We start from the raw sequence: 144,179 nt of genomic DNA, 5'->3' as shown, positions 1-144,179 counted from the left end.
TATGATGTGTCTTGCGATATGTGGCTTTTGTTAAATTTAATGGGAGTTTCTCTGTGCTTCTAGGTATTGACACCTGTATCCTCCCCTAGACTAGCTAAGTTTCCAGCTATAATTTGCTTCCAGCTATAAGTGGCTCAGATAGGCCTTCTGACCTTTATCTCTCTTTTAATCTCTGGGACTCCTATGATACTCCATTATAATAAGCTACTGAGTTTCCTAAGTGAACTTTTGAGCCCCATTACCTTTGTTTCTCTCTTCTTTGCAGCTTCATTATTTTCCATAATTTTATCTTCTATACACTGATTCATTCTTCTGCTTTGTCCATCTAGGTCTGCATTTCACTTATAGCATTTTTAATTTTGGCCTGAGCAGATTTTAGTCCTTTTATCTGTGCAGTAAGTGATTCTCTAGTGTCTTCTATGTTTTTTTTTTTAACCCAAGCCCAGCTAGTACCATTACAATTGTTGTTTTAAATTCTAATTCAGACATCTTATTAATTAAATCTTTGGCTGTCATTTCTTCCTGCTCTTTGTCTTTCTTTTGGGTGAATTATTCTGTCTTGCCATTTTGGATGGAGAGAAAAAAAGCAGAATAAAATAAAAATTAAAAAATCAAAAAAATTTTAAGGTAAAATATAATGAAATACATGAAGGAAGCTAGATCCTAGGTGTGTTTTGGTCTTCTTGTTACAAGACGCTTGATAGAATAAAAGGTAGGAAGAAAGAAAAGGAAAAGAAAAAATTTTTGAAAAATGAATTGTTCTTTCTGTATCCAAGAAAAAAGAAAAAAAGAGAGAAAACCAAAAAAAAAAAAAACAAAAAGAAACAAAAATTTAAAAACCTAATGGATGCTGGATTCTGTTTCCCATAGAGCTGAAGCTTTGCAGCATTCTGTGATCAGTAGGCCTGTGCTGGTGTTCTAGGGGTTGGGGGAAAGGCCTGCCCCTGATTCTCAGGTGGAATTGCCCTAGTGGGGATGTGCCTGCAAGGTGCAGGGGGCGGAGCTCGGTGCACCTGCTCTGTTCTCCACTTGGTGGCAGTGTTTAGCTCACTGAGGTGGATCAGGCTGACGGGCACTAGAAGAGCATGGCCTTGCCCCATCCTCTCTGCTTAGGAGCAGGAAATGCAAGCTACCCTTCTTCAGTAAGCCTTCACAATGTGCAGACAATGACCCCTCCTCTTTCTATGACTTCTGTCAGATTCCTGCCTTCACCCTGTGTCTGAACTGTTTGCCTGCCAAATGGCACAGCTCTCCTGTTTTGTTTTGTTTAATCATTTAAATTCGGTTGGCCAACATAATTATTCCAGATGTAGAGCTCTGTAATTCATCAGTTGTGTATAACACCCAATGCTCAGCACATCACTTGCCCTTCTTAATGCCTATCACCTAGTTACTCCATCCCCCACCCCTCTCCCCTCCAGCGACCCTCAGTTTGTTTCCTTCAGTTAAGAGTCTCGTGGATTTATCTCAGGCACAGCTGTATTTGAAAACCCCACACTTCAGGTACCCCCACTGGTTGGACCGGCACTGATCCTCTGGGGAAGGGTCTCCCTGTGCAGTGACCAGTGCCAGCTTGTCTCTGAAGACAGTGGTGGGACTGTGCAACAGTTCTCGGTTTATGCTAAGTCACAACACACAGCCTGCACCGGGGATTGTTGCCTTCAGCTGGCATCTTTGTTCCTATACTGGTGAGCTGGGCAACTCGATGAGCCTACAGGATCCTTTGTCCATGGAGAGGCCATATTACCACTGGCATATGCACTCCAAGTGGGGAACCACTTCTTCCCTGTGGCTGTGGGGAACCTCAGAATGCCCAGTGCTGGGGCTCTGCCCTGGTCTTCCACTGGAGCATCACTCAATTCCCCAGGTGCAAACCTAGCAATGTCTCGGACTTCTGAAGCTTCAGACTCTGCACTCAGCTGTATATAGAAAACTGGTGGTATTGTAAACCTCACCCTTTTTTTTTTTTCAGTGATTTTTCTCTCTCTCCTTCTCTCTGGCTACTCCCTCCTCTGAGCAGCACCCATGATTCTTTTCTCCCAAGAATCAACTCTAGAGTTCTTACCTTCCACACATCATTTTTCTAGTTTGTAGACATGCAGCTATGTTCTCTAAGACTTCCAATCAATGTCTTGGGTGTTCAGAATGATTTGATAGTTAGCTAGCTGTGTTTGAGGGAGGAGGAAAGCTGAGGGTCACCCTACTACTCCACCATCTTATGTCTCTCCAAGTTTCATGACTTCTTTATATATTTTGTGTATTAACACTTGATCAGATATGTCAGGCAAATATCTTCTCCCATTCTGTAGTTTAGGTTTTTAAAAATATTTTAAATATTTATTTGTTTGAGAGAGAGAGTGCAAGAGAACAAGAGAGAGCACTGAGGGAGAAGGAGAAGTAGACTCCCTGCTGAGAAGAGAACCTGATGTGGGACTCAATCCCAGGACTCCAGGATCATGACCTGAGCCAAAGGCAGACACTTAACAACTGAGCCACCCAGGCACCCCTGTAGTGTTTTTTTGTTGTTGTTGTTTTAATCTTTTTTTTTTATAAATTTATTTTTTATTGGTGTTCAATTTGCCAACATATAGAATAACACCCAGTGCTCATCCCATCAAGTGCCCACCTCAGCGCCCGTCACTCAGTCACCCCCACCCCCTGCCCTCCTCCCCTTCCACTACCCCTAATTCGTTTCCCAGAGTTAGGACTCTTCATGTTCTGTCTCCCTTTCTGATATTTCCCACTCATTTTTTCTCCTTTCCCCTTTATTCCCTTTCATTATTTTTTATATTCCCCAAATGAATGAGACCATATAATGTTTGGTCCTACGATTGACTTATTTCACTCAGCATAATACCCTCCAGTTCCATCCATGCCAAAGCAAATGGTGGGTATTTGTCGTTTCTAATGGCTGAGGAATATTCCATTGTACACAGAGACCACATCTTCCTTATTCATTCATCTTTCGATGGACACCGAGGCTCCTTCCACAGTTTGGCTATTGCGGACATTGCTGCTAGAAACATCGGGGTGCAGGTGTCCCAGTGTTTCACTGCATCTGTATCTTTGGGGTAAATTCCCAGCAATGCAATTGCTGGGTCGTAGGGCAGATCTATTTTTAAGTCTTTGAGGAACCTCCACACAGTTTTCCAGAGTGGCTGCCCCAGTTCACATTCCCACCAACAGTGCAGGAGGGTCCCCCTTTCTCCACATCCTCTTCAACATTTGTTGTTTCCTGCCTTGTTAATTTTCCCCGTTCTTACTGGTGTGAGGTGGTATCTCATTGTGGTTTTGATTTGTATTTCCCTGATGGCAAGTGATGTGGAGCATTTCCTCATGTGCTTGTTTTTTAGTTTTGTTGATTGATTCCTACACTACACAGAAGGTTTTTATTTTGAATTAAATTCCAGCAGTTAATTTTTGCTTTTATTTCCCTTGCATCAGGAGACTTATCTATAAAGAAGTTGCTGTGGCCAAGGTCAAACAGGTTACTACCTGTGTTCTCCTCTAGGATTTTAATGGTTTCCTGTCTCAGATTTAGGTCTTTCATCCATTTTGTGTTTATTTTTGTGTATGGTATAAGTAAGTGGTCCAGTTTCATTCTTTTGCATATTTCTGCCCAGTTTTCCCAACACCATTTGTTGAAAAAACTGTCTTTTTCCCATTGGATATTCTTTCCTGCTTTGTGAAAGATTAATTGACCATTTAGTTGTACATTTGTTTGTGGGTTTTCTACTCTGTTCCACTGACTTATGTGTCCATTTTTGTGCCACAACCATTCTGTTTTGACCACTGTACTTTGTAATATGCCTTGAAGTCTGGAATTGTGATGCTTCCAGCTTTACTTTCTTTTCCAAGATTGTTTTAGCTATTGAGGCTCTTTTCTGGTTCCACACAAATTTTAGGATTGTTTATTCTAGCTCTGTGAAAAATGCTGGTGATATTTTGATAGGGATTGCCTTAAATGTGTCGATTGCTTTGGGTAGTGCAGGCATTTAAAAAATATCTGTTCTTCCTATCCCTAAGCATAGAATGTTTTTCCATTTGTTTGTGTCCTCTTCGGTTTCTTTCAACATTGCTTATAGTTTTCAGAGTACAGTTCTTTTAACTCTTTCATTAGGTTTCTTCTTAGATATCATATTGTATTTTTTTAGTGTAATTGTAAATGGGATTGAGTATTTAATTTCTCTTTTTGCTGCAACATTATTGGTGCATAGAAATGCACAGATTTCTCAATGTTAATTTTCTATCCTTTGATCTACTAAATTTGTTTATCAGTTCTAGTAATTTTCTGGTGGAGTCTTTTCAGTTTTCTATATATAGTATCATGACATCTGCAAATACTGAAAATTTGACATCTTCCTTGCTGGTTTGGATGTCTTTTATTTCTTTTTGTTGTCTGATTGCTCTGGTGAGGGCTTCTACTACTATGTTAATTAACAGTACTGAGAGTGGTGGACATCCTTGTCTTGTTCCTGACCATAGAGGAAAATCTTTCAGTTTTTCTTCATTGAGGATGATATTAGCTGTGGGTTTTTCTTTTTCTTTTCTTTTCTTTCCTTTTTTTTTTTTTATAGCTGTGGGTTTTTCATATATGGGTTTTATTGTTAGTTATGTTCCCTCAAAATCTACTTTGCTGTGGGTTTTTACCATGAATGGATGTACTTTGTTAACTGCTTTTTCTGCATCTATTGAAATGATCATATGGTTCTTTTTTTTTTTTTGGCAAATTTTTATTTAAATTTTAGTTAGTTAACATACAGTGCAGTATTGTTTCAGGAATAGAATTCATTGATTCATCACTTACATATAATAGTCTGTGCTCAACACAATAAGGACCCTCCTTATAACCCATCACCCATCCAGCCCATACCCTTTGTACCTTCCTCCATCAACCCTCAGTTTGTTCTCTATCTTTAGGAATCTCTTATAGTTTGTTTCCCTCTCTTTCTCTTTGTTTTTAAAGATTTATTTATTTATTTTAGAGAGAGAGGGCACAAGCAGCAGGGGTAGAGGGAGAGAGAGAATCTCAAGTAGACTCAGTACGAGGCTTGAGAGCAGGACCTGAGCTGAAACCAAGAGTTGGATGGTTAATTAACTATACCACCCAGGTGCTCCTCTCTCTCATTCTTTTTTCCCTCTTCCATATGTTCATCTGTATTATTTCTTAAATTCCACTAATGAGTGATGTTACATGGTATTTGTCTTTCTCTGACTGACTTATTTCACTTAGCATAATACACTGTAGCTCCATCCACATCACTGCAAATGGAAAGATATCATTCTTTTTGATGGCTGAGTAATACTCCACCGTGTATATATACAATATCTTCCTTATCCATACATTAATCAACGGACAATTGGACGATGGCTATTGTTGATAATACTACTATGAACATCAGGGTGAATGTACCACTTCAAATCTATATTTTTGTATCCTTTGGGTAAATATTTAGTAGTGCAATTGTTAGATCATAGGGTAGTTCTATATTTAACTTTTTGAGGAACTTTCATACTGTTCTCCAGAATGGCTGCTGCAGTTCCCTCTTATATGCATCCTCTCCAACATCTGTTGTTTCCTTAGCCATTTTGACTGGTGTGAGGTGATATCTCATCGTGATCCTATGGTTCTTATCCTTTCTTTTATTAATGTGGTGTGTCACATTGATTGATTTGTGAATATTGAACTACTGTTGTCCCTTCAGGAATAAATCCTCCTTGATTGTGGTGAATGATTTTTTAAATGTATTGTTGGATTTGGTTTGCTAGTATTTTATTGAAAATTTTTGCATCCACGTTCATCAGGGATATTGGCCTGTAGTTCTGGGGTTTTTTTGTGGAGTCTATCTGATTTTGGTATCAGGGTAATGCTGGCCTCATAGAATGAGTTTGGAAGTTTTTCTCCCTTTTTTTTCTTTCTTTTATTATTTTTTTTAATGTTTAAGAAGAATAGGTATTAACTCTTCTTAAATGTTTGGTAGACTTTGTGAAGAGATCTGGCCCTGGACTTTTGCTTTTGGGGAGATTTTTGAGTATTGATTTATTGATTACAGGTCTGTTCAAGTTTTCTATTTCTTCCTGTTTCAGTTTTGGTAGTTTATAGGTTTCTAGGAATTTATCCATTTCTTGGAGGTAATCTAGTTTGTTGCCATATAGTTTTTCATGATATTCTTATAATTGTTTTTATATCTGTGGTGTTTGTTTTCATTTCTCTCCTCTTAATTGTGATTTTATTTATTTGGGTCCTTTCTCTTTTCTGTAAGTCTGGCTAAAGGTTTATCAATTATTGATTTTGTTCAAAGAAGAAGTTCCTGGTTTCATTGATCTGTTCTATTATTTTTGTAGTTTCTATATCATTTATTTCTTCTCTTGTCTTTATTATTTCCTTCCTTTTCTTGGCATTAGGCTTTATTTGTTGTTCTTTCTCTAGTTTCTTTAGGTTCAAGATTAGGGTGTTTATTTGAGATTTTCTTGCTTCTTCAGTAGGACTGTGTTACTCTGAGGATTGCTTTTGCTGGATCCCAAAGGTATTGGACTCTTGTTTTCATGTTTATATGTTTCTGTGTATTGTTTATTCATTGTTTGATTTCCTGGTTGACTCAATTTAGTAACACGTTATTTAACCTCTGTGTATTTGTGATCTTTCCAAATTTTTCTTGTGGTTGACTTCTTGTTTCATAGTATTGTAGTAAGAACAGTGCCGCTGGTGTAGTGGTATCATGCAAGATTCCCATAGTATTGTAGTAAGAAAAGATGCATGGTATGATTCATTATTTCTGTATTTTTTGAGGCCTAATGTAACCTAGTATGGGATCTATTCTGAAAACTATCCCATGTAACCTTGAAAACAATATGTATTGTGCTCTTTTAGGATGGAATATTCTGAATATATCTGTCAAGTCCATCTGTTCCAGTGTGTCATTTAAAGCTATTGTTTCCTTGTTGGTCTTCTGTTTAGATGACCTGTCCACTGATATAAGTGAAGTGTTTAAGTCCACTACTATTATTGTATTATAATCAATTAATTAATATTTGTTATGTTGTTTATATATATACATTTATATATAGTTTATATTTTTTATTAAGTGTTTTATATGTTTTGTTGCTCCCACGTTGGGTGCATAAATATTTATAGTGGTTAGATTTCTTGTTGGATTGTCTCCTTTATTATCATATGGTATCATATCCTTCTTTGTCTCTTGTTAATCTTTGTTTTAAAGTCTAGTTTATCTGATATGAGTATTGCTACTCCAAGTTTCTTCTGACATCCATCTGTGTGATAAATATTTCTGCATCTCCCCAATTTCAATGTGCAGGTGTCTTCATATCTCAAATAAGTATCTTGTAGGTACTATAGAGTTGGATCTAGTTTGTTTTGTCCATTCTGACACCCTATGTATTTTGATTTGAGCATTTAGTCCATTTACATTCAAAGTAATTATTCATAAATATTTATTTAGTGCCATTTTATTACTCGTTTTGTCATTGTTTCTGGAGATTTCTCTGGTCCTTTCTTATCTTTGTTACTTTTGGTCTTTCCTTCCCACTCAAGGAGAGCCCTCTAATATTTATTTTTTTTAATTGAAGTTTGACTTGCCAACATATAGTATAACACCCAGTGCTTACCCTGTCAAGTGCCCCCCACAGTGCCTGTCACCCAGTCACCCCATCCCCCTGCCCACCTCCCCTTCTGCAACCCTTTGTTCATTTCCCAGAGTTAGAAGTCTCTCATGTTTTGTCACCCTCTCTAATTTTTCCCACTCATTTTCCCTCCTTTCCCCTATAATTCCTTTCACTGTTTCTTTATTCCCTGTATGAGTGAAACCATATAATGATTATCCTTCTCCAATTGACTTACTTCACTCAGCATAATACTCTCCAGTTCCATCCACATTGAAGCAAATGGTGAGTATTCATCCTTTCTAATATTTTTTGAAGGGCTGTCTAGTAATCATGAACTCCTTTAGTTTTTGTTCTGTGTCCTTCTCAGCCTATTGATAGTGATATTATTAGCTTGGAATGCCTGAGGCACTCACCTGGGCCCCCACTACTTATGGCAAGTCCCCACAGACATTTTCCCATCGATAGCCAATATTGTGGTTGGCATGGCCCTTGTGGCTCTTATTATTATTGGAAGATGTATCTCAGCAACAACTATCAAGGGACTTTGAAAAAAGAAATTTATTACTCAGAGATCTTGGAAGGTATATGGCATGCCCAAGAGCCATCAAGCAAGGTGTCAGATAGAGATTATAGACCTGGGTACTCTCCTTATTGAGATTGAGGGTAGGGTACCTAGCATTTCTTGGCTTTACTCTTTACTCATAAATTTAAAACAGAGCAGGAATTAGGGCATAAGAGGGGATAGCAGAGTTCCTTAAGTGGTTAATAATCTAGATTGCCCAGGACTTTCTAAAAAGGAAACTCAGATGGGACAGCCTGGTTCCTTTTCTTATCTAGTTGTTTTAGCAGTAGTTGTATCATATAGCTGGCAATATGTTTATTCAAAATAGATGTCTTGGAAATGTATGCCTCAGCAATCAAAAGCTGATTTTCAGGCATTTACACTACAAAAACCTTGTTGAATCTTCTTTCAGAATGTATCTAGAATATTACCATTTTTACCATCCCCACAGCCCTGATCCAAGCCTACGCCATTCCTCACCTGTAGAATCACAGTGGCCCTAACCAGTCTGGGTTCCCTGGAGGCTCCTCTAACTGAGTAGCCAGAGTAGCATGTCCTATCTCATCCCTCCCAGGTTCTGAATCCTCCATTACCTCACTCAGCACCAAAACCAAAGCCTGTATGACCAGACCTGGTCTTCTTCCTTGTGCTGCCTCCTTCCTTCCTCACCTCCTTGTTCTTCTCTTAGTTCTTCTAGATGTTCACCTAGTCACTCACCTCCCTGCTCACCACACTACAGCCCCAGATGGTTTTTTCACCCTCCTTGAGCACCAGCCTTAGCCTTCCACTCAAAGCCTTTGCACTGACTGTTCCTTCTTCCTGGATGTTCTCTCCCCACACGTCTGGGGGGTCTCTCTTTCCCTTTCCTCAGGCCCTTACCCCACCTCACTGAGGACTTACTGAAAGTCCCCCTGATCAATATCCTGACTCCCTCCCCCAACAGCTTTTGATATACCTGTCCCTATTTTTCTGACGTAACATGCCACACATCATAGTTGTTTAATTAATGTAAACTCTAACCAGAATGGAAGTTACAGAAAGGCAGGGAATTTTAATTTTGTTCACTACTCTAGCCCTAATACTTAGAACAGTGCCTGCCACATTCAACTGGAAAGTACAAGTTAGGTTGATGAATAAATGCACACAAAGATGGAGGGATGAATGGAAATAAAATTTGACTTAATTAGTGGTGACACCATAATGACCACAAGATGGAGACATTCTTTAATATAAATTCATCCCTACTTTTCCCTTCTGTTTGCTTCCCCATCCTGATAGTACTTCACTGCCTCTTTTACCTACACACTTGCCTGGGTTTCACTCTAGCTCTTCGTGTGTGTGTGTGTGTGTGTGTGTGTGTGTGTGTGTGTGTGTTCTCTTTTGGATTTTGTGTCACCTGTTGGTCACTTGTGTACTCCTCTGTCTACATAGGCTCTGTTTGCAGGATGGAAGAAACAGGTTAGAACTGAAACAGATACTTCATTTTTTTTGTTTAGCCTACGGAATTTTTAAAATTTCTGTAATAGATTTTTGTGTGTGTGTTTTAAATGGAAAAATAGCATGTTTGCATTTTGTATTCACGTATTATTTTTATGAAGCTAAATTGATTTGCTTTTGGCTTCTGTGCCCTGTATAAAGTGCTGAGGCAGTGGGTCTGAATGAAATAACAGTACAAATCCAAAGATGTGCTTTTTCTTTTGGACCAAACTAGTTCCTTCTCTTGTGGTTTCATCTTCAGAGGTGGCCAAGGCTGTCTTGGAGGAAAATGCTTCACTTCCCCACTCAGGTAGCACCTGGGGGGCTCAAGTCTCATTGGCTTTTCCTCCTTAACGCTGACTCAATGTCACATATGCAATGGGTCTGCTATCATTTGTGCAGAAACCTATTTGACATTTCCTTACCTGGGATGAAACCCTATAAATTATAACTCACTTCTTCTTCTTCCTCTTCCTCTTCCTCCTTCTTTTTTTGTAGTTTTCATTTCTATTTCAATTCCAGTTAGTTAATATACAGTGTAATACGTGTTTCAGGAGTAGAATTTAGTGGTTCATCACTTACACACAATACCCCATGCTCTTTTTTTTTTTTTTATGATAGTCTCACAGAGAGAGAGAGAGAGAGAGAGAGGCAGAGACACAGGCAGAGGGAGAAGCAGGCTCCATGCACCAGGAGCCCGACGTGGGATTCGATCCCGGGTCTCCAGGATCACGCCCTGGGCCAAAGGAAGGCGCCAAACTGCTGCGCCACCCAGGGATCCCCACCCCATGCTCTTAATAACAAGTGCCCCCTTTAATACCCATCACCCATTTAACTCATCCCCACCTACCCACCTCCTTCCAGCAACCCTCAGTTTGTTCTTTATAGTTAACATTCATTTTTATGGTTACCCTCTCTTTCCCCCCATGTTCATTTGTAGTCTTTCTTAAGTTCCACATATAAGTGAAATCATACTATTTGTCTTTATCTGACTGACTTATTTCACTTAGCATAATAGGTTCTAGCTCCACCCATGCTGCTGTAAATAGCAAGATTTCACTCTATTTGATAGCTGAGTAATATTTATATATATAATTATATATATAATATTATATAATATATATATATTGCTTCTTCTTTATCCATTTACCTGTCAATGAACATTAAGGCTCTTTCCATAGTTTGGCTATTGTGGATGTTGCTGCTATAAACATTAGGGTGCATGTATCCCTTTGAATCTGTATTTTGTACACTTTCAGTAAATACCTGCTAGTGTAACTAGTGGGTCATAGGGTAGTTCTATTTTTAACTTCTTGAGGAACCTTTATACTGTTTTACAGAGTGGCTGCACCAATTTGCATTCCCACCAACATTGTAAAAGGGTTTCCCTTTCCCCACATCTGTTGTTTCCTGTGTTGTTAATTTTAGCCATTCTGACATGTGAGGTACTATCTCATCATGGTTTTGATTTGTATTTCCCTGATGACGAGTGATGTTGAGGATCTTCTCATGTGTCTATTACTCATCTATATTTATTCTTTGGAAAAGTGTCTATCTGTGCCCTCTGCCCGTTTCTTAACTGGATTATTTATTTTTGGGGTGTTGAGTTTGATAAATCATTTGCAGATTTGATACGAACCCTTTGTCAGATATGTCATTTACAAACATCTTCTCCCATTCTATAGGGTGCCTTTTAGTTTTGTTGACTGTTTCCTTCACTGTGCAGACAGTTTTTATCCTGATGAAGTGTAAATTGTTCAGTTCTGATTTTGTTTCCCTTGCCTCCAGAGACCTGTCCACTAAGAAGTTGCTAAGGCCAAGGTCAATGAGTTTTCTGTCTGTGTTCTCCTCTAGGATTTTAATGGTTTCCTGTCTCACATTTATTTTTTTTATAAATTTATTTTTATTGGTGTTCAATTTGCCAGCATATAGAATAACACCCAGTGCTCATCCCGTCAAGTGCCCACCTCAGTGCCCGTCACCTGTCTCACATTTAGATCTTTCATCCATTTGAACTTATTTTTGTGTATGGTGTAAGAAAGTGGTTCAGTTCCATTCTTTTGCATGCAGCTGTCCAGTTCCCTCAACACCATTTGTTGAAGAGACCGTCTTTCTCCCATTGGATATTCTTTCCTGCTTTGTTGAAGATAAGTTGACTATCAAGTTGTGGGTCCATTTTGGAGTCTCTATTCTGGTCCACTGTCTGTTTTTGTGCCAGTACCATACTGTCTTGATGATTACAGCTTTGTAATACAGCTTGAATTCTGGAATCTCAATGCCTCTAGCTTTGCTTTTCTTTATCAAGATCATTTTGTCTATTCAGGGTCCTTTGTGGTTCCATAGGAATTTTAGGGTTATTTGTTCCAGCTCTGTGAAACGTGCTGGTGATATTTTGATAGGGATTGCACAAAATGTGTAGATTACTGTGGATAGCATAAACATTTTAACAATGTTTGTTTTTACAGTCCTTGAGCATGGAATGTTTTTCCATTTCTTTGTGTCCTCTTCAATTTCTTTCATAAGTGTTCTGTAGTTTTCAGAATACTGATAATCCCTAGGAATCTTATTGTTTTTGGTACAAATGTAAATAGGATTGCTTCTTTTATTTCTTTTTCTGCTACTTCATTATTGGTATACAGAAACAGTAACAGGTTTCTGTACATTGACTTTTATATCCTGCAACATTGCTGAATTGATATATTGATTTTAGCAATTTTTGGATAGAGTCTTTTGGGTTTTCTACATAAAGTATCGTGTCATCTGCAGATAGTGAAGGTTTGACTTACTCCTTGCTGATTTGCATGCCTTTTATTTCATTTTGTTGTCTGATTGCTTGGGGTTAGGACTTCCAGTACTGTGTTATATAACATTGGTGAGAGTGGTCATCTCTGTCTTACTCTTGACCATAGAGGAAAAGCTCTAAGTTTTCCCCATTGATGATATTAGCTTTGAGTCTTTCATATATGGCTTTTATGATGTTGAAGTATATTCCATCTATTCCTACTGTGTTGAGGGTTTTCTTTTTTTTTTTTATCAAGAATGGATGCTGGATTGTGTCAAATGTTTTCTCTGCATCTATTGAGAGAATCATATGGTTCTTACCCTTTCTTTAATTAATGTGGTGTATCATGCTGATTGATTTGAAGATATTGAACCACCCCTGCACCCAGGAATAAATCCCACTTAATCATGGTGAATAATTCTTTTAATGTACTCTTGGATTTGTTAGTTGTTATCTTGGTAAGAATTTGTGCATGCATATTCATCTGGGATATTTGCCTGTACTTCTTTTTAGAGGGGTCTTAGTCTAGTTTTGGAATTAAGGTAATGGTAGCCTCATAGAAGGAATTTGGAAGTTTTTCTTCTATTTCTATTTTTGGAACACTTTGAGAAGAATAGGTATTGACTATTCTTTACATGTTTGATAAAATTCCCCTAGGAAGCCATCAGCCCTGGACTTTTGTTCATTGGGAGATTTTTGATTATTGATTCAATTTCCTTGCTGGTTACGGGTCTGTTCAGATTTTCTATTTCTTCCTGTTTCAGTTTTGGTAGTTTATATTTGCAAGCAACTTATCCATCTTTCCCCAGGCTATCTGCCTTCCTTCTCCACAGGAGAACTGCAATCTCCCCAGGGCTCACCACCAGCCACACACAGACCTCTAAAACTCCAGTCTTTGAACCTCACAGGTTGTAAAACTCATGGAACTCAGCCCCTCTCATTTTCCCAATCAATGGTTTGGGGAAAGTGTTTTCCTTGTGTGATCCCAGAGCATTCCTTTCTCTTTCTCGAACCTCTCTCCATCACCAGGGCTCCCTCCTCTCTGCAGCACCTGATTCTCCGCCCCCCGCCCCAAATCACATCTCCACACCTCTTATCCTCCACAATGTGTCTTTTCTCTCCCTCTACTTGTGCAGTTTTTTCTATCAGTCCTCAGATTGATTTCTTGAGTGTTTAGAATTATTTAATATTTATCAAGCTGTGTTAAAGGGATGAGGGAAGCCTAGGGTCTATTTCCCCATCTTACCACCTGCTATTTCCCCATCTTACCACCCTCTCCCTATTTGATATCTTGAAGAAACGGACAAATGTGTTCTTTCAGAGGTCCCTGACCTCATGGAATCTCTCTCCTGAGATGCAGATGCTGCTCTCTAGCCCCATATTCTTACCCACAGAATACAGTGATCAATTGGCTGCCACACCCATGAATGACTGCAGTGCTCTCTTGGAGATATGACTGTTGACACCCACATTGCTTATTCCAGAAGAGAATGAAGTTCAGGGAAAGATTAGCAAGATGGGGAAATAATTAGTAGAAAAATGAAAGGAAAATTGGGGAAAAGAAATGGGAAGATAATGGGTATAGATGAGAAGGATGCAGAGAAGAAAAAGAATAATGGGTTATGCTTATTAAGTATACACTGTGTATTGACACTGCACCAACCACTTCCTACTGGAGCAATAGCTGAAAAGTTTTTCTAAATGCCTAAAGTCATTTACTCTATAACCCTTTGCTATGGGTTGAATTGTGTTCTGCCAAAATTAATATGTTGGAGTCCTAGTCTTCAATACCTCAGAATTTTACTGTATTTGGAGACATAGCCTTTTAGGATGAGGTCACTATAGTGGGCCCTAATCCAATCAGGCTGATATCCTTATAAGAGAAGATTGGGACACAGACACTGCCTTAGTCCATCTGAACTGTTACAACCAGATAACACACAACTGATGGCTTATAAACAACAGAAATTTATTTCTCACAGTTCTGGAGCCTGGAAGACCAGACCAAGGGACCAGCAGACTCAATGTCTGGTAAGGATTCTCTTCCAGGTTCATAGACAGCCATCTCATTGTGTCCTCACACAGTAGAAGGGGCAAGGGAGCTCTGTGGAGCCTCTTTTATAAGGGCACTAATGCTGTTCATGAGGGTGGCAGGCTTTGAAAGTCCCCACTATCCAATACCATTGCTTGGGAGTAGGGTGCACAAACATCCAATATATAGCAGACACATGTAGAGGAAGGATGATGTGAAGACACGGGGGAAATAGCCCAAGAGAGACCTCAGAAGACAACAGTGTTGATGGCACCTTGGTCTCAAACTTCCAGCTTCCAGAACTGAGAAAAGTAATTTTTTTATTGCTTAACCCACCTTGTTCATGTTGCTTTGTTGTGGTAGCCCCAAGCTAACTAATGTGTCCAGGACTTGGTTATTGGTTGAGAGGCAGGATGGCACAGAGAATAAAGTCCAAGATTGTAAATTGACCATTTGGGTTAGAGTCTCCATCCTGTTGCCACTTTTCCTCTGTAAAATGTATGTGGTGGTAACAGCAACACCAGCCCACTTGAGCTGATGTGACCTCCTTGGAGTTGAATCAGCACAGGATTTCCCATTATTACCCTAAGGGTTTCCTTATCAAAGGTCTCCTGTGTAGGCTCTATTTTGATTTACTGCCTTTCTGGGGACTTTGCTGTTTAACCATTTTTTAGCCTACCATTTCCCCAGTGGAAACTTCACTTTCATATACATTCCTTCCTCAAGCCTTGTCTCAGTTTACCGCCTTTGTGTACCAGCATTGACTCTACCTCCTTTTCCGTGCAGTTACATGCAATCCTTTCATCATTCTCTGTGGGTTAGCTCCTTATCCCTGAGGGAGGACCCTGTGTATTTTACAGTTTCCATCACTGTGCTGAGCACACAGTGAGAATGTGCATAAAATGAGTCCTGGACATATAAACTCTGCACACTGCCTCCTCAAAAGCCCAGGGAGGAGAAAATGGAGACATAGCCCCAAGGAGAAGGCCACAGTCTATGTAGATTTCAGGCTCAGATAAGCTTATAGAGTGTGAGGTCCCCAGCATGATACAGACAACAGATTGTTTCCCAGAAGGTCATAATTACGTGTGAGGTATTCTTTTCTTTTAAGCAACTTACTACACCCTGTAGGAAACTGAATTTGGAGAATCAAGAGATCCATCTGAGCAGGTATCAGGGTGTCTGTTGTGTTCAGCACCATGAGGACATCATAGTTTGGATCCTGTAAGGGTTATTCCTTGCCCCTCTGCTTCCTCATGGCATCACATGAAGAATGGCTGTGACTGCCCCTGACTTGTGGAGGACACAGCCTGAGATGCTATCTAATATTTCCTTACTTATTACTTGGGTTGAAGAAAGAATCCATTAGATGAATGAATAAGATTTTTTAAAAATATATTTTATTTATTTATTTATTCATGAGAGACACAGAAAGAGAGAGAGAGAGAGAGGCAGAGACAGGCAGAGGTAGAAGCAGGCTCCATGCAGGGATCCTGATGTAGGACTCAATCCCAGGATTCCAGGATCACTCCCTGTGCCAAACGCAGGTGCCAACCACTGAGCTACCCCAGGGACCCCTCCCCATAAGATTTTTTTTTCACCTGAGTTACTAACAAATGATTACAAACATACTTAAGGAAATATCAGCAATTTAATTATGCAATGTCTGGGGAATGTTGGGGAGGGGAGTCATCAGAGGACTCCAACATTTTAGGTTTGTAGGATTATGAGCTTGGAAGTGTGTAAACTTCAAAGCAAGGCTTTGAGCAAGAAGGGACCAGTCAAGATTGATGAGGTGATGAACATCAGTGGGGATCTCCATTGCTTTATTCTGTACAGTTGGTATGGATTTTTATGTTATTCAATATATTTATATTCCTCAAGTTGCAGTTTCAGTAGCACAACCCATGGCAAAAATCATAAATATAGGACTATCTGCCAAAAGAAAAATCCAAGAGTTAGTCTTCTCTCTTGTCTCCCCTCTTTACCCACATCCTATCCTATCCGCCTCCCTCGGGGAAGAAAAGGGTACACAAAATGCCCCAGAATTCCCCTCCGCCTTATGTGAAAGAAGCAAGAACCACAGCTCCATCTCTGTCCAGGGACCAAGACTTAGTTCCCTTTGGGTCCGACATCTCAGTTTAGGATGAATCCCAAAGGGCCCCTGCTGTGTCAGATGCATAGCTGAGACTGGAGTCAGTGCCTTCTGACTAGGGGAGAGATGGTTGGAAGAGAGGTAAAAGCCTGAGATCAGAACTCATGTATTCAGCTAAACAGCCCCTTGGTACCTGTTGTTTTCTATCTGAATAGCATGTGTGCATCTTCTTTTTTTTTTTTTTTTTAGATTTATTTATTTATTTATTCATGATAGTTACACAGAGAGAGACAGAGAGGCAGAGACCCAGGCAGAGGGAGAAGCAGGCTCCATGCACCGGGAGCCTGACGTGGGATTCGATCCCGGGTCTCCAGGATCGCACCCCGGGCCAAAGGCAGGCGCCAAACCGCTGCGCCACCCAGGGATCCCTGCATGTTTGCATTTTATTACAAGTCCATACTTTTCTCAGGAAAATGGCAAGTCCTTCTGCAGATTTCAGAATCATATCATGAAAAATAAAGTGCTGAATCATGGGATTTGGGTAATAGCAATAATGGTAGTGATGATAAAACCAGAACTGAGGTATCACCCTCTTTGTTGAAGAGGGTGATGGCCAATGACCCAAGTTCCCATTCAAGGAGATCATGATATGACATGTTCCCAAGTCTCAGAATCTGCTGTGGGAAGCAGTTATGTTCTCTTCATCTTCCCTCTCCTCTCCTCATCCTCTCCTCTCCTCCCTTCTCTCTTCTGATAGATGGCTCCCTCCAAACTTTGGAGAGTGAACTAGGACTTGGCTCTGTATCAGCCTCTGCTGTACATTGTAGTTAGTCTCTAGGATGGCCTTCAATCTCTTAGTATTCATGTCCTTGTATACTCTTCTCCCATGTTGTATCAGAGTTGATCTGTGCAACCAACAGGATACAACAGAAGTGAAGAAATGTCACTTCTGATATTTGATTACTTTGAAACTGTAGTATCTCCTTCCTCCCTCCCTCTTCTCCTCCTCTTCTTCCTCCGTCATCATTTGCCCTGAGAAATGCCAGTTAGTGCTCTTCCTCCCTCCCTCCATCTCTCTTATCTCTCTCTCTCTCTCTCTCTCTCTCTCTCTCTCTCATCACTTGCTGTGGGGGAATACATTATGAGGACATCCAGGCAGCCCACACAGAGACCCATGTAGAGAAGAACCAAGCCTGACAACTACATGGGTGATCTTGGAAGCAGGTCTTCCTGGTGACAGGCCCTGCTGACAGCTAGATTACAACTTCATGAGAAACTCAGCCAGTAGCACTTAGCTAAGCCACTCCCAGACTCCTGACCCTCAGATGCCATGAAATAATAAATGCTCATTGTTTTAAACTGCCAAGTTTTGGAGTAATGATTACACAGCAAAGATATCTAGCACAGATATATCTTTTGAGAAAATGAACACCAAGAATCCTGTGGAAATAGTTGTACCTATGCCAATAACTTCCACATGCTTTGTCTCTGTACCAGTGCAGGCAAGAAGAACTGGGTCGCAAGAAATGTCATACACATTGTAGCAGGCAGGACACTTAATGCCATTGGGTACTGAGGATTTCTGAGGCACTGAATGAAGAAAGAAAAATTTCATCTTAAAGAGTAAGCCATAAAAGGAGCTCAGAGCATTATTATCCCCCAACCAAGATCATGCTTATTCCATGATTCCTCCACCCCAAATCAAAATTATTTAAAACTAGGGTGGCATAGAGGGTGTGTGTGTGTGTGGAGGGGAGTAGGTATTAAGTGGAAAAATAGAGGATCTTATAGGAATTTGGTTTATTTGCTTCTTTCATGAATTGATCCTTTGCCCTGGCTGGAGAAAAATGCTTAGATGACAGAAGGTAACTTGTGGTCTTAAAAAATACTGGTAAGAAATTTTATCATTTCAAGTTTCGCATCTAAGTCTTTAATATATTTTTAGCTTATTTCTGTGGATGGCATAAAAAAGTGGTCTGGTTTCATTCTTTTGTATACATGTAGCTGCCCAGTTTTCCCAGCACATTTTTGGGAGAGACTGCCTCATCCCCATTGTATATTCTTCTCTCCTTTGCCATAGATAAATTGACCATACAAGCATGGGTTTATTTCTGCATTCTCTCTTCTGTTCCATTGATCTATGTGTCTATTTTTGTGGCAGTACCATACTGCTTTGATCACTACAGCTCTGTAGTGTATCTTGAAATCTGGTATTGTGATACTTTGAGCTTTATTCCCTCAGGATTGCTTTGGCTACTCAGTCTTTTGTGGTACAAATTTTAGTTTTATTTTCTCTAGTTCTGTGAAAAATATTGTTGTATTTTGATAGGAATTGCACATCTGTAGATTGCTTGGGTAGTATGGACATTTTAACAATATTCGTTCTTCCAGTCCATAACCAAACATTGGAAGTAATTTCCCATCATCTGTAGACACATTTTTCTTTATATATCTCCTTAAGCAAAGGAAATAAAACAAAAATAAACTACTGGGACTACACCAAAATAAAACGCTTTTGCATAGCAAAGAAAATCACCAACAAAATAAAAAGGCAACCTACTGAATGAAGAAAGATATTTGCAAATTATATATATATATCTTTTAAATATATAATTAAATATATAAATAATATATAATTTATAATATAAAAATAATAAAATATATAAATAATATAAATAATGAAAATTATATATAAATAATATTCTAAATGTATAAAGAGCTTATACAACTCAATATCAAAAAACCCCCACAAATAATCCAATTAAAAAATGGGCATGGGACCTGAATAGACATTTTTCCAAGAAAGATATACAGATGGCCAACAGACACATAAAAAAAGATGCTCTACATCACTGATCATCAGGAAAATGCAAGTTAAAACTATAATTAGATATCACTTTATGCCTGTCAGAATGGCTAAAATAAAAAACATAGGAAATAACAAGTATTTGTGAGGGTGCAGAGAAAAAGGAATCTTTGTGTACTGTTGGTAGGAATGCAATTTGGGTATAGCCACTGTGGAAAACAGTATGGAGGATCCTCAAAAAAATAAAGATGGAAAATTCCATGTGATTCCATAATTTCATTACTGGGGTATTTACCCAAAGAAAATGAAAAACACTAATTTGAAAAGATATATGCACCCCTATGTTTATTGTAGAATTATTTGCAATAGCTGATATATGAAAAAACAACCCGGGTGTCCATGGACTGAAGAATGGATAAAGAACACGTGATATGTATGTGTGTGTGTGTGAATAAATAAATTTTATTTATTCATTAGAGACACAGAGAAAGAGAGGCAGAAATATAAGCAGAGGGAGAAGCAGGCTCCCTGCAGGGAGCCCAGTGTGGGACTCAATCCTGGGACCCCAGGATCACAACCTGAGCCAAAGTCAGATGCTTAACCACTGAGCCACCCAGGCGTGTCTATACAAGAGGATATTACACAACCATAAAAAAGGATGAGATCTGGGGATCCCTGGGTGGCGCAGCGGTTTGGCGCCTGCTTTTGGCCCAGGGCGCGATCCTGGAGATCCGGGATCGAATCCCACGTCGGGCTCCCGGTGCATGGAGCCTGCTTCTCTCTCTGCCTGTGTCTCTGCCTCTCTCTCTCTCACTGTGTGCCTATCATAAATAAATAAAAAAATAAAAAAAAAAAGGATGAGATCTTTCCATTTCAAACAACATGGATGGATTTAGAGCATAAATGCTAAGTGAAATAAGTCAGTCAAGGAAAAATAAATATCTATCATATGATTTCACTCATATATAGAATTTAAAAAACAAAACAAATTAACAAACAAAGGTTTTTTAAAAAGGCAAACAAAAAACACTCTTAAATAGAATAAACTGATGGTTGCTAGCAGGTAGGTGGGTGGAGGATGTATTATATAGGTGAGAGATTAAGAGTACATTTATCTTGATGAGTCCTGAGCAATATATAGAATTGTTGAATCACTATATTGTACACCTGAAACTAATATAATACTGTATGTTAATTATACTTCAATAAAAAAATACTGTTAAGAGAGTGCAGAAATAAATAGGCAAGGACAAACAACTTTTCAACTGGAATGGAAAAGCAAACAATTTAAACCTACAAACTCATACTTAGTGTAAATCCTGAGGACCCATCCCAGCCGCCCAGCTGCCATTCAGTCTAAAAGAAGGGCTTGTGCCTATCCCTTCACAGGAAGGAAAGACAGTCAGTGAGTCAGTGAGCAAAATCAATAGGCAGCTCAGAAACAGAGAGACAGGTCGTAGGAAGGTACTTAGAAGACAGACATAAGACAATGGATTGGGATAAAGGATGGGAAGGGAGGGAGAGCAGAGATGTGTTGGCACTCACCTTGGAAGTCCCCTTGGCTACAGAGCTCCTCTTGGCAGCACTGGTAGTTGTACCTGAATGTTTGATTATCTCCTAGTGTTGCTGAGAAGGTCCTTGGGACACACTTGCTTGCTTGAAGAACAACCTTTCTCTCCAACATATTGTAAGAGCTTCCCTGTACAAAACCAAACCCCAGAAGGAATTTCTTCTTTGAACCAAAGAGAGAGCGATGTCCAAATGGGCTACCATTATTAAAGGATTCCGTGCTTCAAATCCTTTTGTCTTTAGTCTTTCCACTTCTTAAGGAGCCCTTCTGCGTTGGTCCATGGAATAAACCAGTGGAGGGATGGTTTGTTAACACTTGTTAGAATAGGAGTGTCATACTTCAATGAGGTTGATGCAGAACAAGGATTGTCCAGTCTTTTTCCCACTGTCTCCCACCCTGCCTCCTCCCGCCACCCCACACCCCCAGTCCTATCTGGGCTGAATTCAACATAAAAAAGTAGGGTAAAATAGAAGATGCACAGGAAAGTAAGGAACTCCATCTAGTCACTAAATACAGCAAACTCCTTCACTCTAAGCACCTTTTCTGTCTGTCCTGCATGATGAACAACCTGGGGAGAGGCCTGGCACATACTTGATGTCCTCAATTCTTGCTTATATATGAAGCAGCTTTGAGACGCTTCACAAGTCGTTTGCAGGTCAGCACTACATGCATTAAGAGAGCAGCTTGAACATTTATAACTCTCTAAAAAGGAAATAAAAAGTGTTTAAAAAATAATTCAGGAATGAAAACTGTCAAGAATCATAGTTGATACTTCCAATAGCCAAACATTCCTGAGAATCAAGACACCATGAAGCCCACTTTCTGTAGGGCTGAATGAGCCCACTTGGCCACATCAGGCCCCATTCAGTGTTCAGGCTCAGGCCTTTCAGCTGCCCACTGCCCAGGTGCTTGATCAGGGTCCCCAACCCTGCAGAGTTCAGTCCGGCTCCTGAAGCAGGACCTGGTCTCTCCCAAGTAGGCATTTCTGTTTTGTATTGTCCATTTTACTCTTCCAACCTGGGGGCAGGGGGAAAGAGGCCATTTGTCCAATCTACCCACAATGCTGGAAACCAAGGCAGTGAGAACACAGGTGGTAAGGAGACTCTTTAGGGCTGAAGATGGAGGCATGGTGGCCCTGAAGAAGGCTTAACTGAGAAGAGAAGGGTCGGAGCCATGGAGCCCAGGTATCTTGTCTAGCAACTCAACTCCTGGACAGGGTTCCCCATTAATTCATCCACTCATTCATTTGCCAAGGCATAATTTGGCAAACCCTAGTTTTATAACAGAAATGCCTCTTGTTAGGAATGCAAAGTTGAAAAAGATGCTATTACTGTCATTAAAGGGCCTGGGGAGAAGGTCCTTCACCCCAGGAAGAATTCACATAGAGGATTTCTTTTTCACACAGTTGTGGAAGGTGTTGTAGCTCCTTGCAAAGCTGAAACAGGATGATTTGGCCAAGATGCAGAAGTCACTGTTCTGGGGAATAGATAGCAGCTCTCTGTGTGCTAGAAAGTTCTGAGCCTGCCAATAGCCCTTTAATCAAGAACCCTGACATCTTGATTCCAAAGTCACCTTGTCATAAAGAGCCAGATTCATGACACATCGGTTCTCTAACAAAGTGATGGAGCCATGATTTGTTAGGAAGATCCTAGCATTCTTTCTAACCTCTAATCAACGTTCTCCTCAAAAAGCTCATTTGAATTTTGCCAATTTAGGAAGGAAATCCAACCTCCCTGCCCCACACCCCACCTATCTTAAAATTTATCCTTTCAGGAGCTGAGGAAAAGCCTGCAAGATCACTATTTAAAGACTAGGGAGTGGTTGGAGGTCACCCACTTTATCCTTCCTTTAAAAAAAAAAAAAAGATATATATTTTATGGAGTTCAATTGGCCAACATATAGTATAACACCCAGTGCTCATTCCGCCAAGTGCCACCCTCAGTGCCCGCCACCCAGTCACCCCATCCCCCTGCCCACCTCCCTTTCATTGGGAGGTTCCCTGGTTCATTTCCCAGAGTTAGGAGTCTCTCATGTTCTGTCTCCCTACTGATATTTCCCACTCAGTTCCCCTCCTTTCCTTTTAATCCCTTTCACTATTTCTTATATTCCTCATATGAGTGAAACCATATAATGTTTGTCCTTTTCTGACTGACTGACTTCACTCAGCATAATACCCTCCAGGTCCATTCACATTGAAGCAAATGGTGGGTATTCATCATCTCTAATGCTAACTAACATTCCATTCTATACATAGACCACATCTTCTTTATCCATTAATCTTTCAATGGACACCGAGGCTCCTTCCACAGTTTGGCTATTGTGGACATTGCTGCTAGAAACATCGGGGTGCAGCTGTCCCACCATTTCACTGCATCTGTATCTTTGGGGTAAATCCCCAGCAGTGCAATTGCTGGGTCGTAGGGCAGCTCTATTTTTAACTCTTTGAGGAACCTCCACACAGTTTTCCAGAGTGGCTGCACCAGTTCATGTTCCCACCAACAGTGCAAGAGGGTTCCCCTTTCTCCACATCCTCTCCAACATTTGTGGTTTCCCGCCTTGTTAATTTTCCCCATTCTCACTGGTGTGAAGAGGGATCTCATTGTGGTTATGATTTGTGTTTCCCTGATGGCCAGTGATGCAGAGCATTTTCTCATGTGCTTGTTGGCCATGTCTATGTCTTCCTCTGAAATTTCTGTTCATGTCTTTTGCCCATTTCAGGATTGGATTGTTTGTTTCTTTGCTGTTGAGTTTAATAAGTTCTTTATAGATCTTGGATTCTAGTCCTTTATCTGATAGGTCATTTGCAAGTATCTTCTCCCATTCTGTAGGTTGTCTTTTAGTTTTGTTGATTGTTTCCTTTGCTGTGCAGAAGCTTCTCATCTTGACTAAGTCCTAATAGTTCATTTTTGCTTTTGTTTACCTTTCTTTCATAGATGTAACTTGCAAGAAGTTGCTATGGCCAAGTTCAAAAAGGGTGTTTACTGTGATCTCCTCTAGGATTTTGATGGATTCTTGTCTCACATTTAGATCGTTCATCCATTTTGAGTTTATCTTGCTGTCTGGTGTAAAAGAATGGTCCAGTTTCATTCTTCTGCATGTGGATGTCCAATTTTCCCAGCACCATTTATTGAAGAGACTGTTCTTTTTCCAGTGGATACTCTTTTCTGCTTTATTGAATATTAGTCTACCATAGAGTTGAGAGTTCATTTCTGGATTCTCTATCCTATTCCATTGGCCTATGTGTCTGTTTTTGTGCCAGAACCACACTGTCTTGATGACCACAGCTTTGTAGTACAACCTGAAATCTGGCATTGTGATTCCCCCGGTGCTGGTTTTCTTTTTCAATATTCCCCTGGCTATTCAGGGTCTTTTCTGATTCCACACAAATCTTAAGATGATTTGTTCCAACTCTGAAGAAAGTCCATGGTATTTTGATAGGGATTGCATTAGACATGTAAAAGCCCTGGGTAGCATGGACATTTTCACAATAGTAATTCTTCCAATCCATGAGCATGGAATATTTTTCCATCTCTTTGTGTCTTCCTCAATTTCTTTCAGAAGTGTTCTATAGTTTTTAGGGTATAGATCCTTAACCTCTTTGGTGTATTCCTAGGTATCTCATGCTTTTGGGTGCAATTGTCACTGGGACTGACTCCTTAATTTCTCTTTCTTCAGTCTCATTGTTAGCATATAGAAATGTCGCTGATTTCTGGGCATTGATTTTGTATCCTGCCACACTGCCGAATTGCTATATGAGGTCTAGGAATCTTGGAGTGGAGTCTTTTGGGTTTTCTATGTACAGTATCATGTCATCTGTGAAGAGGGAAAGTTTGACTTCTTCTTTGCCAATTTGAATGCCTTTTATTTATTTTCGTTGCCTGATTGCTGAGGCAAGAACTTCTATGTTGAATAGCAGTGGTGAGAGTGTACGTCCCTGTCTTGTTCCTGATCTTAGGGGAAAGGCTCCCCATGTTCCCCATTGAGAATGATATTTGCTATGGGCTTTTAATACATGGCTTTGAAGAAGCTGAGGAATGTTCCCTCTACCCCTACACTCTGAAGAGTTTTGATCAGGAATGGATGCTGTATTTTGTCAAAATGCTTTCTCTGCATCTATTGAGAGGATCATATGGTTCTTGTTTTTTCTCTTGCTGATATGATCAATCACATTGATTGCTTTATGAGTGTTGAACCAGCCTTGCATCCTGGGGATAAATCCCACTTGGTCATGGTGAATAATCTTCTTAATGTACCGTTGGATCCTATTGGCTAGTATCTTGTTGAGAATTTTTCATCCATGTTCATCAGGGATATTGGTCTATAATTATCCTTTTTGGTAGGGTCTTTAGTTTTGCAATTAAGGTGATGCTGGTCTCGTAAAACGAGTTTGAAGTATTCCATCCCTTTCTATCTTTCAGAACAGCTTTAGTAGAATAGGTATTATTTGTTCTTTAAATGTTTGATAGAATTCCCCTGGGAAGCCATCTGGCCCTGGACTTTTGTGTCTTGGGGGGTCTTTGATGACTGCTTCAATTTCTTCCCTGGTTATTGGCCTGTTCAGGTTTTCTATTCCTTCCTGTTCCAGTTTTTGGTAGTTTGTGGTTTTCCAGAAATGCATTCATTTCTTCTAGATTGCCAAATTTATTGGCATATAGCTGCTCATAATGTTTAAAATTGTTTATATTTCTTTGGTATTGGTTGTGATCTCTCCTTTTTCATTAATGATTTTATGAATTTGAGTATTTCTTCTTTTTAATAAGGCTGGCTAATGGTTTATCTATCTAATTAGTTCTTTCAAAGAATCAACCCCTTTTTTTGTTGATCTGTTCTACAGTTCTTCTGGTCTCTATTTCATTGAGTTCTGCTTGAATCTTTATTAAGTCTCTTAATAAATCTACACCTCTGCTAGGTGTAGATTTTACTTTCTGTTCTTTCACCAGTTCCTTTAGGTGTGAGGTTGTCTTGTGTATTTGAGTTTTTTCCAGTTTTTTGAGGGATGCCTGTATTGCGATGTATTTCCCTCTTAGGACCATTTTTGCCGTATCCCAAAGATTTTGAGTGGTTGTATCTTCATTCTCATTAGTTTCCATGAATCTTCTTAATTCTTCTCTAATTCCTTGGTTGAACCTTTCATCTTTAAGCAGGATGCTCTTTAACCTCGATGTGTTTAAGTTTCTTCCAAATTTCTTCTTTTGATTGAGTTCTAGTTTCAAAGCATTATGGTCTGAAAATATGCAGGGGATAATCCCAATCCTTTGGTATCAGTTGAGGCCTGATTTGTGACCCAGTATGTGGTCTATTCTGGATAAAGTTCCATGTGCACTTGAGAAGAATGTGTATTCAATTGCCTTTGGATGTAAAGTTTTGTAAATATCTGTGAAATCCATCTCGTCCAGTGTATCATTTAAAGCTCTTGTTTCTTTGGAGATGTTGTGCTTAGAATATGTCATTTGCAGAAAGTGCTGTGTTAAAGTCTCCTACTATTAGTGTATTTTTATCTAAGTATGTCTTTGCTTTGGTTATTAATTGATTGATATACTTGACAGCTCCCACATTAGGGGCACAAATATTAATGATTTTTAGGTCTTTTTTTTTTTTTTTTTTTGATTTTTAGGTCTTGTTCAATAGACCTTTTAAGTATGATATACTGTCCTTCTTCATCTCTTATTACAGTCTTTGGGATAAACTTTTAATTTATCTGATATGAGGATTGCTACCCCAGTTTTCTTTTGAGGACCATTTGAATGGTAAATGGTTCTCCACCCTTTCATTTTCAGGCTGGAGGTGTCCTTAGGTCTAAAATGAGTCTCTTGTAGACACCAAATAGATGAATTTTATGAATTTGGGTATTGCTTTTTTATCCAGTCTGAAACCCTGCAACTTTTGATGGGGTCATTTAGCCCATTCACATTCAGAGTAACTATTGAAAGATATGGATTTAGTGTCATCATAATATCTATTCAGTCCCTGCTTTGTGGATTATTTCTTTGGGCTTCCTCTTTCTTTTACAGGGTGGCCTTTAATATTTCTTGCAGAGCTGGTTTGGTGGTCACATATTCTTTCAGTTTCTGCCTATCTTGGATGCTCTTTATCTCTCCTTCTATTCTGAATGAGAGCCTTGCTGGATAGAGTATTCTTGGCTGCATGTTCTTCTCATTTTGGACCCTGAATATATCTTGCCAGCCCTTTCTGGCCTGCTGAGTCTCTGTGGATAGATCTGCTGTATTTCTCTGGTATATATATATATATATATATCTGGTATTTCTCTCCATATAAGTTAGGGATCTCTTGTCTCTCACCGCTTTAAGGATTTTCTCTTTATCTTTGGAATTTGCAAGTTTCACTATTAAATGTTGAGGTGTTGAATGGTTTTTATTGATTTGGAGGAGGACCTCTCTATCTCCTGGATCTGAATGCTTATTTCCCTCCCCAAATTAGGGAAGTTCTCAGCTATGATTTGTTCACATATGCTTTCTGGCCCTCTGTCCCTTTCAGCGCTCTCTGGAACCCCAATTTTTAAAAATATTTTATGTATTTATTCAGGAGAGACACAGAGAGAGGCAGAGACACACGCAGAGGCAAGAGCAGGTTCCATGCAGGGAGCCCGATGCAGGACTTGATCCCGGGACTCTAAGATCATGCCCTGGGGCTGAAGGCAGGCACTAAACCACTAAACCACCCAGGGATCCCCTGGAACCCCAATTATACATAGATTTTTCCTTCTGAGGCTATCATTTATTTCCCTTAAACTTTCCTCATGGTCTTTTATTTGTTTTTCTTTTTCCTCAGCTTCCTTCCTTACCATCAACTGGTCTTTTTTGTCACTCACTCACTCTTTCTTCCACCTCATTAACCCTCATCATTAGGACCTCCAGTTTGGATTGCATCTCATTTAATTGATTTTTAATTTGGCCTGATTAGATCTAAATTCTGCAGTCATGAAGTCTCTTGAATCCTTTATGCATTTTTCCAGGGCCACGAGTAGCTTTATAATTGTGCTTTTGAATTGGCTTTCTGACATCGAATTGTAATCCAAATTCTGTAACTCTGTGGCAGACAGTACTGTTTCCGATTCTTTTGTGGTGAGTTTTTCCTTCTAGTCATTTTGATCAGTACAGAGTGGCTGTATGAGCAGGCTGCATCAAGAATATCAACCACAACCTATGTAAATTTCACCCTAGATGATTCTGACAGGTCAGAGACCAAAAATTGAAAACAAAGATCAGAACGAAATAAAAGATAAGGACCACTAAAGTGAAAAACAAAATTTAAAACAAAGTAGTAATAAATAAAAGGCCAAGAATCCCAAAGGAGAAGATAAAAGAAAAGAGAAAAAAGCAAAAGTAAAGAGGGGGGAAAAATGAAAAAAAGGTGAAGAAAAAAAAGAGGGGGGACTGGGAGATGGTGTTGGTGAGAAGTTGTAATGGAGGGAGAATGTAGTCTACCTGAGGCATCTTAGGGGGTGATCCTCTTGGCTCTGAGTGTATTTTTAGTTCTGTATGTTAGAAGACGCTCAGTCCCAAATTTATATAAACCAGAAACACTTGTAGAGGGTCCCAACATTGACCACCAAAACATAAACGAGATAAAAGAGGGGGACAGAATGGGAATGAAGAGAGAATATAATCTCACAGAATGAACCAGCACGGTATTCCACTTGGTTCTGGGTGCGTGCTGGTCATGTTTTATTTTTTTAATAATAAATTTATTTTTTATTGGTGTTCAATTTGCCAACATACAGAATAACACCCAGTGCTTATCCCGTCAAGTGCCCCCCTCAGTGCCCGTCACCCATTCATCCCTGTGCCCCATCCTCCTCCCCTTCCACCACCCCTAGTTCGTTTCCCAGAGTTAGGAGTCTTTATGTTCTGTCTCCCTTTATGATATTTCCTACCCATTTCTTCTCCCTTCGCTTCTATTCCCTTTCACTATTATTTATATTCCCCAAATGAATGAGAACATATAATGTTTGTCCTTCTCCAATTGACTCATTTCACTCAGCATAATACCCTCCAGCTCTATCCACGTTGAAGCAAATGGTGGGTATTTGTCGTTTCTAATGGCTGAGGAATATTCCATTGTATACGTAAACCACATCTTCTTTATCCATTCACCTTTCTATGGACACCGAGGCTCCTTCCACAGTTTGGCTATTGTGGATATTGCTGCTAGAAACATCGGGGTGCAGGTGTCCCGGCATTTCATTGCATCTGTATCTTTGGGGTAAATCCCCAACAGGGTCATGGTTTAGAAGGTATTTCCTTCCACCATTGTAGAATGAAACAAGGCAGAGAAAACAAAAAACACAAAACAAAAACTTATATCTTGTATATCTCCCAAAACTAAATTGAGTATGTTGAAGGGAATCCAGAAGTGGAAAGTATACCTAAGACATATAATAGTAGAAATATGAAAGTCAAAAAGGAAGAAACTTAAAAATGAAGAGGTGGTAAAATATTGTGGTTAAGGTGGCAAAAGAGAAAAAAAATGGAAATTTATAGTCTGATATAAAAACGACTTGTATGGAAAAAGGAAAAAAAAAGGAGGGGTACCCTCTGGTTCTATATACTGTAAATCCCTCGACTTCCCCTGGAGCTTTCCAGGGCTACTCGGTCCAGAACTTGCTCTTCCCCTGTCCTTCCAGCTGGTCTCTGGGGGAGGGGTTGCTGTGCTCTCAGGTGTGTGCACCTGGGGGAGCTGCCCTCCCCCCGTTGGGTGCTGGGCTCAATGGGAGTTGTTTATCCCGTGAGGCCCCTGTTCCCTGGTGGCACCCAGTCTCCCAGGCACAGGGTGACACCAGGAGGGACAACCACACTGGTGGCGGTCAGGTCCCCAGCCCTGAAGTCAGCTCCTGCAGTAACTACCACATCTCCTAGTCTACAGGGGCCTGGATGCTCCAGGGGCGGGGGGTGCTGACCTGCACAGCTCGGGGCCACCCGGTGGCAGGAGCGTCCTGGCTGTCCTGGGCCCTCCCACCTCGGCCTGTCCCCAGGGGGAGTGCAGGATCCTGGGCTGTATCCCCCGGCGCCCTGGGCTCCGGGGCCTGCGCGCTGGAATCACGCTCCCAGGGCCAAGGCTCCCAAAGGCAGCAGGGTGCAGCCCCCTCTGCCTGGAGCCCCCGCCTGACCCACAGCTTCTCCCGAGGCCCCGCCAGGTGGGCTCCAGCCCCTTTACCGATCTCGGCCCTCCATGCGTGGTGCACTCTCCCTTGGGTACCCCTCCTCTGTTAGTGACCCCGGGAGACTGGGGGCTCCACTGCCCCCCTTGCGATCCTGCCCCAGTTCCTTACTGAGCACCTTTCCGTCCTGGAAGAATCTGGTCCAGATTTTTTTAAAGTTCCTGCATCTCTGGGAAGGGGCTTTCCTGCTCCCTTAGCCTGGCTCCTCGGGGCCCCTCCCCCACTTGATTCTTTTTTTTTTTTTTCCACCCTCCTACCTTGTTAGAAGCAAAAACCCTTCTCTCTGTAGCATTCCAGCTGTTCTCTCTTTAAATCTCAGGTCGAATTTGAAGGTTTTCAGGATGGTTTGAAAGTTACCTAGGTAAGTTGGTGGGGACAGGTGAGGTGAGGACCCGACTCCTCCGGTGCTCTGACTCCCACCTTATCCTTTCTGAAAGCAGATTTTCAGGAAATGACAAAACCTAATTTCACACTCTGAATTCCAGGTCACCTTTTCCATAAGTAACCATGAGCTAACCCAGTATCAGAGACAGAAATATATATATATACTTAGGCATCACATATGATAACATATATATACACATATACATACGTATATATGTGTGTGTGTGTGTGTGTGTGTGTATATATATATATATATATATATATATATATATATACATACTCTAGATGATTCTGACAGGAAACTGTCAGAAACTTGTGCCCAGGTTCACACAGCACTCGCCCACAGAGCTGGGAAATGCAGAGCAGGAGATTATATATATATAATATATACATATATATTATATATATATAATCTGTCCATTGCTGTGAGTGAGGTGTTAAATCCCCTATATTATTGTTGATGTGTTTCTTTAATTTTGTTATTAATTCATTCAACATCTGCCAATCAATCAATGTGATACCTCACATTAATAAAGCACAGAACAGAAGATGGCAGAAGAAGAGGGGCCTCTCATTTCATTTGGTCTCTTGAAGTGAACTAGATATCTACCAAATTATTCTGAACACTTGTGAATTCAACCTGTGATCTAAGAAAAGAATTGCAGCAATTCTTCAAATAGAAAGTAAACCATTTTTTTGCAAGGTAGGAGGTGCAGGGGAGTGAATCTGAGGGCCTATATCAGAAAATAAGTCTAGGGTGGGAGGGAACCTCCTTAGCCAGCTACCAGGAAGTGATATAGCAGTGGAGTGCAAAATTGGAACTTTTAGAAGTCTGCTCTCATGAGGGATGTCCCTGCCTGAAAGGTGATCAAATGTGGAAGTGGTGGGGATCCTAGGTGGGACACTGTGATCTCAGGATCCCTGAGGTCACAGAAAGAACAGGGGGTACCTGAGTGTGGTTGAGTTCCCAAGCATTGGAATGGGGAAGCCGCTGCAATTAGTCAGCCCGGAGTGGCCTCTCAGCTAGGTGTTACATAAAATGTGAACCACAGCACCATCTGGGGACCACTCCCCAAGCAGAGGACCATTGAGCAGTATGGCAGAGGTGAAACCACCCTTCCTCCCCTGGGATGATTGATGCAGGTGGGTGCTGCAAGAGTCTGTGCAGTTTGGCACACCCAGAACTGACTGACTACATTACCCTGAGTGTGTACTGAAAAGTGGGGGCCAGAATCACTCAGCTCCAGGGCTGGAGATCGGGGCTCTACCATTTTAATTTTTTTCATCCTCTAAAGTGTAGAAAAAAGTCTTCAGGTAACAAAAGCCACATGGAGCAACTTGAAGCAGCTTACACTGAGCCAAGGGCCCCTGACAAGGGGCACAGCAACTCTGCAAAAAGGACAACTGAGAATCAGTGCAATAAGCTCCTCTCTCAGAAGACCAGCAGGAGGATCAGGCTAATACCAAGTTTACAGATCACACAGAACTGAAAAACTCTGCATTATGGGAAAATAATATATAGAATTTGAGGGGTTTTTTTCTCATGATTCTTTATTCTTTCAGTTGAAAATTTTCTGTTTTTTTATTTTTTCCTTTTATCAACTCTTGTCTTTTTAAGTCTTTATTAAATTTTCATTTTGACATTTACATTTTATAGATATATTCATTGTTGGCTTCTTTTCACTGAATTCAAATTTATTTTTGTATATATAAGTTTTTCATTCTTTTCAATCTGGGGATCTAGTGTCTGATAGATTACGTTCTTTCTTTCTCCCTTCTTCTTTTTCCTTTTTTTTTTTTTTTTTTTGGTTTCTGATCTCTTTGGATTTGTCTAGTGTATATTTCACTGGAGTCATAGTTGAAATTTTTAATTTATTTCTTTTGTTCATCTATTCTTCTCTGGACAAAATGACTAGAAGGAGATATTTACAACAAAAGAAAGAACCAAAAGTAATACTCTCTGACATAGATTTAATCGATATGGATATAAGTAAAATGTCAGACTTAGAATTTAGAATAACAATTGTAAATATACTAGCTGGGCTTAAAAATGCATAAAAAAACACTATAGAATCCCTTAGTGCAGAAATAAAAGACCTAAAATCTAATTAGGCTAAAATTAAAAATATTTTAACTGATATGCAGTCTAAAAAGGACATGCTAACAGCTAGAGTAAGAGGCAGAAGAGAGAGTCAGCAACAGACAAAATGATGGAAAGTAAGGAAGCTGAGGAAAAGAGATAAAAACAACTAATGGATCATGAGGGGAGGCTTTGAGAAAACATCAATGCCATAAAGCAAAACAATATTAGAACTATTGGATTCCAAGAGGAAGAAGAAAAAGAAAGGGGGACAGAAGGTATCCTGGAGCAAATCATAGTTGATAACATTGTTACAGTGGTAAAAGAAACAAACATCTAAGACCAGGAGGCACAGAGAACCCTACGAAAAATCAATAAAAGATAGAACATTGGGCAGCCTGCATGACTCAGTGGTTTAGCACTGCCTTCAGCCCAGGGTGTGATCCTGGAGACCAGAGATCGAGTCCCATGCTAGGTTCCCTGCATGGAGCCTGCTTCTCCCTCTGCCTGTGTCTCTGACTTACTCTCTCTCTCTCTCTCTCTCTATCTCTATCTCATGAATAAATAAATCTTAAAAAAAAAAGATAGAACAACACCCCAACATATAAAAGTAAAGCATGCATATCTAAGAGATAAAGAGAAAATCCTGAAAGCAGCTTGAGAGACAAGAGGTCCTTAACCTACAAGGGTAGAAACATTAGACGGGCAGAAGACCAAACCACTGACAAGGGGCACAGCAACTCTGTGCAAAATGGACAACTGAGAATCAGTGCAATAAGCTCCTCTCTCAGAATACCAGCAGGAGGATCAGGATCAGAGACCTGGCTGGCCAGAAAGGACTGGCATGATATATTCAGAGTATTAATGAGAAAAAAAATGGAATCAAGAATACTTTATCCAGCAAGCTGTCACTCAGAATGGAAGATGAAACTAAAAGCTTCCAGGAAAAACAGAAACTAAGAGAATTCATGATGACTAAACAAGCCCTGCAAGAAATCTTAAAGGGGATCCAAAAAGCAAAGAGAAAGCCCAAAAGTAACATAGACCACAAAGAAACAAAGACAATCTACAGAAACAAGGACTTTATAGGTAATACAATGGCACTAAGTGCATATCTTTCAATAGTTACTCTAAGTAACTATTATAAATGGGCTAAATGCTCCAATCAAAGCACACAGGGTATCAGATTGGATAAAAAAGCAAGACCCATCCATATGCTGTCTACAAAAGACTCATTCTAGACCCAAAGACACCTCCAGATTGAAAAGGGGGGATAGAGAACCATTTATAATGGCTAATGAACATCAAAAGACAGCTGAGGTAACAATCCTTATATCAGACAAATTAGATTTTAAAACAAAGACTGTAGTATGGGATGAAGGGGAACACTGTATAATACTTAAAGCATCTATCCAACAAGAAGATCTAACAATTGAAAATATTTTTGCTCCTAGCTTGGGAGCAAATAATGTAAACCAATTAATAATCAAAATAAAGAAACACACTGATAATAATACAAGAACGGTAAGGGACTTCAACACTCCACTCACAGCAATGGACAGATAATCTAAGCAGAAGAGCAAAAAGGAAACCAGGGTTTTTTTTTTTTTAATTTTATTTATTTATTTATTTATTTATGAAAGTCACACATAGAGAGAGAGGCAGAGACACAGGCAGAGGGAGAGGGAGAAGCAGGCTCCATGCACCGGGAGCCCGACGTGGGATTCGATCCCGGCTCTCCAGGATCGCGCCCTGGGCCAAAGGCAGGCGCCAAACCGCTGCGCCACCCAGGGATCCCGAAACCAGGGTTTTGAATGACACACTGAACCAGATGGACTTCATAGATGTATATAGATTATTCTGTTCTAATGCAACAGAATACACACTTCTCTTGAGTGCATATGGAACTTTCTACAGATTACATACATACTGGGCCACAAACCAAGTCTCAATTGGTACCAAAAGACAGGGATTATTCCCTGCATATTTTCAGACCACAATAATTTAAAATTTGAACTCAATCACAAGAAAGCAGTTGGAAGGAGCACAGATACTTGGAGGTTAAAGAATATCCTACTAAAAAATAAATGGGACAACCAGGAAATTAAAGAAGAATTTTTTAAAATTCATGGAAATGAAGATCAAGGTAAGATGGTGAAAGAGTAGGGGTCCTCAACTCATCTGATCCCACAAACTTACCTAGGTAACTTTCAAAACATCATGAACACCTACAGATTTGACCTGAGATATAAAGAGGTTAGCTGGAATGCTACAGAGAGAAAAGTTTTTTGCTTGTAACAAGGTGGGGCCTTGTTACAAAGATCTCATAGGATAAAGACCTCATACTGAGCCCAGCACCCAGGCAAAGACACATGAGAATCAGCACAGCAGACCTCTCTGCCAGAATAAATGCTGGAAGAACAAGGGAAAAGCAAGTTTACTGAAAAAGCAGCACTGGAGAGTTACAGGACTGAGGGAAAATAATATATAGAACTAAAGGGTTGTTTTTGTTTTTGTTTTTTGTTTTTGTTTTTGTTTTCATTACAACTCGTTTTTATATCAGGTAATAATTTCCAATATTTTTTCTCTTTTCCTGCCTTAACTACAATGTTTTAACAACTCTTTGTTTTTAAGCTTTTTCCTTTTTGACTTTCATATTTCTATAATTACATGTCTTAGATATATTTTTCACTTTTGTTTTTTTATTATTTTTTTATTGGAGTTCAATTTGCCAACATATAGCATAACACCTAGTGCTCATCCTGCCAAGTGCCCCCCTCAGTGCCAGTTATTTTTCACTTTTGGATTCCCTTCAATATATTCAATTTAATTTTGGTAGATACATGAAATATGGGTTTTTGCTTTTTTGTTTTTTTCTGAATCGTTTTGTTTTACAATGGTGGAAGTTAGTACCTTCTAACACATGGACAAAAATACACCCAGAACAAAGTGGAACACCATGTCGGTTCATTTTGTGAAACTATATATTCCCGTCCTTCCCATTCTGCCCCCTTCTTTTATCTTCTTTATGTTTGGGGGGTTATGTTGAGTCTTTATATAAGTTTTGCTGGTTTATATATAAATTTCGAATTGAGCATCTTCTAACATACAAAACAAAATACACAGGAACCAAGAGGATCACCCTCTAGGTCCCTTCAGAGACTATATTCTCTCTCCACCACCACTTCCTTACCACCACCAACACACTTTTTTTTTCCTTGTTTTTTATTTATTTTTTTTTTATTTTTACTATATTGTTTAAATTTTGATTTTCATTGTAGTGGTCCTTTTGTTTTATTTTGTTCTATTCTGCTTTTTCTTTTATTTTCTGGTCTCTGACCTTTTCAGAATCATCTAGGGTATATTTTACTTAAGTCATGGATGATATTTTTGACTCTTATCACTTATACAGCCACTGTGCACTGGACAAAATGACTAGAAGGGAAAATTCACCACAAAAGAAAGAACTGGAAACAAATAATCTCTGCCACAGAATTGCTGAATGTGGATTTAAATACCATGTCAAAAATTCAATTCAGAAGTACAATTATAAAGTTACTGGTGGCAATGGGAAAAGCATAAAGGACTCTAGAGACTCTCTTACTGCAGAAATGAGATCTAATCAGGCCAAAATGAAAAATACTTTAACTGAGATGCAGTCCAAATTGGATGCTCTGACTGCTAAGGTTAATGAGGTAGAAGAGAGACTGAGTGACAAAAGACAAGTTGTTGGAAAGGAAGGATACTGAGGAAAAAAGAGAAAAACAATTAAGAACCCATGAAGAAAGGCTTAAGGAAATAAATGATAGCTTGAGAGGAAAGAATATATGTCTAATTGGGATTCCAGAAGAGGCTGAGAGAGAGAGAGAGGACCACAAAGTGTATTTGCACAAATCATAGCTGAGAACTTCTCTAATCTGGGAAAGGAAACAGGCATTCAGATCCAGGAGATAGAGAGGTTCCCCCCACCCAAAAAATAAATAAAAACCATTCAACACCTCGACATTTAATAGTGAAACTTGCAAATTTTTTTTTTTAAGATTTTATTTATTTATTCATGATAGTCACAGAGAGAGAGAGAGGCAGAGACACAGGCAGAGGGAGAAGCAGGCTCCATGCACCGGGAGCCCGACGTGGGATTCGATCCTGGGTCTCCAGGATCGCGCCCTGGGCCAAAGGCAGGCGCCAAACCGCTGCGCCACCCAGGGATCCCAGAAACTTGCAAATTTTAAAAATAAACAATTCTTAAAGCAGCTCGAGATAAGAGATTCTTAACTTGTATGGGAAAAAATGTCAGATTAACAGCAGACCTCTCCACAGAATCAGGACAGAAAGGGCCGGCATGCTATATGAAGGGCACTAAATTAGAAAAACATGCAGCCAAGAATACTTTATCCAGCAAGGCTCTCAGTCAGAATAGGAGAGATAAAGAGCTTCCAAGATAGGCAGAAACTAAAAGAATGTGTGACAACCAAACCAGCTCTGCAAGAAATATTAAGGGGGACCGTGTAAAAGAAAGATGAAGCCCAAAGAATCAATCCACAAAAATAGGAACTGAATAGGTAATATATGACACTAAATTCATATCTTTCAATAGTTACTCTGAATGTGAACAGGCTAAATGATCACATCAAAAGATGCAGGGTATTGGACTGGATAAAAAAAGTAAGACCATCTATATGCAGTCTACAAGAGACTCATTTTAGACCTAAGGACACCTGAAGCCTGAAAATGAAGGTGTGGAGAACCTTTTACCATTCAAATGGTCTATCCAAGGGTCTATCCAACAAGAAGACCTAATAATTATGAATATTTATGCCTCTCAATGTGGGAGCAGCCAAATATATCAATCAATTAATAACTAAAGTAAAGACATACTTAGATAATACACTAATAGTAGACTTCACCACAGCACTCTCAGCAAAAGACAGACCTTCTAAGCAGAACATCAAGAAAGAAACAAGGACCTTGAATGATACACTGGACCAAATAGATTTCACAGATATATACAAAACATGCCATCATAATGCCACTGAATACACGTTCTTCTCAAGTGCACATAGAACTTTCTCCAGGATAGATCACATACTGGGTCACAAATACGGTATCAACTGATACCAAAAGACTGAGATTGTCCCTTGCATATTTTCAGACAACAATGCTTTGAAACTAGAACTCAATCACAAGAAGAAACTTGGAAGAAGCTCAAACACATGGAGGTTAAAGTGCATCCTGCTAAAAGATGAATGGGTCAACCAATAAATTAGAGAAGAATTTAAAAGATTCATGGAAATTAATGAAAATGAAAATACAACTGTTAAAAATCTTTGGGATATAGCAAAAGTGATCCTAAGAGGGAAATACATTGCAATACAATGTATTTCTCCTCAAAAATTGGAAAGAACTCAAATACACAAACTATCCTTGCACCTAAAGGAATTGAAGAAAGAATAGCAAATAAAGTCTAAACCAAGCAGGAGAAGAGAGATAATAAAAATCAGAATGGAACTCAATGAAATAGAGACCAGAAGAACTGTGGAACAGATCAACAAAATCGGGAGCTGGTTCTTAGAATTTATAAGATAGATAAACCATTAGCCAGCCTTATTAAAAATAAAAAAGACTGGGATCCCTGGGTGGTGCAGCGGTTTGGCACCTGCCTTTGGCCCAGGGTGTGATCCTGGAGACCTGGGATCGAATCCCACATCAGGCTCCCAGTGCATGGAGTCTGCTTCTCCCTCTGCCTATGTCTCTGCCTCTCTCTCTCTCTCTCTCTCTCTCTGTGACTATCATAAATAAATAAAATAAATAGGGATCCCTGGGTGGCGCAGTGGTTTGGCGCCTGCCTTTGGCCCAGGGCGCGATCCTGGAGACCCGGGATCGAATCCCACGTCGGGCTCCCGGTGCATGGAGCCTGCTTCTCGCTCTGCTTCTCTCTCTCTCTCTCTCTCTCTCTCTCTCTCTGTGACTATCATGAATAAACAAATAAAATCTTTAAAATAAATAAATAAATAAATAAATAAAATAAATAAATAAAAAATGAAAAAGACTGAAATTAATAAAATCATGAATGAAAGAGGAGAGATCACAGACAACACCAAGGAAATACAAACTATTAAAAAAAAACATATTATGAGCAACTATATGCCAATAAATTTGGCAATCTAGAAAAAATGGATGCATTTCTGGAAAACCACAAATTACCAAAACTGGAACAGGAAGAAATGGAAAACATGAACAGGCCAATAATCAGTGAATAAATTGAAACAGTCATCAAAAACCTCCCAAGACACAAAAGTCTAGGGCCAGATGGCTTCCCAGGGGAATTCTATCAAACGTTTAAAGAGGAAATAATACCTATTCTACTAAAGCCACTTCAAGGATAGAAAGGGAGGGAATACTTTCAAACTCATTCTATGAGGTCATCACCTTGATCCCCAAACCAGACAAAGACCCCACTAAAAAGGAGAATTACAGCCCAATATCCCTGATTAACATGGGTGCAAAAATTCTCACCAAGATACTAGCCAATAGGATCCAACAGTATATTAAGAGGATTATTCACCATGATCAAGTGGGATTTACCCCCACAATGCAAGGGTGTTTCAACATTCATAAATCAATCAACGTGATAGATCACATCACTAAGAGGAAAAAAAAAGAACCATATGATCTTCTCAATAGATGCAGAGAAAGCATCTGTTCAAAATACAGCATCCTTTCTTGATTAAAACTCTCCATTGTAGGAATAGAGGAAATATACCTCAATATCATAAAAGCCCAAGAAAATACCATTCTCAATGGAAAAAAACTGAAACCTTTTCTCATAAGGTCAGGAACACAACAGAAATACCAACATTCAATAGTACTAGAAGGCTTGGCTTCAGCAAACAACAAAAAGAAATAAAAAGAATTCAAGTTGGCAAAGAAGTCAAACTCTCACTCTTCACAGATGACATGATACTTTATATGGAAACCCAAAAGACTCCACCCTAAGATTGCTAAAACATACAGCAATTCAGTCATGTTACAGGATACAAAATCAATTCACAGAAGTCAATTGCATTTCTATACTCTAACAATGAGACAGAAGAAAGAGAAATTAAGGTATTGTTCCGATTTAGAATTGCACCAAAAGCTACAAGATACCTAGAAATAAACCTAACCAAAGTGGTAAAGGATTTGTTCTAAAAACTACAGAACACTTATGAAGGAAATTGAGGAAAATACAAAGACATGACAAAACGTTCCATGTTCATGAATTGGAAGAATAAATATTGTGAAAATATCTATGCTACTCAGAGCAATCTACACATTCAATGTAATTCCTATCAAAATGCCATTGACATTTTTCACTAAGCAGGAACAAATAATCCTAAAATCTGTATGAAATCAGAAAAGACCCTGACTAGCCAGAGGAATGTTGAAAAAGAAAACCAAAGCTGGTGCCATCACAATGGCAGACTTCAGTATGGTACTGGCATAGAAACCGACACATAGATCAATGAAACAGAATAGAGAACCCAGAAATGGACCCTCAGTTCTAGGGTCAATTAATCCTCAACAAAGCAGGAAAGAATATCCAATGGAAAAAAGTCTCTTCAACAAATAGTATTGGGAAAATTGGACAGCCACATGTAGAAGAATGAAACTGGACCATTTTCCATCAAACACAAAGATAAAATAGATGAAATGCCTAAATGTGAGACAGGAATCAATCAAAGTCCTATAGGAGAACACAGGCAGCAAACTCTGTGACCTCAGCCATGGGAACTTCTTGCTAGACACATCTCCAAAAGCAAAGGAAACAAAAGTAAAAATGAACTATTGGGACTTCATCAAGATAAAAACTTCAGCACCGCAAAGAAAACTGTCAACAAAACTGAAAGACAACCTATGGAATGGAAGAAGGTGTTTACAAATGACATATCTGATAAAGGGCTAGTATCAAAATTAGCAAAGAATTTATCAAACTCACATCCAAAAAGCATGCAGTCAAGAAATGGGTAGAAAATATGAACAGACACCTCTCCAAAGAAAAAGAGATAGAAATGACCAACAGACACATGAGAAAATGTTCCTCATCACTTGGCCTCAGGGAAATACAAATCAAAACCACAACGAGTTACCACCTCACACCAGTCAGAATGGCTAAAATTAATAAGTCAGGAAATGACAGATGTTGGTGAGGATGAGGAGAAAGGGAAACCTTCTTACACTGTTGGTGGGAATGCAAGGTGGTACAGTCACTCTGGAAAACAGCATGGAGTGTCTTCAAGAAGTTACAGTAGAACTATCCTATGACCCAGCAAATACAATACTAAGTATTTACTCCAAGGATACAAATATAATTATCTGAAGAGGCACATGCACCCCATTGTTTTTTTTTAAGATTTTATTTATTTATTCATGAGAGACAGAGAGAGAGGCAAAGACACAGGCAGAGGAAGAAGCAGGCCCCATGCAGGGAGCCCAACATGGGACTCGATCCCATGCTCCAGGACTATGCCCTGGGCCAAAGGCAGGCACTAAACCACTGAGCCACCCAGGGATCCCCAGCACCTCAATGTTTATAGCAGCAATGTCCACAATAACCAAATTATGGAAAGAGTTGAGATGTCTATCAACACATGAATGGATAAAGAAAATGATTATATATATATATATATATAATACCTCAAATGGAATATTACTCAGCCAATAGAAAGGATGAATACTTACCATTTACATCGACATGAATGGAGCTGGAGGTTATTATGCTGAGTGAAATAAATCAGTTAGAGAAAGACAACTATTATATTGCTTCGCTCATATTTGGAATGTAAGAAACAGTGCAGAAGAAGATCATAGGGTAAGGGAGGGAAAACCAAATGGAAAGTCATCAGAGAGGGAGAAAAACCATGACAAACTCTTAATTATGGGAAATAAACTGAGTTTTACTAGAGGGGAGGTGGATGGGGGAATAGCGTAATTGGGTGATGGGTCTTAAGGAGAGCATGTGATGTGATGAGCACTGGGTGATATATGCAACTGATAGATTATTGAAAACTACATCTGAAACTAATGATGTGCTATATGTTGGCAAATTGAATTTAAATTTAAAAAACAAAAAATGAATAACACTTATGAAAGAAATTGAAGAGGACACAAAGAAATGGAAAAGTATTCCATGCTCATGGACTGGAAAAAAAATATTGTTAAAATGTCTATGTTACACAAAGAAATCTACAGGTTCATTGCAATCGCTCTCAAAATACCACCAGCACTTTTCACAGAGCTAGAATAAATAATCCCAAAATTTATATGGAATGGCAAAAGACTCTGAATAGTAAAAAAAAAAAAAAAAAAAAAAAAATCTTGAAAAGGGAAAGTAAATCTGAAGGCATCAATATTCTGGACATCAAGCTATATTACAAAGCTGTAGTCATGAAGACAGTATGGTACTGGCACAAAAACAGACACATTGATCAATGGAACAGAATAAAAAACCCAAAAAGAAACCCACAGCTGTATGGCCAATTAATCTTCAACAAAGTAGGAAACAATACCCAGTGGAAAAAAGGACAGTCTCTTCAACAATAGTGTTTGTAAAAATGGGCAGTAACGTGCAAAAGTAAGAAACTGGACCACTTTCTTATACTATACAATGGAACAGAATAGAAAACCCGGAAATGGACCCACAGCTCTATGGTCAACTAATCCTCAACAAAGCAGGAAAGAATTCTCAGTGGAAAAAAAAGAAAATCTCTTCAACAAATGGTGCTGAAAGAACTGACAGCAATATGCAGAAGATGAAACTGGGCCACTTTCTTACACCATACCCAAAAATAAGTTCAAATGTATGAAAGACCTAAATGTGAGACAGGAAACTATCAAAATCCTAGAGGAGAACACAGCCAGCAGCCTCTTTGACCTTGGTCTTAAAAACTTCTTACTAGACACATCTCTGGAGGCAAGGGAAACAAAAGCAAAAATGAACTTTATAAAGATAAAAAGCTTCTACACAGTGAAGGAAGCAATTAACAAACTGAAAGGCAATCTAAGAAATAGGAGAATATGTTTGCAAGTAATATATCTGATAAAGGGTTAGTATCAAAATCTACAAAGAACTTATCAAACTCAACACCCACAAAACAAATAATCCAGTTAAGAAATGGGCAGAAGCCATGTGTATTAACCATCTGGATATCTTCTTGGGAACAAGATATATCCAGATGACTAACAGACATATGAAAAGTTGCTCACCATCACTCATCACCAGGGAAAAGCAAATCAAAACCACAATGAGATTACCACCTCACACCTGTCAGAATGACTAAAAATAGCAACACGTCAATCAACAGTGAGGCTGCAGAGAAAGGGGAAACCTCATACTGTTTGTGGGAATGCAAACTTGTGCAACCACTGTGGAAAAGAGTATGAAGTTTCCTCAAAAAGTCAAAAAATAGAACTGCTCTATGATTTAGTAATTGCACTACTAGGTATTTCCCCCCAAATACAAAAATATTAATTCAAAAAGGCGCATGTACTCCAATATTTTTAGAAGCATTGTCCACAATAGCTTAATTATAGAAATATTCTAAGTGTTCGTTGATTGATGATTGGACTAAGAAGATGTGGTATATGTATGTACAATGGAATATTACTCCTCCGTAAGAATGAAATCTTGCCATTTGCAATGACATGGATGGAGCTAGACATATTATGCTATGTGAGATAAGTCAGTCAGTGGGGAATCCTGAAAATGCCTCTATTCTGTGAAATCAGTGTCTATGGCAAACTGATGGGGATGAAAAGGCAGGCATCATCTGTACAGTCTGCAGTGAAATGCCCTCGGTGCTTCACTTACTGTGCAGAACTTTGGAAATCTGCTTTTAGCTGACTTTGTTTCTTCTGTTCTTTTCTTTTATCTCTAGATGTATAATGTAATAATCATTTTAAAGACTTGTATTGAAATACGAATCATATATCATATAATTCACCCATTTAAAATATATAATTCAGGGATTTTTTCGTGTACAATCATCACTGCAATCAACTTTAGAACATCTCCACTAACCCAGAAAGAAACCATGTACTCCTTAGCTATCACCACTCAGTCCTCCCACCCTGATGGCCAGCTCTAGACAAACACTGATCTACTTTGTCTCTTTATAGATTTGCCTATTCTGTACATTTTATATGAATGAAATTATATAATTTGTGATTCTTTGTGCCTGGCTTCTTCCACTTAGTATAAAGTTTTCCAGATTCACCCATGTTTGGAACATATCAATACTTCATCTCTTTTTATGACTGAATACTATTTCACTGTATGGATAGACCACATTTCATTTATCCATCAGGTGAGATATAGTTGAATTTTTCCCACTTTTTGAAAATTATAAATGTTATGATGTTATTATGCTGTTATGAACATATACGTACAAGGTTTTTATTGGTGAGCATATGTTTTCAGATCTCTTGAGTATCTACCTAGGAACTGAATTGTTGGGTCATATGTTATCTCTATTTTTGTTTGTGAAATAGCATAGTATTTTCCAATGTGGCTATAGCATTCTATATTCCCACTAGCAGTGTATGAGGGTTATAATTTTTCCACATCCTCACCAACACTTGTTAATATCTGTCTTTTTTATTATAGCCATCCCACTGTATGTGAAGTGGCATCTCATTGTGGTTTGATTTGCATTCCTCTGGTGGCTAATGATATTGAACATCTTTTCATGGCTTATTAGTCATGTGTACACCTTCTTCAGAGAATGTAATAGTCTTTTGTTAACAAATTTTCTCTTTTTCTTTTAGTAGTTAAGCACAATCATGTCCTTTTCAAACCTTATCTGAGAAAGTAATACCCTAAAATAACACATCAATAATGAAATGAAACAAAATTCCAAATAAATCTACTAGTGCTGTTCTTTGCGCTCTGAAGTGCCAGTGTTCTTTGAAGGTTTAGAAACACTATACAGTGAAATGGAAAAAACATGAGAAGAATATGTATTTAAGTCATATTGCATACTCAGTTTTGCAATGGGTGACAAAATAGTTTTTCATCTTCTTGAGGGAAGTATAAAGCAAAAGACAGGCCAGTTTCCCAACAGATTGGCAAGTTGAGCTTGCTTTAGCTGTCAGGTATCGTACAGAACTTTCATAAGAGATTACAGAAAATTACAGTTTCAAAGCCAGCAACGGGAACTATCCACAGCCCTTTTTGGAGAGAAATTTAAGTTTTCCTGTTTGGGCAATCAATTTTTAAAACCGAATAGGTTGCAATACCATATGTATTTTTAAAGGAAAGCTAACTAAGGGCAGTGGAAGAAAAGCCTGGAAAAGAAAGCAAGCAACTGAACAGCATTCTAAAGTAGCTCTTTCTTTTGATGATGTATTTCATAAGAAAATAAATATCCAAAAAATAAATAAATATCCAGAGGACTAAGAATGTATTGAGTGAAATCAAGCATAAGAAACAAGAGAGTTATTTAGTGGTTATAGAGTTTCAGTTTGAGGTGATGAAAAAATTCCAGAGACTGATAGTGGTGACGGTTGCATAACTTTGTTAATATAGTTAGTGCTACTGAATTGTACACTTCAAAGTGGTTGAAATGGGAAAAAAAGTTAATAAATTCTATATTATGTATATTTTACCACAATAAAAAATTTTTGAGAAATAATAGAATGCATTTTAAAAGACAGTGTTAATGCCAGAATTGAGGCTAAAGGAAGAGCTGAAATGCAGCAAAGATGAGATGATGCAAAATGTCCTTCCACTGGAAATGCCTACCATGAACACTAAGCATGACTAAGATGGTCACATTCTTCAGTGTATGATCCTTGATCACAGGCTTTGCACATTGTAAATGGGAAGAAGTGGAACAAACCCAGCCAATTTAACCACAGACCAAAGCTTTTGTGTTGGATGCATCCATTTTTTTAAAAAATAATTACTTATTTATTTGAGAGAGAGAGATAACAGGGAAGGGGCAGAGGGAGAGAGAGAGAGAGAACCTTAAGCAGGTCTGTGTGACACAGGGGTCCATCTCATGACCCTGAGATCATGACCTGAGGAACAATCAAGAGTTGGATGCTTAACCAGCTGAGCCACCCAGGTGTCCCTGAATATGTTCCTTTTAAAAAGCAGACATTTTTATTTCTGGGGAAGATAGAAGAGTAGGAAGGTCCTAAGCTCAACCCATTCCACAGATAAACCTAGACAACAACCACATCAGCATAAACTAACTCAGAAAGAATCTAGACACAATCCAAAGATTGACAGAACCGGCACCCCATAGCTAATCGGGGAGGAGGTCGCACTGAAAATGGCAAGAAGGGCAGAGACATGTTCAGAACCAAACTAACCTATGAGACTAACCATAAAAGGGAAGGACACTGCACGTGTGCAGAAGGGAGAACAGACCCCACAGCGGGCATCCCAGACACGCTGGAAAGATGAATCCCCATCTGAAAAACAGATGACTCTGTTTGACTCTGAAAAAACAGAGGGGCTTGATTTTGTGAGTTTTTATAGCCAGTGGGGCTTAACACTGGGAAATTCAAAAATTACAGACTCCTCTCTGGGGGAGCCAGAGGGCAAGAGGAAACAATCTCTGTCCTTAAAGAGACAGCATAACAAATAACTCTGCTGAGACACAAAATAGAAACAACTGTTAGAAAAGCACCTGGTATATAAGGGAAGATTTATTTATAAATCCCGGAACATATGAGGGAAGAACAGGGATCTTCAGGAGAGTTCTCCAAGAACAGGAGAGCTGGCAGGTGACTTTTTTTTCTCCGCTAACTCCCCACCAGCCTTGATATGTAGATATCTGTAGGAACCAATTTACTAATACTTTGTGCCTTGTCCCCAAATGCCCTCTGTGGATCCAACCCAGCTGACTTATCAGGAGTTCCTAGGAAGTGGCTGCAGGTCTCTTCATGCAAGCAGACAAGTATATACCTTGCTAAAATAATGCCTTTATTCCATGCTCTCTTATTGATTGCCCCATCCAACCAGCCCCACTTGACCAAAGTCCCCCCAAAATGGCTTCAGGTCACATCCCTCAAGCAGACCTGCACAAACCTAAATAAAATCAGATGCCCTGCTCCCATGTTCTCATGTTCTCCCAACTAAAAAAGAGGATTTAAAATTTTTTAATTTAAATTCAATTTAGTTAACATGTACTGTATTATTATTTTCAGGGGGTAGAATTTAGTGATTCATCAGTTATATATAACACCAGTGTTCGTTAGATCAAGTGCCTTCCTTAATGCCGATCACTCAATTGATGTAAAAAAGAAAATTTCAAAAGCAGCAAGAGAAAACAGTTAAATATAAAGCAAATCCAATAGAACTATCAGCTGATAGCTTTGTGGGCCACAAGAGAGTGGCATGATATATTCAAATGATAAAAAGAAAAAGCTTGTAACCAAGAATACTCTATCCAGCAAGGGTATCATTCAGAATAGAAGGAGGGAGAAAGAGTTTGCCAAACAAATGAAAGTTAAATGAATTTTTTACTGCTAAGTGATCTGTACAAGAAATGTTAAGGGAGATTCTTTGAGTAGGAAAGAAAAAAAACATAAGTAGAAGAAAAGTAGGAAAGAAAAAAATTTCCCAGGTACTATATACATACTAAAACTAGATTAATCACTTATAAAACCAGTACAGATGTTAAAGCACAAAAGCTGTAAAATAAATTATATCTGTAAAAGTCAATCAATGGATTCACAAAATAAAAGGATGTAAAGTATGATGGTATTCACCTAAAATAGGGGAGAGTGTAAAAATTTAGTGCTTTTAGAATGGATTCAAAGTTAACCATCAACTTAATATACCCTGCTATATGCATAGGGTATATAATAGTTATATAAAACCAATGGTAACCACAAACCAAAACCTGTAATATATATGCAAAAAATAAAAAGAAAGGAATCCAAGCATTAAAGAAAGCCATCAAAGCACAAGAGAAGAGAGTAAGAGAAGAGGGCAAAGGGAAGACCTACAAAAACAACCTTACAAGTAACAAAATGGCAATAAGTACATATTTATCAATAATTACTTTGAATGTAAATGTACTAAATGCTCCAATCAAAAGTCATAGTGTTCTGCTGAAAATAATAAGGCACATAGGAACAAATCTAACCAAAGAGATGAAGGACCTGTACTCTGAAAATTATAAAATGCAACTGAAAAAATTAAAGAGGACACAAAGAAATGGGAAGACATTCCATGCTCATGTATTGGATGAACAAACATTGTTAAATCATCTATACTCCCCAAAGTAATGTACACATTTCATGCAATCCCTATCAAAATACCACCAGCATTTTTCACCACAAAAGATCTTGAATAGCCAAAGCAAACCTGAAAAAGAAAAGAAAAACTGGAGGTATCATAAATCCAGATTTTAAGTTATATTACAAAGCTGTAGTAATCAAAACAGTATTGTACTAGCACAAAAATAGACAAGTAGATCAATAGAATGGAATAGAAAAGTCAGAACTAAACCCACAATTATATGGTCAAATAATCTTTGACAAAACAGGAAAGAATATCCAATGGGGAAAAAAGTCTCTTCAACAAACGGTGTTGGGAAAACTAGACAGCAACATGCAAAAGAATGAAACAGGACCACTTTCTTACACCATACCATACACAAACATAATCTCAAAATGGATCAAAGACTTAAGTGTGAGACCTGAAGCCATAAAAATCCTAGCAGAAAGCACAGGAAGTAATGTCTCTAACATGTTACTATATAACATTTTTCTAGATATGTCTCTTGAGATCAGAAAAATAAAATTAAAAAATAAATGATTTAAGCTACATCAAAAATAAAAAGCAAAGCAAAGGAAACAATCAACAAAACTAAAAGGCAACCTACTTGATGGGAGAAGATATTCACAAATAACATATCTGATAAAGGGTTAGTATCCAAAATATGCAAAGAACTGATATAACTCAACACCTAAAAACCAAATAATCCAATTTAAAACTGGGCAGCCTTGTATCTTTTATTAACTTTATTAGTGACAGCACTTTTGGGAACATGAGAACCTCTGGAATCACTTGGCTTAGTAGCTGATCTCTCCAGCCTAAGAACAACCATGCCTTGATCCCACTGTCCATCCTGTGTGAGATTTCCTTTCCTCAACCTTCCTTGGTCTGGTGCTCAGTCTACAATCACACTCAGGTGCTTTCGACCCTTAATACCTCAAGACCAGCATCCCTCTCACATCCCACTGGGGCATATTCATTCTTCCAGTTAAAAATGAACATTGATGACAATTACAGTGATTAGTGGGTTTAGCTTTAGTTCAGTTCATATTTCAGATCAAGTCATAGATTTGGAGATTTAGTTCAGATCATAATTCAGCCAAGAAGTGCTATATCCAGCCCACAAAGAAGAGAACCCCATACCCTTCTTCCATCTTCCCAGCCAAGGCACTGAGTAGTTGGAAGGGATTGGAGTCTAATGGAAATGGTCCCTTGACCTCCCTTTCAAGGAGCAGACTTGTTGTTGGGAATAGTTGACACCTCAACCCAGAGTCATTGCCCTGCATCCAGGTGGTTAATAAATGCTCAGCTTAATAGAATGTGAGCAGAAGAGCTGCCTGTCACCCCCTGAAGGGAACAGTGGAGATGCAGGTGGATGCCTCAGGTTGGAGTAGGATGGATTATAAGGAATAATAAGGGGAGCTCAGGGGGCCTTACTGGAGGAGAGGGCATGTTTATCAAAATTCATCTGCTTGCATGCATTTTATTATATGTAAATCATATCTGAATAAAGCTGATTATAAATTAAATAAAATAACCTGGCCAAAAACAAAGTTTTACAAACGCTAAAGTGCTATGGAAAGACAAAGCAGTGATTTGAGATCAGTCCAGCTGTACAGTGTGAGTGTAGAATTCTGTAGAGCCTGGAAGAAAGACAGTCTCTTCAATAAATGGTGCTGGGAAAATTGGACATCCACATGCAGAAGAATGAAACTAGACCACTCCCTTTCACCATACACAAAGATAAACTCAAAATGGATGAAAGATCTAAATGTGAGACAAGATTCCATCAAAATCCTAGAGGAGAACACAGGCAACACCCTTTTTGAACTCGGCCACAGTAACTTCTTGCAAGATACATCCACGAAGGCAAAAGAAACAAAAGCAATAATGAACTATTGGGACTTCATCAAGATAAGAAGCTTTTGCACAGCAAAGGATACAGTCAACAAAACTCAAAGACAACCTACAGAATGGGAGAAGATATTTGCAAATGACGTATCAGATAAAGGGCTAGTTTCCAAGATCTATAAAGAACTTCTTAAACTCAACACCAAAGAAACCAACAATCCAATCATGAAATGGGCAAAAGACATGAACAGAAATCTCACAGAGGAAGACATAGACATGGCCAACATGCACATGAGAAAATGCTCTGCATCACTGGCCATCAGGGAAACACAAATCAAAACCACAATGAGATACCACCTCACACCAGTGAGAATGGGGAAAATTAACAAGGCAGGAAACCACAAATGTTGCAGAGGATGCAGAGAAAAGGGAACCCTCTTACACTGTGGTGGGAATGTGAACTGGTGCAGCCACTCTGGAAAAGTGTGGAGGTTCCTCAAAGAGTTAAAAATAGACCTGCCCTACGACCCAGCAATTGCACTGTTGGGGATTTACCCCAAAGATTCAGATGCAATGAAATGCCGGGACACCTGCATCCCGATGTTTCTAGCAGCAATGTCCACAATAGCCAAACTGTGGAAGGAGCCTCGGTGTCCATCGAAAGATGATGGATAAAGAAGATGTGGTCTATGTATACAATGGAATATTCCTCAGCCATTAGAAACGACAAATACCCACCATTTGCTTCGATGTGGATAGACCTGGAGGGTATTATGCTGAGTGAAGTAAGTCAATCGGAGAAGGACAAACATTATATGTTCTCATTAATTTGGGGAATATCAATAATAGTGAAAGGGAATATAAGGGAAGGGAGAAGAAATGTGTGGGAAATATCAGAAAGGGAGACAACATAGAGACTCCTAACTCTGGGAAACGAACTAGGGGTGGTGGAAGGGGAGGAGGGCGGGGGGTGGGGGTGAATGGGTGACGGGCACTGAGGGGGGCACTTGAGGGGATGAGCACTGGATGTTATTCTGTATGTTGGCAAATTGAACACCAATAAAAAATAAATTTATTATAAAAAAAAAAAGAATTCTGTGGAGCTTCTCAGACATAGGAGTTTATCCTGGAGCCTAGACCAGCAGCAAAGGGCTTTACCTCAGGAGAAGTCCAAGGCCTAGCCCAGAGGACCAGAGGAATTAAGCATGGACAGTGCGGGGAAGTAAGGTAGACTTTGAGCACAAGTGGTGCTTAGCTCTCTTCCCTTCTCTGGGTGAGAAGTCAGAAGGCGCCAGTGCAAATAGAAGTGTATTTAGGGTGTGGCGTTCTCTCGATTACAGCAGGATAACAGAGTAGCTGCCTGGGTAGGTCTCCACTACCTCTCTATTTAAACTCCCTCCTTGTCCCATCATTCTGCTGTCTTTTCACCTGCACCCTGCAGTCTTGGAGAACCTTCCAGAATGGAAACCTAACCCCAGTCCTACTCATGTGCTTATGCTGTGGCTCTGCTCAGCAGATTCCACCTCAACCAAGCAATCAAGGTTAACACCAGCAGCAATACAATACATAAACATCATATACCTCCTGTAGGACCCACTGAGAAGAACACAATAATGCTGTGGGATTCTTGCCAAAATGTGCAAACTTGACCTTATGATGAGAAGACATCACACAAAGGAAAAATCCCAGGACTGTCACAGATCATAGGAGTCTGAAGAGACATAGCTATTAAATGCAAAGAATTGGTTCCTGGACCAGAAAAAGGACATTAATAAAAATTGGTGAAATGTGAAGATCTATTAGTTAATAGTATTGTGTTAATGCTGATTTCCTGGTTTCAGTAATTGTAGTGTGTTATATAAGATGCAAACACAAGAGGAAGGTGGATGAGGGGGTTCTGGAATTCTCTGTGCTATTTTTGCAACTTTTGGTAAGTCTAAAACTATCTTGAAATATCATGCTGAGTGAAATCAGTCAATCAGAGAAGGATGATTATCATATGGTTTCACTCACATGTGGAATATAAGAAATAGTGCAGAGGACCATAAGAGGAGGGGAAACTGAATGGGGGAAAAAATCAGAGAGGAAGACAAACCATAAGAGACTCTTAACTCTGGGAAACAAACAGCGTTGCTGGAAGGGAGGTGTGGGGTGGGGATAGGGTAACTGGGTGATGAGCGTGAAGGAGGGCACATGATGTGATGAGCACTGGCTGTTGAATGCAACTGATGAATCACTAAACTCTACCTCTGAACTAATTATACACTAGATGTTAATTAATTGATTTTTTTTTTTAAAGAATGAATGTGTTGATGAGGTACCACAAGATGCCTTTCTGGAGGCTTTTCTTTTGATGCATTGTTAGCAAGTCTGGACAATAAAGACACACACTAGTTTATACCTTTAAAATTTTTTATTACAGAAAACTCCATTCTTGCAAGTCCAGCTCAAGGCCCACCTTATTTACCAAACCTGAACTTCTGTGCATGTTGGATTGAATAGCTTTCTTGCTCCTCAGGTCTCTGATATGGAGTCAAAAGCTCTGCTTTCAATTGCAGGTTCTCTGGGAATGGGGACTAGGGTTCCGTAGCTATTTCATTCTGAACAAGGCTATGAGACATCTGGTCAGTGGGAGCACCAAAAGCATTATGTCTCTCCCCAAGAGGTTAGGCAAGGGAGACTGCCAGCCTTCAGCAACCCCTCTGCACCCTTCTTTGGGCCCTGTGGATAATGTCCCTGTTGGACCTGTCACCAGAGCCAGGACAGTCACGGAAGGGTCAACACAGGGCTTTACAGGCACAATTGGGCATGCCCTCAGTATGTGGGTGAGAATGGGGGCGTGTTAGTCCCCAGAAGTGCAGGGCTGTAGGCAGAAAATGCCAACAAGGTGAAAAGGTATGTTTCTCAGAAGTAAGGTGGGCAGAGTTTAGGGGAGTCCTGGGAGCCACACACTAAGGTGCACAGATTTCAAATGCAAGGGACTGGGAAGTGGTGATGGACAGCAGCTCAAAGGAACCTATCAGGACAGACTTGGCCAGCCTTTAATAATGGAGAAAAATGTGGCTGTCACTGAGCTTTGCCAGGAGGGCTGTGGCTGCAATTAACTGAGCAGTTAAATAGGGGGAGGGAGGGGCAGTTGAGGGCAGGATGGGTCTCAGAGCAGCAGCCTCAGCAGGAGGAGGCTGCCAAAGGCTGCAGGAGTGAAGGAGACTCTGGAGCCCGAGTCCAGGCTGGTGGGCTTATTGGAGTTGGGTGCTGAAGAGGTGCTGGAGTTGCTGACAGGAGGGTTGGTTGGGGGGTAATTAGGAATGGCAGTTGAGGAGGAGCTGAAACCGTCTACACACTTAAACTTTCGGAAGATGATTCCTCCAATTGTCTGGTTCTCAGCAGACAGGAACTGACAGGTGGAGTTCCTGATTTTGGAACAGCCTTTCAGCACGAGCTTCTTGGTCTCTGTGAATGTAATGCGAACAGTAAGGACTTCACAACACTCTTGCCCTTCCTCCTTAGGCCTGTTTTAGGTCTGGTTCAGCAACCTGTTTTACGTCTGGTTCTAAAACAGGAGCCTGGAGGAAGGAGCCCAGGATCAAGAACACCACACAGTAATGGCAGAGGTACCATGGAGGTCAGCACCCAGACACTCTCCCCGATCTAAACTCAAAAGAAACAGGCTCCAGAAGGTGGATGCAAGCCCGAGCTCACAGATGAAGGCCAGAAATGGGCCTGGGACCCAAGTCTCTGGTGTTTCCCTGAGGGGCTGGCAGGTGATTAAAAACCCAGGAGATGGGCTCAGAGAGCCCTCTCCTCTCAATCCAAGAAGGACTCCTCCCAGGCTCCTGTACTATGAATTCCGTTTTCTATCCTCACTCTTCTCTGGACCTGAGTTCTCTCTGCCTGAGTTTTATCTGAATAGAGGAAAAAAATAGCTGGAGGTGGTCTTCATTCTAAATCTGAATTATATTATGTTTAATTCTGTTAAAAGGTGTAGGTCCTAGGAAAAGGCCAAGAGGATTTGCAAAGAAAATGTGGCTGTGACTGCAGCCACCTTTATTGAGCTGCTACTATGTGCCAATTGCTCTATGACTTAAACAGGTCTGAAGGACAGGCAGTTACACAGGAAGGAAGTGGAGGACAAGTGGCTACTTATCAGAAGGGCTATTAACTTGTTCTGAGAAGGAAAGAGAAATCTCTACATCCCTTGGAAGAAAATAATTAATTCCTTTTTTATAGCAAATAGCAGTGCTGGAGATTGAATTACAGTAAGCTAGAGAAATGTGTTGCTTGGCACATGTCTATAATATTGAAAAAAAAAGTGATCTTGGGCAAAAATAAATAAAGGAAAAACCCCCACATGTATGATGGCTTTGATCTATCTGGCTTCAGATTAAATCAAAGGAATATTTTTAAAATTCCATCCTTGACATCAGAAGACACCTGGGAACAAAGTGAGCAGAAGGAGAAATTGTTTCAGATGTTATTGTTATCCTCAGACATAGCTTAAGAATTAAATATCAGAGCTGCGTAGACATCCTAGAGATTTTTTTAATTAAAAAAAACTTTAAGTGCATATAACTAAGTGAAAGAAGTCAATGTGAAAAGGCTACCTTTATATGATTCTAAATATATGATATTCTGATAAAAGCAAAACTATGGGGAGAGTACAAAGATCAGAGGTTAAAAAACAAAACAAAACAGAAACAAAACAAAACAAAGATCAGAGGTTGCCAGAGGCTACAGATTAATAGTGCATAGAGGATTTTTAAGACAGTGAAGCTATTCTGTGTGATGCTATAATGGTAGATATACTTCATTATACATTTGTTACAACTCATAGAATATGCAACCTAAACAGTAACCCTAATGTAAACCTCGGACTCTGGATGATAATAATGCATCAGTGTAGGTTCATGGATTCATGAGGTACCATTTTGGTGGGGAATGTTGACAGTGGGGGAGGCTGTGTGTGTGGGGACAGAGGTATGTGAGAAATCTCTTTACCTTCCTCCCAGTTTTACTGTGAACCTAAAACTGTTCTAAAAAATAAAATTTATTTTTTTTTTTAAAATAAAAAGAGGTTCAGGATACTTGTGATGTTTGGCCTCACTTCTCAGCCTGCAATTACAGTTAAGCATGGATTTCCAGTACTATAATTGCCATTAGTAAAAGTTGAAATCAAATTGTACCTGGGTATTGGTGCTCTTAAACTGTTATTAAGCTGAGCCATATTGTGGCAGAGACTGGCTGGCTGTTCATTTTAGCTTCATGTCTCTTCCTTTCTTGCTGGACCACACTAGACACCATGAGACTGCATTTCCCAGCCAACAGAATGTGAGAGAGAGTGATGCATGCACTTCCAGGCTTTGCCTATAGAAATCCTCCTGCCTCCCTCCACTCCCTGTCTTCCCCGAACTGCTGATGAGAGACAAAGAATACAGCAGGGAGCTGCTACGTCCTGGGTGGCTGGGGACCAGATCCTCTAGATGAAAAGGACAACAGGCCCCAGGACTCTGCAATGAACTGCCATATGAGCAAGAAATAAATATCTGTTACATTGATCCTGAGGATTTAGGGGTTGCTTTTTAACAGTAACGAACTTATCCTTGCTAATAAATGTATTATTCTTTAAATATTCAGATGTAACATCTGCCTGAATATTTAAAGCATAATATACGTATCAGTTTTCTATTTATAGTGGTTAATTTGATGGTTAGTATCAAATTACTTCTGTAGGAAAGAACAATTGGTTGGATGTTAAAATCCAATTTGACTCTTCAATCAGGTGACCCAAGTTGTCATAAGGCAGCCCCTCTCAGTGACAGATAGAAAAAAATGTAGGTATAAAAGGAAATAAAAGACAAATCCCACACACACCCACAGAGCAATGCAATCTGGTAAAGAAGTAAATGTCAGGAATAGCATGATGAGCTTAAATGAGTCTGGCTTGATTATGAGCCAGAAGAGAGCAGGGTTCAAGAGATGTACAGCCCAGAAAGAATGGTTCTGGACTAAGGAGGCAAAATAGCAAGCGGCTCAGGGCTACATTAACAGCCTCATTATGTCAAAAGCATTCTGACCTTATTCTTTTAACCTCCCCCAGCCTCCTTTTGTTAACTCAGAACTTATTACCCAAGGCCCAACTCCAGTCCCATAAAAGGGAATTGAAACCCCAAGACAAACCATTCTTAAATTCCGCAACTAGATCGACACACTGTTCTTCTTTATGACATTTCCTGGATTTCACACTACAGGAACTTTCATTAGATCCATAACATGCAGGACATTCTATGTTGCTGGATGAATCTTCTAGTGGAGGAGCTGGATAGAATAAGAGCCATTAATTTAGAACAAGGTTGTAATATAGAACATGGTACTGCCTTGTACTGAAGGGGACAAGCAAACAAAGATGCTAGCCAGAGGGATCTTGAAAATGGGACAATTGCATAAAGACAGCAGTCATCCTAACCTCATATCCCACCAAAATAGTTACAGCACACAACCTCACAGACCTTCCCTTACAAGCCATCCAGTCTTCAAGGACTGTGGTCAGTGGGTGTGTTGGGCTGAGAAGGGAAACATAAGATTTTGATCTAAAACCAAGCAATGTTGGGGCACCTGGGTGCCTCAGTGGTTGAGCGTCTGCCTTTGCTCAGGTCGTGATCCCAGGTCCTGGGATCGAGTCCCACATCAGGGTCCCCACAGGGAGCCTGCTTCTCCCTCTGCCTATGTCTCTGCCTCTCTCTGTGTGTCTCTCATGAATAAATAAATAAAATCTTTTAAAAAAAAAAAAAAAGAAAAGAAAACCAAGCAATGTCAACATTAGCCAGCTATTCTGAACATCGGCCAATAGATGTGTAATTATTACTAAATCTTTCTCTGAATAAATGATCGTGCCCCTTTATTTAACATTTAATACAAAATTATATTGAGATACAGCTGTGCTACTAATGACTTATACTCTAGAACGATGCCTTTTTGGCCATGGTTTCTTCTCTTCAAAAAGAGAGCTTTGGTATAAACCAACAATTTTCAATATCAATTTGTGGTCCAGGAACTCCTGGGAATCCCAAAGAACCATTCAGGGAGACCACAAGGTCAAAACCATTTTCATAACAATACTAAGATGTTCCTTGCCTCTTTCACACTCTTTCTTTCATGAATGTACAATGGAGTTTCTGAGAGACCACATGACATAAGAGATTGTAACAGACTAAATGCACAAGCAAATTTGAGAATCCAGTTGTCTTCTATTAAGCCAGAAACTAAAGGGCTTTGAGAAAATATGTAACAATGCCGCTCTTCTCACAAAATATTTTTTTGCTTTGGAAGATATAGTTATTTCTATGCAAAAATGTTATTGTTAACATGTAATTGGTTTATGATTTCTTAGTGAACTATAAATAAAGATTTTAAATTTGTTTAGAAATTCTTTGAATTTTTAAAATTTCTGAGTGTAAATATTGATAGTATGATTCACATAAATCAAATTTCTCTAGTCCTCAATAATTTTTAAGATTTAGAGTCTTAAAAGAGAGCCTGAAACCACAAAGTTGGAGAAATACTAATAAGCCTCTAATTTTATGCAACATGGAGTACTATGATTTCTGTCTGTTCTGATAAAGAGGAAAGCATGAAAGTAGTGATGATTTTCCCATTTGTTTTTCAAGTAATTGCTGTAAGTCAGCTGTTGATGTTACCCAGATATGCAGTGAAGTGCTTGGACTTGAGATGTTCACCAGAAGGTGAGGACTACAGGTGGCAAAGGAAAGGAGAGAGCTGAAAGGCCAGAGGGAGGATGGCACATTGCCAGCACCCACCCAGAGCATTACTGGTGTCATTGCACTTCTTTCCTTGGCAGCACTGGCTTGTAAAATGGAAGTATTCTGTATCGGACACACGGACAATGATGGTTTCAACCATGTCTCTCTCTTTTAGGCAGTTGTCCACAGAGCAGGCCTTATCCTGGTATATGTGGTCTGGATCTATTAAAAGGCAAACAAAGACTGTCAGTCCTGGGTGTAAGGCTTGGGAAAGGGTAGAGACTCTGAATAGTGACTGCTTCAGGCAACAGCAGAAAACACACCCCCAGTTCACTGTGATTTCAGAGACACTGAGGAGGGTTTCCTTGCAAACAGAAAAATCTTCCTCGTGAGGTAGTTCCTTCTTTTAGCAGGAGATGAGCAGAGATGCAGGCTAAATTTCAGATCAAAGATTGATGGGGAGCTTGGAAATGGTGGTTCAGGCCAACATCCAAAGCCACTGATCAGTCTTAGCATCTCTAAAAACAGCCAAGCAGAAGATGGTCCCACGTGCAATAGGATGTTAAATCTGAATACAGTCAAGCTTCTAGATCAGAGCTATCTGATATGGTAGCCAGTAGCTATATGTGGCTATTTAAAATTCAGCTCTTCAGTCATATAACTATATTTCAAGTGGCCAATAGCTACATGTGGCTACTGTACAGGACGGCATTGATATAAACATTTCCATTTTTTGAAAAGATTTTATTTATTTATTCATGAGAGACATGGAGAGAGAGAGAGAGAGAGAGAGAGAGAGGCAGAGACACAGGCAGAGGGAGAAGCAGGCTCCATGCAGGGAGCCCAATGTGAGACTCGGTCCCGGGACTCCAGGATCATGCCCTGGGCCAAAGGCAGACACTGAACCACTGAGCCACCCAGGGATCCCCAACATTTCTGTTATTGAAGACAGCTCTATTGAGCAGTATGGGTCCAATTTACAAGGAAACACCAGGAATATGGAAACAAAGAAATGACACCACAAGAAAATAATCAGCCAAAGCCAGAATATGGGACAGCTAGCTATAGGACAATTGGCCCAATTTATCCAACAAATCAATGGGATTGAACCAAAAAAAAAAGTGATGGTAGCTATTATAAAACAAATTTGACTTAATAGACCTAACAGCAAAATGCTATGTGGGGTTTTGTTTGTATCTGAAATCTAACACATTGGCTATAACACAACATCTGAAACAACTAGGATATTTCTAAGATGGCCTGGGTATTAGAAGAAATTAAAGAATCACAGTTAATTTTCTTAGGTATACAGTGGTACGGTAGTTATGTAAAAAAAAAAAAAAAAGTCCTTATTAAAGATGAATAATGAAGTATTTTCAGGAGAAATTACATGATACCTAAATTTGCTTTAAAATACCATTGCAGGGGATCCCTAGGTTGGCTCAGCAGTTTAGCACCTGCCTTCAGCCCAGGGCATGATCCTGGAGTCCCGGGATCGAGTCTCTCATTGGGCTCCCTGTATGGAGCCTGCTTCTCCCTCTGCCTGTGTCTCTGCCTCTCTCTCTCTCTCTCTGTGTCTCTCATGAACAAATAAATAAAATATTTTAAATAAATAAATAAATACATACATACATACATACCATTGCAGGAGTGCCTGGGTGGCTCAGTTGGTCAAGCATCAGACTTTGGCTCACATCCTGATCTCCAGATTCTGGGATAGAGTCCTGTATGGGGCTCGACACTCAGAGAAGAGTGTCTGATTCTCTCTCTCCTTCTCCCTCCTCCCCTCCTCCCAGCTTGTGCTCTCTTTCTCTCTCTCAAATAAATAAATAAAATCTCAAAAAATATAAAATACCATTAAAAAAAGCAAAATGATCATTGTTGACACAGGATAGTGGTTACATGGCAATTCATTTTATTCTTCTTGCTTCTGTGCATATTTGAAAATGTCCATTATAAAACGTTAAAAAGAAATCTAAGTGCTGTGGGAAAGAGGTAAAAATCATGCAGCAAATCACCCTGGGTGCAAGCGTGTTGGAGCTCGAAAAGGAAGGAGCAGTGAGGAGAGGAAAGGAAGCCAGAAAAATGGAAGAATGCAAGCACCCAGAGCAAACTGCCTGCTTTGTAATTTAACTAAGAGCTGCCCTTGCTTCTCACATCCACCAATATAGGTCTAGAATGGGATTTTAGACAGGAACAGCAATTCCAAGAAGTCACGAGAGCTTGTCAGCTTGCCCCACATTCTCACCTGACTCCTGCATGTTGCTTTTTCCAGAAGAGTCTTCATAACCCCATCTGTCTCCTTGCACAGCCCAGCCCTTTCTCAGCCTTCCCTTCCTCCCTGGCTACCCTATCCAGCTCCTGCCCTGTGCAAAACCCAGAAATGGGGGTTATGGCATCCCAGGCTCACCTAGAGAAAAGCTGGCCACCAAACTGGTACAGCTGGCATTGGCATTGCCGGGACACTGAGAGACGCTGCTGTTTTCACAAGGGTTTGTCACTGAATTACACTGCACGCAACTTAGGGATTCTGGTGAGACAAGATGGGCAGCACTGTCAACATTCAGGGGACACTTATAGACTGTACTCTGGACAAAGCACCACATCCACACCCTCCAAAGAATAGTGGGGATGGCATCCCTTCCCTCTGGGACCCCCCAAACTTGAGGCTGTGAGATGGAGCCACCTCCATTACTTTCTCCGCACTGTGCACCATTTCCCAGTGGGAAGACCCATAGCACAGAGAGGCTCCTCTGAGGGCAGTGTGCCCAGAGGGGTCTCATATTTTCCACTGACCACACCCTGACATGAAATGCCATGGGACAGGACCCCAGAATACCAAGAGTGAGAAGACTTTGATACAGTGTGTCAGAAAAGGTCTTCATTCCCAAAGGGTGTCAGTGGTTTCTCTCACCTACAGCTGCAACAGCAAATGCTGTGATGATAACAGCAACAAGGATGCCCTTCATGGTGCAGGACCTGGTGTCTCCCAAGGAAGAGGACTGTGGTGCAGAGCCTTATGCCTGAAGAGACACAAAGAAGGCAGTCTGGGGGCTGGCAAGGGTGCTGGGGCACAACATCCCATGTTACAGAAAAAATCAGCATTCTCAGCTGGGAGCACAGAACTGTGATGCAGTTTCTATGCTGCCCTTTCATCTGTGCCAGTCTGAGTTTCCCCCAATCCTGGATGCCTGCACATCTACACACAGCTACAAAACACAGCCTGAACATTCCCCACAGCCACTTCAGATACAACATGGGCAGACAGATGATTGCCAGCCCCACTGGGGATGGGGTCCAAGAATAAAGTATAATGTAGTCCTCTAGCTAATATCTCACCACATTCACATAATTCACTTAGGAGCTCTGTCGTTGTCATCACCACACCTATTGAGCACGTACTCTCTTCCACGCACTTTATGTTCATTAATTCATGTGTTGCCTTCACCCTAACAAGCAGGTGCTATTATTAGCACCACTCTCATTTCATAGGGGAAATCAAGTCCCAGAGAGATCAAATAAACCACTCAAAGTCAAGATCACATTCCTAGGAGGTATTAGAGCTGGGGTTGGCCCAAGCACCTAACCACGACCCACACTGCCTCCAACAGATGGGACTCCCAGAGCCCCAGGCCTGGACACACTCAACCTGCAGGACAGAACCAGAGGCCCCAGCACACCTCCAACTGATGAGTCTCCAAATCTTTCTGTGTCGACAGTCATCTGATAGCTAAGGTTTGCTGTATTCATTAGGATCCCGAATCAGAGCTCCCAGGATTTCAACTTGCCCATGTATCAGAGCAGCAGGGAGTAGAAGTATCTGTCTCTGCCCTGAGTCCTTCCTAATTGTTAGTTCATTGATCCTATAAATGGTAGCCACAAACTGCATGTGGCAGTCATTGAAGGAATGAAAGAAAAAAACATTCTATTTCTAAGACTCACCTGGCTAGCTACTACTTATTGGCCAGCACAACTTTGGAACATTCCCTTCATTACAGAAAGTCCCAGGGCATAGTGTGGCTTACTGTCCCACTCAGCAGGTGAGGAACCTGCCAATGGAGAGATAAGGGAAGCTGCCCAAATTCACCGAGCTCATGAGGCCAAAACTGGGACTTCATTCTGCATCCTTCCAGCTCATGATAGCTGCTACTTACCAAGACAACTGACACCTGAGGCTGCAGTCAGTCCCCCACCTCTCATCTCAGCACACCACAACCATACACACATACCACTGCAACTGTGATCACTTAGTTGACTTATTAGAGGTTGGCAAAAAGGAAGAGACACTAGTTCAATCAGGGTAGGTAGAGGGGTATATCTATTACGTAAGGGCCACATAGTACAGAAATCCAAGGAGAGAAATTAAGTATATCTGGTTTGGAACTTGTGGCAGATGTTCCATACCTTGCACCCAACATGCCCCCACGCCTGATCACCCCTCCAGGCCTGAAACCCCAGTACAGAGACAGGCTCAGAGGTCGAGCCTCCTGGGAAGGGCCTCTCAAGCCTTGTAAGTATGGAGAAGGGAAAAGGAAAGAAAGAGATGAGGGTAAGGAGGTCACAGCAGCCATGTCAGATATATCAACCACTTCTTCTTGTGTTATACCCCTGATTATTAGCCTCATCTTCAGAGGGAAATAAAGGAGGCCCACAGAGATCAGGATCTGACCTAGAGACACACAGCAAAGAGAGCCTAGAAGTGGCCCTGATCACCACCTCTAAAGAGAAACCAGGGAGGTGGCCGTTGGTGCAGGAGGCCTCATCTGCAAAATAAGAACAAGTAGCATCTGAAAAACCCCTTTGCAAATTCCTTCCCACTCATCTATCATTGGATATTTTCTGAGTGCATCCTATTACAACTCCTTTCATGTTATACATAAGCAAGTTCAGAGCAGCTATGAAAAGGACAGCTAAAACAGAGAGCAAACCCCAGGCACAGAGCTCTCCCCTCCAGACTTCCTTCCCCTGAGCACTGCTAAAGGAGCAAGGGCCATGATAATGCCCTGAACTCCAGCCATCCCACATTGGCCTTCTCTTGGTTTGAGCTTTTTAAAGCTGGCGCCCCCACCACAGCTTGGCTTCAGCCCCTCACCTTCAGAGTCTGGCCTGGAGACTGCTCTCCCGAAGGTGGATCCCAGTACAGGATAAGAGCATGTGTGTGAAAGACCTTATATAGCAGGTGACTGAACAATCAGAAAGCACCACTGCCTGCAGGGAGGGGTTTCTGGATCAGCTCTGCCAAAGCCAAAGAGCCACGGGCAGCTTAACCTTTTGGCAGCTGTGCAGTTGGTCAACTTTCTTAGGCCTCCAAAAATCGGGTGCAACTTTGGTTAAGGCCTGCCTTTGGCAAAACATGCAAGAGAACAAGGTGTGTCCTTGATGTTGTCTCATGTTGGCTATGCACACTGAATGTATTCTAGTATCTATTAATAAATCATAAGCATCACTTTATACCAGCCTGATAAAGAAGTCACCTTGATTAGACCATTTACAAATGAAACCAAGGCACAGAAGAGAAACATATGAGACTTGCCCAAGCTCACACAGCTCGGATAGTCAGAACTCAGAATCATGCCACATGGGGTCCTTGCAGCTCAGGAAAGGGGGTCAGGCCCCCTGGAGCAACTGTCTTAACCAGGATGAGAGTAAACCCACGATACAGCCTCACAGGGCAGAGAGGCCATGAAGCCCCTGCTTGCAGCATGTTCTACATACCAACATGAAGGGCCCACACCATTGCTCCTGCCACCTCCAACACTCCGGGCAGTTCATCTGGCCTGGCTGTCTGGGAAGCTACTGTTGGGGAGAGCCTAGATCAGCCCCTCCCAGCACCTTCACACTAAGCCCTAGGTACCTCTGGCATTGAGTGTAAACTGGACTTCCCTGGCCTTTCCATCTTTCTGCATTCATACACACTCAAACATGTATTCACATACATCATAAAACATACATGCACACACACACACACACACACACACGATTGGTGGAGGAGGACCAAGGAAACAGGGGTTGGGGGATATATCAGGCCAGCACCCCCTGCCTGCAGTTAGACTTTGGTTCCCTGCTCTTGAAAATACCCCTTATACACTTGCTGCTACTCTGCCCTAGTCTGTGGCTCAACTCTCCTTCCTTTCCCAAACTCACTCATTCATCCAACAAACATTTGTGAGTTTTTTGTTTTGTTCATGCATTGGGTCTGCCCAGGCATTTGGGAGGTATCTGAGCAAAGAGACAGAGACTGCTCTCCTGGAATGTAGTCCAGAATGGGAGATAGACAACATAAATAAAGTGATAAATAAGCAAATTATAGAGTAGACTGGAATGTGGTAATTACTCTCACAAAAAGAGAAGATGCAAAGGTGAAGGACCAACCATGCTGGGGGAAATAAGATTCAATTTTAAATAGATCTGCATTGGTCTTGTGGAGAAGACGAAATTTGGGTCATTTTATTATAAGCAGAGCCTCTGGCCATCTCTCATTTTCTCTTCATTTCCCCTTCTGTCCTCAGGCTGACAACAGATTTTCCTAAACAAAGGCAATTCCCTCCCTAACAGAATTTTGTTATGTCTTTCTTCCAACCACCTGGGATAGCCCAATGGGAGAAGTGGCAGCAGAAGCCACAACAGGATGTGTGTGAGAGAAAGGTCCCATGCACTGGGCTTTCCCCAGCCAAAGATGGAGGACTTCAAAGACACAGTAACAGCCTCAGGGGCCACTCTGGTAACACACTGAAAATTGACAGTAGACTCAGGCTAATCTTTATTAATCCTTCTCAGAAGGCAAATGGACCAAAGGCAACAACTTCCTGAATCCAGTCTTTGCCCCTCATAAATAAGTCACTTATTAACCTGGCTCACTGGGCCTGAGCTCCCCTCTATAAAATGGGAACATCAGACCCTGAGGAAATGGTTGCTGGTTGTTTATTTCCTCCTGGAGTCTTCACCCCACCTCACTGTATTGTTTCCTAATGTCATGTAACAACAATGGTATGGGAGGTGGGAGTTGATCATGTGTGATGTGGTTGCTATACACAGCCACTCACAGTAATCCTGAATTTGTCCATCCTGAGGTCTAGACAGTGTGCAGATGGGTATCATAAACTCTCCTTGACAGATGAGGAGGCTGACCTCAGAGAATTCTCTCCTCTAGGCCTTAAGACACCTAGGCCAACTTCCTTCCACTCCAACACAATTCATGTAGGGGCCCGCCTCTGTCCAAAGTGTTGGGAATACTGACCCACTTTCCTCCTTCCTGCTCCTCTCTGTAGTCAGCATGGGACTATGGAGCCAGAAGCTGGGATCAGTCATAAGGCATTATAAAAGAAAGTATCCCCTAAAGCAGATTCTCCTTCTCACTAGCCAAGAAGTCCAGGGATCCAAGAGAAGCAGGATCTCAATACACTAAGTTTTGCTCTTAAACTAAGGATACTTGGCACATTTAAGGCACTACGGCTGTATTATCCCCTTATAAGAGAACAAGGATGGCTGTCCCCATGACCATTCAACAGGTGTAAGCTAAAACTTACCCAGATATTGGAGAATCTGGGCTGAAACCCATGCGGGAAATAGGCTTCTCCTGAGTTTCCCTAAACTATCAGTAAAGCTTAGAGGTGAGTTCTCAAAGGAATCCATTCCATTTTGGAATAAATATGCAGAGGTGAGCAGGGTTGGGGCAGGACAGTAAGAGCAGATACTCCAATAAATTCCAATAGGTGTCCAAGCCAAAAACTCAGCTAAGTGTCCCAACTGAGAACATCCCTCCATCTGTGTTTACTTCGGGGAGCTATCCCTGACTGGCTTGTTCTTCCAGCTTGGAAATGTGAAAATAAGCTGAAGATACTGTTCCCAGTATTCCTGACCTGCAGACACCACTCAGGGAAAATGTGAGTGCTCTGAGAGATAAGCCTGCCAATAGTCCATGCCCTGTGCCAGTTAATGAACCTCTGAGTCTTGGGTTCCCCATCTGTCAAATGGAAAAAGCAATGCCACCCACTTCTTAAGAATTGTTCTGAGGGTTAGAGGAGACCACTTAAGCAGACATTAGTATGTACTTATCATATTGTAAGAGCTCCAAAAATAATGGTTCCCACTCTGAGCTTACACCAGTGGCACCACAGCCTGGGGAAATACACAAAGCCCAAGAATTAGGCTAAGAATTTAGCCTAAGAAAATTTAGCTATTTTTACCCTTAACTCAGTCACTGGCAGTTTACCTGGGCTTCCTCTGTGGCAGGGGAGATGTCTAGTACTAAATCAATCATCATCTCAGGAAATTTTAAATATGACCATTTTCCTAAAAACTCTAGGCACTAAATACAAGGCATATTTGAAGAATTGTTGCATCCAACATTATAAAACCAGTTTGTTTGCATGATCTACTATTGTGGACCTTCACTGGATTGGTAAGGAAAAACAAAAACCAACAGACAGGTCTGGCTTGACAGCTGGCTACACCAGTTATTAGCTCTGTAACCTGGTTTAAGATTCTGAGCATCCAGGGGATCCCTGGGTGGCTCAGCAGTTTGGCGCCTGCCTTTGGCCCAGGGCACAATCCTGGAGTCCTGGGATCGAGTCCCGCATCGGGCTCCAGGCATGGAGCCTGCTTATTCCTCTGCCTGTGTCTCTGCCTCTCTCTCTCTCTCTCTATCATAAATAAATAAATGTTAAAAAAAAAAAAAAGATTCTGAGCATCTGCATCAAAACAAAAAGAAAACAATGCTATTTCATGCAGATGCTGGCACACAAAAAGCACTCCCTGAAAATGACTATTTCTTTCCCCTCATCCTTTCTCTGCCAATATAGACCTAAATGTCTTCAGGATTCAACAAATATTGTTACTGCCTTTAGGGTAACCTCACTGGGTAGTGGGGTCACAAAGTTAATGAGACAGATGAGTTCCTTGCCCTAAGATTTTAAGCTGACAACTACAAACAAACAAGGAAACATTTTAAAAATACGAGTAAACAGACAAGATAATCGCAAATTGAAGAATTGTAATGGAAACAAAATGGCAGCTGAGAAAGGAAAGAAAGACAGTAAGGCAGGGAGATCTCTCTAAGAGATGAGAAGAGACCAGACAAAGGAAGGAGATCAGATGGCTCCCTGAAGAGGGCAAAAAGCATGAGCAAAAAAGGCTCATTGGTGAAGAACATGCCTTGCTTAAGGAACTGAGTAAAGGAACACCAGTTTATGGGAAAATCACAAGGTCAGTATTCACACCCTCCTCAGCTCATTTCAACATTATGCTGCTATTTCTCACAAGCGGCTTAGGTGAGGTACAAAGAACACTGTGTCTGTTGGCAAAAGTGTTTTAGTTTTGCAATTTACTAGCTTTGTGTTAACTTTTCTCCATGAGTCACAATTTCCTTATCTATAAGATGGTAAAATAGGTAATATTTATCCAGAGAAAATAGGTGGTGACTTCCTGCCCCTTGTCTACAAAACATAATGAGAAATAATCAATTTTCCACTGGTTACATTATTTCTAATGAATGTGATATGTTAGTAGGACTAACCAGTACCCATTAAACATTGTGCCAAGGTTATTTTGTCCATGTGGAGCAGAGTCAAAGTCATGTTGACAGGAAGATGTGCTTTCTTGATATAAGACTGAATTACATATGTTGGGAAAACTATTAACACTCACTTTTGCCTTCTGAGTAATGAGCAAGGTAACCTGCAGGTCTTTTCACTCCTAAGGAGTCTGAATTGAATCTGTTTACTTATCTTCCACTCACCGTCCATTCATCAGATCCACAAACCCTGGACAGAAAACCACCTCCATTAGCAGCTGGTCAGAGCCCAAAGTGCTAGTCCTGGGGAAACTCCAGAAGTAAATAAATGATGAGGCTCTGTGTCCCTTGGGATACAGTGGAGTTGAGTTTCTCTGGGGAATGAGAAGAAGGTAGAGGAGACATAAGAGTGGAAGCTTCAAAAAAAGATACAGAGGGATGGAAATCAGGGAGAACTGGGGCAGAGGGGAGGTAGAAGCAGAAGAAGGAAGGATCTTTTAGGACCTTCCTTCCCTCCTGCTTCCTCTGTGAGACCCAGGACAAGAGTGAGTTGACTCAGTCTCTTTCTTGATATAGTTGTCTGCTCCATCCCACTGACCTGTGACTGAATGCTCTTTCACCAGGAGGCAAGACTGGCCTACCTCAGTGAGGTGCAACAAATAATTTTCAATCACTCTGATGGTGATGATAAACAGTAGTGCTGGTTTTTGCTGGTTTTTGTATGTTTTTCTTTTACTATATTTTTGAAAATAAAATCTAGAAACTATGGAAATTTCAGATATATGTTTGGGAACCCCTAGGGCATAGACCTCATTCTTTTATTCAGTTTGTCCTAAAGACAGAAACTAGAATGGGGAAGAGTTAAGAAAGATTGTCAGGCCTAAAGGAAGAAAAAACAAGAAAAGGCAGCTGAAAACAGACAACTAATGAGACTACTTCCTGCAGGTTGCTTCCAAAGCTCTGTCTATTGGCTCATGGGTATAAGAACAGGCTTCCTGGGACACCTGGGTGACTCAGTGGTTGAGCATCTGCCTTTGGCTCAGGTCATGATCCTGGGGTCCTGAGATCAAGTCCCATATCAGGCTTCCTGCAGGGATCCTGCTTCTCCCTCTACCTATGTCTCTGCCTCTTTCTTTGTGTGTCTCTCATGAATAAATAAATAAATATTAAAAAAAAAAAAAACGGATAGGCTTCCTATGTTTCTGTGACTCATTGAAATGGAATTTTCATTTAGAAATATAATGTCAGAGGATCCTTGAGTGGCTCAGCAATTTAGCACCTGCCTTCAGCTCAGGTCGTGATCCTGGAGTCCTGGGATCGAGTGCCGCATCGGGCTCCCTGCATGGAGCCTGCTTCTCCCTCTGCCTGTGTCTCTGCCTCTCTCTCTCTCTCTCTCTCTCTCTGTGTGTCTCTCATGAATAAATAAATAAAATCTTTAAAAGAAAAGAAAAATATAACATCATTTCAGACATACTAAATGACTTATTAAAGGGTGAAACCGTTAAGGGCCTATATTGATGCTGGTGGCAATAAAAGATATAGAATATAGAGCTGGTTTTTATTTCTGGTTTTCATAGGCTGTATGACTTTAACCCATATCCTTCCTCTTTTTCTACCCCAGGAAAGACACCATAAGTGCAGAATTCAGTCTAGTTTTAAGTGTATTATTCCAACAGAGCTAACTGCTCTGGGGCTTCAGTCCCAGAGTTCAGGTCTCTTTTCTGAGTCCAAATACAGTCATTAAGATTAGGCAGGGGTGAGGAGCTAAGATAGCAGATCAGCAGGGGGACTCTATGCTTGCCTTGTCCCTCAAAGACAACTAGATAAATATCAAAACATTCTGAACACCCAAGAAATTGACTTGAGGACTGAGAGACCAGACTGCACAACTAGGGACAGTGAAGAGACCACATCATGGAAGGTAGGATGTGCAGAGATGTGATTTGGAGAAGAAAAGAATCATTGGTGCTGAGGAGGGGAGGGAGCCCTGGTCACAGAGAGATGAGGGGGAGAGAGAGAATAAGAGAGAGAGCAAGAGAGCAAGTAGTGCACAGGGGATCACCCAAGAAAAACATTTTCCCAAAACCATTCACCAGGAAACAAGAGAGGTTATCATCAGATTTTACAACCACCAGATGTCAAAGACTAAAGTTTCAGAAGTCCATAGTGTGGCTGTGGCTGGTGTGGAGCCCAGCAAGTGCAGCGGTGCACCTGTGGAGAAAGAGAACAGAAGCCCGAGAGCAGATGGAACAATTTGAAGATCCCCTGAGACCCATGGAGAGAGAAGTCTCCCCCTCCGTGAAGTGCATCTGACAGAGGTGGCACCACCTCTCCAGGGACAACAGAGCTGCAGGCACCAGTGTGCTGACCAGTTCCTTAGCATAGGGACAGAGACACCTGCTGAAGGCAGCTAACCTGGACACCAGTTTTTTGCTGTGCTTTACTCTAAACTCCAAGTTCCTGCTGGTTGGTGCGACTTCCCTTCTGGGACAAACTGGCACCAGTCCCAGCATGATAAGACCCTCTCGCAGAGGATCAACATGAGTCCACTCCTCTCCCAGTCCCTAAAGGTTGGAGTTTTAAAACCCAGCCAGTGTGCCTGATATAAAACACAGGTGCACTGGGGTATGTGGTGAGCACATAGCCTAGATACAGATAAGGTAAAGGCAGGATCTGAGGAACAGAGACACAAGAGGAGAAACTGTTTGCTCTTCTGTGAGGACTTCTCAGATAGTGATAGATATGAACTCCTCTTTCCAGGAACGAGGTAAAGAGCAGGTGCCATTTATCTCCCCCACCCATCAGCATGGACTGACTTCTGTGAGCAGCACAGCACCCACAGGAGAGGCCTGAGCTGCTTACACCAAACCCCAACCACCTATGCTCAGCAGATGATAGATCCTTCTTTCCTAGGGCAAGTATGCCTGAGAACCACAGAAGCAAATCCCTCCCCCAGAAGACCAGCACAAACTCCACATGCACCAAGTGTACTGACCATCCAGTGCTGCAAAGCTTTAGCTCTGGTGGAAATAGGATCAGATCTCTTTAGTGAGCAGACCAGAGCACAGCTGGTTAAAACTTGCCACACACTGGCCAAGGTCCAAGCACTCCTCATTGCAGGAAATGAGAAACTCTGCAGAGGACTGACCTGAGGGAAAGAGCAGCCAAAACAGCAGCAGACAGCATACTCCAGAAACACCTCATGAAATGTTATTCCTCTTCTTTTTTGGGAAGGGGGTAGGGTCAAGGTTCTAATTTTTATTTATTTTTTTTATTGGAGTTCAATTTGCTAACATATAGCATAACACCCAGTGTTCATCCCATCAAGTGCCCGTCTCTGCCCACCCAGTCACCCCTCACCCTCCGCCCACCTCTCTTTCTACCACCCCTTGTTCGTTTCCCAAATTTAGGAGTCTCTCATGTTCTGTCTCCCTTTCTGATATTTCCCACTCATTTTTTCTCCTTTCCCCTTTACTCCTTTTCACTATTTTTTATATTCCCCAAATGAATAGACCATATAATGTTTGTCCTCCTCCGATTGGCTTTTTTTTTTTAATTTTTATTTATTTACGATAGTCACACACAGAGAGAGAGGCAGAGACATAGGCAGAGGGAGAAGCAGGCTCCATGCGCCGGGAGCCCGACGTGTGATTCGATCCCGGGTCTCCAGGATCGCGCCCTGGGCCAAAGGCAGGCGCCAAACTGCTGCGCCACCCAGGGATCCCCTCTGATTGACTTATTTCACTCAGCATAATACCCTCCAGGTCCATCCACATCGAAGCAAATGGTGGGTATTTGTCATTTCTAATGGCTGAATAGCATTCCATTGTATACATAGACCACATCTTCTTTATTCATTCGTCTTTCGATGGACACCAAGGCTCCTTCCACAGTGTGGCTATGTGGACATTGCTGCTAGAAACATCGGGGTGCAGGTGTCCCGGGGTTTCCCTGCATCTGTATCTTTTGGGTAAATCCCCAGAAGTGCAATTGCTGGGTCGTAAGGCAGGTCTATTTTTAACTCTTTGAGGAACCTTCACACAGTTTTCCAGAGTGGCTGCACCAGTTCACATTCCCACCAACAGTGTAAGAGGGTTCCCTTTTCTCTGCATCCTCTCCAACATTTGTGGTTTCCTGCCTTGTTAATTTTCCCCATTCTCACTGGTGTGAGGTGGTATCACATTGTGGTTTTGATTTGTGTTTCCCTGATGGCAAGTGATGCGGAGCATTTTCTCATGTGCTTCTTGGCCATGTCTATGTCTTCCTCTGTGAGATTTCTGTTCATGTCTTTAGCCCATTTCAGGATTGGATTGTTGGTTTCTTTGCTGTTGAGTTTAATAAGTTCTTTATAGATCTTGGATACTAGTCCTTTATCTGATAGGTCATTTACAAATAACTTCTCCCATTCTGTAGGTTGTCTTTTAGTTTTGTTGACTGTTTCTTTGCTGCGCAAAAGCTTCTTATCTTGATGAAGTCCCAATAGTTCTTTTTTGCTTTTGTTTCTCTTGCCTTCCTGGATGTCTTGCAAGAAGTTACTGTGGCCAAGTTCAAAAAGGGTGTTGCGGTTCTAATTTTTAAAGATTTTATTTATTTATTTGAGAGAGAGAGAGTATGTGTGTGCACAAGCAGGGGAGGGGGTTGGGGGTGGAGGGAGGAACCAAGGGAGAGGGAAAAGCAGACTCCCTGATGAGCAGAGAGCCTGAGACATGGGGCTCAATCCCAGGACTCTGAGATCATGACCTGAGCTGAAGGCAGATGTTCAACTGACTGAGTCACCCAGGCACCCCTCAAATTTCTATTTAAATTCCAATTTGTTACATATAGGGTAATATTCGTTTCAAGAGTAGAATTTACTAAAAAAAAAAAAAAAAAAAAAAAAGAGTAGAATTTACTATTTATCACTTACATCACAAGTGTCCTCCTTAATACCCATCACCCATTTAGTCCATCCCAAGCCCACCTCCCTCAGTTTGTTCTCTATCATCAACAGTCTCACAGGTTTGCTTCTCTCTTTCTTTTTTTGCTCTTTCCCTATATTCATCTATTTGCTTCTTAAATTCCACATATGAATGAAATCATATGATATTTGTCTTTCTCTGACAGACTTATTTCACTAGCATAATGCACTCTAGCTATATCCACGTGTTTGCAAATGGCAAGATTTTATTCTTTTTGATGGCTAACTTATACACACACACACACACATACCACCTCTTCTTTATCTGTTCATTAGTAAATGGACATTTGGGCTCTTTCTATAATTTGGCTATTGTTGATAATGCTGCTAGAAACATCAGGATTCGTGTGCCCCTTCAAATCAGGAATTTTGTATTCTTTGGGTATATAAATAGTAGTGCAATTGCTGGTGTGAACTGTTCTTCATAAAGCCTCAGGATCAGGAAACATAAAGGCTTACCTAACATAGATAAGCAGAAATGTAGACAAAATGCCAAGAGGGAAGAATTCATCCCAGAAGAAAGAAGAAAAGGTCATAGCCAGGGATCTAATCAAAACAGATATAAGTAATATGACTGATCCAATTTTTAAAACAAAAATCATAAGGATACTAGCTGGGCTTAAGAAAAGCATAGAAGACACCAGGGAGTCTTTTCCTGCAGAGATAAAAGACCTAAAAACAAGTCAGGTTAAACAAAAAATGCTATAATTGAGATGCAAAACCAACTGCATGTAATATCCACAAGGATGGAAGAAGCAGAGGCACCTGGGTGGCTCAGTTGGTTAAGCATTTGCCTTCAGCTCGGGTCATGATCCCAGAGTCCAGAGATCCAGCCCTGCATCAGGTTACCTGTTCAGTGGGGAGCCTGCTTCTCCTTCTGCACCTCCCCACTGTTCTCACAGTCTCTTTCTTTCTCTTGCTCTCTCTCAAATAAGATCTAAAAAAAGAAAGAAAGAAAGAAAGAAAGAAAGAAAGAAAGAAAGAAAGAAAGAAAGAAAGAAAAGGTTGGAAGGAGCAGAAGAATGAATAAGTGATATAAAAAATAAAATTATGGAAAATAACAAAGCTGAAACATATGAAACATAGAGGGAAAGAAAGATGTTGGATCACATATCTAGAGTTAGGGATCTGAGTGACTCTATAAAGCATAATAATATTCATATCATGGGAGTCCCAGTAGAATAAAAGAGAAAAAAGGAGCAGAAGATTACTTTGAACAAATCATAGCTGAAAACTTTCTTAAACTGTGGAAGGAAACAGACATCCAAATCCAGCATGCACAGAGATCTCCCATCAAAATCGACAAAAGCAGGCCAACACCAAGACATATTATAGTTGAATTAGCAAAACATAGAGATAAAGAAAAAATCCCACAAGCAATAAGACAAAAGAAGTCCCTAACTTATAAGGGAAGACAAATAAAGTTAGCAGGAGACCTATCTGCAGAAACTTGGCAGACCAGAACAGAATGGCATGATATATTTAATGTGCTGAATAGACAAAATCAACAGTCAAAAATACTTTATCCAGAAAGGCTGTCATTCAGAACAGGAGAACTAAAGAGTTTTTCCCAGAGAAACAAAATCTAAGGAGTTTGTGACCACAAACCAGCCCTGCAACAAATATTAAAGTAAATTATTCCGGGGAGGGGTGGGGTAGGGTGAGGGGAGACCAATAGTAACAGAGACTAGAACAAAACAGAAAATCTCCAGAAACAATGACTTTACAAGTAATATAATGTCACTAATTTCCTATCAATAATTATTCTGAATTTAAAAAGACTAAATGCTCTAATCAAAAGGGTATCAGAATGAATATAAAAAACAATATGGCAAATTGAAGACCAATAAAAAAATTATTTTTTCCAATAAAAAAATTTTTAAATAAATAAATAAAAGTACCTAAATGTGAAAAAAAAAACAATATCCATCTATATGCTGCCTACAAGAGTCTCATTTTAGAACTAAAGATACCTGCAAATTGAAAGGGAGGGGATGGAGAACTTTTTTTTTTAATAAATTAATTTTTTATTGGTGTTCAATTTACCAACATACAGAATAACACCCAGTGCTCATCCCGTCAAGTGTCCCCCTCAGTGCCTGTCACCCATTCACCCCCACCCCCCGCCCTCCTCCCCTCCCACCACCCCTAGTTCGTTTCCCAGAGTTAGGAGTCTTTATGTTCTGTCGGGGGATGGAGAACTATTGATCACATCAATGAACATAAAAAAAAAAAAAAAAAAACAGACAAGCCATACTTCTATCAGACAACCCAGATTTTATTTTTTTTAATTTATTTTTTATTGGTGTTCAATTTACTAACATACAGAATAACCCCCAGTGCCCGTCACCCATTCACTCCCACCCCCCGCCCTCCTCCCCTTCCACCACCCCTAGTTCGTTTCCCAGAGTTAGCAGTCCTTACGTTCTGTCTCCCTTTCTGATATTTCCCACACATTTCTTCCCCCTTCCCTTATATTCCCTGTCACTATTATTTATATTCCCCAAATGAATGAGAACATATAATGTTTGTCCTTCTCCGACTGGCTTACTTCACTCAGCATAATACCCTCCATTTCCATCCACGTTGAAGCAAATGGTGGGTATTTGTCATTTCTAATAGCTGAGTAATATTCCATTGTATACATAAACCACATCTTCTTTATCCATTCATCTTTCGTTGGACACCGAGGCTCCCTCCACAGTTTGGCTATCATGGCCATTGCTGCTATAAACATCGGGGTGCAGGTGTCCCGGCGTTTCATTGCATTTGTATCTTTGGGGTAAATCCCCAACAGTGCAATTGCTGGGTCGTAGGGCAGGTCTATTTTTAACTCTTTGAGGAAACTCCACACAGTTTTCCAGAGTGGCTGCACCAGTTCACATTCCCACCAACAGTGTGAGAGGGTTCCCTTTTCTCCGCATCCTCTCCAACATTTGTTGTGTCCTGCCTTGTTAATTTTCCCCATTCTCACTGGTGTGAGGTGGTATCTCATTGTGGTTTTGATTTGTATTTCCCTGATGGCAAGTGAGGCAGAGCATTTTCTCATGTGCTTCTTGGCCATGTCTATGTCTTCCTCTGTGAGATTTCTGTTCATGTCTTTTGCCCATTTCATGATTGGATTGTTTGTTTCTTTGGTACAACCCAGATTTTAAACCAAAGAATGTAACACTAGCTGAAAGGGGGCATTATATCATAATTAGGGGTCTATCCATCAAGAAGATAATTGTAAATATTTATGGCCCCAACTTGGAAGTACTCAAATATATAAATTGGTTAATGATAAACATAAAGAAACTCATGGATAATAATACAATAATAGTAGAGAATGTTAACTTCCCACTTATAACAATGCACAGAATCATCTAAGCAAAAAAATCAACAAGGAAACAAAGGCTTTGAGTGACACACTGGACCTGATGGACTTAAGACATACATTCAGAACATTTCATCACAGAGGGGCAGAACACACATCCTATTCAAGTGCACATTGAACATCCTCCAGAATAGATCACACACTGGGTCACAGATGAGGCCTCAACAAATACAAAAAGATTGAGACCATACCATTCATTTTTTTCAGCCTACAATTTTATGAAACATGAAAAGGTTTCACAAAATTTGTGAACCACAAGAAAAAATTTGGAAAGATCATCAATACAGGGAGGTTAAAGAACATCTTACTAAAGAATGACTGAGTCAACCAGAAAATTAAACAAGAAACTTTTAAAAATAATACATGGAAACAAAAGAAAATGAATACATGATAGTCCAAAGTCTTTGGGATAACAGCAAAGTGATCATAAGAGACCTATATACTGGCCTATCTCGAGAAACAAGAAAAATCTCAAATATATGACCTAACCTTATACCTAAAGGAGCTAGAAAAAGAACAGCAAATGAAGCCTAAAGCCAGTAGAAGGGAAACAATAAAGATTAGAACAGAAATAAGTGGCATAGAAACCAACCAACCAAACAAACAAACAAACAAACTATAGAACAGATTGATGAACTAGGAGCTGATTATTTGAAAGAATTAATAAAATTGATAAGCTCCTAGCCAGACTTATCAAAAAGAAAAGAGAAGGATACAAAATCAGGAATGAGAGAGATCACAACCAACATTGCAGAAATATAAACAATTATAAAAGAATGTTAGAAAAACTGTATGATGATCCAAACTGGGCAATGTGGAAGAAATGAATAAATTCCTAGAAACATATAAACTAGCAAAACTGAACAGAAGAAATAGAAAATATAGGAATAAAGGGGAAAGGAGAAAAAATGAGTGGGAAATATCAGAAAGGGAGACAGAACATGAGAGACTCCTAACTCTGGGATACGAACTAGGGGTGGTGGAAGGGGAGGTGGGCGGGGGGTGGGGTGACTGGGTTATGGGCACTGAGGGGGGCACTTGATGGGATGAGGACTGGGTGTTATTCTATATGTTGGCAAATTGAACACCAATAAAAAATAAATTTATAAAAAAAATTTTTAAAAAAAGAAAATTTGAACAGACTCATAATCAGCAAAGAAATTACAACAGGAATAAAAAGTTTCCCAAAAAACAAAAGTCCAAGGCCTGATGGCTTCCCAGGGGAATTTAATCAATTTAAAGAATGCCTATTCTTCTCAAGCTGTTCCAAAAAATAGAAATGGGAAGAAAACTCTCAAACTCATTCTATGAAGCCAACATTACCTTAATTCCAAAATCAGACAAAGACTCCAATAAAAGGAAAATTATAGGCCAATATCCCTTATGAACATGAACGAAACAATTCTCAACAAAATACTAACAAATGAAATCTAACAATACATTAAAAGAATTATTCACCATGATCAAGTAGGATTTATTCCTGGGCTCTAAGAACGGCTCAATATTCACAAATCAATCAAGATGATACACCTCATTAATAAAAGAATGAACAAGTACCATATGATCCTCTCAACAAATACAGAAAAAGCATTTGACAAAGTACAACAACCTTTCTTGATTAAAAAAAAAAAAATCATCCACAAAATTGGGATATAGGGAACATACCTCAACATCATAGAGGCCAGGCTTAAAAGACCCATAACTAATATCATCCTCAATGGGGAAAAACTAAGAGCTTTTCCTCCAGGGTCAGGAACAACAGTGTGGAGGCCAAGAAAAATCAAGGCCATTCCACCTCAAGTTTAGCATTAGCAAAAGTACAGCCATCTTAGGCCCCAGTGAATAAGAGCTGAAATTTGTATTACTTCAGTTACAGGAAGAAAACAGCTAAGAACAGAGCCCAAGCCAAGGGCAGGAAGCCTCCATTAGAATAAGAATAGAGCTCAATGCCCTTGAAAGCCCCATATCAAAATGTAAACAGAACTTGAGAAATCCCTCCACCCCTTCTGAAAAATCTCCTAGACCAACCTATAAAAAACTGAGCTGAAACCCACCTCAGGGTCCAAGTCTCTGCTCCGCTGTGTCGGGTATACTTGGACCCAAGCTCGAGCTTGCAAATAAACCCTGGTGCGCTTGCATCCGTTTTGGCTCCTTGGTGGTTTCTCGTATTTGCAATCTTGGGCACAAACACAGGGATGTTAACTCTTACCATTATTATTTAACATAACACTGGAAGTCCATATCTTCAGCAATCACACAACAAAAAGAAATAAAAGGCATCTGAATTGGCAAGGAATAAGTCAAACTTTCACTATTTGCAGATAACATGATATTCTAAAAACAAACAAAAAAAAGCACATGATATTCTATGTAGAAAACCTGAAAAGACTTGTGGAGGCCGAGAAAAATTAAGGCCATCCCACCTAAAGTTTAGCATTAGCACAAGTACAGCATCGTAGGATCATCGCACGTTCATCGTAGGATGAACGTAGCATCGTTCATCCCATAAAGCTGAACTTTATGGGAAAAACTGTACAATGTCCTCAATGTCCTCGGCAGGTAATCCCATATCAGAAAGACAAGAGAGCCCACACCCCTGGTAGAAAGTCCCATATTAGAATGAGAACAGAGCTCAATGCCCTTAAAAGCCCCATATCAAAATGTAAACAGAACTTAGAAATTCCTCCACCCCTTCTGAAAATCCCCTAGACCAGCCTATAAAAAAACCAGCTGTAACCCACTTCGGGGTCCAAGTCCCTGCTCCGCTGTGTCGGGTATACTTGGACCCAAGCTCGAGCTTGTAAATAAACCCTCGTGTGTTTGCATCAGTGTCGGCTCCTCGGCTCCTCGGTGGTTTCTCGGATTCGCAATCTTGGGCACAACAGACTCCACCAAAAAACTGCTAGACCTGTTATACAAATTCAGGGAAGTCACAAAAAACAAAATCAACACACAGAAATCTGTTGCATTTCTATATACTAATAATGAAGAAGCAGAAAGAGAAATCAAGGAATTTATCCTACTTACAATTGCACCAAAACCAATAAGATATCTAGGAATAAACCTAACCAAAGAGGTAAGAGATCTGTACTCTGAAAACTATAGAAATTTATGAAAGAAATTAAAAAGAACACAAAGTAGGAAAATTTCATGCTCATGGATTGGAAGAACAAATATTATTAAAATATCTATACTACCCCAAGGCAATCTACACATTTCATGCAATCCTTATAAAAATACCATCAACATTTTTCACAGAGCTAGAACAAAAAAAAATCCTAAAATTTGTATGGAATCGCAAAAGACTCTGAGTAGCCAAAGCAATCTTTTTTATTTCATTTTACTTAAATTCAATTAATTAACATATAGTGTATTCTTAGTTTCAGAGGTAGAGTTCAGTGATTCATCAGGTGGGTACAATACCCAGTGCTCATTACATCAAGTGCCCTCCTTAATTCCTATCATCGATACCCCACCCCCCAACCCCCTCCAGCAACTTTCAGTTTGTTTACTATAATTAAGATTCTCTTATGGTTTTTGTCTTGCTCTCTGTTTTTACCTTATTTTATTTTTTTCTTCACTTCCCCTATGATCCTGTTTCTTAAATTCCACATTTAAGTGAAATCATATGATAATTATCTTTCTCTGTTTGACTTCTATCACTTAGCATAATAACCTCTAGTTCCATCCATTTCGTTGAAAATAAATGGTAAGATATCATTCTTTTAGATTAGCCAAAGCAATCCTGAAAAAGAAAAGAAAAGCTGGAGGCATCACAATTCCAGACTTCATGTTACATTATTACAAAGTTGTAGTCATCAAGACAGTATGGTACTGAGACATCTGGATGACTCAGTGGTTAAGCATCTGCCTTTAGCTCAGGTTGTGATCCGAGGGTCCTGGGATCAAGTTGGGCATCTGCCTATGTCTCTGCCTCTCTCTGTGTGTCTCTCATGAATAAATAAATAAAACTTAAATAAATAAATAAATAAATAAATAAATAAATAAATAAATAAATAAAATAAAATAAATAAGACAGGATGGTACTGGCACAAAAACAGACACATAGATTAACAGAACAGAATAGAAAACCCAGAAATGGACCCTCAACTGTATAGTCAACTAATCTTCAACAAGGCAGGAAGGAATATCCAATGGAAAAAAGACAGTCTCTCCAACAAATGGTATTGGGAAAACTGGATAGTAACATGCAGATGAATGAAACTGGACCACTTTCTTACACCATACACAAAAATAAATTCAAAATTGATGAACAACCTAAATGTGAGATAGGAACCATCATAATCCTAGAGGAGAAATAGGCAGCAACCTTTTTGACCTTGGCTATAAAAACTTTTTACTAGACATGTTGCTGGAGGAAAGGGAAACAAAAGCAAAAAGGAACTATTGGGACTTCATCAACATAAAAATCTTCTGCACAGCGAAGGAAACAATCAGCAAAACTAAAAGACAGCTTACAGAATGGGAGAAGATATTTGCAAATCACATACCTGATAAAAAGTTAGTATCCAAAAACTTCAAAGAACTTATTAAACTCAACACCCAAGAAACAAATAATCCACTCAAGATTTTGGCAGAAGATACGAATAGACATTTTACCAAGGAAGATGCAGATGACTGACACATGAAAAGATGCTCAATATCACTCTTCATCAGAGAAATGCAAATAAAAACTACAGTGAGATATCACCTCATACCAGTCAGAATGGCTAAAATTAACAACACAGGAAACAACTGATGCTGGTCAGGATGCAGAGAGAGGGGAACCCGCTTACACTGTTGGTGGAAATGCAAACTGATGCAGCCACTCTGGAAAACAGTATGTAAATTCCTTTAAAAAGTTAAAAACAGGGATCCCTGGGTGGCGCAGCGGTTTAGCGCCTGCCTTTGGCCCAGGGCTCGATCCTGGAGACCTGGGATCGAATCCCACGTCGGGCTCCCGGTGCATGGAGCCTGCTTCTCCCTCTGCCTGTGTCTCTGCCCCTCTCTCTCTCTCTCTCTCTGTGACTATCATAAATAAATAAAAATTTTAAAAAATTAAAAAAAAAAAAAGTTAAAAACAGACCAGTAATTGCACTACTAGGTGTTTATCTGAAGGAAACAAAAATACTGATCAAAGGGCACATGCACCTTGATGTTTATAGCAACATTATCAACAATAGCCAAATCATAGAAAAAGCCTAATGAATTAATAAAGATGTGATACATATATATATTCATATATATGAATATTAGCTATCAAAAAAATAAATGAAGATGTGAGATATATATTCATATATTTATTAATTCATATACTTATTAATTATTTTAATAATTTTTTGCCTTTAATTTTAATTTAACTTTTTTTGCCATTTCTTCCACTTTATTTCATATTCCCACCACAATAATGACTCCTTTAATTTAAACTAAAAACCATAGAAGGTTCCTGAAAGGGTGGCAGCAAAGGATTGGAGATGTCAAAGCCTGAGGGACAGGTAGGGTGGGGAATCAGCGAATAGTCTTGACTGGGCTCTTGAAGTTGCTGGTGGCTTGGAGCTGCAGCTGGTAGGCCATTGGATGGCTCTTGAAACCATAGAGCCTGGGCACAAACTGGTTCGCGGGCCGCTTGGGCTGGTACTCGGGGTGCACCATGAAGAGCATGTGAGGGAAACCGGTGCCGAAGTAGGCGCCATCCGTGTGATGGTGCCTCGATGACTTGGGTGTGTACATGTCCATGCACTTGGGGCAGTAGAGCTTCACCATGGCCTCACCTGGGATGTCCGAAAGGCTGATGGAAGCATTGGATGGTTCTCACAGTACACACAGGGACAGTAGCCAAAGTCTGCCTGCTGGTACTTTTCCAACATCTGGGCGATGCCACGTTGGTGAGGATATAGCAGGCGTGGATCAATCCATAAAGCATCTGGGCTGCCTGCTCAATCAGGTCGCTCTGGTTGGGGTTGTCTCCCAACTCTTCATCAGGCTCCAGGTCCAAAATCATGTCTAGAGCTTGTCGAGTTTGTCGTTCCACTGTCAAAAAGAATAAAATCTTGCCATTTGCAGTGATGTAGATGGAGCTAGAATGTATTATACTAAGTGAAACTTGTCAGAGAAAGACAAATACCATATAATTTCACTCATATGTGAAATTTAAGAAACAAAACAGATAGGGGAGAGAAAAAAAGGAAGAGAAAGTGGCAAATCATAAAAGAGACTCCTAACTATATATAACAAACTAAGGGCTGCTGGAAGGGAAGTGAGTGGGAGGATGGGGTAAGTGGGTGCTGGGTATTAAGGATAGAACTGGAGGGTATTATGCTGAGTGAAGTAAGTCAATCGGAGAAGGACAAACATTATATGGTCTCATTCATACAGGGAGTATAAAAAAAATAGTGAAAGGGAATATAGTAGAAAGGAGAGAAAATGAGTGCGAAATATCAGGGAGGGTGACAGAACATGGGAGACTCAACTCTGGGAAACAAACAAGGGGTAGTGGAAAGAGAGGTGGGCGGGGGGATGGGGTGACTGGATGATGGGCACTGAGGGGGGCACTTGACAGGATGAGCACTGGGTGTTAAAATATATGTTGGCAAATCAAACTCTAATAAAAATACATACAAAAAAATAAGGATGCTGTGATGAGCATGGGTGTTATATGTAAATGATGAATCACTTAATTCTACTCCTGAAATTAATATTACACTATATGTTAACTAACTAGAATTTAAATTTAAAAAAAAAACTAAAAATAAATAAATAAGAAAACATTAAAAAATAATTCTGGACTAGAAACACATGGTAATTTTTTTTCTCTTTCTTTTAATTACTAAACTTTTATTTTTTACTTTAGTTATTGGGTGTCAAATGTGTTGTTGCTATAAATGATCTAATCTTTTCAAAAAGTATGTGGGGTGTAAATTATATATAAAAATAAAGACTATGATTGTACCTAAAAAGAGAGTGAAAGAGAGAAAGATTAGGCAACCTGGCATTAGTGTAGACCATGAGTGAACCGATCACACAAAGCCTTTTAAAACTATCTCATGGGTTTACCAAAAGACTCCACCCCAAGATTCCTAGAACTCATACAGCAATTTGGCAGTGTGGCAAGATACAAAATCAATGCCCAGAAGTCAGCGGTATTTCTGTACACTAACAATGAGACTGAAGAAAGAGAAATTAAGGAGTCAATCCCATTTACAATTGCACACAAAAGCATAAGATACCTAGGAAGAAACTTAACCAAAGAGGTAAAGGATCTATACCCTAAAAACTACAGAACACTTCTGAGAGAAATTGAGGAGGACACAAAGAGATGGAAAAATATTCCATGCTCATGGATTGGCAGAATTAATATTGTGAAAATGTCAATGCTCCCCAGGGCAATTTACACATTTAATGCAATCCCTATCAAAATACCATGGGCTTTCTTCAGAGAGTTGGAACAAATCATCTGAAGATTTGTGTGGAATCAGAAAAGACCCCAAATAGCCAGGACAATATTGAAAAAAGAAAACCAGAGTTGGGGGCATCACAGTGCCAGATTTCAAGTTGTACTACAGAGCTCTAATCATCAAGACAGTGTGGTTCTGGCACAAAAACAGGTACATAGATCAATGGAACAAAATAGAGAACCCAGAAATGGATCCTCGGCTCTATGATCAACTAATATTCGACAAAGCTATACAGGAAAAAGGAAAGTCTCCTTAATAAATGGTGCTGGGAAAATGGAACATCCACATGCAGAGAAGAATGAAACTAGACCATTCTCTTACACTAGACACCGAGATAAACTCAAAACGGATGAAAGATCTAAATGTGAGACAACAATCCATCAAAATCCTAGAGGAGAACACAGGCAACACACTTTTTGAACTTGGCCACAGCAACTTCTTACAAGTTACACCTATGAAGGCAAGGGAAACAAAAGCAAAAGTTAATTATTGGGACTTCATCAAGATAAGAAGCTTTTGCACAGCAAAAGAAACAGTCAACAAAACTAAAAGACAACCTACAAAATGGGAGAAGATATTTGCAAATGACCTATCAGATAAGGGCTAGTATCCAAGATCTATAAAGAACTTATTAAACTCAATAGCAAAGAAAAAAACAATCCAATCATGAAATGGGCAAAAGACATGAACAGAAATCTCAGAGGAAGACATACACATGGCCAACAAGCACATGAGAAAATGCTCCACATCACTTGCCATCAGGAACATACAAATCAAAACCACAATGAGATACCACCTCACACCAGTGAGAATGGGGAAAATTAACAAGGCAGGAAACCACAAATGTTGGAGAGGATGTGGAGAAAGGGGAACACTCTTACACTGTTGGTGGGAATGTGAACTGGTGCAGCCACTCTGGAAAACTGTGTGGAGGTTCCTCAAAGAATTAACAATAGATCTTCCCTATGACCCAGCAATTGCACTACTGGGGATTTACCCCAAAGATACAGATGCAGTGAAACGCTGGGACACCTGCACCCCGATGTTTATAGCAGCAATGTCCACAGTAGCCAAACTGTGGAAGGAGCCTTGGTGTCCATCAAAAGATGCATGGATAAAGAAGCTGTGGTCTATGTATACAATGGAATATTACTCAGCCATTAGAAATGACAAACAGGGACAGCCTGGGTGGCTCAGTGGTTTAGTGCTGCCTTCAACCTGGGGCCTGATCCTGGAGACCAGGAATTGAGTCCCATGTCGGGCTTCCTGCATGTAGCCTGCTTCTCCCTCTGCCTGTGTCTCTGCCTCTCTCTCTCTCTCTCTCTCTCTGTCTCTGTCTCTCATGAATAAATAAATAAAATCTGTAAAAAAAATAAAGAAAGAAAAGAAATGACAAATACCCACCATTTGCTTCAACGTGGATGGACTGGAGGGTATTATGCTGAGTGAAGTAAGTCAATCGGAGGAGGACAAACATTATATGGTCTCATTCATTTGGGGAATATAAATAATAGTGAAAGGGAATAGAGGGGAAGGGAGAAGAAATGGGTAGGAAATATCAGAAAGGGAGACAGAACATGAAGACTCCTAACTCTGGGAAACGAACTAGGGGTGGTGGAAGGGGAGGAGGGCGGGGGTGGGGGTGAATGGGTGATGGGCACCCAGGGGGGCACTTGATGGGATGAGCACTGGATGTTTTTCTGTATGTTGGCAAATTGAACACCAATAAAAAATAAATTTATTATTAAAAAAAGAACATTGTATGGTTTCATTCATATGGGGAATATAAAAAATAGTGAAAGGGATTATAGGGGAAAGGAGAGAAAATGAGTGGGAAATATCAGAGAGGGAGACAGAACATGAGAGATTCCTAACTCTGGGAAACAAACCAGGGGTAGTAGAAGGGAGGTGGACAGGGGGTTGGGGTAACTGCAAGACTGGCACTGAGGGGGGCACTTGATGGGATGAGCACTGGGTGTTATACTATATGTTGGCAAATCGCACTCCAATAAAAATATACAAAAAAAACAAAACTCTCTCATGGGTTTAAATGTGCCTAAAAATTTCATAAGGGAAGAATACAGACAGAATTCCTGATCAAAAAATAAAATAAAAAATAAAAAATCCTAGTCATAGAAAATCTCCAAAATATGTTTTACTTCAGGAATGGCAACATTAGGAGGTCTGTGGACCAACACCCCAGTGAAACTGGCAAAAATTCTTTTAAAAACAACCATATAGAAAACATCTGCAATTGTGCTAGGGTCATGCAGCAAGAGACTATTTATTCATGAAAAGCTACCAAAGATGGACCAAATCTACTAATCTACTAAAACCATAAGAATAGCAAATGTCTTCAACATTTGATCTGCAGCATACTTGCTTCCCCCATCCCAAGTTCAGCATGATAGAGACGTTCTTTATAGATCTTGGAAAATAGCCCTTTATCTGATATGTCATTTGCAAATATCGTCTCCCATTCTGTAGGTTGTCTTTGAGTTTTGTTGACTGTATCCTTTGCTGTGCAAAAGCTTCTTATCTTGATGAAGTCCCAATGGTTCATTTTTGCTTTTGTTTCTCTTGCCTTCCTGGACGTCTTGCAAGAAGTTACTGTGGCCGAGCTCAAAAAGGGTGTTGCCTGTGTTCTTCTCTAGGATTTTGATGTAATCTTGTCTCACATTTAGATCTTTCATCCATTTTGAGTTTATCTTTGTGTGAAAGAGAGTTTCATTCTTGTGTATGGTGAAAGAGAGTTTCATTCTTCTGCATGTGGATTTCCAATTTTCCCAGCACCATTTATTGAAGAGACTGTCTTTTTTCCAGTGGATAGTTTTTCCTCCTTTATCAAATATTAGTTGACCATAAAGTTGAGGGTCCACTTCTGGACTCTATTCAAGGTTGGTGTGACCAGAATACAGGGTTTCTATTACCGTCAAGGACCCAGTGGAGGGCTATGGTATCTTTCTGGGAGGGGCTTCTACCAGCATTTCTCATTCCCCATAGTCATATATTACCAGGACTAAATTTCAGGCAGATGCAGCCTTTGACCTAGCTACTAGTGTCTACCTAGTGTCTACCTAGTGTCTACTCATGCACCAACAATATCAAGAGTAACATTATATAAACAATCCAATCAAAAGGCAGAGATTTTCATAGTGGAGTAATAAAAATACATCCAAGTATCTGTTGTCTAAAGGAGAAACGCATCAAGTTCAAATATACAAATTGAAAGTAAAGGACAGAAAAATATTTTTATGTAAATAGCAACCATAAGTAAGCTGGAGCTATCCTAATACCAGACAAAAGATACTTAAATTTTTTTTAAGTTATATATACACATGTATACTATGGAATATTACTCAGCCATTAGAAATGACAAATACCCACCATTTGCTTCAACGTGGATGGAACTGGAGGGTATTATGCTGAGTGAAGTAAGTCAATCGGAGAAGGACAAACATTATATGTTCTCATTCATTTGGGGAATATAAATAATAGTGAAAGGGAATATAAGGGAAGGGAGAAGAAATGTGTGGGAAATATCAGAAAGGGAGACAGAACATAAAGACTTCTAACTCTGGGAAACGAACTAGGGGTGGTGGAAGGGGAGGAGGGCGGGGGGTGGGGGTGAATGGGTGACGGGCACTGAGGGGGGCACTTGACGGGATGAGCACTGGGTGTTATTCTGTATGTTGGCAAATTGAACACCAATAAAAAACAAATTTATTATTAAAAAATAAAACAAGAAAAAAATATAAAGATGAATTAAAATACTTAATGATTCAAAAATTAGTAATATACTTCTAAAGTAACTTTTGAATCAATCCAGTCATTCCATTCCCTAAGTATATATGCTAAAGAAACAAATGCATGTTCATCAGAAATATGTTCATAACAGTTTGTGTATAATAACCTTAAACAAGAAATAAACCAAATTGCCACCAGTAAAAGAGTAAGTAAATCATGATATATTCATATGATGGAATTCCAAACAACAATAAAAAAGAATGAAATATTGTTAAACAGGACATGTATGACTCCTACAGATATTAAAAGTCAAGAAAGTCTGACACATAGAGTACATGCTGGATGATTCTGTTTATACAAATGTAAAACTTGTCTCTGATAATGCAAATCAATCTAGTGGTTATCTCTTGGAAGTGGTATATGATGTGAAGGGGCACAAGAGAACTCTGGGGTGATGTAAATGTTTTATATGTTGATGGTGGTTACACAGACATATGGATATGTAAAATTCATCTAGAGGTATTAAAATTTGTGCATCTTAGAGTGTATAAGTTAGGCCTTGTTAAAGAAATATTTAAAATAAAGGAACTGAAATAATTCAGTGCCTATAAAAATAAAAAAATGAAATACTTCAAAAACAATTAGGACAAGATCAAATTTATAGCTTTGTATTCTTTCTTTGTTAAGGGGTAATAACTATAAATAAAGGAATTTAATATTGATCTTCAAATGTTGTAAAATGATAAAATAAGAAAAAATTATCAGAGGTAAAAGTTAATAATGATAAAAAGAAATAAAAAGTAAAGGTATAAAAAAAAAACCACAATGAGATTTCAATTCACACTCATTGGAACAGTTATTATCAAGAAAACAAGAGATAGGGGGACACCTGGGTGGCTCAGTGGTTGGGCATCTGCCTTCAGCTCAGGAGGTGATCCCGGAGACCTGAGATCATGTCCCACATCAGGCTCCTTGCATGGAGCCTGCTTCTCCCTCTGCCTGTGTCCCTGCCTCTGTGTCTCTCATGAATAAATAAATACAATCTTTAAAGAAAAAAAAGGAAAAGGAAACAAGAAATAACAAGTGCTGGCAAGTATGTGAAGAAAAGGGAACTCCTATACTGTTGGTGGAAATGTAAATTGGTTCAACCACTATGAAAAACAGTATGGAGTTTCCTCAAATGATTAAAAATACACCCACCGTATAATCCAGCAATTCCATTATGGGTCTATACCCAAAGGAAATAAAAACAAGATATTGAATAAATATATAAATTACCCTGTTTATTGGAGCACTATTCACGATAGCCAAGATATAGAAGCAATTTAAGTGTCTAACAACAGATAAATGGATAAAGCAGAGGTTTGAATGTGTGTATGTTCAAATAGTATTTGAAATATTATTTAGCAATGATAAAGAAGGATAGATAACCTGCCATTTGCAACAGGGACAGACCTGAAGAGTGTTATGCTAACTGAAATAAGTCAGAGAGACAAAGACAAGTACTGTATGATATCACTCACATGTGGAATTTTAAAAAGACAAACTTAATTTAAAAAAAAAAAAAGCCAAACTTGTAAAAATAGAAAATAAAATAATGATTACCAGGGAAGAAGGGTGGGGAGACAGGATAGATACTGTTTAAGGGTAAAAATCTACAAGTAGTAAATAACATTAGAAATATAATCCACAATACCATGAATGTAGACAACAATATTATATTATGATCATCCAACTTGCTAAGATACTAGACCTTAATTATTCCAACTACTAAAAAGAAAGGATAATTATGTAATGTGAGGGGATGGTAATTATCACTACAATGGTCATCATACAATAATATGTAAATGTAACTTATTGTACACCTTAAACTTACACAAGGTTACATATCAATATATTTCAATTAAAATAAATGAGTATCCCAGTTATGTCAGGTGCTAGCTGTGTGACTTAAGGGCTTTGTACCTCAGGCACCTGCTCAGGGGTAGATATGAAGATTAAATGAGGAAATACACAAAGAGCACTTAGACTGAGCTCAACAGTGAGGGATATGTACATGTTTGTACTAATTTGTACTGCTTTCTCAAAGTTAGTCAAGACACACTATATTGATTTCATGACCCAGTAACAAGTCAAACCCAGCAGTTAAGAAACATAGCTATGCTATAACCTAGACTGTATCCTTCAGATCACAAGCCACACAGCACTCAAAAGGCAAAGTGCCTATAGCCTGTATCAGCAGGCTCTCCAAGCCAGCAGCTGGCACAGCAGGAGCCTGATGCACAGACAGTGATGCCATGATGTCTGCACCCCCACCATAGTACTCTCACCAGGACACCTTAAGAACTGCTGTATCTAAGTGCTTGCCCACAAGGAGTCTGTTCTAGAATGGAAAAGACGCATCCATGAGAAATATGTTGCTCCTATGACAACATAAAAGGGGTTATGTTGATGGTAAGATTTCCTTCTTCTGCCAATTATGGCCAGAGACAGGGAATTGGGAGCCTGTTGCCAGGGGAGAAGAGGTCTGCTGAAATGCTCCCCCTTTCTTTCTAAGAAGAGTGCCTAAACACAATGGGAAAAGAGGGCCATCCTGCAAAGATTCCCTGATCAAACTCCAGCCAGGTTATTCTGAGCCCTCTTCTGGACTGACCTCAGCCCTGGCCTATAAAGACTTGAACAAAACATGAACATAATCCCTAAAAATTCAAGCCTGTATTGCTAGAATAACCCCAAGCCCCTTAAAATGCCTTCCTGAGAAAACTTAAGGCTGCAAAGGAGTTGATGGTTTGTGGCAGTCAGCCAGCCTGAAGCTAGGGCCACTATCCCCTCACCTCTATGGGAGAAGCCTTTGCCACATGCACTAGTTAGCAAACTCAGGTGGCTTTAATGTGGATCAATGCCCTCTTCCCTATTTGTGTAAGTTTTCACTTCCCTGACTCTGTTCAAGTCCCCCATTTCCCCTCTGTACTCCTTCAATTCTGTTTTCAAAATGCCCAGTCACCTCTGCACAAATCAAACTTGAGTTCAGTTCATACCGGACTATTCCCTATTGCAATAGAATATTACTGATTGAAATCTGTCCTTACTACTTTAACCAATATCCAGTTTTCTTTAATTTTGACATCCCTACCTCCTGGGAATCAAATCAGGGCCCTTGCTAATTGCAATAAAATACTAGGAAGGTTCTAGGGCATTTAACTCTGCTACCAGATCAGGTTTCCATATCATATTGATCAGGCCCTTGAATACACAATGCTGGCCAGGAGAACACAGCTGGGGGGAAAACATTGTAAAACAAACAATGAGAACAGCGTGGATTTTAAAAGTCTTACTGAAATGCATCTAGTGGAGATCACCTATAGAAAATGATCCCAGAAATGAACAAGGGGTAATGGAAGGGGAGGTGGGCAGGGAGATGGGGTGACTGGGTGATAGGCACGGAGGAGGCACTTGGTGGGATGAGCACTGGGTGTTATACTATATGTTGGAAAATCTAACTCCAATAAAAAAAATATAGAAGCAAGCAAGCAAGAAAGAAAATGATCCCAGGACTATAGCTATTACATAGGATGCTCTTTCTGCTTTAAAAGGTCTGTAAGATTATAGTACGATGGGGAAGAGCAAGAATAGTGGAATTCCTAAGAACTGAGAGAGGCAAACCCTATGAAAAAGTAAACAGTTGTCAATCACTTGCATTAGAACAGTCGGAAGTGCTGCTGTCTCCATGCTGGTGAGCTTTGTAATCCTGGAAAATGCTGTGTGCCTTCTTGGTGCACTAAAAGATTAAAGTATTTCATGAGAAGCTGATACATCCAGGCATTAATTCTAATTCAATATTTAGAGGTGCTTCGTTAATTTTACAATTGGAAAAAATATTCCATGCTCATGGACTGGAAGAATTAATATTGTGAAAATGTCAATGTTACCCAGGGCAATTTACACATTTAATGCAATCCCTATCAAAATACTATGGATTTTCTTCAGAGAGTTGGAACAAATCATCTTAAGATTTGTGCGGAATCAGAAAAGACCCCGAATAGCCAGGGGAATATTAAAAAAGAAAATCATATCTGGGGGCATCACAATGCCAGATTTCAAGTTGTACTACAGAGCTGTGATCATTAAGACAGTGTGGTACTGGCACCAAAACAGACACATAGATCAATGGAACAGAATAGAGCATCCAGAAGTGGACCCTCAACTTTATGGTCAACTAATATTTGACAAAGCAGGAAAGAGAAAGAGTATCCACTGGAAGAAAAGACAGTCTCTTCAATAAATGGTGCTGGGAAAATTGGACACCCACATGCAGAATAAAGAAACTGGATCATTCTCTTACACCAGACAACAAGATAAACTCAAAATGGATGAAAGATCTAAATGTGAGACAAGAATCCATCAAAATCCTAGAGGAGAACACAGGCAACACCCTTTTTGAACTTGGCCACAGCAATTTCTTGCAAGATATATCCATGAAGGCAAGAGAAACAAAAGCCAAAATGAATTATTGGGACTTCACCAAGGTAAAAAGCTTCTGCACAGCAAAAGAAACAGTCAACAAAACTAAAAGACAACCTACAGAATGGGAGAAGATATTTGCAAATGACCTATCAGATAAAGGATTGGTATCCAAGATCTATAAAGAACTTATTAAACTCAATAGCAAAGAAAAAAAACAATCCAATCATGAAATGGGCAAAAGACATGAACAGAAATCTCACAGAGGAAGACATACACATGGCCAACAAGCACATGAGAAAATGCTCTGCATCACTGGCCATCAGGGAAACACAAATCAAAACCACAATGAGATACACCGGTGAGAATGGTGAACACTAACAAGACAGGAAACCACAAATGTTGGAGAGGATGTGGAGAAAGGGGAACCCTCCTGCACTGTTGGTGGGAATGTGAACTGGTGCAGCCACTCTGGAAAACTGTGTGGAGGTTCCTCAAAGAGTTAAAAATAGATCTTCCCTATAACCCAGCAATTGCACTGCTGGGGATTTACCCCAAAGATACAGATGCAGTGAAACGCCGGGACACCTGCACCCCGATGTTTCTAGCAGCAATGTCCACAATAGCTAAACTGTGGAAGGAGCCTCAGTGTCCATCGAAAGATGAATGGATAAAGAAGATGTGGTCTATTTATACAATGGAATATTACTCAGCCATTAGAAATGACAAATACCCACCATTTGCTGCGACGTGGATGGAACTGGAGGGTATTATGCTGAGTGAAATAAGTCAATCGGAGAAGGACAAACATTATATGTTCTCATTCATTTGGGGAATATCAATAATAGTGAAAGGGAATAGAGGGGAAGGGAGAAGAAATGGGTAGGAAATATCAGAAAGGGAGACAGAACATGAGAGACTCCTAACTCTGGGAAACGAACTAGGGGTGGTGGAAGGGGAGGAGGGCGGGGGGTGGGGGTGACTGGGTGATGGGCACTGAGGGGGGCACTTGACGGGATGAGCACTGGGTGTTATTCTATATGTTGGCAAATTGAACACCAATAAAAAATTTATTATTAAAAAAATAAATAAATAAAATAAATAAATACAAATAAAAATTAGTGAAAGGGAATAAAGGGTAAAGGAGAAAAAAAATGAGTGGGAAATATCAGAAAGGGAGACAGAACATGAAGGACTCCTAACTCTGGGAAACGAATTAGGGGTGGTGGAAGGGGTGGTGGGCGGGGGATAGGAGTGACTGGGTGACCTGCACGGCGGTGGGCACTTGACGGGATGAGCACTGGGTGTTATTCTATATGTTGGCAAATTGAACACCAATAAAAGATAAATTTATTTTTAAAAAATGTAGGGCTGTTTGTTCCAGCTCTATAAAAAACACTAATGCGGGCAGCCCGGGTGGCTCAGCGGTTTAGCGCTGCCTTCAGCCCAGGGCCGGATCCTGGAGATTTGGTATCGAGTCCCACATCGGGCTCCCAGTGTGGAGCCTGCTTCTCCCTCAGCCTGTGTCTCTGCCTCTCTCTCTCCCTCTCTGTGTATCTGTCATGAATAAATAAATAAAACCTTTTTAATAATGCTAATGGTATTTTGATAGAGATTGCACTGAATGTGTAGGTTGCTCTGGGTAGCAATAGACAATTTTGGGGGTAGCATTAACAATATTTGTTCTTCCAATGTATGAGAATGGAATGTTTTTCCTTTTCTTTATGTCTTCCTCAATTTCTTTCATAAGCATTCCATAGTATCCAGAGTACAGATCCTTTACCTCTTTGGTTTATTCCTAGGTGTCTTATGGTTTGGGGGACAATTGTAAGTGGGATCCATTCCTTGATTTCTTTCATCTGTTCATTGATAGTGTATAGAAATGCAACTGACTTCTGTGCATTGATTTTATATTCTGCGATTTTGCTGAATTCCTACATCAGTTCTAGCAATTTGGGGATGGAATCTTTTGGGTTTTCTATATAAAGTATCATGTCTACAAATAGTGAAAGTTTGACTTCTTTGCCAATTTGGATGCTTTTTATTTCTTTTTGTCTGATTTCTGAGGCTAGGACTTCTAGCACTATGTTGAACAGCAGTGAGAGTGGACATCCCTGTCTTATTCCAGACCCTGGAAGAAAATCTCTGTTTTTCCCTGTTAAGGATGATATTCACTGTGGATTTTTTGTATGGTTTTTAGGATACTGAGGTAAGTTCCTTCTATCTTTATACTGCAGAGAGTTTCAATCAAGAAAGGATGCTGTATTTTGTCAAATGTTTTTTCTTCATCAACTGAGAAGGATCATATGGTTCTTATTCTTTCTTTTATTAATGTTGTGTATCACATTGATTTGCAGATGTTGAACCACCCTTGCATCTCAGGAATAAATTCCTCTTGTTCATGGTAAATAATCCTTTTAATGAACTTTTGGATCCAATTTGCTACTATCTTGGTGACAAATTTTGCATCCATATTCATCAGGGATCTTTGGTCTGTAGTTCTTCTTTTTGGTGGGGTCTTTATTTGGTCTTGGGATCAATGCTGGCCTCATAGAATGAGTTTGGAAGTTATTCTTCCATTTCTATTTTTTTGAAACAGTTTCAGAATAGGTACTAATTATTTAAATGTTTGGTGGTATTCCCCTGGGAAGCCGTCTGGCCCTGGACTCTTGTTTGTTAGGAGATCTTTGATATCTGATTAAATTTCTTTGCTGGGGGATCCCTGGGTGGTGCAGCGGTTTGGCGCCTGCCTTTGGCCCAGGGTGCGATCCTGGAGACCCGGGATCGAATCCCATGTCGGGCTCCCGGTGCATGGAGCCTGCTTCTCCCTCTGCCTGTGTCTCTGCCTCTCTCTCTCTCTCTCTCTCTCTCTCTGTGTGACTATCATAAATAAATTAAAAAAAAATTTCTTTGCTGGTTATGGCTCTGTTCAGATTTTCTATTTCTTCCTGTTTCCATTTTAGTAGTTTATATATTTCTAGGAATGCATCCAAATTGCCTAATTTGTTGGAATATAATTGCTCACAATATTCTCTTATAATTGTATTTCTTCAGTGTTGCTTGTGATCTCTTTTTCATTCATGATTTTATTTCTTTGAGTCCTTTCTCTTTTCTCTTTTTAATAAGTCTGGCTAGGGATTCATCGATCTTATTAATTCTTTCAAAGAATCAGCTCTTGATTTCATTGATCTCTTCTGGGTTTTTTTTTTTCCCCATATCATTGCCTTCTGGTCCACTCTCTATTATTTTTCTACTCCTGCTAGATTTAGGCTTTATTTGTTGTTCTTTTATCAGCTCCATTAGATTTCAGGTTATGTTGTGTCTTTGCAACTTTTCTTGTTTCTTGAGAAAGGCCTGTGTTGCTATATACTTCCCTCTTAGGACCACCTTTGCTGCATCCTCATAGTTCAGGGGACATGTCTAGAAAAATGTTGCTACAGGAATATCTGAGAAATTGCCCTCTTCTAGAATTTTTTAATTTCAGATCTCACAATTAGGTCTTTGATACATTTTGAGTTTATTTTGTGTATCATGTAAGAAAATGGCCTACTTTCATTGTTTTTGCAAGTAGCTATCCAGTCTCCCAACACCACTTGTTGAAGAGACTTTTTCCCACTATTTTTTCCTGCTTTGTCAGAGAGTAAATGATCATATAATTATAGATTTTTTAGTGTTGTTTTATTAATCCGTGTCCATTTTATACTAACAGTATACTGTTTGAATTACTACAGCTTTGTAATATAACTGGAAGTCTGGAATGTATTACCTCCTGTTTTGTTTTTTCAAGATTGCTTTGGCTACTTGGGGTATTCTGTGGTTCCATATAAATTTTAGGATTGTTTTAGCCGTGAAAAATGCTGGTGATATTTTGATAGGAATTGCATCCAAAGCGTAGATTTCTTTGGTTGGCATAGACCTTTTAACAATATTTGGCCTTCTCATCCATAAGCATGGAATGTCTTTCCAATTGTGTCATCTTCAACTTCTTTAATCATTGTTTTATAGTTTTCAGAGTATAGGTCTTTTACCTCTTGGTTAAGTTTATTCCTAGGTATTTTAATATTTTTGGTTCAATTGTAAATGGGATTATTTTATTAATTTGTCCTTCCGCTGTTTCATTATTAGTGTATAGAAATGCAACAGATTTCTGCGTGTTGTTTTTGTATCCTGTGACTTTACCAAATTTATTTATCAGTTCTAGAAGGTTTTTGAAGGAGTATTTAAGGTTTTCTGTGTGTACTATTATGTCATCTGCAAATAGTGAAAGTTTTACTTCATCGTTGCCAATCTGGATGCACTTTATTTCTCTTTGTTGTCTGATTGTTGTGGCTAAGATTTAGAGTACTATGTTGAAGAGAAGTGGTGAGAGTGGACATCTTTGTATTGTTCCTAACCTTAGGGGGAAAGTTCTCAGTTTCCTCATTGATGATGGTGTTCTCTGTGGGTTTTTTACATAAGACATTTATTATATTGAGATACGTTCTCTCTAAGCCTACTTTGTTGAGAGTTTCTATCATGAATAGATGCTATACCTTGTCAAATACTATTTCTGCATCTATGAAATGATTATATGGTTTTTATCCTTTTACTGATCTGACGTATCATGGTGGTTGATTTGCAAATATTGAACCATCCATTTGATTGTGGTAAATGATTCTTTAATCAATGTGTTGTTTGTATTTTATTGAGAATTTTTGCTTTAATATTCATCAGGGATATTGATCTGTAGTTCTCTTTTCCAGTAATGTCTTTATCTAGTTTTGGTATCAAAATAATGCTGGCCTCATAGAATAAGTTTGGAAGTTTTCCTTCTTTTTCTATTTTTTTGGAATAGTTTGAGAAGAATAGGAATTAATACTTCTTTAATGTTTGGTAGAGAAGAGTTAAGATGGAAGAGTAGTATGGGGATCCTTGGCTTTCCTTATCCTTTGAACATAGTTGTATTGAGGTCAGATCACTTGTAACACCCAGGAAATCAATCTGAAGATTAGAAGAAGGATTTCCACGGCTGGAGGGAGACAGCATGGCAGCTGCAAGATGTGTGTGAGTGAATTAGGGGAGAGGAAATCTGCCCTGCTGCAATGGGGAAGGATATCTTTCCCCAGGGAAAGGGGAAAGAGGGAGAGACGGGTTGAGAATGTGCAGCATCAGGTTAGCACAAGAAGAAAACTTCTTGGACTATTGACTGGGAAGCCAGAGGAACTGAGTGGTATAGGTTATTGCAAACAGTGAGTGGAGCTCAAGTTCAGAGATTTTGGAAGTGCACAACTTTCTCCAGAGGAAAGTTGTACTGAATATGCAAACTGGCATAGCCACTGTGGAAAACACAGTATGGATGTTTCTCAAAAAGTAACAAATAAATCCATCCTACCACCCAGCAATTGCACTCCTAGGTATTTATCCAGATATAAACATAATGATTTGAAGTAGCTCATGCATCCTAATGTCCACAGCAGCAATGTCCACAATAGTCAAAATACGGAAAGAGCCCAGATTTCCATCAATATATGAATGGATTAAAAAGAAATAATATATATATATATACCATTGTTATGTATATATATCACAGAATATTACTCAGCCATCAAAATCTTGCCCTTTGCAATGACATGGATGGAACTAGAGGGTTTTATGCTAAGCTAAATATGTCAAGTCAGAAAATGACAAATACCATTTGATTTCACTGATATGTGGAACTTAAGAAACAAACAAAAAACCACCCATGAACATAAGGGAAGGGAAGAAAAAAATAAAATAAAAATGGAGAGGGAATCAAACCATAAGACACTTCTAACTATAGGGAACAAACTGAGGGTTACTAGACAGATGGTAGGTGGGGGGATTTTGTAATTTGGTGGTGGGCATTAAGGAGGGCACTTGATGTAATGAGCACTAGATGTTATATGCAACTGATGAATTACTAAATTCTACCCCTGAAATTAATGCACTATATGTTAACTAATTTGAATTTAAATAAAATCTAAAAAATAATTAATTAAAAAATAAATGTTTGGTAGAATTTGCCTGTGAAGCTATCTATCTGGTCCTGGACTTTGTTTGCTATGAGGGTTTTGATTACTGATTCAATTTATTTGCTGGTTATCAGTCTCTTCAAATGCTCTATTTATTTCTGCTTCTGTTTTGGTAGTTTATATGTTCCTAGGAATTTATTGTTTCCAAGTTGTACAATTTTTCATACTATTCTCTCACAATACTTTGTATTCCTGTAGTGTTGGTTGTTATTTCTCTTCTCTCATTTGACACTTTTTTTGAGATTTATTTATTTATATGAATCTAGTGAGAGGTTTTTATTGATTTGTTCAAAGAATCACCTCTTGGCTTCATTGATCATTCTATTGTTCTTTTTTAGTTTCTATACCATTTATTTGTGCTCTAATATTTATTATTTCATTCCTTCTGCTGCTTTTAAGGGGTTTTTCTCTAGCTTCTTTAGGTATAGGGTTAGTTTGATATTTTTCTTGCTCTTTTGAGCTAGATCTGTATTGCTATAAACTTCCCTCTTACAACCACTTACTATATCCCAAAGTTTTTGCACTGTATTTTCATTTTCATTTGTTTCCATGTACTTTTTAATTTCTTCTGTTTCCTAGTTGATGCATTCATTGTTTAGTAGCATGTTGCTTAACCTCCATGTATTTATGGTCTCTTTAGATTTTTTCTTGTAGTTAACTTCCAGCTTCATAGTACTTTGGCCAGAAGAGAAGCATGGTGGTGAGCCTGGCTGGCTCAGTTGGTGGAGCATGGGACTCTTGATTTTGGGATCATTCAGGCCCCACATTCAGTGTAGAGATTACTTAAAAATAAAATATTTTTTTTAAAAAGGTATGTATGGTATGACTTCAATCTTCTTGAATTTTTTGAGGTAGGTTTTTAAAGCTAATATGTAATCTATTCTGGAGAACTTTGGACAGGCCTTCTTAACTCATTTTGAGCATGGACTCCTCTAGCCATTTTGTAAAAAGACTTCAGAAATGTGCTTGTATGCATAAAATGAGGTACAGAGCCTCATAAGGGAAATCAATTATATTAAAATACAGTAATAAAGATAGTAGAAATTTTAAAACCTTACAAAAAATAGTTATGTGTACTTCTTTATTAATTTATTAAAGCATTAGCCTGCCTGAAGATCTAATAACCACAGCTATTTTCAGGTTGTGGTGAGTATAAATAAAATTTTGAATTGTTAACAACTATGGCATAATATGACCTGTGGTTTCTCTTGGCATCCAATGCACTGGTCTTTCTAATCCTTCTCTTTCGTTGGCTCCATTCATCATGGAAGAGAAAGCAATGATTCTTGTAAGGTCTGGGGAAAATAAATAAATACTTTTAACCATCCACATTAATTGACCCCTAAATGTTGTTCATAGACTGGAAGTCTGTAGAACCTAGGTAAAGAACTTCTGAAGAAGCAGCCTACATGGGCTCAAGGAATCTTTACTGTACTCTGGAATTCCATCCACAGCATCCAGTAGATGGGAAGTAAAATAAAAGAGCTCCAAACATCAGGACTGGAGTCAGACCACCACCACCACCACCACCCCCTTGGAGTGCAAATGGCCATTCCTGGAAGAGAGCAATCAGTAGGTGCAGTCATCTGACTGGAAACTATGGACCTGTAAGTCATAGTCCATGGACAACTTGATGCAGCTGCAAATGGGTGGCCAGTGTGTTAACTGAGGTTAATAGTCCCTAGATTCAGGGCATGGAAGAAGGGACTGCTAGGCAGACATAGGCAGAAGAAAAAAGGTGAATAACTGACTGCTCATTTCCTCTGGGAATGGTGAGCTCTGTAATTGGGCTTCTTACTTGCCTTATCTACTGCTGTTGCCACAGTGCCTGGGCAAAGCAGGCATTAAGAAGATACATATTGAATAGAATAATAAGCTTTTCTATCTGAGCAAGATCTTTGAAATCATCCTATTCATGTATTTTTCTTTTCTAGGTAAGTAAACAGACCTCATTTGGTTCCCACAACCACAACCATAAACTTGGGAAGAGAAAGACTGGAAGGAGCTTATGCTTCCACCTCCTGACTTTTTCTGCCACCCATTATGGCCCTGACATATTTCTGTCATAAAATCTACCTATATGTAGAGCTGAGCAGGATATGGGAATTTCCAGAAGTCTGAGGACAGTGTTAAGAGCTGTTCCTGGGAACCCTGGGTGGCGCAACGGTTTGGCGCCTGCCTTTGGCCCGGGGCGCGATCCTGGAGACCCGGGATCGAATCCCACATCGGGCTCCCGGTGCATGGAGCCTGCTTCTCCTTCTGCCTGTGTCTCTGTCTGTGTGTGTGTGTGTGTGTGTGTGTGTGTGTGTGTGTGTGTGACTATCATAAATAAATAAATAAATAAATAAATAAATAAATAAATAAATAAATAGCTGTTCCTGACTCAGGATCTGTATACCTGACTCAGGATCTGTGTACTGCAAAGGGAGAAGTTTCAAGTGAAACTAGGCAATGGGGATCCCTGGGTGGCGCAGCGGTTTGGTGCCTGCCTTTGGCCCAGGGCGCGATCCTGGAGACCCGGGATCGAATCCCACGTCAGGCTCTCGGTGCATGGAGCCTGCTTCTCCCTCTGCCTGTGTCTCTGCGCCTCTCTCTCTCTCTCTCTCTGTGACTATCATAAATAAATAAAAAAATTAAAAAAAAAAAAAAAAAAAGAAACTAGGCAATGATGTAGGATTCAGACTAGGTTCTCTGGGCAGAAAAGAACAAAGGAAGTTTGGTCTCTGTCCACCAACTAAAGTGTCAAGGGTAGAAGGACATCCACATTCAAAGAGACTGCAAGATCCATCTCTGAGCACTCAAAGATCCTTATATCCACAGATGCTTGCTTCCCGGGAGATCGGAAGCCCAGGTTTCTTTCTGCTCTGGTAGCAGTCAGTATGATGGGCCATAGGCATAGAAGGATCCCTGGAACCTATAACCTTTTCCATGCCACTACCTAGCCAAGGGTGGGCAGAGAGGCTCAAGATAGAGAATGAGGAGGCACAGTGAACTTAGTCCTCTTCTGGAGTCCAGGACTGGGCTCCTCACTGGAACCTCTTATACTTGATCGCACTTACTATAATCAACATAGAACTGATGTGTAGGATGGCAGTTAGAACTAGGCTTAGGTGACAGACTAGGGTAGGAATGCCATGAGTTAAGTTAGGGTGGAAGGAGAGGTCACCATGAATGTGTCAGTGACTGAGGAGGTGACTGTGTATGTGTATGTGAGAGTCACCTGCCATCTTCTATATCTGGAAGGCAGTTGGAAGGAAGACCCTTTCTCCCTACATACCATCCTTTCCCACATACATAATTGTAATGGGAACATGGTGGTTTAGTTCTGAACTTAAATGTAATCAGCATGTCCTGGCTCCAACAAGCTTTGGGGACTCCTGAGACCAAATTAAAGTGGCATCCTAGTGAAAGTTCCACTTTTAGTACATTAGTATGAAAAAACTCTGTAGACCAGTAAACTAGTGAAAAAATTTAAGTCTGTAAATTGTTATAAGGGCATATAGTAAATAAAAAGTTATTCAGGAAGTCTACTATATTTAGTAAAAAAAATAAAATAAAAGAGAGAGAGAGAGAGAGAGAGAGAAAAGTCCCAACATTACTTGAACCAAGATCCATGCCTTGTCCCTATTCTAGCTCAGCAAGATGGAATTTCCCCTCGCCATTGGTACAGCCAAGAACACAGGGCTCCTTCTCACTCCTGCCTCTAGTCAGAGGGCTCTCTTCCTAGGAAAGACAGAAATCAGCACAAGAGCCATGGCTCAGACATTTTTTCAGTGGAGAGAAGCAAACCATAGAACAGAGAGTTCCAATTTTCCCTCCAAAGGAAATGACCTCATTTGCAATAGGTTGTAAAAAATAGTCAAACCTAAGAGAGCTCTAACACCAGTGAAGCCTGTGTAAAATGCAGTTGGGAATCAATTGATGCATTCATCAAAGATACAAGCTAAACTTTAGGCCAGTTAGTTTGCCAGAAAGAAACAGGAAAACAGGGATCCAAGAATCTTCCTGGGATCAAAGCAAATTTCAAACACTAACTTTGAAACTTATCTCTTCAAAGGAGCCTGAATTTGGTTAATTTGGGGGCCAGAGGTTGAGGACTCTTCTCAAATAATGCAGTTTCAAAATTCCCAAGGGCAGACAATGACCCATAACTAGCACTAACAACATCCTAAGACTAGGTACATGGGTACATGACTTAATAAATAGGTAAGAATGATGTTTAACTTACATTATCAATTATTGAGAATTGAGTGCCCCTCCACAGATCAATAAAAGAAACTAGAAAGGCCAGAAATAAACCCACATTTATACAATTAATCTTTGACAAAGGAGGAAAGAATATGCAACAGGAAAAAGATAGTCTTTTCAACAAATGGTTTTGGGAGAACTGGACCACTACATGCAAAGGAATGAAACTGGACCACTGGTTTACATCACACAAAAAATAAACTCAAAATGGACTAAGGATCTAAAATGTGAGAGCTAAAAACTACAAAAACCCTATAAGAGGGTGCAGATAGTAATTTCTCTAAAATAGGATGTAGCAACTTTTTTCTAGATATGTCTCCTGAGGCAGAGGAAACAAAAGCAAAAATAAATTCTTGGAACCTCATCAAAATAAACTCTGTACAGAGAAGAAAACAATCAATAAAACTAAAAGGCAACCTACAAACTGGGAGAAAATATTTGTAAATGACATACTTGATAAAGTGTTAGTATCCAAAATGTATAAAGAACTTTCACAACTCAACACCCAAAACAAATAATCCAATTAAAAATGAGCAGATGAATAGACATTTCTCTAAATAAAACATCCAGATGGACAACAGACACATGAAAAGATTCTCAACATCACTCATCATCAGGGAAATGCAAATCCAAACTACAATGGGATATTACCTTACATCTGTCAGGATGGCTAAAATCAACAACATAAGAAACATCAAGCATTGGCAAAGATGTAAAGAAATAGAAACTCTTGTGCACTGTTGTGGGTGCCAACTGGTGCAGTCACTGTGAAAAACTGTTGAGGTTCCTCGAAAAGTTAAAATTAGAACTATCCTATGACCTAGTAGTTGCACTACTGGATATTTACCACCCCCCCCAAAAAAACCCAATAATACAAGGAGATAAATGCATCCTGTTGATTGCAGCATTACTTATAATAGCCAAACTACTGAAACAGCCAAAATGCCCACTGATTGATAGACAAATGGATGAAGAAGTGAGATATATATATAGATACAATTTAGCTATAAAAAGAATGAAATCTTGCCATTTGCAACAACATGGACAAATCTAGAGAGTATAATGCTGCATGAAATAAGTCAATCAGAGAAAGACAAATATCATATGATTTCACTCATATTTGGAATTTAAACAAAACAAACATACAAGGAATAGAGAGAGAAACCAAGAAACAGACTTAATTATGGAAAACAAACTGATGGTTACCCGAGGTAGATAGGTTAAATAGGTGATGAGGATTAAAGAGTATACTTATCATGATGAGCACTGAGTAATGCACAGAATTATTGAATCACTACGTTGTATACCTGAAACTAATATTATATATATATACATATATATAATATATTATAATATATATATAATATAGTATGTTAACTATACTGGAATTAAAATTTAAAATGTTAAGCAATAAATAAACAAATTTTAAAAAAGAATTGAAATACTCAAAGAAAACCATTGTTCTCTTGAATAACCTAATTCTAATGTTTACTTATTCAGCAAATCCCTAAATCTCTAAATATTTTAAACTTTAATGAAAGTAAGAAAGGAGGGAACGGGATGCAGGAACAAAGGGAGAAAGAGAAGGGAGAGAGGGAGGAAGGCCTCTAAATGACTTCCTCACCTCTAATCTTGCTTCTCAGATATAATCACATATAACACATTATGATTTTTTTAATAAATTAATTTTTTATTGGTGTTCAATTTACCAACATACAGAATAACACCCAGTGCTCATCCGTCAAGTGCCCCCCTCAGTGCCCGTCACCCATTCACCCCCAATCCCTGCCCTCCTCCCTTTCCACAACCCCTAGTTCATTTCCCTGAGTTAGGAGTCTTTTTCTTCTCCCTTCCCTTATATTCCCTTTCACTGTTATTTATATTCCCCAAATGAATGAGAACATATACTGTCCTTCTCCGATTGACTTAGTTCACTCAGCATGATACCCTCCAGTTCCATCCACGTTGAAGCAAATGGTGGGTATTTGTCGTTTCTAATGGCTGAGTAACATTCCATTGTATACATAAACCACATCTTCTTTATCCATCATCTTTCGATGGACACCGAGGCTCCTTCCACAGTTTGGCTATTGTGGACATTGCTGCTAGAAACATCGGGGTACAAGTGTCCCAGCGTTTCATTGCATCTGTATCTTTGGGGTAAATCCCCAACAGTGCAATTGCTGGGTCGTAGGGCAGGTCTATTTTTAACTCTTTGAGGAAACTCCACACAGTTTTCCAGAGTGGCTGCACCAGTTCACATTCCCACCAACAGTGTAAGAGGGTTCCCTTTTCTCCGCATCCTCTCCAACATTTGTAGTTTCCTGCCTTGTTAATGTTCCCCATTCTCACTGGTGTGAGGTGGTATCTCATTGTGGTTTTGATTTGTATTTCCCTGATGGCAAGTGATGCAGAGCATTTTCTCATGTGTATGTTGGCAATGTCTGTGTCTTCCTCTGTGAGATTTCTGTTCATGTCTTTTGCCCATTTCATGATTGGATTGTTGGTTTCTTTGGTGTTGAGTTTAAGAAATTCTTTATAGATCTTGGAAAATAGCCCTTTATCTGATATGTCATTTGCAAATATCTTCTCCCATTCTGTAGGTTGTCTTTGAGTTTTGTTGACTGTATCCTTTGCTTTGCAAAAGCTTCTTATCTTGATGAAATCCCAATGGTTCATTTTTGCTTTTGTTTCTTTTGCCTTCATGGATGTATCTTGCAAGAAGTTACTGTGGCCAAGTTCAAAAAGGGTGTTGCCTGTGTTCTCCTCTAGGATTTTGATGGATTCTTGTCTCACATTTAGATCTTTCATCCATTTTGAGTTTATCTTTGTGTATGGTGAAAGAGAGTGGTCTAGTTTCATTCTTTTGCATGTGGATGTCCAATTTTCCCAGCACCATTTATTGAAGAGACTTTCTTCCAATGGATAGTTTTTCCTCCTTTATCGAATATTAGTTGACCATAAAGTTCAGGGTCCACTTCTGGGTTCTCTATTCTGTTCCATTGATCTATGTGTCTGTTTTTGTGCCAGTACCACACTGTCTTGATGACCACAGCTTTGTAGTACAACCTGAAAGCTGGCATTGTCATGCCCCCACATATGGTTTTCTTTTTTAAAATTCCCCTGGCTATTCAGGGTCTTTTCTGATTCCACACAAATCTTAAAATAATTTGTTCTAACTCTCTGAAGAAAGTCCATGGTATTTTGATAGGGATTGCATTAAACGTGTAAATTTCCCTGGGTAACACTGACATTTTCACAATATTAATTCTGCCAATCCATGAGCATGGAATATTTTTTCCATCTCTTTGTGTCTTCCTCAATTTCTTTCAGAAGTGTTCTATAGTTTTTAGGGTATAGATCCTTTACCTCTTTGGTTAGATTTATTCCTAGGTATCTTATGCTTTTGTGTGCAATTATAAATGGGATTGACTCCTTAATTTCTCTTTCTTCAGTCTCATTGTTAGTGTATAGAAATGCCATTGATTTCTGGGCATTGATTTTGTATCCTACCACGCTACCAAATTGCTGTATGAGTTCTAGCAATCTGGGGATGGAGGCTTTTGGGTTTTCTATGTAGAGTATCATGTCATCGGCGAAGAGGGAGAGTTTGACTTCTTTGCCAATTTGAATGCTTTTAATGTATTTTCGTTGTCTGATTGATGAGACTAGGACTTCCAGTACTATGTTGAATAGCAGTGCTGAGTGGACATCCCTGTCTTGTTCCTGATCTTAGGGGAAAGGCTTCCCCATTGAGAATGATATTTGCTGTGGGCTTTTCGTAGATGGCTTTTAAGATGTCGAGGAATGTTCCCTCTATCCCTACACTCTGAAGAGTTTTGATCAGGAATGGATGCTGTATTTTGTCAAATGCTTTCTCTGCATCTAATGAGAGGATCATATGGTTCTTGGTTTTTCTCTTGTTGATATGATGAATCACATTGATTGTTTTACGAGTGTTGAACCAGCCTTGTATCCTGGGCATAAATCCTACTTGGTCATGGTGAATAATTTTCTTAATGTACTGTTGTTGTATCTTATTGGCTAGTATCTTGTTGAGAATTTTTGCATCCATGTTCATCAGGGATATTGGTCTGTAATTCTCCTTTTTGGTGGGGTCTTTGTCTGGTTTTGGAAAATTCTTTCAAAGAACCAACTCCTGGTTTTGTTGATCTGTTCCACAGTTCTTCTGGTCTCGATTTCGTTGAGTTCTGCTCGAATCTTAATTAACTCTCTTCTTCTGCTGGGTGTAGGATCTATCTGCTGTTTTTTCTCTAGCTCCTTTAGGTGTAAGATTAGCTTTTGTATTTTAGTTCTTTCCGGTTTTTGAATGGATGCTTGTATTACAATGTATTTCCCCTTAGGACTGCTTTTGCTGCATCCCAAAGATTTTGAACGGTTGTATCTTCATTCTCATTAGTTTCCATGAATCTTTTTAATTCTTCCTTAATTTCCTGGTTGACCCTTTCATCTTTTTGCAGGCTGGTCCTTAACCTCCACGTGTTTGAGATCCTTCCAAACTTATTGTTGTGATTTAGTTCTAATTTCAAGGCATTATGGTCTGAGAATATGCAGGGGACGATCCCAATCTTTTGGTATCGGTTCAGACCCGATTTGTGACCCAGTATGTGGTCTATTCTGGAGAAAGTTCCATGTGCACTTGAGAAGAATGTGTATTCAGTTGAGTTTGGATGTAAAGTTCTGTAGATATCTCTGAAATCCATCTGGTCCAGTGTATCATTTAAAGCTCTCGTTTCTTTGGAGATGTTGTGCTTAGAAGACCTATCAAGGGTAGAAAGAGCTAGATTGAAGTCACCAAGTATAAGTGTATTATTATCTAAGTATTTCTTCACTTTGGTTATTAATTGTTTAAATATTTGGCAGCTCCCACATTCGGGGCATATATATTGAGGATTGTTAAGTCCTCTTGTGGGATAGATCCTTTAAGTATGAGATAGTGTCCCTCTTCATCTCTCACTACAGTCTTCGGGGTAAATTTTAGTTTATCTGATATAAGGATGGCTACCCCTGCTTTCTTTTGAGGACCATTTGAATGGTAAATGGTTCTCCAACCTTTTATTTTGAGGCTGTAGGAGTCCTTCTGTCTAAAATGAGTCTCTTGTAGACAGCAAGTAGATGGGTTTTTTTATCCAGTCTGAAACCCTGCGCCTTTTGATGTGGTCATTAAGCCCGTTCACGTTCAGAGTTACTATTGACAGATATGAGTTTAGTGTCATCATGATATCTATTCAGTCCTTGTTTTTGTGGATTGCTCCATTGAACTTCTTCTTAAAGGGGAATTTTAAGAGTCCCCCTTAAAATTTCTTGCAGAGCTGGTTTGGAGGTCACATATTCTTTTAGTTCCTGCCTGTCTTGGAAGCTCTTTATGTCTCCTTCCGTTTTGAATGGGAGCCTTGCTGGATAAAGTATTCTTGGTTGCATGTTCATCTCATTTAGGACCCTGAATATATCCTGCCAGCCCTTTCTGGCCTGCCAGGTCTCTGTGGAGAGGTCTGCTGTTACCCTAATACTCCTCCCCATAAAAGTCAGGGATTTCTTGTCTCTTGTTGCTTTAAGGATCTTCCCTTTATCTTTGGAATTTGCAAGCTTCACTATTAAATGTCGAGGTGTTGAATGGTTTTTATTGATTTTAAGGGGGGATCTCTCTATTTCCTGGATCTGAATGCCTGTTTCCCTTCCCAGATTAGGAAAGTTCTCAGCTATGATTTGTTCAAATACATATTCTGGCCCTCTGGCCCTTTTGGCACCCTCGGGAACCCCAATTAAACGTAGGTTTTTCTTCCTCAGGCTGTCATTTATTTCCCTTAATCTGTCTTCATGGTCTTTTAATTGTCTGTCTGTTTTTTCCTCAGTTTCCCTCTTTGCCATCAACTTGTCTTCTATGTCACTCACTCATTCTTCCACCTCGTTAACCCTTGTTAGGACTTCTAGTTTGGATTGCATCTCATTCAATTGATTTTTAATTTCTGCCTGATTGGATCTAAATTCTGCAGTCATGAAGTCTCTTGAGTCCTTTATGCTTTTTTCTAGAGCCACCAGTAGCTGTATAATAGTGCTTCTGAATTGGCTTTCTGACATTGAATTGTAATCCAGATTTTGTAACTCTGTGGGAGAGAGGACTGTTTCTGATTCTTTCTTTTGAGGTGAGGTTTTCCTTCTAGTCATTTTGCTTAGTGCAGAGTGGCCAAAAACAAGTTGTATTGGGAAAGGAGCAAAAGAGAGGAGAGAAAGAAGGAAAGAAAGAAGGAAAAAAGAGAAGAAAAAGAGAAAGAAAAAGAAAGGGAAAAAAAGGGGGGTGGGGGAAGCAATCAGAAATCAAAAACAACAACAACAACAACAACAACAACAACAACAACAACACGGGGGAGTATCTTCTGATTCTGTATACTTTAAGTCCCTTGACTTCCCCTGGAACTTGTCCGTCTAGCTGGTCTTCTGGGGGAGGGGCCTGTTGTGCTGATTTTCAGGTGTTAGCACTTGGGGGAGCTGCTCTGCCCCTGCCTAGTGCAGGGCTCAGTGGGGGTTGTTTACCCCGTGAGGCCCCAGGAGGAACAACCCCAGTGGCTGCGGCAGCTCTGGAAACCTGGATTCAGCTCCCGCAGGAACTACGGAGCTCTCTGTCTGCAGGGCCTGGAGGCTCCGGGGGCCCACTGATCTGCGCAGCTCGGGGCAGGAGCGTCCTTGCTGTCCTGGGCCCTCCTGGCCTCTGCCTGTCCCGGGGGGAGGCCGGATCCTGGGCTGTGTCCCGGCGCCCTGTGCTCCGGGGCCTGCGCTGTTGGATTCCCGCTCCCGGCCGCGCAGCCCCCTCCGCGGAGCCGCCGTCCGAGCCCCTCTGAGCTGCTCCCGGAGCCGTGCAGCCCCCTCCACGCAGAGCTGCCGCCCGAGCACCCCCGAGCTGCTCCGGGTCCCGCCGTGCGCGCTGCAGCCCTTTAGGGAGCTCAGCGCGCTCTCCCTGGGGTGCAGGTGTCTGTTAGTGTCCCAGGGAGCCTGAGGGCATCCCCGCCCTCCTGGGTCCTGCTCTAACTCCCTGCGGGTGCCTTTCCACCAGGGGAGATTGGTGGAGCTCCTATTTCTCCGGGACGGAGCTCTCCTGTCCTGGGGATTCTCGCCCTGGCCGTAGCCCGGCTCCTCGCGGGGCCCCTCCCCCTTGGATGCCTTTTGTTTCTTTATTTCTTTTTCCCCGTCTTCCTACCTTGATAGAAGCACGAACTCTTCTCACTGTAGCGTTTCATCTGCTCTCTTTAAACCTCAGGCCGAATTCGTAGATTTTCAGGATGATTTGAATGTTATCTAGGGGGATCCCTGGGTGGCGCAGCGGTTTGGCGCCTGCCTTTGGCCCAGGGCGCGATCCTGGAGACTCAGGATCGAATCCCACGTCGGGATCCCGGTGCATGGAGCCTGCTTCTCCCTCTGCCTCTGTGTGTGTGTGTGTGTGTGTGTGTGTGTGTGTGTGTGTGTGTGACTATTATAAATAAATAAAAATAAAATAAAAAGAAGGTTATCTAGGTAATTTGGTGGGGACACGTGATTTGGGGACCCTACTCTTCTGCCATCTTGCCCCTCCACACGTTATGATTTTAATTCTAAAGTCACTTCTACATCTTTTGGTAAAGTTTTCTTTTTAAAGATTTTATTTATTCGTGAGAGAGACAGAGACACAGACGTAGGAAGAGGGAAGAGAAGCAGGCTCCATGCAGAGAGCCTGATGCGGGACTCCAACCAGGGACTTCAAGATCACACCCTGAGCCAAAGGCAGACGTTCAACAGCTGAGCCACCCAGGCATCCCTTTTGGTAAAATTAAATCACTATTTCTTGATTAATTTTAGGCATTGTTTATGTCCCTATTATGATACATAAGGTTCCTATTATGATAGGTTAGGTCCCTCTGCCAATACCACCGCTTCTCAATATAGTTCTATCAATATTTTAGCTGTGTTTTTAATTATATGTAACTGCAACAATAATTAATACACTTAAATCCTTCCACTAACTGTAAACCATATCTCTTAACTCCTTACTATACAAGTGAAAGTGTTGGCATCTTCCCCTTCTCTCCACCTCTTTTCTCTGTACCATCTCAAAAAGAGTCTGAATTTAGTCGGATGAGTTTATGGGTTAATTTAAGTCCAAGGCATGCTGAAAAAATAGAGTAAGCAGCTTGCCATAGCTGAGTATAGTCAGGAGAAGAGATAGTAAATAAAGACCTGCCAAAACCACTGTCATCTCAAGACTATGGGCATACACAAGGTGCATATACATAATGTCCTCTGAGCACAATTATTTGAGGCTTCCCACTGCAGAGGTGGGGAAGAATAGTCGGGGGAGATGGGTGAATAATAGATACAATAAAGGTAAGCCAGCCAACTATTACACAAGTAAGCAGGCAAATAATAAGCCCCAGAGTGAAGTGAGGACTACCCACAGTTGCTATCATATATTATCTAAAATGCATAGTTTCCAACAAAAAATTGGGAGATATGCAAAAAAAGGAAAAAATGTAACCCATATACAATAGAAAAAGCAAGCAATAGAAACTATCTATACGAATGGTGTGTTAGGGTTCTCCAGAGGAGCATAACAAACAGATGACATATATTTATTTCAAATATTTGGCTTATGGGATTACAGGGGCTTCACAATTCCAAATCTGCAGGGCAGGCCACTAGCCAGAGACCCAGGGAAGGATTGCAGTTCAAGTCCAAAGGTGATCTGCTGTCAGAATTTCCTCATACTCCTGGGGAGGGGGTTGGTCTTTCTTCTATTAAGGTCTTCAATTAGTTGGGTAAGACCTACCTACATTACAGAGAGTAATCTGCTTTATTCATTTTACTAATCCTTTTTTAAAAGACTTTATTTATTCATGAGAGACACACACAGAGAGGCAGAGTTATAGGAAGAAGAAGCAGGCTCCATGCAGGGAGCCTAATGTGGGACTCAATCCCAGGACCAGGATCAGGCCCTGAGCTGAAGGCAGACGCCCAACCACTGAGCCACCCAGGTGTCCCTATACACATCTCTTTAAATCATTCTAAATCTCCAAATAAATCAAGAACAAGGACACAGTTCTACCTGACATGATACAGCTATTCTACATACAACTGAAAACACAGAGGCCATTCTCCAGAGAAGAATGTAAAGTCCTTGGGTGATGTTTACTTGTCTTGATGTTTCATAAAGTAAATACTATGATGTAACATTAACAATATGTAAATACTATGATATAAAGTCAATACTTCTGAGACTATGGGGCAAGATGGCTGAATTAGGAGGACCTTGAGTTCACACCATCCCACGTTTACAACCAAATATCATCTATCTCCATGTCAATAAACTGGAGAACAATATGAAGAATGACAGAACAAACTCCACAAGTAAATATAGAGAAGAAGCTGCAACTGAAAGATAAGGAAAGTCAGACAGAGGATGACTGCCCACAAAGGGATGTAGCTCCACATACTGAGAGGGTAGAGAAATGGACCCTCACCCCAGGGAGCTCACAATGGGAAGATTAATCCTTATAATATTTGGCTTCAAAAACCAGAGAGGCTGAAATCCATGAGTTTGTAAAACCAGTGGGACTTAGAGCCTGGAGCTTTAAAAATCTGCTGACTCAATCCTGGGCAAGATGGGAATGCACGTGATAGCTGTGTCACTGCCACTAGAGAGATGGCAACCTGCATGGGGAGGCAACTAAAAGCTAAAATTGGCAGTTTACACAATGTTAGGGGCAAATGGGAGACAGATCTCTTCATATTGATTTTGGAACATGTTGAGGGATATCCTTGAAAATGAGAAGTTGGCAGGCATCATTTTCCTAACTCAAACTCACCACACAAAGCCACCTACAGGAAGTGGAGCTGCACAAATACTTGTAGCTTCCACCCAGAGCTCAGATCACATTTGGTTAAAGCTGCATACACACCACACCCTGCCAGTCACTGGGTACACAGCTGCCAACTTGTACTCAGCCCAACCTCACGTCCAGACACCACTGCATGCCATGCCCACTGCTGCCACTGTGCCACATACAGCTGTACCTAGGGATCCCTGCTTGCAGCCTCACATCTCCAGCTACCCCAGCATGCAGGCCCCAGTCACTTCAGTGCTTCTGGGGATCCAGCATAGGACTAGTGGCCCAACAAATTTGGCTAACAATGTTGACCCAAGTTCTCTGGAGGGAACGGCCCCTCAGAGCTGGCCTGTCTGGATCCTACTGACACCACAGAGAACAAGCATAGCCCAGAATAGGCACACAAGCAGTACAGATGACTGTACTGAAAGGAAAAGTGCCTCAGACACAACAGCAGGGTGTAAGCAACATACATAGAATACTCTCCTGAAGTGCAAGATTCTGTTGAACAGTGGACACTGCACTACAGAACACTCCATGACCACCTTTTCATAAAGTCACTACACTCAATAGCAGAAGGCACCTGGCTTTACTAACACACAGAAAGAGACACAGAGAGGCAAACACAATGAAGAGACAGGGAAATTTATTCCTAATGAAACAACAGGACAAGGCCACAGAGTTCTAAGCAAAACATATATAAATAATTACATGTGTGATACAGGATTTAAAGCAATGATCATAAGGATACTCACTGAACTTGAGAAAAGTGTAAAAGACGAGCGAGACCCTTGACACACAGAGATCAGGAATAACATGGCAGACATAAAAGGCTCAATAAATGGGATCAGAAATATGCCTGATGGAATGAACAGGAGGATAGAAAAACAGAGGAATAAATGAGTGCCCTAGAAGACAGAGTAATGGAAAGAAATCAAGATGAACAAAAAAGAGGGGGGAAATGCACAAAATAAGAACAGATTTGGGGAACTGAGTGATTTCATCAAACATAATAATGTTCCTATTGTAGGAGTCCCAAAAGAAGAGAGAAACGAGGGCAGAAAATGTATATGAAGAAATACTAAATGAAAAGTTCCCTAATCTGGAGAAAGAAACAGATATCCAAATCCAGGAAACACAGAGAAATCCTACCAAAATCAACAAAAGCAGACGCATACCAAGACATATAATAATTAAAGAAAAAATCTCAAAAGCAGCAAGACAAAATAAGTCAGTAACAAGGGAGCCCCATGGGGTTAACAGGAGACGTTGCAACAGAAATTTTTTAAGCTCAAAGAGAGTGGCCTGATATATTGAGTTCTGAATAGGAAAAATCTGCAGCCAAGAATACTCTATCCAGTAAGGCTATAATTCAGAATAGAAAGAGATGGAGCTTCCCAGACAAAAAAAAAAAAAGTTTAATAATTAAATTAGGGGATGTGTGGGAGGCTCAGCAGGTGAGCGTCTGCCTTTGGTTCAGGGCATGATCCTGGAGACCTGGGATTGAGTCCCACGTCGGGCTTCCTGCGTGGAGACTGCTTCTCCCTCTGCCTGTGTTTCTGCCTCTCTCTCATGAATAAATAAATAAAATCTTTTTTAAAACTTTTTAAAAATTAATTAGAGTGTGTGTCCACTAACCAGCCTTTCAGAAAATATTAAAGGACTTTTTTTTTTTTTTTTTTTTTTTAGTGGAAATGAGAGGCCAAGAGTGACAGTATAAAGATAGGAAACACAAAAGTAGTAAAAACGAAATTTCTGTAAAAAATGAGTTAAAGGACTCACCAAAACAAAACAAAACAAAAAAAGATATAAAATATAACAATATATACCTGAAATTTGAGGAAGAGAGAAGAAAAGACTGAATTCAATTTTGTTTAAAGATTTTATTTATTTGAGAGAGAGAACATGAGAGAGAGATCACAAGCAGTGGGGAGGGGCAGAGGGAAAAGCACACTCCCTGCTGAGCAGGAAGCCCAATGCAGGACTGGATCCCAGGATCCTGGGATCATGACCTGAGCTAAAGGCAGATGCATAACCAACTAAGCCACCCAGGTATCAAATTGGGTTCAAACTTAAACAATAATCAACTTAATATAGATGGCTATTTGCAAAAGAGGTTACATACAAACTTAATGGTAACCATATATTAAAACCCACTAATAAACATGCAAAGAATAAGGAGAAAGAAATCCAAAAATATCACTAAAGAAAATCATCTTAGCAGGAAGACAAGAAAGGATCTGAAAAAATCTTCAGAAACAACCACAAAACAAGTAATAAAATGGCAATAAATTCATCTCTACCAATAATTACTTTGAATGTAAATGGACTAAATGCTCCAACCAAAGGACATAGGGTGACAGAATGGATTACAAAAACACCCCATCTATATGCTGCCTATAGAGACTCATTTTAGGCCTAAAGATACCTATAGATTGAAACTGAAGGGATGGAGAAACATCTATCATGCAAATCCATGTCAAAAGAAAGCCAGCATAGTACTACTTATATTGGACAACATAGATTTTAAAACAAAGACTCTAAGAAGAGATAAGGACACTATGTAATAAAAAAATGGGGGGACAGTCCAACAAAAAGTCATAACAATTATAAATATTAATGCACCCAACATAGGAGCCACCAAATACATAAAACAGGTCATAACAAACATAAAGAAACTGATTGATAATGAGGCAAAAATAGTAGAGCATTTTAACATCCTACTTATATCACTGGGTGCATCACCTAAACAGAAAATTAACATGGAAACAATGGCTTTGAATAACACACTGTAACAGATGGATTTAACAGATGTATTCAGAGCATTCCAACCTAAAACGGCAGGATACGTATTTTTTTTCAAGTGCACATGAAACATTCCCCAGAATAGATCACATCTTAGCACACAAAACCAGCCTCAAAAAAATTCAAGATTGAAGTCATATAACATGCATCTTTTATCGCCAAAACCCTGTGAAACTAAAAGTCAACCACAAGAAAATATCTGGAAAGACCAGAAATGCTTGGAGGTTAAAAAATATGCTACTAAACAATGAATCAGTCAACCTGGAAATAAAGAAGTTTAAAAGTACATGGAGACATGGGACACCATGGTGGCTGAGTGTCTGCCTTTGGCTCAGGGCGTGATCCTGGGATCCGGAATGGAGTCCCACATCATGCTCCTTGAAGGGAGCCTACTTCTCCTTCTGCCTATGTCTCTGCGCCTCTCTCTCTTTCTCTGTGTTGCTCATGAATAAATAAATCCTTTTAAAAAAGTACATGGAAACAAACAAAAATGAAAACACAATGGTCTGAAACTTCTGGGATGCAGCCAAAGTGGTTCTAAGAGGGAATTTTATATCAATACAGGACTTTATCAAGAAGCAAGAAAAATCTCAAATAAATAACTTGACATTAGAGGAGTTAAGATGGCAGAGAGGTAGGGGGACTCTAGGCTTTTCTCATCTCTCAAACACAGCTGTATTGACATCATTGAAACACCTGAGAAATTGATTTGAGTACTGGGAGAAGGACTTCATGGTTGGAGTAAGATAGCTGTCAAGTGCAAGGTGCTTGGAAGTAAATTGGGGGAGAGAAAAACTAAAAAGAACTTATCAAACTTAATATCCACAAAACAACTAAGCCAGTTAAGAAATAGGCAGAAGACATGAATAAACACTTTTCCAAAGAAGATATCCAGAAAAAAACTAAATCTACCCTATCAGTGATTTGGCAATTGCAGTACTAGCTATTTACCCATAGGATACAGAACTACAGCTACATGTGCTCCCATGTTTATAGAAACATTATCAATATTAGCCAAACTAAGGACACAAAGAGATGTAAAAATATTCCATGCTCATGGATTGGCAGAATTAATATTGTGAAAATGTCAATGTTACCCAGGGCAATTTACACGTTTAATGCAATTCCTATCAAAATACCATGGACTTTCTTCAGAGAGTTAGAACAAATTATTTTAAGATTTGTGTGGAATCAGAAAAGACCCCGAATAGCCAGGGGAATTTTAAAAAAGAAAACCGTAGCTGGGGGCATCACAATGCTAGATTTCAGGTTGTACTACAAAGCTGTGGTCATCAAGACAGTGTGGTACTGGCACAAAAACAGACACATAGATCAATGGAACAGAATAAAGAATCTTAAACTCAACACCAAAGAAACCAACAATCCAATCATGAAATGGGCAAAAGACATGAACAGAAATCTCACAGAGGAAGACATACACATGGCCAACATGCACATGAGAAAATGCTCTGCATCACTTGTCATCAGGGAAATACAAATCAAAACCACAATGAGATACCACCTCACACCAGTGAGAATGGGGGAAATTAACAAGGCAGGAAACCACAAATGTTGCAGAGGATGCGGAGAAAAGGGAACCCTCTTACACTGTTGGTGGGAATGTGAACTGGTGCAGCCACTCTGTAAAACTGTGTGGAGGTTCCTCAAAGAGTTAAAAATAGACCTGTCCTACTACCCAGCAATTGCACTGTTGGGGATTTACCCCAAAGATACAGATGCAATGAAACGCCGGGACACCTGCACCCCGATGTTTCTAGCAGCAATGTCCACAATAGCCACACTGTGGAAGGAGCCTCGGTGGGTATTATGCTGAGTGAAGTAAGTCAATTGGAGAAGGACAAACATTTTATGTTCTCATTCATTTGGGGAATATAATAGTGAAAGGGAATAGAAGGGAAGGGAGAAGAAATGTGTGGGAAATATAAAGGGAGACAGAACATAAAGACCCCTAACTCTGGGAAACGAACTAGCGGTGGTGGAAGGGGAGGAGGGCGGGCGGAGGGGGTGAATGGGTGACAGGCACTGAAGGGAGCACTTGACGGGATGAGTACTGGGTGTTATTCTGTATGTTGGCAAATTGAACACCAATAAAAAATAAATTTATTATTAAAAAATATATATTAGCCAAACTACAAAAGAGCTAAAATGCCCAATGCCTGAACATAGTGTATATATAGTATGAAATACTACTCAGCCTTCAAAAAGAATGGAATGTTGCCATTTGCAACAATGTGGATGGAACTAGATTGTATTAGGTATGCTAAGCAAAATAAGTCAGAGAAAGACAAATACCACATGATTTCACTCATATGTGGAATTTAAGAAAAAAGCAGATGAACATAGGGAAAGGAAAAGTAAACCGGAAGACTCTTAACTATAGAGAATAAACTAAGGGTTGTTGCAGGGGAGGGTTGTTGCAGTTGTCAGTTGTGCTAAATGAGTTATGGGTATTAAGGAGGGCACTTGTTGTGATGAGCACTGGGTATTATATGTAAGTGTATATATGTAAGTATTATATATATGTAAGTAGAATCACTAAATTCTATACCTGAAACCAATTTTACCATATATATTAAGTAGAGTTTATTTTTTTTATTATAAATTTATTTTTTATTGGTGTTCAATTTGCCAACATATAGAATAGCACCCAGTCCTCATCCCATCAAGTGTCCCCCTCAGTGCCCGTCATCCAGTCACCCACACCCCCTGCCCTCCTCCCCTTCCACTACCCCTAGATCGTTTCCCAGAGTTAGGAGTCTGTCATGTTCTGTCTCCCTCCCTGATATTTCCCACTCATTCTTTCTCCTTTCCCCTTTATTCCCTTTCACTATTTTTTAAAAAAGATTTTATTTATTTATTCATGAGAGACACAGAGAGAGAGAGAGGCAGAGACATAGGCAGAAGGAGAAGCAGGCTCCACGCAGGGAGCCTGATGTGGGACTCGATCCCAGGTCTCCAGGATCACGCCCTGGGCTGAAGGTAGGCATTAAACCACTGAGCCACCCAGGGATCCCCCTTTCACTATTTTTTATATTCCCCAAATGAATAAGACCATACAATGTTTGTCCTTCTTCGATTGACTTATTTCACTCAGCATAATACCCTCCAGGTCCATCCACGTTGAAGCAAATGGTGGGTATTTGTCGTTTCTAATGGCTGAGTAATATTCCATTGTATACAGAGACCACATCTTTTTTATCCATTCATCTTTCGAAGGACACCAAGGCTCCTTCCACAGTGTGGCTATTGTGGACATTGCTGCTATAAACATCGGAGTGCAGGTGTCCCAGCATTTCACTGCATCTGTATCTTTGGGGTAAATCCCCAGCAGTGCAATTGCTGGGTCGTAAGGCAGATCTATTTTTAACTCTTTGAGGAACCTCCACACAGTTTTCCAGAGTGGCTGCACCAGTTCACATTCCCACCAACAGTGTAAGAGTGTTCCCCTTTCTCCACATCCTCTCCAACATTTGTGGTTTCCTGCCTTGTTAATTTCCCCCATTCTCACTGGTGTGAGGTGGTATCTCATTGTGGTTTTGATTTGTATTTCCCTGATGGCAAGTGATGCAGAGCATTTTCTCATGTGCTTATTGACCATGTCTATGTCTTCCTCTGTGAGATTTCTGTTCATGTCTTTTGCCCATTTCATGATTGGATTGTTGGTTTCTTTGGTGTTGAGTTTAAGAAGTTCTTTATAGATCTTGGAAACTAGCCCTTTATCTGATACGACATTTGCAAATATCTTCTCCCATTCTGTAGGTTGTCTTTGAGTTTTGTTGACGTATCTTTTGCTGTGCAAAAGCTTCTTATCTTGATGAAGTCCCAATAGTTCATTTTTGCTTTTGTTTCTCTTGCCTTCATGGATGTATCTTGCAAGAAGTTACTGTGGCCAAGTTCAAAAAGGGTGTTACCTGTGTTCTCCTCTAGGATTTTGATGGAATCTTGTCTCACATTTAGATTTTTCATCCATTTTGAGTTTATCTTTGTGTATGGTGAAAGAGAGTGGTCTAGTTTCATTCTTCTGCATGTGGATGTCCAATTTTCCCAGCACCATTTATTGAAGAGACTTTTTTTCCAGTGGATAGTCTTTCCTCCTTTGTCGAATATTAGTTGAGTTTAAATAAAAACTTTAAAGAAAAAGAATTCATATAACACCCAGTACTCCTCATCACACACTTGAGTATTATACACAACTGATAAATTATTGAATATTACATCTGAAACTAAGTATGTACTGTATGTTGGCTAATTGAATTTAAATTTTTAAAAAGGAAAAAACTAAGAAAAAGGAAAAGAACTTATTGTCTCTCCTTATAAAAAGAAATTCAACTAATTAGGCTTACTGAATATGTTATGTTACGTTGTTAAGCACAGAAGGTTTAAACCTTCTTGATGTTGTATTTATACAGTTATATGTAATGTGTTCCAGAAATTATATGGAATTCCTGGAAATCTGTTATGTCCTGGTATCATGGTATCAGTCATAATTCTAGTTATTATCTTAAAATGTTGTATATGTACAGAAATAATTATATCCTTATCAAATGAATTCTCATCAGATCTTTAATAATGGAATTTTTTAGTCCTTTGTCATTTACAGACAGGTATTGGGATTTTTTAATAATGTTTTTGCAAAAGTGAGACTCCTGGAAAGGACTTTACCAGGCGCTCTTGACCACAAACATTGTGAAACTAAAGAAACTACATATCTCACAGCTGAAGAAGTCAGCTCCACCTGACATCTAGTCCTGTGAAATGCTAGAGACCTCCAACTCAAATTGATAAGGAAGAGAATTATCTGACATAGAGGGAGATTGCTTTCTCTAAAGATGACAAATCAAAGCATTCCACTTAAAAAAAAAAAAAAGCATTCCACTTTAACTATCCAACCTTTGGGGCACCTGGGTGGCTCAGTTGATTAAGCATCTGACTTAATTTTATCTCAGGTCTTGATCTCAGGGTTGTGGCATGGAATCTGCTTGAGATTGTCTCTCCCCCCCATCCCACCTCCTTTCCTCCCCCCTCTCACACACTCTCCTCTCAATAAATAAATAAAATCTTTATAAAAACCACGAAGTCCTTTCTTTTTTCCTTTACTCTGACATTGGCTTGAAATGATAATGCCATTGTGCATATCTTCCAGGCCCGCTAAAGAGGATAATCTTTCAGACTGCCTGATTTGTCATCAGAAACTCCAATCTGTCTAGATATACCCCTACGTCTTTGCAGATTTATTTACAACAACCAGGTTATGGAAGCAGCCCGAGTGTCTATCCACAGATGAATGGATAAAGATGTGGAGTGTGTGTTTATACACACACACAAAAATACAATTGAATATTACTCAGCCATAAAAAAGAATGAAATCTTGCCATTTGCAGCAACATGGATAGACCTAGAGGGTATAATGGCAAGTATAAGTCAGTCAGTCAGAGAGAGACAAGTACCATATGATTCACTCATTTGTGGAATTTAAGAAACAACAAATGAACAAAGAAAGAGATAAACAAACACACACACACACACACACAAACCAGACTCGAATACAGAGAACAAACTGGTGGCTGTCAGAGGGGAGATGGATGAGGGAATGAGTTAAGTAGATGAAAGGAATCAAGAGTACACTTATCTTGGGAAATACCAGAAAGGGAGACAGAACATGAAGACTCCTAACTCTGGGAAACGAACTAGGGGTGGTGGAAGGGGAGGTGGGTGGGGGGTGGGGTGACTGGGTGACGGGCACTGAGGGGGGCACTTGATGGGATGAGCACTGGGTGTTATTCTATATGTTGGCAAATTGAACACCAATAAAAAATAAATTTATTAAAAAAAGGAGTACATTTATCTTAATGAGGACTGAGAAATGTATTGGACTGTTGAATCATTATATTGTATACCTGAAACTAATTTAACACTGCAAGTTAATTATGTTTCAATTAAAAAAAACCCTGAGATCTATGATGCTAGAGATCCTCTGGTCCTACCTGTGACCAATTTTTCTTCTATCCTCAATGTCACCTTAAACTTCAATCAACTCCTCTTATAAGTCACTTATAGACTTGACTTTTATGATCAAAGCACACAAATACTTTGATTTTACCTTTCCCCAACTAAATCTATTTGTACTTGACCAGTTAGACACAAATGCCTACACAAATGATAGTAAATTTGCACTCCGATGTTCATATCATTATCTAAACTGGACTGTCCACAATCATGAAAATATCTTTCTAGCAGTACCCATTTTTGCAAAGAATTTAGAACCCTTTATCTCAAGCTAGGAGATTCATTTCCTGAATGTGCTGAAAATATAACTCCTGGCTTGAATGGGCAAATCTGCTGTGCACACATCTATTATAGTGCCACCTTAGTGGGAATGGTTTGTGCTCCAACAGGATTTATCCTCGTCTGTGGGTTATCATTCTTCTTTGGCCTATGAACACCTACAAGGCTGGCACATAACTTGACAATGCCTTTTACGTTATCTAATTGTGCGCCTAACCGTCCACAATCAAACTGAGACACTTCGTTGGTACATTCCCCCAAATTTATGTCACCAAGTTAGAAAAGACCTACCAGGAGATAGTCATAATTCAGGATTTGCTTCCTTGGTTAGGAGTAGGAATGAGCTCTAATCAGGAACCTTTCAACTCTTGAAGACATTGCAGGTGCTGTTAAAGCAATTACTGCCCAACAAAATTCTTAGACTCTCTGGCCAAACACTTCTTGATGACAGGACAGTTCTTCACTATCTTTTAGTGGAGCAAGAAGGCATCTGTGCTATAGCTAACACCACTTGCTGCATCCAAATTAACACTTCTGGTGAAGTTAAAACTTAGCTACATAAGATCACTATGCAAGCCACCTGGCTTAAGAAAGTGACTCCTTTGGGGGGGGTGGGGTCTTTCTTTGATTTAATCAATCTTAATTCACTTGAGTCTTGGGGACCGGGGCTCTAGAGTGCACCCCAGACATTGGGAATTAGCCTTATAGTAATCATAGCAGTCTCCCTGGCATATTGTATTCTCTCAAAAGCTTTCTATGCATGTTCACCACCACTAACCAGCAAACAAATGATCTAAAACTAGAAAGTCAGAAAATGAAAAGAATGACTCATTTAAAAAATCTTAACCTGAAGTTGTGACCTACGAATACCATGCAAAAACTGTGAGAACTTCAGCTGGGAGCAGCACACATGGTTTAAATTTTGATCAGTTAAGGAGGGAATTGTTAGTAATAAAATGAGACCCAAAATAGAGTGACTTACGTTAGTCCCTCAGCAAACTGAGACTCACTACTTAACTGCACTTTCTGCCTATCCCAAAAATGGAATCTTAAACCAGTCAATCAGCACTAATGAGGTAATGGGCAGGACAGATCCCTGCCATCCCCTAAGGATGACCTTGACACAATCAACCCACTTTTGTTAGTATAGCTTCCTTGTCCTGCTCTATTCTGCCTATAACATTCTTTCATTTCATACAGTTCCTCAGAGCTCCTTCCTATTTGCTAGTTGGGATACTGCCCCACTCATGAATCACTGAATAAAGCCAATAAGATCTTTAAAATTTACTCAACTGAATTTCATTTTTTTAACAGCTCACAGGATATGACTTATTAGATGTTACTGTTGGAGCCAACAGAGGGTGAGGCATGTCTGAAACAAGGATTTTCCTGATATCAGAGCCATAAATGTCTAGCTGACAGTCAGCTGCAGAATGCAGGCAGCTCCAAGGAATAGCCCCCACACCTAGCAATCTTTCTTTGTTTGTTGTTTCAAGTTTTTATTTAAATTCTAGTTAGTGGGCAGTCAGGGTGGCTCGGCAGTTTGGCGCCGCCTTTGGCCCAGGGCGTGATCCTGGAAACCCAGAATCGAGTCCTGTGTCGGGTTCCCTGCATGGAGCCTGCTTCTCCCTCTGCCTGTGTCTAAGCCTCTCTCTGTCTCTCTCATGAATAAATAAAATCTTTTTTAAAAATTCTAGTTAGAAATAAATAAATAAATAAATAAATAAATAAATAATTCTAGTTAGTTAATATAGGGTAATATTGGTTTCTGGAGTCGATATTAGTGATTCACCACTTACCGACAACACCCAGTCCTCCTCACAAGTCCCTCATAATACCCACCTCCCTTCATCATCCCTGCTTGTTCACTGTAGTTAGAATCTCTTATGCCCCATCTCATTTCTTATCCCTCTTCTCATATGTTCAACTGTGTTTCTTAAATCCCACCTACAGTGAAATCATATGGTACTTGTCTTTCTCTTATTTCTCTTAGCATAATTCTCTTAGTTCCATCCACATCACTGTAAGTGGCAAGATATCATTCTTTTGGTGACTGAGTAATATTCCATTGCATATCTATACTATCTCCTCTTTATCCGTTCATCTGTCGATGGACATCTGGGCTCTTTCCATATTTTGACTGTTCTGGACATTGCTGCTATAATAATATTGCGGTGCAGGTGCCCTTTCATGTTACTATGTTTGTATCCTTTGGATAAATACCTAGTATTGCAATTGCTGAGTCATAGGGTAGTTCTATTTTTCACTTTCTGAGGAACCTCCATACTGTTTTCCAGAGTGGCTGCACCAGTTTGCATTTCCACCAACAGTTTGAGAGGGTTCCCCTTTCTCTGCATCCTCGTCAAAATCTGTTACTTCCTATGCTGTTAATTTTAGCCATTCTGACACATGTGAGGGCCATACCTAGCAACCTTGAGACAGGTCAAGATAAGGGATGCCTGGATGGCTTAGCGGTTGAGCATCTGCCTTCAGCTCAGGTTGTGATCCCAGGATCCCGGGATCAAGTCCCACATCGGGCTCCCTGCAGGGAGGCTGATTCTCCTTCTGCCTCTGTCTCTGCTTCTCTGTGTCTCTCACAAACAAATAAAATCTTAAAAAAAAAAAAAAAGTGGGGGTAGGGAAAGAACTATAAAATTTACCTGGACTCGATTATTAATGTCCAGGTACCTCTGAACATCATTTCTGCTACTGGCTCAGTCACCTGGGAGAATTTTCCTCTTATCTCCAGTCCTTCCCTCCAGCTGACAACATAGATCTTCATGTCTCTCTTCCTCTCTTCTCCACTCTCTCCAATCCCTGTGGTTCCTCTAGTTGCAGTGTTTTCTCTCATCCCTCTCCCAATTTTTATGCTTCTAGATCGATTTGCCTGTCTTTTGAGATTGTCTTCTTGTCTTGCCACTTTCTCCCTGGATGGATCTTTAACATTGTTTTAAAGAAAAACTAATTCAATTCAGAAAAGAAAGAAGAAAAGAAAAAGAAAGAGAGAGCGCGCGATAGCATATCCAAAGTGGCAGATGAACACACCTCACTGCATTTTTTAACTATATTTGTTGGCGCCGTGAAGACATAGCTTCCCCCTTTCTAAAGGAAACCATGCTAAGGCCTCATGCCCTCTCTTGTCATTGGCAGGTCCCCCTTCCAACTGGGTAGCTTTATACAGTCTCTTCTGTTAAATGCAATTGTTTGAAAAAGAAGGAAGAGTTTGTGATCGGGGGTTTAGGAAATAGTGTCCAAAGTGGAATTGGTGGTTGGGTAAAGATCAGCTAGAGGAAGACCAAGTGTGAGAGTCGAAAATGCATCTTCCTGCCCTGTAATGCATGGGCAGGTGCACTTCTGGCCTCTTTCTCCAAGGAGAATTGAAGGCTGAATCCACAACAGTGCCACTGAGATTTAAAGGAGAAGGAAGGGGTGACTTTAAATGAGAGACACTCATTCTCCCCTAACCAGCAGCAGCCACTGAGAGTCCTGCATCTCACGGAGCCTCATACCACGAAACCCTCAGCTTCCACTATTTCCTCCACTCCCCTCTCAGTCTCCCAACTCCTGTAAGAAGAGTTCCTGCCTCACCTCAGGAGGACAGGCCCCATTGGGTGTAGAGAGGACCCTGCCTACTTAGCATGTTACTGCAGAAATCACAAGGAGCGAGGAAAAGGGGATACCACAGCAACCAAGAAAGGATGCATTGTCCGCTCTTGACAAACTACACAATCCTAGTTTCCATCCCAGCCTAGATCAGGATGTTCCTGTCCCAAATGGGAAAGAAACTAATTTTTATAGCCCCTCCTCCCAGTGATGTTTATGAATAAATCAGCTGGATTATCTCCACTGTGTGGTGGTAACCGCCTGCCTGCTCTGAGGAAGGAAAACTCACTGCCAAGTCCTTCACCACCTCATATCCAAAGCAGAAATGTCTAGCAGCTCTCTACTGCCTCTAGGCTGGGCCCTGACCAAGCCCGGTCTTGAAGTCCTCATGCTATGACCCATCAAGATAAGCCCTCATGCTAAGACCCATCATCTTCTACAAACACATCTACCATCTAACCACCTTCACCAAAATACCTCCCATGGGCCCCAACCTCCTCCACCAGCCATAATTTAGTGCTTTGATAACCTGAGATGTTATCCACCGCATCTGGCTCCCCTTCCTGACCCAGGAACACCAAAACCCAGAGGAGCTGACAGCCTCATCCATAAGCACACATGCTTGCATGGCAGAGGCAGACCAGTGACAGCTCTCTAGATGGTGCAGTCAGTGCTTTTCAGTCCTGACTTGCATCTGCCGCTGCCTTTCACACTCAAGTGTCCCAGTTTAGACAATACATGATCACTCTATTTTATAGGATGTCTATTGTACTATGTTAAGTGTTGAGTGGGATGGAGTCAGGAATGACACCGAGCCAGGCTTGTGACAAGTCAAAGGAGCCCAGAGGATTTGGTCCAAAGTCCACATGAGCTGAGCCTCAAATCACAGGCAGAAATCTGATGGGTTATGCAGGGAGAGAACTTGTGCCAGGAGCAGCACAAGTATAAGCAAGTCAATGGACGATGTCTGCTGAAGAGTGCTGTCTCACACCCTGAGGACACCAAGGCCACAGGCCCAGACCAGATGAGCACAGGACAATTTCAGAAGAGCAAGGCATGGGGGTAAGACGACTGGCAGAAGAGAGTGTTACGGGAGGAATCTGACCACCACCTCTCCAGCCTGAGGGCAGGGGCTGGTCCAGAGCTTCAGAGAGTAGTTTCCTGCTCAAAGCCTTTCCTAACCTCCCAGACCTCCCCTTGCCTGCAGCCCTCTTAAACATCTATTCATTTGGGGCATCTGGGTGGCTCAGTCGGCGTAGTGTCCAACTCTTGGTTCTGGCTCAGGTAATGACCTAAGGGTCATGAGACTGAGCCCTGGTCGGGCTCCAAGCTCAGCAGGGAGTCTGCTTGAGATTTTTTCTCTCTCTCTCTCCCCCTCCCTCTCCCCTGCTCTAAAACAAATAAACCTTAAAATATCTATTTGTTTACTGCCTTGTATCACCTGTTACCTGTATCCACCTGTGTTTCTCAATGGGCTATCCAGCCCCAGTATTATACTTTCTGGCATTCCTAACAGGTGCTACCAGTGCTAAATATTTAATAAACTACATGCCCTTTTGCCAGCCAGCCAAATGGTCCTCTGGTTCCTTTAATTCAAGGTACGGTGCAGTGTGGCAGTCTGGGGCCAGGCAGGGATAGTGGACAAAGGGGAAGCCAAAGGCTCAGGAGTGGTGGTAGAGGGAAGCCAAAGGGACTTCCCAAGAGGGGAATATGCAAGGAGGCTGAGGAAGCATAGGGTGAAAAGCCACCAAGGAGGACAAGGAAGGAGGCCAGTGCTGAGGAGAACAGGGCATCAAGAAGCACAGAACATATGGTGTCAAATGACCTGCTGCCCCACAGACCTGAACCAGCTTTCACACACAACAGACCATCCCAAGCACATCTGGGGTACAAGAAGCCCAGGTGGGGATGGATGTGGTTAGACTCTAATTCATACACCCCATCTTCTACCCCTCCAGGGTCCCAGGATCACCTGCCAAGCGTCAAGGAGACAAACCCAACAGGCCAGCAGGAAAATCAGGACCAGGATCAGCCAACCCAGGTTTCGCTCCACCCACTTTCTGGTGGCTGCTGCCCTCTGCCGACGAAGCAGGACCATGACAGCCTGAGAAGCCCATCCTTGCTGCACTTGCTAGGTCAAGTTAAAGGGCGACTACCAAAACTACATCCAGAGTAAGAAGTAAACCCAAACTTCATCGGGGCCTTTATAAAAAGCCTCCTTCTCTAGGACAAGACAGAAGGAGGCCCTCCTAATCTGGAATCTGCAGAGAACTAATTCCAGATCATGTGGCTACCACCTGGCATAGCTTTAGGCATACCCACGCTTTCTCATTTTACAGGTAATTAAATTGGAGCCTAGAGAACTCCCCACCTGAAGACATGGAGATATAATCCTAGGACTGTGGATACAGATGCTGACCTCCTAACCATGGTCTAACAAAGTAACCTAGCATAGATTTGGACTGGGGGGAGGAGGGAGATGCAAGTATGTTTCCTAAACATTTAAGTGCCAGACATGTATTAAGTGTTGGGGAGACTGAGGCCCAGCTGCTCACTTGGGGAGGATATAGTTCAGAAGACTTTATTACCACTCAGTAACATGGGTAACATGACATGGCACAGGAATGGGGGAACTTTCACCGTTTCACCACCTCTTGCTCATTTTAGAACAAAATTCCTTGACTCTCCTATTTCTTAGCTCAGTTCTCCTCCCCCAGGAAACTTTCCTAAGAGGTAAATACGTCCACTCCACTTTCTCACCTATGGTTCCTGTGCACTCAAGTCCAAACACTTCCATTACCTTCTACTAGGCTATGGGCAAACTAAGCATCCCCACTACACCTGAATTCTCATCTTTGTAAAGGCAATCATGGTGCTACCCACCTCATAAGGCTGTTGTGGAAATCGGCAAATACATACACCTGGCACATGAATACAAGACACCGTTAGGAGAGGGTTGGGGGGCATATTTGCTGTGGCCATTTTCTTCCACGTGGAAACAGCACCATTAGCTCTTAACTCTATTAGATGTCCACTCTTGCCTTATCTAGGAGGTGATTTTGTGAAGAGAAACAGGGTGGGCACAGCCAGCCCTTCTTCTGGGGATTCCTTCACACCGAGACTTGCAGGTCCTGTAGCAATGATTGGGTGGGGAAGTAGGACCCTTGAGTGTCATCGCAGAAAGCCTACTTGCCCAAGGACGTAAGCCATGCATTCTCACAACTTTTCCAGGAATAAAGGGAATATTCTGGCACCCATCTGCCTTACCACACTTCACTCCTCAATTAGGAAGAGAGGTCAGAGGCCATTCCGATAAGCAACGGTAGATTAAATCCAGTGATGTTGCAATGGAAAGAGAATCAGATACCACTTACATTGTTCATGGTGATGACTTGCTTTTGTGCTGTTATGGACTAAACTGTGTCTCCCTCAAAATCCATAGGCTGAAGCTATAACCTAGTCAGAATGTGACATTTGGAGAGAGCGTCTTTGCAGAGGATACTTAGGTAAAATGAAGTCACGAGAGTGAACCCTGATCCTATATGACTAGTGCCCTTATGAGAGGAATTTGAACACAGACCTGTACACAAGGAAGATGATGAAGACACTGGGAGAAGATACATCTACAAATGAAGGAAAGAGACTTGGGACAGATCCTTTCCTTTCAACCCTCAGAAGGAACTAATCCTACTGACAGCTTGACCTTGGACTTATCCTCTGAACTGCGAGAAAGATAAATTTGTTTAAAAAGAAAGCCAGGAAAAAAAAAAAAAAAGAAAAGAAAGCCAGGGCGGGCAGCCCCGGTGGTGCAGCGGTTTAGCGCCACCTGCGGCCGGGAGTGTGATCCTGGAGACCCAGGATCGAGTCCCACGCTGGGCTCCCTGCATGGAGCCTGCTTCTCCCTATGCCTGTGTCTATGCATCTCTCTCTCTCTCTGTGTCTCTCATAAATAAATAAATAAAATCTTTAAAAAAAAAAAAAAGAAAGAAAGAAAGAAAGCCAGGGGATCCCTGGGTGGCTCAGTGGTTTAGTGCCTGCCTTTGGCGAGGGCATGATCCCAGGGTCCTGGGATCGAGGCCCACGTCGGGCTCCCTGCATGGAAATGGAGCCTGCTTCTCCCTCCACCTGTGTCTCTGCCTCTGCCTCTCATGAATAAATAAAAATCTTTAAGATAAATAAACAAAATAGATTTAAAATATAAATAAAAAGCCAGCTTGAGTAAGGCAGTCTCATACCTGGACAGTACCTGTCAAAAGATACGCAGTGCATGCTCACAACACAGTGGCTCCAGATGGCCCATATGCCACCTGAGATCACCAGGGTCACTGCTGTCCTGTCCCAACTCTGGCCTTCCCTCTGCCCCTTGAGGGTCTTCAGGTCACCCACTTCCCATCAAGGTTCCAGGGGGGGTCTCCTAACCTCCTCCCTTGCAGTGCCTTCTCCATCCCTTGGTGTATCCCTCCTGACCTGCCTCGAAATGCAGGCGCACCTCTGGGGCTGAGGCTGAGGCTGCTCAATCCAAAACTTTCACTCTACACATCTACACCTCCTGAAGTTCTCATCTCTCTCCAACCTAATGCCACCAAGTATTTCACAGACTGTGGGTCCAAGCACAATCAAATCCTTTCCACCCCACAAAAGGTTAAGTCCCGACTTGGTGACAGCTTTCATCTATATTAATTTTATTTATTTATTTATTTTTAAATTTTTATTTATTTATGATAGTCAGAGAGAGAGAGAGAGAGAGAGAGAGGGGCAGAGACACAGGCAGAGGGAGAAGCAGGCTCCATACACCGGGAGCCCGACGTGGGATTCGATCCCGGGTCTCCAGGATCGCGCCCTGGGCCAAAGGCAGGTGCCAAACCCCTGCGCCACCCAGGGATCCGCTATAATATAGCGTGGAGCCTGCTTCTCCTTCTGCCTGTGTCTCTGCCTCTCTCTCTCTCTCTCTCTCTGTGTGTGTGTGTGTGACTATCATAAATAAATTTTAAAAATTTTAAAAATAAAAATAAAAATAAATTTTAGATAGCAACAAAAAACTTAGTATAAATATGCCCTAAACACTGCAGGAGGGAAAATTATCTGAAATTTCAGTCAGACAGCCTGAGATCTGTCCCTCCCCTTTCCTCAACACATGTCCTTACTGTCCCTCCCCTTTCCTCAACACATGTCCAGATCGAGGGTCGGCATCCTCATCCCTTCTGGAATACCAGTGGCTGACAATGTCCTCATCTCCCTGCCTGGCAGGTAGGAGGGAGGTCTCCCCCGCCCTGACCAAAATTAAGACCCCCCCGCCCCAACAGGGACAGCAAACGTTAACTGTTACATAAACTATTTTATTTAAATAAAATCAGGGGCATACCCTCTTCTCTCACACTCACTCTCTCACACACACATACCCCCAGCACATGCACACACGCATGCCCATGTTTCCCTCCCTCTCCTCCCTCTACCCATGGCCACCTCAAACCCAGTGGTTCTCATAGTGACCATCTTAGCAAAGGGAGACACCCTCCATATGAAAGCCCACTCCTCCCAGGTGATGGCAGCAGCACAAAGGCCTAGGCACCAGCTGTCCTGCCTAGAGTCCAGCTCTCAGACCTCTTAGGGTGGGAAAGGAGAAAGGACCAGTTCTCCCAAGGAACCCAGATCCAGGTGTGGCTTCCCCATAGAGCCTGGAACACTACCAAACACCCAGAGCTGCTCCCCATGGAGGGTGGGTTCCCTCACCCCAGGGCAACCCCTCCCTGCATCAGAGAAGGCTCTGCAGCCAAACTTGAGCATCTCCTGCAAGGGATCCTGGAGTAGGTATTGTTTGGTTTGGGGAAGAGAGAGGGACAGCAGCTGAGCACCAAATTCCCTAACTCCACCCTGCAGGAGGATGCTGAGATTCAGCTCAACATCCTATACCCAGAAAAAGTAAACCCAACTCTGCAGCAGGAAAGGCAAGGGCCTCCACCATCTGGACCTCATTCCACATCTACCCCCCAACACGGACCCTGTTAGAGACTTACTAGCACCTCAGCAATGTTAATGACCCAGCCCAGCTGGGGAAAACACCATGCACATGGGAGCCTAGTGGAGTTGGTGGTGTCCTCCCATGTTGACAGGGGGTCGGGTTTCACCTTCTCTGACACTGGTACCCTTCAAGTCCTGCTCTGCGGCACACATAGCAAAGTGGCTTGGGTCATGACGAAGGGGCACTGAAGGAATGGGTAGTGTTTTCCAGAGGCACAGTCCTACAGTGCATTTTACAGGTTCCACATGGACAGGCTGGGACAGAGGCCTCTGCAGCATCCTTAGACTCCCTCGGGAGATGGGGAAGTGGAAGGGACACGTGTCTACTTCCTCAAGCTAGGGGGCCAAGCTGCCAGGACTCAGGTCCCACACCCACCTTCTCTGATGGGATTCCCTGTGCCTTCCAGACCAAGTTCCCTGAGGGGAAAACCAGACAGAGGGAAGGAAGGCAGAAAGGGGGCAGCAAAGGGCATCAGACCATGAGGAGCCAGCAGGGAGAGGGCAAATGTGAGAGCCAGAGAAAAGCCTTCTGAAAGGATAAGGCAAAGAGAGCTGCCACCTGCAAGGAGGGACCTGGAAAGGCGAGGACGGGGAGAAACCCACCAGAGACAAGAGCCAACCTGACCTCTCCAAGGGAAGCAAGAACCTGAGGAGAGGGAGCTTGGAGCCTGTCTGGTCCTCATGGGTCAGCGGTGGTGAAGAGGAACAAGCCACCCTGAGCATGGACTACAGGCTGATGCTGCGCTGATGGCGGCCCCCACGGCTCCCACCATCACTACCCCAGCGTCCCCCACTGCGGGGACCCAGCTCCTGGCCATCCAGACTGGTGTGGTCAGAGAGGCCCCGCAGGTGCTCCACAGAGTCACACTTCTGCAGGTCTGAGGCCACGGTGCGCAGGCTCAGCAGGCTGAGCGTGTCTGTGTCAGGGGCAGGACCAGGCCCCAGGCTGCTGCCCTCTTCCAGGCCCCCGCCTTCAGCCCCCTCCATGATCCCACTGTCCCCATCCTCCCCACCATCAGGCCCAGCCTCTGCCCCCACAGGGGAGGATCGCCGCTGGCCTGGGGCATGAGGGGACTGGCCCCGGCGTCGTGCATGAATCTGCTCGCTGATCTGCTCCAGGTTGCGCAGGGCAACTGAATAGCGAGTCTTGGCCTGGGCCACCTGCTGCTCCAGCTCTGTCACCTTGGCCTTGTGCTCCTGCAGAGTGAGGAACAGAGTGAGGTGACCCAGGGGGCAACTCTCCGTGTTTCTGGAGCTGAGTCGCTTCAGCCCCACTAGCACTCTACCTGTCTCTCCTTTTCCAGACCCACGGGCAGCTCCCCACTCAACACATACCTACAGCGCTACACCCCCAGCCAGCCCCTGTCCACTCCTCCTCTTCCCCAGCAATCCTGCCCTGCTCCTCGCCTAAGCCTTCTACCCAGGTCTTCAATCCCACCCACCCCTCCTCGTCCCACTGTTCCCTTTCCCTATCTGGCCAGTTCCTTATCCCCAATCTCCCTGGTTTCCCGATTCCCAATTTTCCTCATTTGCCTCCTTTCAACTCCATTCTCTGCCAGCACCTATTCCCCAAGCTGCACTCCCACTCCTATGGGTCATTCTAAGCACATGTACTGCCTACCTGTCCCACCACACTGGTCTCTGAGATGGCCCAAAGAGGCACCAGCATCCCCTCTAACAGCCCTCACTCTCTATGCCTGCCCCCTTCCTGCCTGTTCACATACCTTCCCACTCCCACTCCCCCTCCCCTACCTCCAGAATCTGGCTGAACTGGGCCTTGAGTTCAAAGTAGGGGCGGCTCTTGCCAATGGCCCGCCGGAGCGTCTTCTGCAAGGCCTGGACCCGAGCTTCAGCCTGCTGGCACAGCCGAGTCACCCGCTGATGCTCCCGCTCACCACGAAGCCGCTCCTCCTCTGCTTCATTCACCTGGCCCAGATGAGGCAGAGAACATACACATCACTGATCTAGGACCCACGCTCTTATCTCTTAAGACATGACCATCCTGGGGCAGCCCAGGTGGCGCAGCAGTTTAGCGCCGCCTGCAGCCCAGGGCGTGATCCTGGAGACCCGGGATCGAGTCCCGCATCAGGCTCCCTGCATGGTGCCTGCTTCTCCCTCTGCCTGTGTCTCTGCCTCTCTCTCTCTAGCTGTGTCTCTATGAATAAATAAATAAAATCTTAAAAAAAAACAAAAAAAAACATGACCATCCTTCAAGAGGTGACATCTGTTGCTAGAGACTAAATGTTTGTATCCCTCCAAAATTCGTATGTTGAAATCCTAACCCCTAAAGTGATGGCATTGGAAGTGGACCCTCTGAGAGGTGATCAGGTCTCTAAATGGGATTAGCACCCTCATAAAAGAGGTCTTAGAGAGTTCCCACTTACCCCTTCCATCTCATGAGGACTCAGTGAAAAGACCACCTGCTATCTAGAAACCAGGAACCAGGCCCTCACCAGACACCCAAATCTGCCTGCACCTGAGCTTGGACTTCCTAACCTGCAAAACTGTAAGAAATAAACTGTTTCTTAAACCACACAGTCTATGTTATTTTGTTGTAACAACCTCAATGGACTAACTTCTTTACAAGGTGAAGGTGGCAGACTGGAGCTGATGCCAGGGATCCTCCCACTCTCTACTCTCCTTTGAATAGCTGAGAAACAATACACAAATTACACTTAAAAAATCAAAGTATACTAACAGAGGCCAAACAGGGCAGAGAGGAAGGAAGAGGTTTTGCTTGAAACAGAATCAAAGCTGAGGAAAGGTTGGAGTGAGGAAGAAAGGAGGAAGGAGGAAGGAAGATGATGGGATGAAAGCACAGCAAAGGAAGTAGCAGAACCTGTTGGCACTGACTGGCTCACCTTACAGGTGGCGTGATTGAGCATCTCCTGCCATGTGGGGTCCAGCCGGTTCTTGTCTGCCATGACACCCTGCTCAGCCACAAAAACCATCTCCCGGGCAGCATTGTGCATGCTCACGGCCCGCTCATACCTCAGCGCTGCCTTCTGGGTCTCTTGCTGGGCCTGGGAAGAGAGGGCTATTCAGGATGGGGAGCCCCAAGGAGCTCCACCTGCCCATGGAGACCCATCTTGGATGAGGACAAGATAAGGAGGAAGGCCAGTGCAACATCAGCTTCGCTTCCCAAACTGCGCTAAGGATAAATATCAAATAAGTAGCATTCTATAAAGAATATTTTGTAAGGATATGACTTAAAAGAAGTAAATGTAGAAATAAAGTTTGGAAAATGCTGCTGCTAGAGGGTAAGAGCGTGTGAAATCAGCACTTACAAAGGCCACTGGCCTTTTGCCCTAAGGAGAAAAAAGAAAAATCCACACCACTTCAGCTGCAAGGTGGTTAGTGACACAGACCAAATCTTACAGAAAGTACACCCCTGAGATCATCAATTCCAATTCAGCAGGTAAGCTGAAGGAAGTAAGACAAGTGCTCAACAGTATTCATCAGTCATGCTTACAAAACAAAACAAAACAAAACAAAACAAAACAAAAAACTGGAAACTTTAACTTTTCAGTTACAGAATGAACAACAAAGTAATAATAAGGAAATACTAAGCAATTCTTAAAAATGACAGCAAGGTGGGACGCCTGGGTGGCTCAGAGGTTGAGCATCTGCCTTTGGCTCAGGGCGCGATCCTGGAGTCCTAGGATCAAGTCCCACATTGGGCTCCCTGCATGGATCCTGCTTCTCCCTCTGCCTGTGTCTCTCATGAATAAATAAATTTTAAAAAAAAAAATTGACAGCAAGGATGTATACTTATCAACACAGAATTATGTCATAATTAAAAAATAAAAATAGCACATGTCATCTCATTTTGGCAAAATACATACAAAAAAACTAAGAGGCTATCTGTGCTGTATTAATTGTAATCTCTGTATTTTACAATGCTTTGACATCTTGGGGGCCTCATGACCCTCCTGGGCTAAGTCCCAGAGATAGTAAACTCCTCTATGAGCACACTTTTCAAATGCAAACCAACCAATCCAAATCCCCACCACTCCCTTTATCTAACTCTCACACCACACCAGTATTTCTCACACCTGCTCTACATTACTCCAGGGCCAGGTACCAAAATATAGAGACCACCCCTCACCCAGAGCTCACAAATATTCAAGCTAATTCCAAATTTGCTCAAAGTTACCTTTGAGGTAACTCAAAGTGCCTTACCCACTCCTTCCCATGGTAAGCACAATAAAGGCTCTGAGCCAAGCTTCCCTCTCAGTTCTTCTGGCTCCTCACTGACCCAGGTGCCTCGCCACGTGGCCCTACATGGTGTGGTATGCCTTTCCTTCTTGGGAATTTTAAGTAATACAGTCTCCTTTCAGGGCAGCTCTCTCTGTGTCTGTCACCTTACCATATTTGGTTAAAACAAATCCTATGATGGATAAAGAAGATGTGGTTTATGTATACAATGGAATATTACTCAGCCATTAGAAATGACAAATACCCACCATTTGCTTCAACGTGGATGGAACTGGAGGGTATTATGCTGAGTGAAGTAAGTCAATTGGAGAAGGACAAACATTGTATGTTCTCATTCATTTGGGAAAAATAAATAATAATGAAAGGGAATATAAGGGAAGGGAGAAGAAATGTGTGGGAAATATCAGAAAGGGAGACAGAACATAAAGACTCCTAACTCTGGGAAACGAACTAGGGGTGGCAGAAGGGGAGGAGGGCGGGGGTGGGGGTGAGTGGGTGATGGGCAGTGAGGGGGGCACCTGACGGGATGAGCACTGGGTGTTATTCTGTATGTTGGCAAACTGAACACCAATAAAAAAATAAATTTATTATTTAAAAAAAAAACAAATCCTATGTACAAAAAACATGAAACATGTACATGGTAGGATTTGGGGTGATTTTGATTTTCTTCTTGCTTCATATTTATAGTTACATTACAGTCTTCCAATAATGAACACATATTATTTATGTTTAAAAAAAAAAGGGAAGGAAAGGGGTAAAGGAATGGAGGGGTGGGCAAAGAAAAGAAACATGAACCAAAAGGAAGAGACAGAAGAGAAAAAAGAAAGGAGAAAGTGTTTTGTCTCACACAATTCATACAGAGATAGAAGAGTCCAGGGCCAGGCTCTGCATGTGGCCCTCCTGGAATGCATGTCAGCTGGCCATACCTCCTTAGCAAGCCGCCGAGCCTCATAGTAAGGCCGAGCCTTCTCAATGCAGCTCCCCAAGTGGGAGCCCTGCGTGTTGAGCTTTCTTGCTGACTCCTGGAGGATCCTCCGATAGGTGGTCCTGGCCTCCTGGCAAAGGGAGAGGGACGTGAGCAGAGGGAAGGCATAGGTGTAGGTCCCAGCCCCTCTTGTTTTTCATACATGCCCCTTCCCCTGCCACCATATTGAACAGGGAGAGAAGGAGACACCTCCAGATACCAGCTCAAGGGGGTGAAGAAAAGGAATAACACTCACATCCAACTGCAGCTCCACCTGGTTGATCTCCTCGCTGGCCTGGTTCAGATGCTCTAGCTCTTCCTGCCACAGAGAGGGGCGAAAAATGAGAGCAGTGGAAAGTAGCCTCATGTGAACAACGTGGAGTGGGAGCACAGCCCACAGAGGGAAGGTCCACCTGACTAGAGAACGGAAGAGATGCAGGAGGTTCTGTGGATGGCTCCTGGTAGGAGACCTAATAACATAGTCTCCTGTAATCCTCCCAACTCCACCTCTGCATCAGGTTGTTAAACCCCCATTTTAACAAGGAGTAAATCAATATTCAGGGAATGAAACACGCTCAGTGGCAGCAATCTGCCCTCTCTTCATCAGACAGTGCCACCTTCTCTTCATATTCCAGCCAGGAGGAATCTCCTTAGAGCTAGTCTGTGTTTCTAACAGTACTACCACGTGGCCATCACGTTTTCTACATACACTTCACAGCTCAGCACACCTGAGATCCCAGAATTCAGAAAACAAAGAGGTAGGAGCTCATGGCCTAGTAAGTAAGCAATAAGTTCTCAGCACTGCAAGCAGCTGTAAGAGGTAGGCATGGTGGGGGCAGCAGGGTCACCTACCTGGGCAGAAAAAGCCAACTCAGGACACCCACAGTACTTGCTCCTGGGCTGGGCTTTGATGGATACATAGAAAAGCACCAGTGAGGAGGGGACTAGGAATCAGGAGAGCAGGTGCCTGGGACAGGCAGCTTGTCAGGTGAGAAGCCAGTAAGGCTGGGGCACAGAGAAAGGATACCATAACTTTTCCCCAATGGCAGGGGGAGCCCCTCAGAGCCTGGCACCACCTTGTCTGTGGCTTAGGAAGGCGGATCTGAGCAATATGTGGGAAGTTTACAAGGGCCGAGGGACAAAAGTGGAGGCTATCTGCAGTATGCCAGGTAGGAGAGGACAGGGCAAATGCCAGACAAATGCAGGATGCAGCAGAATCACGAGGGTGTGGTAGACAATTCAGGTCAAGATGGGAGAAGATCACATGGCTCAAGGGCTTCTAGGCCTGCTTGGGCAGTAGATGGACAGAGACCCCAGGTCTTCACACAACAGATTCTGTGGCAGGGAAGGAGAACCTAAGGGAAAATTCATGAGCCCACCATGCCAAGGACACTCCTGAGGAATGAAATACCTGACACTCAGCTCTGGGATGCTCTCCCAGGAGCCTTACAGCCCCTGGACAGGGTAGTGGAACCGGCCTGTGTCTGCCTGCTGCCCATAACCCAAACACGACCTGCACTTGGCAGTGAGTGACGCTGCCATTACTGGCTCCCACACTTCATTTGGCCCTTCTAACAACCCAGTATATGATTTTCTTTTAGTCTTTTTATTTGTATACCTGTCCTCAAGTCCTAAAAAATTTGAGTCAGCAAGTAAGAATACAGGAAGGCAAGTTATATGGCCAAATGTTAGTGAAAGAAAGAAACATGTAACAGAATCAGGAACAAGGGTATGAAAATATGCACACCTACAACAATGCAGCCCCTGTCCCAAAGAAGACCATAAATTTGGCTCTAAAGTTTACAGAGCAGAACCGTCCAACAAAACTGTGAGCCTCATATTGAACTTTTAGTTTTTGGCAACCATTTAAAAAAATGCAAAAGCAAACAGATTACATTATTAACAATACATTCCATTTAATCCACTATATCCAAAATATTATAATTTTAACATGTTTATCAACATAAATCATAAAAGAATTTTACATTCCTTTTAACCTATGCCTTTGAAATCTTCATGTGTTTGACCCTTAGGACACATCTCAACTTGGCCAGTGGCATGTGGCTCCCATACTGGACACTGTGGGTCTAGGAGTTGGTGCACATAAGCAATTTCATTAAGCACAATCCCAGTTTATCACAATAAAACACTGTGGAACCATAAAAAGTGACACAGTTCACAGGACCTCAGAAGAGGCCCAGGGGCAGAGCCTGCCCACCTGACACACAGAGCTCAGATTTTCACAGTCCCTTCCTACCTAGGACATCACCTTCAGTTGATGGAATTCTTCAAGGGTCCTCAAAAAAGGGAATTCTTGTCAGGATAAGAGACCACCTCTCCCACTGTGGACCTAGTCTCCTCCAGCTTGATGAAGCCTGTGGTGGGTTTCAGACTATCTGGGAGGGGAAGTAACAGTGCTTTCAGCAGCTCCTGTAAGAACATTCTTTCTCAGCTCATTCAAATTTGCTAGATAAGAAACAATGAAGTGGCGAGTTAGGGGCAGAATTGAAACTAGATTTAGGACCTGATGTGGAATCCAGCTTTCCTGCTATTGTGACCACCATCCTAGGACTAAGCATATCCTTGGATGGATGCCTCCTCAGAGAAGACAGGAGTACAATCACCTAGAAAAACCACAGTCCTGGTAGAAAGAGGACATGCCCCTTAGGAGGCAATACACTGATTCTAGAGAAGAGGAGGTCACTAAAGGCCATCCTGCAACACTGCCATAGGCAAACCAAGGTTCAAGACTGGATCCCACTCAGTTCCACAGCCCAAAGTGCTCCCAGATCCTAGCAAGATCATCACAGGAGCTGACGGCTCTACGTAAGTCTCCCCACAGGAAAAAGGATGTGAATGGCTCCAGATATCAGCTAAGGGCAGGAGCAGGTACTTCTTTCTATAAGGGACCTTGCATCCACACAGCACTTCCAGCAATTAAAATAATCTTAAAAAAAAAAAAAGATTTTATTTATTTATTCATGAAAGACACAGAGAGAGAGTCAGAGACACAGGCAGAGGGAGAGGCCCCAAACAGGGAACCCAATGTGGGACTTGATCCCGGTCTCCAGGATCATGCCCTGAGCCGAAGGCAGGGGCCAAACCACTGAGCCACCCAGGGATTCCCCCTAAAAAAATCTTTTGATCACAAAGCTACAAAGCTCTTTCTAACATGACCAGGATACTGGGAAAGAGAATAGGCTAGAGGGCAGGGTGAACAATCAGGCTGGGACAAACCCAGGACAAGGCTGAGTGGGAGTCAACGAGCACTCAGGACTCTGTGTTGGGAAGTTGGCAATACATTCCATTTGGCCTGCTCTACCAGGGACTCCTGGCACCCGGATGAAACGGAATTTGAATATGATGAAGTCTGAGTCAGCATACAAGATCCATCAGTGAGCCCGCAACCAGCAAGGAGGGTGACCTTCCCAGGGCACACCGGGCACATTCCAAAGATGCCAGGCCACTGAGTCAAAGGCATGGGTGCTCAGCGGACAGATGCTCCTGCCCACCTTGTGCGGGCCATTAAAACACATAAGCCGATGGTGATGCAGGGCCAGGGTGATGCACGGCCCAAGAATTGAGAATAAGGAAAATAAGACTGTCCTGTGAGAACTAAACTGATACTTCAGATGAGGACAAAGAGGTTGCAAAGTCACTCTGAAGAGTCTAGGGAGAAGGTAAGGCACTATATCCACTCACCTGAGAATGAATGTGCCCATCACAAAGGGAACTGAGAAAGTCACAGGGCAGGAGACCCAGGACCATCCTAGCACCACCCTCCTTCATTTCTTCCCTCCACTGGGACCCTGTCAGAAAGCTGAAGACCAGCCTGAAGGCCTCAGAGAACTACTACACTGAGGTCAAGACATGGAGACTAAGACATGGCCTTCCCTGGGGGACAGCAAACTCCAGGTAGGCCTAGAGCTGGCCTCCAACCAACTTCCAGAGGCATCCTACCAGAAAACAGGGACATGAATTGCCTGCCAAGAAACCCCCTTTCCCTATTGAGTACAAGCCTTGCCTTAGGGGCAACCATTTTTCGGAGTTCCAGAAAATACCTGAACACAGTCCCTGGCCTTTGGGATATCCTTGGCTCAGTGAAGACATGTGGGCTGCATGTTAGAACCACTTCTCACCCCACGGAGACCAGAATTCGCATGTCTGAGCATGGCTCAGGAATGGGTGTTTTTATTTATTTATTTTTTTAATTTTATTTATTTATGATAGTCACACAGAGAGAGAGAGAGAGGCAGAGACATAGGCAGAGGAAGAAGCAGGCTCCATGCACTGGGAGCCCGACGTGGGATTCGATCCCGGATCTCCAGGATCGCGCCCTGGGCCAAAGGCGGGCACTAAACCGCTGCGCCACCCAGGGTTCCCTGGAATGGGTGTTTTTAAAACTTGCTGGTGGATTATGATGGATCTGTTGGCGGAAACCCACAAAATATACTGAAAATCCCTTTAAAGCACTGAAACACAGTTATCAGGATACTATGGTCTCATGCATCATCAACACCAACAGGGAGCTCAAATGACACATGCCTCCATCTCCTCCTTATCTAGAGGAGCCAAAACACAGAAGGGCTGAATCCTACTAGCTTTCTCTGTGAGAGGTGCCCCTCACATCGGGCTACCTCTCTCACATGGCAAGACGACACAGAGGCCCTGATAAGGGCAGAGCACTGGCCCAGCCACAAGTGTGCCATCAAAGGGGGAAGCCTCTACAAGACCTTCCTCCCTACATAACCCACTCTGCTCCACAATGTGCCTCCTGGTTTAACAAGAGTGACTATGGTTTGCTTGTTCTTCTCATTCCAATAACACTGCGAACTCCCTGGATTCAAGGCAAATCTTATGCCTGCTTGGTACTCTGTGACCCTCACAGAGCTCATCCAATAGAACTATGATGATGGAGGTGTTCTACTTCTGCAATACGAACAGCAGCTGGAAAACTGCATTTTAATTTTTTAGTTTTTAATTGATTTTACTTAAGTAGCCATACGTGGCTCACAGCTACTTTACCAAACAACGCAACATGAGAGTGTGACTCTTCACACTATGGCCTTTGCCTGTGTGGGCACTGGAAAAACACACAGGAGCAGGAGAGATTGAGCAAAGAAACCACCCATGGTAGATTCTCACCTGGAGGAGACTAAGGAACACTGGAAAGAGATGTATGAAGTGCATCACACAGCCCTCCACACCACAGAACAGATACGGGACTCTTTCCCCAAGCACCACCTACAAACTTTTACCAAGAGCTAAGCCAAAGAGCTGTGATAGGAAAGAACTATAAGACTATGTCAAGGGATCCCTGGGTGGCGCAGCGGTTTGGCGCCTGCCTTTGGCCCAGGGCGCGATCCTGGAGACCCGGGATCGGGTCCCACGTCGGGCTCCCGGTGCATGGAGCCTGCTTCTCCCTCTGCCTGTGTCTCTGCCTCTCTCTCTCTCACTGTGTGCCTATCATGAATAAATTAAAAAAATAAATAAATAAAAAAAAAAAAAAAAAAGACTATGTCAAAGTACAGCAAGGAGTTGTGCTCACAAATCAGCAAGACCAACCCCTCATTTTATAGATGAAGGTGAAACTCAGAGATTACATAACTTGCATGGAAATCACCAACAATGGAGCTGGAGGTTGCTTCAATCTCAGCCCAACCGCGTTTTTTCACTACAACTTATTTCCTCAGTAGATAACAAATCCAAATCCATGGAATTAGCAGAAGACACTCAGCTGTTTTCAATGCAACACCCATGACACGTGGAAGAAATAAACTGACCCACGCCAGTAAACGAATGGCTTACTGCAGCTCCAATATAAGCATGGACACAGTTCCCCCACCTCAACATCCAGGGAAGCTCCACCAAGAGGGTGGAGAGGATACTCGGACCAGACCTGATCTCCTCTTGACTCACAGAACCAATCTAATAAAGGTTGGCTGGCAGAGAAGGCTAGGAATGCAAGCCCTGAGATGCTCCTGCTCACCTAGAGATGTATGTGCATCACCGCAACGTCAGAATCTTGGAGACACTGCCAGACCTTCTGGCAGACTCAGCCCCCAACATACAACAACTTCCTGCCCTCACCTGCCCAAGCAACTTTCCCAGTCAATGCCCGGAAACAGTAAAACTCCACCTTGGCCAACCGTGCATCTCACCCGCATGGTGCTTGTCCTCCTCACCCACTGCTCTGAGGCCGCCTTCCAAGATCTGCCCATCCTACCAACTACTAGCCTGTAAATACTCCAAGGCAATAATAAATCAGCTTTCCCACTCATTGGATACAAGCAGCACCCTCAGACCTGGGAACTTGTATTATTAAGAACTGGCCATGGCTGGTCAACTCCCTAAACACATGGGATTTCCTTACAGGCCTCAATCTGTTGAGTCCTTACAAGCTGTGAAACGTGTGCATCCCTGGAAGGCACCGATGAGGAGAGAAGGAAGGGAAGGTTCCCTACTACCTCCCAATCTCCAAATCCCATCCTCTCATATGGCACCTCTCAGCCAACAGCCCCTTACTTGGAAAGGAGAACAACAGACAGTTCTACTCTCCACTGACCTAAACGAGGCCCTGCATCTGATGCTAATTTGCTGCTTCACTTGTCTGCGAAGCCTTGAGAAACACAGCCCAGGCGTGGGGCAGGCGGCTCTCTCCATGGCATCACGATCTACACTGCTGCCATGATCACCGCCAGGCTGGTTTTCCTTCCTGCTCCTGCCCACCAGACAGAGAGAAAGTCTAACTCTTCGCTGATCCCACAGCTCTTCAGGAAAACCGGAATCTGGGCTCCCTGTGTGTCTCCCTCCCTCTTGGTCTTTTTTTTTTTTTTTAAGATTTTATTTATTCATGAGAGACACAGGCAGAGGGAGAAGCAGGCTCCATGTAAGGAGCCTGATGCAGGACTTGATCCCGGGACTCCGGAGCCCAATGTGGGACTCGATCCCAGGACTCCAGGATCACGCCCTGGGCCAAAGGAAGACGAATAGCTGCTGAGCCACCCAGGTGTCCCCCTCTTGCTATTCTCACCTGAATTCGAGGATCCAGTTCCTCCTCTTCTCTGGGAGACAGCTTGGCCTCAGTGCTGCCGCTCCCGCTTCTTGGGGGCTCCTCCGAGACCGGGCTCCGAGGGCCTTCATCCTCTACAACCTCAGCCCGAAGCTCCCCCTGCGGGGTCTCCCGCCCCCCCGGAGCCGGCCTGAACTCAGCCATGCTGATGGGGAGGGGGCACAGTCCTATGCACAAGAGAGGACTGACATTTTGGGACCAGGGCCCCAGCGTGGGGCTTCCTGGGCTCCGGCCAGCGAGGAGAAGGGCTTCTCTTCTCAAACGGCGGGAGAAGGGGCACAAGTATGACCTGACGCTGGGTTAGAGGCCAAGATTCACGAGGTCGGCGGGGCTCCTGGAGCTGCAGCCCGGTCTGCGGTAGAGGTCCACCGTCCCCGTCACGGGGCGTCCGGCAGGAGGGACCCGGGGCTCCGGCTCCAAGGCAGGGGGTAGAGGGGGCGTGGATCCCGGGCCGAGGCCTGCGAGGAGTAGCACCATTCGGGAGGGCGGAGGCAGGCGCCTCCAGGCTGTGGTGGCGGCTGGAGAGATAGGGCTGGCCCCCGAAGCTGCGGACGACGGTCTCCGGAGAGCTGCACGGACAGCAAGGCCCAGCGCACGGGCAGCATGAGGACGCACGCGGGCCGGCGGCCCCTTCCTGCCCCTCGGCCTCCGAGCCCCGCGCTCCCGGCCGCCACGCGTCCACCAGACCCCGCCGCAACCACTCTCCTCAGCCCTTCGGGACCGCCCGCGCCCCGGCCGCGCCTTCCGCACTTCCCCGCGAGCCCCTACCTTCCCTACGCCCGCCCGGGCTCCACCCCCCACCCGGGCGTCGCAATCCACTCCTTAACCCCAGCCCCGCCCCACCTCTCTCTGCAAACGCGGGGATGACCCCGCACCCTCCCTCAGTCCTGAACAGCCTGCCCCCAGGACTCCCACACGCCCGGGCCCCCCGACACAGAACCTTACCTCAGTTTACCTTCCCGCACACTAAGCTCCTCCACCGCAAACAATCTCCCCCCTCCCTCCCCACAACAAGCCCGTCCAACCAAAACGCGACGGGGCCGGGCGGAAGCGGAAATACGCCTCCCGCACACGACGCCTTCCTGACCTTTCGCCCCGCCCCGCGCTCTCCGGGAGGCGGGGCCGCGGCTGGGCACCCACGTTTCCTCCGCGCCGGTCTGCCCTGTCAGTGCTAGTCGGTGCGGCTCGGCGCTCTTGGGCGCCGCCGTGCGTGGACTCCAGCTCCGCTGGGTGGAACTGAGACATGAGCGTGTTCTGCTGAGAAAAGCAGGGTCGGCGATGCGAGTCGGGAGTCCCTGGCGCATAGGGAAGGGGTCCAACTAGAACGAACTCGGCACAGTCGCCTCGGAGAGAGCGCCGCCATCTTGCTCTGCGCGCCGGGGCGCTGGAAAGTCGCTTCCGGCCTCGCGCGGGAAGGCCGGGGCGGCGCCTCAGGAGGAGCGGCGGCCGCAGTCTCGGGACAGCGTCCTGGGATTCGGGCGTCAGCGCGTCTTCCGGCCGTCACCGGTCCCTCCGCCAAGCCAGCGATGCCCTTAGTAACGCGGTCCAGACGGACAGTTCTCACAGGCCAATGTGCTCCTCGGCGCGGCGCCCCGCAAGCCCTTCTCCAGCCCGGCCTCCCCTCACCCACCCGGGCCTCTCCCCCCCCGCCCCCCCCCGGACCCGGTTGCCCGGTGAGCACTGACCAGAACCCCAGGCGCCCGAACTCGGTGTGTCGCGCTGCCACGCGTGTCCGTGAGAGGACCTGACCTCGGCGACCCGCTCCTCACCTTGTGTCACAGGCACAGCCTAGGGGGAAGACAGGAGGATTCAGGTTTTATTTTTGCAGAAGACCTAACTTACTGAGCGCCACCTCAAGGTTGACCCTGAGGCAGGGAAGGCAAACGCGCTGAATATTCTTTCTTCTCTTTGGATTTCCTCCATTCCCTCACCACAGGAATAATCACACACACACACACACACACACACACACCAAAAAAAAGAAAAACTTTTTTAAGAAGTTGAGCCAAGTATATTCCTTTAAAAACGACTTGAGGGGTTGTTTTGTCCACAAAGTTAGTGACTT

The 144,179-nt window shown here is 41.5% G+C and overlaps 3 protein-coding genes and 1 pseudogene across 9 annotated transcripts; all 4 read right to left on the bottom strand.

Moving 5' to 3' along the window:
- Positions 1 to 16,107: 16,107 nt before the first annotated feature.
- Positions 16,108 to 22,467, bottom strand: LOC112670491 (protein RoBo-1-like). Of its 4 annotated transcripts, none has more exons than XR_007402784.1 (4): positions 21,485 to 22,467; positions 20,922 to 21,213; positions 18,029 to 18,160; positions 16,108 to 16,410 (listed from the first exon to the last, which is right to left on the bottom strand). XR_007402784.1 is itself a non-coding variant. In XM_025464225.3 (4 exons), exons 1-4 carry the CDS (start codon positions 21,533 to 21,535, stop codon positions 16,355 to 16,357), a joined length of 393 nt encoding a protein of 130 aa, XP_025320010.1. In that variant the 5' UTR covers positions 21,536 to 22,467; the 3' UTR covers positions 16,108 to 16,354. The 4 variants fall into 4 exon arrangements, 3 of the variants coding, with proteins under 3 accessions (XP_025320010.1, XP_048951106.1, XP_048951105.1); XM_025464225.3 differs by having other exon boundaries at positions 20,922 to 21,075; XM_049095149.1 differs by lacking the exon at positions 16,108 to 16,410 and having other exon boundaries at positions 16,827 to 18,160; positions 20,922 to 21,075; positions 21,485 to 21,648; positions 22,278 to 22,467.
- A 29,640-nt stretch (positions 22,468 to 52,107) lies between these two features.
- LYPD8 (LY6/PLAUR domain containing 8) lies at positions 52,108 to 62,705 on the bottom strand. Of its 2 annotated transcripts, XM_049095145.1 has the most exons (7): positions 62,563 to 62,603; positions 62,140 to 62,233; positions 60,385 to 60,493; positions 59,881 to 60,000; positions 57,528 to 57,692; positions 55,891 to 56,028; positions 52,108 to 53,166 (listed from the first exon to the last, which is right to left on the bottom strand). In XM_049095145.1, the coding sequence occupies exons 3-7, from the start codon at positions 60,437 to 60,439 to the stop codon at positions 52,868 to 52,870; spliced, it is 777 nt and encodes a 258-aa protein (XP_048951102.1). In that variant the 5' UTR covers positions 60,440 to 60,493; positions 62,140 to 62,233; positions 62,563 to 62,603; the 3' UTR covers positions 52,108 to 52,867. The 2 variants fall into 2 exon arrangements, with proteins under 2 accessions (XP_048951102.1, XP_048951101.1); XM_049095144.1 differs by lacking the exon at positions 62,140 to 62,233 and having other exon boundaries at positions 62,563 to 62,705.
- A 17,970-nt stretch (positions 62,706 to 80,675) lies between these two features.
- Positions 80,676 to 125,959, bottom strand: LOC112670486 (casein kinase II subunit beta-like; annotated as a pseudogene).
- A 3,198-nt stretch (positions 125,960 to 129,157) lies between these two features.
- Positions 129,158 to 143,490, bottom strand: SH3BP5L (SH3 binding domain protein 5 like). 3 transcript variants are annotated; one of them, XM_025464191.3, is made up of 7 exons: positions 143,202 to 143,490; positions 142,076 to 142,683; positions 135,299 to 135,361; positions 135,005 to 135,133; positions 132,722 to 132,883; positions 131,613 to 131,786; positions 129,158 to 131,057 (listed from the first exon to the last, which is right to left on the bottom strand). In XM_025464191.3, the coding sequence occupies exons 2-7, from the start codon at positions 142,256 to 142,258 to the stop codon at positions 130,587 to 130,589; spliced, it is 1,182 nt and encodes a 393-aa protein (XP_025319976.1). In that variant the 5' UTR covers positions 142,259 to 142,683; positions 143,202 to 143,490; the 3' UTR covers positions 129,158 to 130,586. The 3 variants fall into 3 exon arrangements, with proteins under 3 accessions (XP_025319976.1, XP_025319975.1, XP_035555424.1); XM_025464190.3 differs by lacking the exon at positions 143,202 to 143,490 and adding an exon at positions 143,060 to 143,201; XM_035699531.2 differs by lacking the exon at positions 143,202 to 143,490 and adding an exon at positions 142,883 to 142,905.
- Positions 143,491 to 144,179: the final 689 nt, after the last annotated feature.

Source organism: Canis lupus, chromosome 16, assembly GCF_003254725.2.
Source record: "Canis lupus dingo isolate Sandy chromosome 16, ASM325472v2, whole genome shotgun sequence".
NCBI classification, from domain to species: domain Eukaryota; kingdom Metazoa; phylum Chordata; class Mammalia; order Carnivora; family Canidae; genus Canis; species Canis lupus.
The sequence above is the reverse complement of the archived record's forward strand: the minus strand, read 5'-3'. Positions and strand labels throughout refer to the sequence as shown.

Excerpts from the sequence above, each read along its gene's own strand:
- LOC112670491 (XM_049095148.1), bottom strand. The coding sequence starts at position 21,535 with ATGTGCCAGGCCTCTCCCCAGGTTGTTCATCATGCAGGACAGACAGAA. Across the intron at positions 21,076-21,484 it reads ATGCAGGACAGACAGAAAAG|GGAAGCTCTTACAATATGTT; the intron begins GTGCTTAGAGTG and ends GGTTTTGTACAG. Across the intron at positions 18,161-20,921 it reads TAGCCAAGGGGACTTCCAAG|TGCCTCAGAAATCCTCAGTA; the intron begins GTGAGTGCCAAC and ends TTCTTCATTCAG.
- SH3BP5L (XM_025464191.3), bottom strand. The coding sequence starts at position 142,258 with ATGGCTGAGTTCAGGCCGGCTCCGGGGGGGCGGGAGACCCCGCAGGGG. Across the intron at positions 131,787-132,721 it reads TCAATCACGCCACCTGTAAG|GTGAATGAAGCAGAGGAGGA; the intron begins GTGAGCCAGTCA and ends CATCTGGGCCAG. Across the intron at positions 131,058-131,612 it reads AGTTCAGCCAGATTCTGGAG|GAGCACAAGGCCAAGGTGAC; the intron begins GTAGGGGAGGGG and ends CTCACTCTGCAG.
- LYPD8 (XM_049095144.1), bottom strand. The coding sequence starts at position 60,439 with ATGAAGGGCATCCTTGTTGCTGTTATCATCACAGCATTTGCTGTTGCA. Across the intron at positions 60,001-60,384 it reads ATTTGCTGTTGCAGCTGTAG|AATCCCTAAGTTGCGTGCAG; the intron begins GTGAGAGAAACC and ends TTGTCTCACCAG. Across the intron at positions 53,167-55,890 it reads AGTTGCGGAATTTAAGAATG|AGACCAAGAAGCTCGTGCTG; the intron begins GTTTGTCTTGGG and ends TTACATTCACAG.